This window comes from Pteropus medius, unplaced genomic scaffold, assembly GCF_902729225.1.
Source record: "Pteropus medius unplaced genomic scaffold, Ma_sr-lr_union100, whole genome shotgun sequence".
In the NCBI taxonomy this organism is placed as follows: domain Eukaryota; kingdom Metazoa; phylum Chordata; class Mammalia; order Chiroptera; family Pteropodidae; genus Pteropus; species Pteropus medius.
In genome coordinates, this window is record NW_024346667.1 from 17,816,435 (window position 1) to 17,960,613 (window position 144,179).

A 144,179-nucleotide genomic window follows, 5' to 3' on the forward strand; every position below is an offset into this window, starting at 1 on the left:
TTGCACTACTCTGTAGGAGATATCGTAAAGACTATTCTGCTATTTTATTATGTCTGAAGATAAAAAAAAATACCAAGGAGCAGATCTGAAAATTCTACTCAACCTTCCTTATGAATGGTCTAATTAATAATGTGTCATAACACTCTTTATTTTCATCAATAATATATTATTTAGAGACCTGACACAACATTTAAATCTAATAAACATATCCATGTCCCAAATAAAATAATGTATAAATGCATTTCACAAACCATGATGTTGTAGAGGTGAAGGAGGAACTACATTTTTTTACTGTTTGTCTAGCGACTTTGCAATTAATCTGTACCTTTATATTCTTTATTTAATTTGAAGTTATCAGCAAGTCTGTACCAGGCGAGGTAGGTGTTCTTATTTCTAAATTACATATAAAAATGATGGCTCAATATTTATACGAGGCCATTGGCTTAATAATTGGCAGCCCAGAATAATAGTGTCTGACTTTGAACCCAGTGCTTTCCCAGTATATCTTATCTCTCAATTCTCTTCTCTTTAATTCTGTTGCTACTCTCATTTTTCAAAAGAAGAAAAAAAATCAATGCTAATTTCATATTTGTTTATGTCATAAAATGGTTTAAAAAATTGCGATGCACATAATGAAATCTAGAGGGGATTTTTAAATCTAGATGGTGATTTTTAAATCTAGATGGTGATTTTTAAAAAGTTAAATGAGAAGCATATTCAATATGGGATCTAAGTGATTGTGCGTACTCAAGGAATACATGCAGTCCTAAATTTTGCACTTCAGATAGAGATTATGCTGACATTTAATGTGTGAAGAATTGTATGTTGTGGATTAGAACAATTTTTACAAAGTGATGTTGCAGCTCTTAGACAGTGATTCTAAAATCTCAGCAACTTTCCTCAAACATGATATTTTTAGAGAGGTTAGTAACCAGCACTCTCAAAGCACAGTAGTATGTATCACAAATAGAAATAGCCTCCTGATGATTAAAAATTCTTTAGCTTTTAATAACAAAAATCAATGATCATGTTATCTACTGAACTGTATGTTTCTGAGGTTAATAAGAAAAAGAATGGTCTCCTTTGGCTACCATTATAATTCCTTTTAGGTACTAAAATTATTATGATGGAAAATATTACACACTCCATTCCCAACAGATTTTATCTTTATAATAACGCTTGGTTCTAGCTGGTTTTACATTTTTGCTCTCTGAGTTAATATTATTAACTAAAGCAAGAGAATATTATTTTTTTAAAAAGGCAGTTTGCAGCTCAGTAAAATCTTGGCTGGGTAATCCATAAATAAATTACTTAGCTATACAATAGAGATTTTTTTGTTTCTATATTAAAAGAAATTTAACCCAAACAAAAGTTTCAGAATTTTGGAATTAATCTTGAAAGACATATGACTAACATATATTACAGAGTTAAAGTAAGGAGTTGGTACTACAAAATGAAAAAATCAGTAAGCAAAGCCCTTTTAATGGCGTCTTTTTATCTGCTTTCTGCACTCCACCCAATTCCAGAAATACATGACTCATTGAAATGAGTCTTATTGCTCAAACATAATTTGTTAAGACTTTAATCTTGTGATTCAAGAAAAAAATATGTAGTTTTTAAAAGATGTGATTTGTGATAATCTGATGACTTTCTTCCTCTACTGTTTGTTAAATGGGTTGATTAATTAGAAAAAAAAAGAAAATTAAAATATAATAACCCATACTTTTTCTGTTACTTGGGTTTTACAACTCCCAATGTTATTTAAATTTGAAGAGGTTTCTGGACTTAACCTAATGTTTATTTAAATGAATATCACGTATTAATGTTAATAGAAGTATAATATCAAAATAACTTTTCATATAATTTTATAATCATCTGAAAACATCTATTTAAGAGAAACCAACATATCTAGAGGGGTATGTCAGAGAGATGTCTTATCATCCACAGGCCCTATGATCTGTATACTATAAGCACTTTCAAAAAGAGAAATGATTCTACAGATTTAAGCTTTATTTAAGCTTAAAATTATTTAAGATTTGCTATTATGATAAGTACTCTAAGATCTTGTAAACAAGGACCAAAAGTTTTCTCACATTCTCCTCTTCAGTGTTTTTACCCTTTAGTCCATGACTCTGTCTTATTCCAGGATAATGATGGTCCTGTACATCAATGGAATGCATGTTTCAAGAGTGCAGAGCTTTTGACAGTCATATTCACTGTTGCCTCCCTGGTACATAGATGTGAGAGCAAAGGTGGAAGCAAAGAGACCAAGTAGGAGACTGTTGAATAAAGTTGGCAAATAATGATGATGGAGCTTGGACTAGGGCAGTCATAGTGGAAGTGTTGAGACATGGTTAGATAATGAGTGTATCATGAATGTAGAGCCAAAAGTTTTTTATTAATGATTTGTAAGGTATGAGAGAAAGAGAGGAACCAGGGACAAATCCAGTTTTTTTTTACTTTTTTTTTTGTGCCTGAGCTAGTAAAGATGGAGTTTTTACTCAGTGAGTAGACACCTGGTTATATGAATCTGGGGTTCAGGTGCACATGCTGGGTTAAAATATAAATTCAAAGAAGACTCTGAATATATTGTAATTAAAGCCATTACATTGTCTGCAATGACCACAGGAGTGACTATAAATAGGAAAGAGAAAAGTGTCAAGAATTTGGCCCTGGGGCATTCTTGGCAAAGGAGACTGTCATATCTAGTAAGATGACAAGTAAGAATTTGGCACGAGATTCAGGCACATGGAGGTCGCTGCTTACCTTCATAAAATAGAGTGGGTTTGTGTGAAAACTCAGAGTAGATTCAGAGACAATTGGAGGAGAGGAATTAGGTATAATTAGTACAATACACTTTTGAGGATTTTTTGCCATGAAAAAGAGAATTTGGCAGTAACTGGTGAGAGAAGTAGCATTCTGAATTTTTTTAGCATGGTAGAAGCTATTTACAAATAAAGATTATGCTGAGTTTAAGAGAATATATTTATATTTCCACTTGTGAAACTTTTGATGTTTCTTAAGTTTATTCATAAATTTTATGAATATGCACATATATGTATATATTCATATGTATATACATATATGTATAAACAAATTTGGCCTTAGTAGTAGATACAAACAACCTCATCTGTACAAGCAGTTCCAGGGCTTTTGAGTGAGAGTTGGGTTCAAGCTCTGGCACTACTACTTAAAACTCTTTATATTAGCTCATCGTTTTGTGGTGCTATTTATGCTCCAGGTTTTCTTAGTGCTTTACCTGTCACTTAATCCTCAAGAGACTCTTATAATATAGGTGCTATTATCACACCCATGTTACAGGTAGGAAAACTGAGGTACAAAAAGATTAAGTAAATATCCTCAGTTATATGAGTCCTATGGGGTAAAGCTAGCTCTGACTGTATGTGTAACTACTATTCTACTGTCCTGTTTGCCCAGCATTTACATTCAAAGCAATCTAGCCTTCTTTTCGGCCGAAACTGCCATCTTCCAGGAATTCGCCAAAATGACCAACACAAAGGGAAAGAGGAGAGGCACCCGCTATAGTTTCTCCAGGCCTTTTCAAAAACATGGAGTTGTTCCTTTGGCCACATATATGCAAATCTGCAAGAAAGGTGATATTGTAGACATCAAGGGGATGGGCACTGTTCAAAAAAGAACACGCCACAAATGCTACCACAGCAAACCTGGAAGAGTTTACAGTGTTCCCCAGCATGCGGTTGGCATCGTTGTAAACAAACAAGTTAAGGGTGAGATTCTAGCCAAGAGAATTAATGTGCGTATTGAGCATATTGAGTACTCTAAGAGCCAAGACAGCTTCCTGAAACGTGTGAAGGAAATGATCAAAAAGAAAAGGAAGCCAAAGAGAAAGGTACCTGGGTTCAAATGAAGCGCCAGCCTGCCCTACCCAGAGAAGCTCACTTTGTGAGAACGAATGGAAGGGAACCGGAACTGCTGGAGGACATTCCCTATGAATTCATGGCATGATAGGTTTAAAAAAAAAATAAAATAAAGACCTCTAAAAAAAAATAATAAAATAAAAGCAATTCTTAGGTGGTAAAGGGAGTTTTAAAATATCTAACAACATGCTCGTATATAACTTCAAGGAAGAAGTTACTACATTTAATTTTTCCATTTTAATACATGTTAGCTCAAAAGAGGCTTCAGTAAAATTTGAAGCTATAACCAGCATGATTCATAACTTTTGTTCAACCAAAGTGTATAAAGTTCAGACAATGAAGTCTTGTGATAGTAAAAAGCAATCTAAAGTATGAGTAACCTTTTATTAATATTTGTTCAGTAAGTCATAGTGCAGATAAACAATCAAAGTCAGATTTCTCACATGGAAGTTTTTCTCCCAGGAATACTTCCAATCTGGAAAGCCTGCTTTAAAAAATAATCTTGCCTAATCAACAGCCTCTGTTCTCATGGAAGGTCTTCGCAGCCTGCAGTCACTCCTGGATAGAATGCCCTGAATTTGTTTCTGATTTTCTGAGTGCTCTTTCTTCATTTGATGTAATTCACCGCTTAATATCAAAGCATTTATTACAAATTAAAAGGCAGAATGTCTTGTTGCCCACACTAACCATCACCTGAGTTGCTGTTGTCTGACTTTGGTACCCCTGACCCATTCTATAAGTAAATTTATGAGTAAGAGCATCTTTGTTAGATATTGCTGCTAATTTTATATCTGTTGATTTGGTTCACAAAGAAAATGTATTCTTTGCTTCATAACATGAAGTCAGGAATTATGTAGAATAATCATACTTTGGTACAAGTGCCAAAGTATGATTATTGGTGCAAGTGCCAAAGTATGATTATTCTACATAATTCCTGACTTCATGTTATGAAGCAAAGAATACATTTTCTTTGTGAACCAAAGCAAAGAATACATTTTCTTTTTTTTCTGGTGGTAGAATTGGTTTTGGAATTAGGCAGGATCCTATATCACTTCTGGAAAATGTATTTAACTTAGAGAAATTAAGTCTCAGTATATTCACATGGAAAACGGAGATCATATTTCTTTCCATGAAGATTGCAAAGACTAAAAATCATATATTTAAAATCACCGAGCTTTATATCTGGTGTCTTCAAGAAGAATTTCAAAACCCTTGCATGCCAGGTGGTATTCTTATGAAAAGGTTTGCTTTGATGATTAAATTAGACAAGGTATGCAAAGCTCCTGATGTAGAAACTCAGGATATTTTAATAATAGCTGTTTCTCTACTTTAAGTATAATATATATTGTTAATTTAGGTATACATTTTCCTGTCAGTCAATAAATACGGTAGAAATAGGAAAGTTGTCAAAACGATAGGAGAAGGAGTAGGATTAAAGTTTACTTAGAGGGAAGGAGAAAGGGAGTAATCAAATAAATGCATCAATAGTAAATACAATGCTACTATACAAGTAAAGAAGGGATCTGTTGATGACAAACAGGACAAAAATAGCCAACGATTTCACTAGAAGAATCAGGCAATATATTCGAAAGAGGCAGTATATTTCAGTGGATAAGAGCTTGAGCTTTAATGCCTGAGATTCGATTTTGGCTTGGGCAAGTTTGTTTATTTTCTTGTTTGTTCATTTGTTTGTTAACACTCTGTAGTGCAATTCCCTCCATTGTAAGAGAGATAATAACATCTTCCTGAAAGGTGATTTATATCTGCATAATTAATAAAACAATTCCAGGCTTTCCATAATCATTTAATGAAATCCAGCTTTCAATAGATGGTCTTACAGTCAAGCACATAAATAAAAAACATTTACGGATCAAAGGTAAATTTACCTTAATGTAATTAAACCACTTAAACTACCTTAATCATTGAAGGACATCTAACTCCATAATTCTAGAAAGTAATTTTAAAGCATTGCATATGTTTATTTCTTACAGAAATGTAAGAAATGATTCTTGCATCTTGCTTGACTTATATTTTAATTTTCTATGTTTTGTAACTGACACTTAATGAATTACTTTGGTGGCTCTCAAAAGTGGTCACGCATTTGTATCATATGTGGAAGTTCAGATGTCATCCAAACTGAATCAGAACTACTTAGTAGAGGGCCTAGGACTGTATTTTAACAAGCAACCCAGTCAGTAATTTCCAAATAATTATCCACATAAGAAAGCTTGTGCTTTCCTTGCCTTTGGAGAGCTTGTCTTTTGCATAAAGACATCAGACTCAAAATAGAGTTTAAACAAATGAACTTGACCTCAAATATCAGTTTCCTTAATACTAAATTCTAACCATTTGGGCCATATAGCTGAAGAAAATAAGTAATTGCTTTAAAATATGATGATATTTATTATGTAAAATTATTTTATCATCAAAACTTGCTAAGATAATACATAAAACTTAACATTTATCTCTGATTTAGCTGATTAAAAACACTTAAAATGAATTTTTAGGTATGTTCAAATCCAGCTCTTTAATCTCTGATAATCTTTATCTGTTCCAGAAGCATAGCAAATTGCTTCAAAATCTTATCCTAACTTTTAATAATCTCTGAAATACAATTTGAATATTCTCCACATGTTCCTTTTGATAAATTAGCATATAAATGTTAACATAAGATTATACACATCATGCAGAATATAATATTATTTCTGAATAATTGTACTTGAATAAATAGGAGAAAACTATAGCTTTTTAAAAATTAAATAATTTATAATACTGGCCTAAATTACCTAATGATTTTATTTCTCTGTAGTGAAATGTAACTACCTCACAATTAATAAAACAGTAATGATAAGTTTTACCTGAAAATAGGGTCATGAATTCTCAAGGTGAAATTAAGACTGTTAAGCCAACGATGATGGAAAGTAGCCACATTTTTGGCCCTCATTCGATATTTAATTTAAAAAGTAAAATAAGTAAACAAAATTTTATAGGCATTAATACTTTATAAATAAGTAAATAATATTATTTTGGTCCTAAAATTTGCCCAAATAATTATGTTATAATTTTTGCATAAAAGTAAAAACCTTCTTAAAAATATTTTTTATAATTTAAATTTCTTTAAAAATTATTATCAACACACAACATACATATATAATTTGTAAGACCATGTAAATGGGATATATTTTCAAATAATGTGTATTTCTTGAACTCAGAGTTTATGTTGGCTCTTCAAAATTTAGAGCTGTTAGGTCAAAGTGATTCAGACAAGGAAAAAAAATTAAATGACTGAACCGAGTTATACACTGCTTAAATTCAACAGATAATTATTAAAAAATAAACTTTTCTGAAGAGATCAGAGATTAAAATATTAACAATCAAATTTTAATTTCTTATAGAAAGAAATAAATATGAGACAAAAAATCTTGTAACATAAAATTACTTATAAAAGTAAAAGTAACTTATAACTACTTATAAATTGTGTCAAATTACTTATAAAAGTACAGATAACTAAATTACCTCTATGGAATAACACATTATTTCAAAATTAGCATGGACTTGAAGTTTAATAATATAAATTTTACTTAATAGTTACATTGAACACCTAATTAAAAAACTTAACAAGAAAATTAAAACACCAGTATTTCCTGTTTAAAATGTCAACTACTACAAATGAAATTTTATGGATAAGGTTCAAATCTCAAAAGACTGGAAAGTTTTACAGAAATAGCTAGTATACTTACATAGTCTCCACAAAACATTTCAATGATGGTGGTTAACTTCAGAGTAGATCAAAAAATTTTTAGTAAGTGATTAATTGTACAGACTTGTTTCACTATGTAGCTTGAAAGAAGTGAAATTCACTGGTCAATCAAGTTTAAATCTGTCTACCCTTTACCTCAGTTTCTCAGGCAAGAAAATGTAGGACCAATTCTGGATACAGCCTGTCTAAAGATACAGAATCTATACTGAGCTATCAGTCATAAGTGAGTAGGCAGAATTATTGCACAAAATAAATAGAACCAATAGCCTAACCCCTGGTCCTGTGTTGATTTAAGAAACATAAATTAGCCAATCAATGAAAGAAATGTAATCTTTTGAAAAAAGCTGATGACTTATGGGAGAGTCAGTTCATTTAACCACCCAGTTAATGATTTATTTTCTGCTTTATCGTTTTTAATATCCAGACTCTTTCTGGTATCCAAGCCTCAAGCTTCATTTTTCAAATTGTTAGGTTCTGCGTGTATTCATACCATTCTTTCACTATTGTATATCTGGTATTATGTTAAAAAATAATTTATTTAGAACTGAATTAATCGGCCAAAACATTTCGATGATGGTGGTTAACTTCAGAGCAATAAAAGTCCTTGGAGAAATTATATATTCATCACAATTTTCATACTTTCTATACATCTTATTTTAATATTTAACTTTATTATCTTTTAAGGAAACAAATTTCTAAAATACCTTCAAAGTCCAGTATATTCTTAGGAAATATCTATTCCTATAAGTTTTATACATTATTCCAAAAATCACAATAAATGTGTATTATATCATTTTTCTGCTACTTACCATTTAGTAAACAATACAATGTTCATTTATTTAGTCTACAAAAATTTTAACTATTTTTAAGACAAATTAAGGGTAAATAATTCTTGGTTGAAAAAACAGAAAGTACTATAGTAAATATTTACTGATCAGCATTCATAACTCTAGGACTTCTTTCCCCCAAATAAATCTGATGTTAAAATATGAATAAAAATTATTAAGCAGGATGTCTTCATATATGTACTATGAGCAGAAAAATATCTGATTTCTGCTGCATTTAGTTCATAATAGAATCTAATTAACTTAATAATATACTTGGTACTATAAAAGATATAAAGAAATATGATGTATACTTTTAAAGAAGTTCTAATCTAGTAAGTCAACTATGTATGTATGCACGTGTATGTGTGTTTCTGTAAGTGTCTGAATTTGAGCCTTGTGTTTTCTGTGTGTATTTAAACAGCATATAGTAATTACTAAATAATAGTTACACTTATATGTATAGAGTTCAGAATTAAAAACAAAGGAAAATGAGGTTTTCAACTAAAATTATTTTCTTTTTTATAATTTTTTCAAAGATTGTGTGATTTATGGTTTTAATTATAGACTAAATGTGTCAATGTGAAATGAAAATTGTCAAAATATTTGAGGCAAACCTATTTTCCTTAATATTATCAGATAATTGAGAGAAAAGAGATTTGATAATATTCTTAATTTCCTTCCACATAGTGATTATTTAGTATTTATTTTTATTCATCATTATTTTATTGTTCAGATTAAAAAATATGTACTGAATTGAAACTATAATGTCTGGGATTTGCTTTGTAATAAATAGTTCGTTCAAAAAAAGTTGTGGGAGATATTAATTCAGTATGACAGATTCTTGAACTGTTGGGAAGATGACAGCTCCTTAGTTCATTTCTATTTTTGTATGTATTTGAAAATAGTCATACTAATTTTTTAAGTTTAAGTTTAACTTATTTACTCACATTTAAATATGGTTAGAGTATACAATATGGGAAGTCATAAATACTAATAATAATTGAGCATTTACTCTATTTTAGGCACTCTTTCAATTGAATTTGCCTGTATAAGTGAATTTAATTCTTACAAAAACTCTATGGGCTAAGTACTACTGTTATCCATATTTTATTGAGGTGAATTCTGGGGTGTTGTGTACTCAGAAAAGTTGCCTAAGATCACATCCTAAGAAGTAGCAGAGTAAAAATGTGAACTTAAGCCACCCAGTGTCAGAACCTATAACCTCAATCTCTGTGCTCTATAGGCACTCTGTTAAGAGATAAAACAAGACAACTGTTAAAGAGAAAATTTCTTGATTCCAATGGATTTATACTTTGGTAGGTAGATATAATTAATAGAAGATGAGAAATGGTAAGTGTCATAAGCAATTTACATAAGTCATTATGAACAATTCCATACAGGGCAAGTTACTCTAGGCCGCAGGTAAGTCAGAAAGCCTTCACAGATGAATTAATGTTTGAAATGTGGCTTAGAAGTTGAAGGAAAGAGCCTTCCAGGTAGAGAAACCAAGAACCTAGCACTCTTAGAGATAAGAGTGTGGAGGTTGGAGGTCATGAAGTGTGTACTATGATGATACTAATTCTAAGTTTGACTTTGATTAGTTATGTATGACCTGTAACAAAATGTATGTTGTTTCTTCTTCATTTATTTGAGTTAAAATTCAACCTGATAGGTACAAAGGAGAAATGTTAGCTTATTCATTGTCTTGGAATTAATATTGTACCCTGGTTATGTATCAGCACATACTGAATCAGAGAGGAGATATGCCAAATTAGTCTAAAAAGAGAGAGACTGACTTCTAGACAAGTAAGACATGATTATAAACTATAAAGTTACTAATTTGTTTAAAAAAATAATGTGAATAAATCCAAAGGCAGGTGAATCAGTTAGTAAAGCATAGAAAAATGGAGCAGGTATTACTAGTACCCAGCTAATAATAGCACAAGTTCGATGGTATGTTGGCCTGAATACCAGGTATGTTGGGTCTTTTACTAAGTATATGCTCGTAATAGATTATATTATTTTTCACAATTATTCGTTCTCTTCATTTCTGTTATATGGTATTTATTTTTATGCACCTTTCATTTTAGGTAGGTCATGTGACTTGCTTCAACCAAAGGAATGTGAGCAGGTAGTGGTATGGAACATCTAACAAAAACTTTTAGACAGATTGTAATTTTCTGCCACTCTTTTCTGATGCTTCTGCTCTTTGGCAAAAATAACACCCCAACCACCTTACTTCAAGCTGAGACAACAGCACATTCTTCCTCAGAGAGCTTTTTTGACAACTTTCTCTATTATATAGGCTCCATTCTCCACACAGAAACCAGAGTTGATCAGATATGTCACTCATTTCTTTAAATTCCTTTAGTGACTTCTGAGAACAATTCAAATAGAACCCGAGCTTCTTCTCAAGTCATAAAGGGCTTTACACGATCTGGTCCTGACTATCTTTCTGCTGTCTTCTCCAGCCTCTCTTCCCATTGCTCATTCTACTCCAGACTAAATGTCATCTGCTGGTTGTCTTACAGACACTAAGCTTGCTTCTTGACATTTAAACTTGCTCTTTATTAATGTATGCCCCTGTCTCCATGTTTTAGCCAAGGGTGGTTCTTTCTTCTTATCTATATCTCTGCTTAAATAATGATTCTTTAACATGACCACTCTGCAAACAGACCTTTCTACTTGCATCATTGTCTCTACCCGTATTCTGTTTTCTTTTATTCATCACTTCAGTAATGAAAATTATATTTTTCCTTAAATTTTTTAAGTCTGTTTCTACCACTAGGATAAGCTTTATGAAGGTAGAAACTTTCTTGGTCTTACCATAATCACAGTATATAAAATAGTGTCAAAAATTTAAAAGCATCCAACAAATATTTTTTCAATGAACGAATTTGATTTTCTAGGAATTTGGAGCTGAGGCAAGACAATAATGTTGGTGGGACCATGAGACTTTCCTTGGTGACCATCCTCTGTGGCAATTCTCTTAACCTCTAATATATGTACAGATTATATATTAGCTTAAGGGCCAGCGTTTTATGTCACTCAGGTCCATGTACTTTTGCTTTGCCCAGAACTTAAAAATTTTTTTATTATTAATCATCCTAGCTAACAATCTCTGAACCTCTCTCAGTATACTTCAAGATTTTTCTAAAACAAAACAGCAAAAATGTTCTTTCCTGAGTTATATGGCTTATCACTTATAACAACAGATTTTTATTGCACATACTACAATTATTCTACTCAAAATGCTACTTTTAATTTTATAGACTGACAAAGAGAATCGATATTAAAATTTAAGGCAATTTTTCAAGTAAATTCACATATAATACACAATAGATATCCATGTCATGGATAAATAAACAAAATATGATTTTTAAAATTATCTTTTTCTCTGCACTGTGGACACATTTTGATATTCTTAAGTCCATCTAAGGTTTACTTTAATTGGTAATTTGTACTGAGCCTTTCCATTTTATAGAAATAGAATTCATGAATAAAAATAACCAATTTAATTATTTTTCAAATCAGATCTCTAAATCTTTGTAGAAGAAATTTAATTAAAAGTCAAAGAAAAATGTAACATACTATGAAATTTTCATCACTTTGAAAATTACATTCTAGCACATTAGTAATGTATATTAATGTGCTAGTAAATATTTTTCATGTATTTCTGGTAAATATTTTTCATGTATTTCACAGAGATTAGAAATCAGTGAATCATTTTCATTAAAGAAGAAATATTTGTGCTACCAAATTGGTCTCATCTGAATTTAATATTAAAAGCAAAGTATATTAAAGAGCAGTATCAAATGTTTCAAAATCATTTTGTTTATACATACTGTTGTTTCATTTTGAAATAAACTGCATGTCATGCATCTTATTCACCTTTGATATGTTTAACTTGGTAGTAGGAAGGAACATGTTTTCTTATAGAACAAATGGGGCCAAAGAGAGCCTTAAAATGATTAAATTTTTCTTGAAATCAGTAAATAAAGCTTATTTCATAATATAAAAAATATTCCGTTTCCTACACATATATATGCTAATCTTATCTATTGAAATAAGAAATATGGTTTTGGTAAAATAAGATATTTTGTTATGTGAGACTATGAAATAATTTTTAAAAATATTAGACTTGATATATTCAAGTATGTCTGTTCTTGTATTTTGGAAATCAGACATTTACAGTGGTAACGATTCCATTGTTCCAGTGTTAAAAGAGAATTTTTTAACTCTTAATTTTTAAGAGTTTAGAACAAAGCTGGCACAGCTTTAATTATTTAATTATTCCTCAAAACAATCTTATGAAATAGGCAATGTTATTATTCCATAATATAGATTAGGATTGAATAGATTAAAAATTAGATTTAGATCACTGAAAAGGCTCACACAACTCCACAGAGTATCTTTGTATAAGTTTCATTATTCCTCAAAACAATCTTATGAAATAGGCAATGTTATTATTCCATAATATAGATTAGGATTGAATAGATTAAAAATTAGATTCAGATCACTGAAAAGGCTCACACGACTCCACAGAGTATCTTTGTATAAGTTTCAATAAAGGTAAAGACACAGTATGGCAGAAGAAAGAGTTCAGGCAAAAAATATGGGCCTGCTTATCTACATCCTTCTCGCTTGGCAGGATGTAATTCATCTCTAGATTGAACTGTCATTTGTGCAATGTATCTTGTTTTGGAAGAGCTTGCTAAAAGTTTCTGGTGGGATCTTTTATGTTCCTCTGGTTATGTGGCCAAACCAGGCTGATTAACCAGTAATTGCAGTTATCAGGGTTATTTTGGGAGTTATTTGGGGGTTGTTTGGGAAATGCTGCCTTTTGATACCCACATTTGAGTTCATAACAGATTTTATTCTACAGCACCCCACGTGGGGATTCTATTCTCTTCCAGTTATTTCAGGCCCATTTTCTGGACCCTATTACAACTCCATTGCCTCCTACTCAGGAATTTGCAAAAGTCATTTTTGCTATTAGCTAGTTCCTCTGATGCCTCAAGGAACACCACTCAATTCTGCTCATTGAGAAGATTTATTTTTTGCTTCTCTAGTCTATTTAACATCAATACTTAAACAATGCAATTGCTTGATAGATTGAACATGGTTTGGGCTGGTCTCCCTACTTCGAGGATCATCTACAAATCATGCTGCTTGTTTGATACCCTTTGATGACATGTCATAGGGAGGGGACCATCCCATTACATTCTTATATATAACTGTGCAGGAAGGGGGTTATAGAGCCCAAAAGAATGGCAACCTTTGTTTATATATATGATGAGTACTCCTAGTGGTCTCCCCTGTTGTATCTTCTTGAATATAGGAGGAAATCCTCTCCATTTCCCTCAATGAAGGATGATGATATGACATAACCCAAGAGGATGGGTATCTCAAGTCTCAAAATAAATTTATGTCCTTCTGTAATAGAAACAATTTCAATGAAAGCCTCCAATAACAATAACAAGTCAAGAATTGTTTTCAAATGATGTACCTTGCAGTTAGGTCAGGTTAGTTTCTAGTCCGAAATGCCAGCAGTTATAGCTGGGTGGCAGTAATGGGCTTTTGCCAAATGCTCTGGTCAGTTTTTGAGGGACCCTTCACAAGTTATTTGCATAGGGGGGTCTTAGAAACTTGGTTTAGCAGGGTCTGAAAGGGTTGGATAGAGCAATAGTTGTTTGAAAGTCTAAAAAAACCTGCTTTTGCCCAAAGCCCTACTCAAATTTAAGTTTGTTTGTTTGTTTGTTTGTTTGTTTGTTTTGCTTTTTGGTAAATTTAAAAGTGGAGGCTAACAAATTTTTCAGAGGTGTGTATGTGATTTCTATGGAAACAAACAGCCTAATCAATTTTATACTGCTTTTATTTTGGAGTTGGCAGGAACAATAACTAATTTTTCACTGTCTGAGAGACACACTAGTGAACCCCGTCCAGGAAATGTCACATCATTTTACTGTCCTTGCTGAGCCCTCTACTGTAGTTGAGTTAATCACCCATCCTCTAGGATCATATGACTAATGGGTACTTATAATTAAGTTTTAGCTTAGCGTTTAAATTGAGATATAAACATTATATCATTAATATAATAGATAACTGTACTTTTTAATTAATTGTCTTGTTTACCTCTAATATTCGAAATGTATAAAGAATTCATACAACTCAATAGCAGAAAAACAATCTTATTAGAAATTGGCAGAGGAACTGAATAGATATTTTTACAAAGAAGGCTTATTATAAAAATGGCAGATAGGTACATAAGATGATGCTCAACATCACTAATCATCAGGAAATGCAGATCGAAACTGCAATGAGATGTCACCTCACATCTGTTAGAAAGGCCATATGAAAAAGACAAGGCATAGCAAGTAATGGAGTGGCTATGGAGAAAAGGAAATTCTTTTTCACTGTTGGTGGGATTATAAATTGGTGCAGCTATTATGGAAAATGGTATGGGGGTTCCTCAAAAAATTAAAAAAAAACTACCATATGATCTGGCAATTACATTTCTGGGTATATATCCAAAGAAAATTAAAGCAGTATATCAAAGAGATATCTACACTTCCATACTTATTGCAGCATTATTCACAATATCCAAGATATGGAAACAATCTAAGTGTCCTTGAATGGATGAATGAATAAAGAAAAAGTGGAATTTATATACAGTGGGATATTATTCAGCCATGGGAGGGAAGGAAATTCTCTCATTTGTGACATGGATGGACCTTGAGGACATTATGCTAAGTTGAATTAGTCAGAGAAAAACAAATTATGATATCACTTATATGTGGAATCTAAAAAACCCAAACTCACAGAAACAGAGAGTAGAATGGTGGTTACCAAGGACAGAGGGTGGGAGAAATGAGGAGACAGATATTATTCAAAGGATACAAACTTACAGTTATAACATGAATAAGTTCTGGAGGTCTAATGTACAGGGGAAAATATCTGTTTATCTCATTAGGTATGGTCATAGCAGGAGGATTTAAATATCTTTGTGAAAACACAGTAAAAGCATATTTTTCCGTACATCTCAAATGAACACAAATTCACTTTGAATTTCTTTGTGAGTAGAAATGGAAAGCATTAGCCAAATTGGTCACACAATTATAGTCTCCCTTAGCTTGTTACACAGTTTGAATAGTTAATATCATATTGTGCACTAGTTGTGGCATGGGTTTATTATTTTTTAAGATTTCTGTAACCTACAGTGAATCTCCAGATTTCATCAGCTTTTTACACAGGCCATTAAGCAAGGAATTTGAAGGTATTGATATACCAGCATCTAAAAGATCTTTAATTAAAATCAAAATTTCTTTGTGCACCTCAGGTATCCAACCCTAGTAAATCCTAATTGTTTTAAATTAGCCACTTGAGTGGGCTTAGATAATTTTAAAAGTTTCCATTTACTATGCTCCATAAAAGTAATAGATTTGTAGGACCTTTTCCCCAACAAATTGGGTAAGAGTCTTTCATTGGAACATTACATCTATTCCAATAATACATTCTGACAGGTTGAGACAATCATACAAAAGCTTTGTTAATAAGTTCTTACTTTTTAAGCCATACTTTTACCTGCATCCTCTAGAGTTGCTCATTATAACTCTTCAATTTAAGTATATTGCATGTTAACTTTTCATTATGAGGCTTTAGGATGGCATTCTGTTGGGTACCAGTGTCCAGCAATCTAAAGTTTCTTCACCACCCTTGAGCCATTTTACCCATATCCATGTAAACAAGCCTTGATTGTTGGGGTTTGAGTCAAGTGACCTTGGCCCACCTGCCATCCAGAGTCATAATCTTCTCCTCTGTTCCATATAATTTTAATTGGCATTAACTCAGGGGACTATAAATTCCTTTTTGTACGATAGTCAGATTTTTAAAAATTCATTAAGGCTAGGGAAAATTGAGTGAATCTGTCACACAGTTTGAAGAATTGGTGTGCAGTAGACCACTTAATCTTTACATAGTGATTCATTAAAATTTTAGTAGTCATATCAACTATCATTTCATTTTTAATATTTTAATCAACCTTCTGAATACTTAACATTCAGTCAAATTTTTCTGTTTCTTTTTATTTATTTTATTTTATTTACTTATTTTATTTTATTTTATTATTTTATTTTACCCCCTTTATTCTTATCTGCTTTCTTTTGAAGAATTCTTATCCTTTTCCCATCACTAATCCTATTTGCATTAACTGGTAAGGAGTCCCCGCATATTTTCCCTTACCCCATCTTGTCCCTATATCAATAGAATCATAGAAAGAGTCCAAGCAGCTGGAGCCTCTTAACTCATATTAACAACCATACCTTAACAGAAAGTACAGAATTGGGATACATGTTAGAGTTATTGCAACTAATTAAAGTTACTTTTTTCTCAACATTTCAGGGGTTTCCAAAGTGTCCCATTTAATATCTAAGGGTGGATTTGGGCTGATCTCCTTTTCAGGGCTTGTATTATTTATCTTTCCCTTTGTAGAGTTTACCAGATAAGGAGTTTGTCTCTCTAGTTGTATTTTGCAAAGGCTGCAGTAAGTGAGAGTCCTGCATAAGTACTAACATGCTTGCCTATTTGACAGTATCTGATGCAAGGGAAATAGATCTTTGATTTCCTATAAATAATAATTGATTTCACTAAAGATTTCGAAGTGAGTTCGTGATAATCTACAAAGTGGTTTAAATATGTAACTGAGTATTCCCACAAAGTAGTCCTTGGACCAGAATGGAAATTCCCATATGGGAAGTTGTTAGAAATGCAAAATTTCCAGTCCTTCCCCAGACCTACTGATTCACAAGTTCTGGGGAAGGAACCTCAGTGATTTTTGTTTTAACTAGCTCTCCAAATCATTCTGATGCAAAGTAAAGGTTGAGAACCACAACTGTAAAGGATTATTGGGCTTCCCACAAATAATTGTCCAGAACTTGTGATCTGTAATTCAAGAGAGTCTGCTCTTTGTTTCCAATTTCTACTAATCTTCAAATGTTAAATCTCTTTTCATAGTCTTCTCATTTTGAACTTGGTCATAGCAAGGTGATAAACAAAAATAACAAAAGGAAAACTTATTTTATTTTTTTTCCATGCATTTGATTGACCAATGTATGGAACATGTATCTGTTTTTCAATGAAAACATAAGATTTTCAAAGTGATTATCTTTGCTCTACTCTTAGAAGCTAATTTAAGGTTACTTCTGGTTTATAAAATAATATTTTATAAATTTAATATTTATATCAATGAAAGAGAATTGCTAGGGAATCTATGTGCTGATTGATTTATCATCTAACAATAAGGTTTTAGAAGCTAGGATTTCCACCCCATTTCTTTATGTGTTTCAGTTCTGGAATTTTTGTGTATGGCTACCAGTAAGTTTATACAAAAGATAGTTTCTGATATACAGTAGTCCTTTTTCTGCTGAATGCATCTTATCTCCATTTCTCTTTGTAAATTCCAACCTTTGCCCCAAGTTCTTATATTCACAGAACACATTCTGACCAATTTAAGACTAATTTGTTTCAGACGGTCAATATCTGAATCACATTTATGGAAATAGTTACTTCTGGGGATGCTCAGTGACCAAACGCATTTGGAGAGAATGTAAAGTTTTCTCCAAGTTCACAATATTTTCGTAATCTCTCTCTGGTGATACCATTTCTCTTGGGAAAATACTTCTTTTAATGACTCTTGGTAAATGTGTGGCTTTTCTAACTTACAGCCTTTTCTTACTGTTAAAATCAGAAGCCATCCCTCTCAGTCTCATAGTTTTTACACTTCGATTGTCCTTTTGGAAAAACATGTTTCTTAGAAGTTATATCTTTGGCTTTTAGTACAGTCTCCAAATCTAAAAAAGAAAATCATAGAGAAATTTAAGTTGAGAGTGACAAATGTTAGTAAAGTGCACACATTACTGAAAGTGGCCTCTGTGGAATTAGGGTTTTTGAGAATGTTTTCTATGAAAGGGCCACAGATACCAAAATTTTATACATTTAATAAAAAGTTTTAGGAAGATTGCAATTGTTGACAGAAACAATTGTCAGGAATGCAAATTGAGAGAGGACTGAACAAATAATTTGAGATCTAAATATAAGAAGAAAAAGAGATGTGTTTGTTTCTCCTCCTGAGCTCAGAGCAAAGTATGAGATGAACATACAGTTAAAGGAGGGAAAAGGGCATCCAAGAGGCTCCTACTGGATGTTCTTGACTTTTTTGTCAGGAAAAAAGAGGATATTTTACAAAGTTTTCTGATTGACATTTCTTGGTGTCAGACTCCCAGCTTCTGACGTAATGGCCAGAGCTGTTCCTCACGAGGACTCACGTCTACTTGGTGCTCACCTGGACAGGTGCCGTTAAGAATCCTTCTTTCTTCTGTTATCACTTTATCTTCTTGCTCAGACGGGGATATCAAACTACATTTATCAACTTGATTCTCTAGACATGGAAAAAAGACGCATGACGTAGGCCAACTCTTCAGAGGCCTGAGTTTGAAGCAGGGGAATAATGATGCCTAAATTCTAATAAATGCAGTAACTCTCTTTCACAAAGTAAAAAAGAAACCTGCAAGTATCCTCAGTCACGAACCAGGGTGATTGGGATAACTGGTCTTGGGAGATCATGCCATAGTTGAAATAGACTTAAAAAGCCCAAAGCTTTTATCCATGGAGGCTATAAAATTGAGGGAAGGAACAAATCTTTATTTCATAGGGAAAATGCTAGAGAGCTCCGTGGAGGCAGTGACCACGTCTGCCTCTTTCACCACTGTATTCTCAACCTCTGGCACAGACCTAGGAACAAAGAGATGCATGAGAAAGACTCGTGAGAGTTGACTTCAGCCATTGTGGTGGGGTAGGGAACACCAGAGTTGATTCCATCACAAGAACAGGAAATAAGCTAGCAACTGGGAGCTGTCTGGTCCTGGTTTTTTACTTTTTTGGTAAGTTTTTGATGATTGTTTCAGTTTACATACTGTTAATCTGTTTGTTTACATTTTGCAGATCTTCCTGATTCAGTCTTGGAAGCTTGTATCTTTCTAAGTACTGGTCCATTTCTTCTAAGTTATTCAATTTAGTGTTATATACTTTTTCTTAGCATTCTTGTCTGATCCATTGTATTCCTGTGGTGTCTGTCATAAATTTCCCTTCTTTCATCCCTGATTTTGTTTATTTGTGTCCTTTCTCTTTTTTCTTTAGTGAGTCTAGCCAGGGGTTTGTCAGTTTTATTAAACTTCTCAAAGAACCAGCTCTTTGTTGTTTTTGTTTTTTTTTCGATCTCATTTAATTCTGCTCTAACTTTGATTATTTCTTTCTTTCTGCTGATTTAGGCTTCGTTTGCTCTTTTCTAGTTTTTAAAGATGAAGTGTTAGGTTGTTTGTTTAGGCTCACTGTTGTTTTTTGAGATAGGCCTGTAATGATATGAACTTTCCTCTTATTACCACTCTTTCTGTGTCCCAAAAGTTTTGATATGTTGTACTATCATTATCATTCGTTTCTATGTATCTCTTGATCTCTCTTTTTGTTTCTTCTCCGACCCAGTCATTCTTTAGTAGCATGTTGTTTTATCTCCAAGTATTTGTGGTTCTTCTCACTTTCTTTTTACAGTTGATCTCCAGCTTCAAAGCATTATGATCAGAGAATATGGTTGGTTTGATTTCAACCCTCTTATAATTGTTGAAGCTATCTCTGTGTCCCAGTATGAGGACAATCCTTGAGAATGTTCCACGTGCACTAGAGAAGAATGTATAAGCAGCTGCTTGGGGTGAAATGCTCTGTAAATGTCAATTATGCCCAGTTGGTCTAATGTGTCATTTAAGGATGTTATTTCCTTATTGATTTTCTGTTTGGATGATCCGTCCATATCTGACGGTAGGGTATTTAGGTCTCCTACTACGATAGTGTTTTGGTCTGTTTCTTCCTTAAGGTCTCTTAGTAATTGCTTTACATATTTCAAGGCTCCCTGATTGGGAACATAGATATTAACAAGTGTTATGTCTTCTTGGTGTATGATTTCCTTATCATTATGAAATGTCCCTCAGTATCTTTCTTTACCTTTTTAATTTTAAACTCTATTTCATCTGATATTACTACTGCTCCTCCTGCTTTTCTCTGAATGCCATTTGCTCAAAATATTACTTTCCACCCTTTTGCTTTGAGTCTATATGTTTGTCTTTGGAGCTGAGATGTGTCTTCTGGAGGCAGCATATGGTTGGGTTTTGTTTTTTGATCCATTCTGCAGCTCTGTGCCTTTTTATTGATGAGTTCAGTTCATTTACATTTAGGGTGATTATTGAAATATGAGGTTTTCTTATAGCCATTTTATCTTTTGCTTTAAGGTAGCTCTGTGTTTTCATTGCTTTTTTTGTCCTTGTGTTTCTGTTTTTTATTTTATTTTATTTTGGTTGCGTTTTGTGGATTTTCTCTTTGGTCCTTTTATATTATATACTTCAGTTCTGAATCATTGGCATGTGGTTACCATTGAGAATATGTAAAGGATAGTTGTATATATACAGTCGTCCTTTTTCATCTGTGCATGCCTTTTCTCCATTACCTTTTGCGAATTTGGATCTTTGAATCCTCCCTTTTTCTTTTATTGTTGTCTCAATTTATCTCTATGTATGCAAATGTTCATTACTATCTTGCAGTAGCAAATCTCTTCTTATTGTTTAAGCTTATAATGCCCTGTTCTTAATAAGAGTTGCACTCCTCTGCTTCTATCTGCCTGATAGTCACCTTACTCATAGTTATGTATTTTTTTGTAATTTTGTTTTAGGTGAGCTGACCCTTTCAGTACTTCCTGTAATGCAGGACTCATAGTGGAGAATTCCCTCAGTTTTTGTATTTCTGGAAAGGTCTTTATTTCTCCTTCGTATCTAAAGGAGAGCTTTGCTAGATACATTATTCTTGGCTGATAGTTCCTTTCAATTAATAATTTGAATTCTTTTTTTCACTCCTTTCTGGCTCATAAGGTTTGTGCTGAGAAATTTAACAATAATCCAATGGGTTTTCCTTTATAAGTTACCATCTTCTTTTCCCTGGCTGCCCTGAAATTTCTTTCTTTGTGATTTGATAATTTTAATATAATATATAATATCTCAGAGGCGGCCTTTTTGGGTTGAGATGATTGGGTGTTCTGTTGACTTCTTGAATTCCAAGCTCCAGTTCATTCCTTTGATTTGAGAAATTCTTGTTGACTATTTGTGTGAAAATGCTTTCTAATCCCTGCTCCTTTTCCTCCCCTTTCAAGAATGCCCATTATCCTTATGTTTCCTTTCCTGATGGTATCAACTAGTTGTTGTATTTCTCTTTCATTATTTTTCATTCCTTGGTTTCTGTCTTTTTCCCTCTGATTTATTTCTAAATTTCTGTCTTCGAAATCACTGATCCTTTTCTCTATTTGGTCAACTCTATTTCTCAAGCTTGCTATTTCATTCTTCATCTCTTTTAGTGTGTTCTTCATCTCCAAAAGTTCTATTTTGTTCCCCTTTAAGGTTTTCAATCTTCTTGCTAAAAAGCTCATTCTGCTGATCTAGTTTTTTAAAAAAAATTCCTAAAATTGTTGATATGAATTATTTTGGAACTCACTGAGTTTTTTCAGAAGTATTCCTGAATTCTCTGTCATTAAGTTGCATATTTCTATGTCTTTAAGCTTATTTTCTGGAGATTTCTCTCTTTTTTTCATGAGCCTCCTTGTCACTTTAGTTGTTCATGGTGTTTAATGGACTATTTCTCCATTAATGGAAGTGTATTCTGCCCTTTTTCTTTTCCCCCAGAAAGATTTATTATATAAAGTTCTCTCATGTTTCTAAGAACGTGTTTTTCTTTTGGTTTCCAGTAGGTGGCATCTAAGCCTCTTGGATCCCTGCTTTATATAAAATCTTAGCAACGTCACACACACACACACACACACACACACACACACACACACACACACACACACACACACACACACATTAGTATTTGCTCAAATTCCCCTTGGGCACAGTGGTTTCAGTCTTGTAGGATATTAAGGGAGAGGACCTCTGGGTTGGGGGATCATGGTTGTGGCTCAAACTCGTGTGTTGCAACCGTAGCTGGTAATAATGGTTGTGGCTCAGCCTCGTGTGTTGCAACCGTAGCTGGTAATAATCAGCTGTTGCTTCTCTGAGTCCCTACTTTGTTTTGCTTTCTGCCCTGCCACTGTGTGGAGCTCCCAGCTCTGTCAGACAAGGCTGTTCAGGGAACTCACTGTACCTTCTTCCCTCTCCCTGCTCCTACAAGGAGTGCCGGCTGTGAAAGGCAGTTTCTTTGTTTCACCCAGTCTATAGCCCAACTCCCATGGTTCTGACCTGTGGCAGCTCTTATTCACAGATGCCTCACTCAGACATGCTTTCGTGCAGATTGGGTGTTTTGTTGAGTTTTTAGATGTTCAGCTCATTGTTGTTGCAATGGGAAAGATCTGGAGACATCTCTCACTCCACCATGCTTGTGACGTCGCATCATTTGTTCTTAAAGAGTCAATCTGTACTATATTTAACTATTAATTATCATAAGTAAAGACACTTATTTTCTCCTTTTTCCCCTTTTTTTCAGTACCTGAGAAACAGCATTCTTTCTATGTCTAGTAATTTGACCAGGTATTTCCCATAAGTAGAATATCAGCATTTGTCTTGTTTGTGACTGGTTAATTTCACCTAGCAAAGTATCTTCGGGATATTCATATTGTAGCAAATGACTAGATTAGTGTCTTATTTTGCACACTGAATCGTATCTCATTGTATGTATTTACCCTGTTTCGTTTGTTCAGTCATCTCTCTGTGGGCATTTGGGTTGTTTCTACCTCTGGGCTGCTGTGAATACAGGGATGTAAACATTTGTTCAAAATCCTATTTTCCATTTTCTTGTAAATGTTCCCACAAGTGGAATAGATATATGTCCGTTTGTTCTCACTCCTTCAACAGAGAACCCAGTGGGTGGCCTATTACCAATAGGAAAGTATTTCTTCCAGTTTTGGGGGCTAGAAATCTGAGGTCAGGCCCAGCATGGTCAGGTTGGGAAGAGGACCCCCTTCCCTGTTGCAGGTGGCCGACTTCTTGTCCCCTCACAGGGCAGAAAGAGGGCTGGTCTCCAGTCTCTCAGGAGGGCACTGATACACCCCAGGAAGAGTCTGCCCTCCTGACCCAGTGACCTTCCACGGGCTCACTGTTGTCATTTGGAGGATGTCAGCATCAGAAGTTTAAGGGAAACCCACAGTCTATAGCAGATGGTCATTCTATGTTTAATGTTCAAAGAACTGCCCTACTGGGTTCCATGGCAGCTACAGCATTTTACCTTCCCAACAGTGGTGCAGATTCCCATTTTTTTCAAAACCTTCAACACTTGTTATTTTCTGTTTAGTTTTGTTTTTGTTTGTTTGTTTGTTTTGACAGTAGCCATTGTAATGGGTATGATGTGCTGTCTTGAAGTTGAGATGTGCGTTTCCTAATGATGAGTGATACTGATCATCTCTTCATGTATTTGTACATCATCTCTAGAGAAATGTCTGCTCACATCCTTCACCTGCCATTTAATCAGTATATGTGGGGTTGTTGTTCGTTGGAGTGTCGAAGTTTATGATACTGTGATTTATAACAAGAAATATATATGCGATCTTCAGCCCCAGTTCTGACACTGGCTCCAAAGTCTTTGCATTCTCTGACAATGAGGAATCTCTTGTTGTGACACATGGTCTCTTGTCCTCAGTTGCTGCAGTCTCTTCAGGGCCTTAAAGGTGAAATGGAGATCTTATTCATAACCAGCCCGTTTTAGTCCCAGTTGTGTGTATGTGAGTGAGGTGACATTTGGTCATCCTCAGTGATGGGAATGCTAGCTGTCAGGGGAACCAACTATCGAATTAGAGGGTCGGAAGTTACAGTCTTACCCCCTGACCTCTTAGGAAAGGCTAACGATTCATCACCAATGGTCAATGATATAATCAGTCACTCCTATGTAATGAAACTTCCCTGAAAACCCAAAAGGAGAGTGTTTCAAGACCTCCCAATTAGTGAACCTGTGGTGACTGGGGAGAATGGTGTGCTAGGTGGTACGTGAAAGCTTCTGCCCTTCCCCCATAGGTCGCCCAATACATTTCTTCATCTGTCTGTTCTTGCCTTTATCCTATCTCAATAAATCCGTGTTGTAGTCGTAAAATGTTATCTGCTATATATGATTTTCAAATATTTTCTTCTGTTCCATGAATCCAATCGGCTTTTCACTCGATTGTTTCCTTTAACTCACAGTCGTCCATAATTTAGATGTAGTTTAATTTATCTGTGTTCATTTTCCTTTCCTGTGCTTCTGGTGTCATACCTGATAAATTATTGTTGAATTCAATCTAAGTTCTCCTATATTTTCTTTTAGGAGTTTTATAGCTTTTGGTGTTATGTTTTGGTGTTTGTTTTATTTTTCATTAATTTTTGCATGTGGTATAAATAAACAATTTTTCCAAATTTATTCTTTTTTTTCTTTACATTTTTTCAACAGCTTTGGTTGAAAGTTTGCCTTTCCTTCACTGAGTGGTCTTGATAACTCTGTGGAATAATATTTTACCATATATACCTCTGCTTATTTCTGACACCTCCGTTTTGCTGGTCTCTCTGTCTTTATTCTAGTACCAATTTGTTTTGATGACTTTAGCTTTGTAATAGATTTTGAAATAACAAAGTATGAGTCTTTGACCTTTATTTTTTTAAGTTCGTTTATTTAAACAGACACTTCAGATTCTGTATGAACCTTAAGATGGATTTCTGTATTTCTTCAAAAACGCTGTTATAAACTTCCTAATTATTACACTGAATTTGTTGATTGCTTTGGCTAGTATTGACACCTTGATAATATTGTCTTCCAATCCATAAACTTGGAATATCATTGTATTTATTTGTTTCTTTTCTAAATTTTTCCAGTATTGTTTTTTTGTTGACAGTCCACAAAACTTTCCCTCCTTGCCTAAGGTTACACCTAAGTATTTTATTTTATTTCATAATTTTATTTTATGGCATGGCAAAACGTTCAGAGGATTGTTCTTTGCTAATGTATAAAACAAATTGATTTTTGCAACTTGATTTCATATTTTTCAACTTTTATTTATTTATTTTTGCCTCTCTGTTCTGGTTAGGACCTCCAGTATTTTTTTTTAATGGAAATATTGGGGTTAGTCTTCATTATCTTGTTCCTGATGTTAGAGTAAAGCCTTTTAATCTTTCACTAGTGCGATGTTAGCTGTGAGCTTGTCATCTTTTATGGTCCTCTTTTATGTTGAGGGACTTGATTTTTCTTTCTAGTTCATTGGGTTTATTTTTTATCATAAGAGGTTAAATTTTCTCAAATGTTTTTGCTGCATTAGTTGAGGTGATCATGTGTTTTGTGTTGTTGTTGTTGTTGTTGTTTTTCATTCTTTTACTGTGTAGTATTAGATTGAATGATTTTTCTATGTTGAAACATTCTCGTATTCCAAGGATGTATCCCCCTTAGTCATAGTGGATAATCATTGCGCTGTATTGTTTAACTTTGTTTATGGTTTCATTGATAATTTGTTCATCGGTGTTCATGAGAGATATCGGTCTGTGGTATTCCTGTATTGTCTTTGTCTCACTTTGCTATTAGGGTAATTCTGGCCTCCTAGGAGGAGTTTGGAAGGGTTCCCTCTTCTTCAGGAAGAAGTGTTTTTTTTAGGAAGTGTTTGATGAAGATTGTTCTTACCTCTTTTTAAACATTTGGTAGAATTTTGCAGTAAAATTTTTTTGCTATTTCTTTGTTGAATGGTTTTTGATTAATTATTTAATCTCCTTAGAAGGTATAGGTGTGTTCAGATTTTTTATTTCTTCATGAGTCATCCTTAGTAGGTGATTACTCAGAAGCCATTTCCAGGACCGATGGCCGTACAACACTATTGTAATGCCACAGCTTCGCTGTCATATGTCCCTGGAAGTATTTCTTTCTAAGCTCCTGGTATTTGTTGTAAGCCTCTCTGATCCATGCTGGTTAGGCAGGCAGTCATGCTTGAGAACATGTTGTCTGAGTCTGTAGGTCCAGGTTCCAATCCTGTTTGTCACTTTCTATGTAAATGAGGGTTACATACATAAACCCTGTGATTCTACTGCCTTATTTGAAAGTATATTGGTAATTTCCCACAAGGCTTTGTAAAACACAATGCTGTTAGATGGCTTGGAAATTGCATGTTTTCTACTGAAGACTCAAATATTACTTTTGTTTAACAAGATATATCAACTTTGTATCATCTTTATTATGAGATATTCTTTTGCCTGCATTGTATTCTATGTTTTCATTTTGTAATGTCTTCCCTCCCCTTAATCAGTTTTCAAAGCACAGACTCTTTATTATGTATATTGTGGGCTGATGTACTGGGTGAGTAAACAACCCTGCATACATAGGGAATCACTCTATGGATCGGCTGTTATATAGCAGTCATAGAATTTTAACGGTGAGTTTTGTCTTTTTTCTAATATTTTTTGTTATAATTTATGTATTTTCCTAACCTGATATTTGGAAGTCAGTGAACCTTCCATAGTTTTCAGTTTTCATATTGTATACTCTTTCTAAAACAGAAGTTCTTTCTTCATTCTTAAGGTAGACTTGTTAGTGCTCAAGAGAGTTAACTTTCTGGCTTTTTCATGGGTTCCTGGAATACTTTTTTAATGGACTTTTATTTTGACATACAGACAATGGTCTTTTAGCATGTATTATGCAACACAACAATATAACAATAGCCATATGCTTACTGCCAAGTGCTATGTGTTTTGGAGTCATGGTTGAAAAATACCCTTTCCTTGAAAGCTAACATATTTGCATGACATGAACGTTTTTATCATAGGGTGTTTGAAACTGGGCTATCCTAAAGTTAATTTGAATTGCATGTAACCACTATATTGTTGGTAAGAATTCTGTTTATTATTTTAGAAATTTGAGAGTCATGTTTTGCAGTTTCCATAACTATGTTTAGTGTAACTTTACTTTTGTAGTAACATTAGATTTCAATATGAAACATTTGTTTAGAAACTAATAGGATAACTATGTTTTTTTTTAAAGTTTTTGTAAATATCTTCTCTTCATATGTGATCAAGAAATTAAAACCAAATAAACCTAGTCATACAGGAGGAGTATTCCAAACAATGATGTTTGGGAGATGTGAAAACCATGTAATCAAAGATTTTTTCTTCAGGGAAATCCAGGAACACATGCATGACTTTGCATGTCAGTGCAGAGATGATGAAAGAAATCAAAAAGGAATGCCTATAACTTATAAAATGCATCTCACTGATAGAAGAGGTTAATGTGGTAGAGGGCATGCAGGAAATAACCCTGATGAAAACAGGCTTCGACCAAGGTTTCAGTCACATCAGACTGATATGGAGGGAAAATTGATTAATCTAGCCAAGAAGTCTGTCAATAATATTTCTTCCCTTTCTTTACTTCAAAGAGGTTTTCCTAGTGTACAAGCCAACATTTGTACTATATAGGGATGATTCTAGGTATCCTTCAATACTGACAAATGACCTGAAAACATGCAGGAAAACTTACAAATGCACTGAAGGTGGCTAAGAGTTTAGTGTGCATTCAGGCCTAACTAGATATCAGGTAATTCATAGTAGAGAGAACCCTTATAAATGTAATAAGTGTGGCGAGGTTTTCCATTACAAATCACAGCTTGCAAGTCATCAGAGAGTTCATACTGGAGAGAAACCTTACAAATGTAGTGAGTGTGGCAAGTTCTTTAGTGTGTGATTTCCCCCAACTAGCCATCAGTTATTCATACTAGGGAGAAACCTTACATATATAATGAGTATGGAAAGTAAATAACAAATTATACCATGCAAGACATCAAAGGCTCCATACTGGAGAAAAACCTTACAAGTGTAATGAGTGTGGCAAAGCTTTTATTGTGCATTCACGCCTAACTAAACATCAGGTCATTCATAGCAGAGAGAACCCTTACAAATGTAATAAGTGTGGCAAGGTTTTCAGTAGCAAATCAAACCATACATGTCATCGAAGCATTCATACTAGCGAAAGACCTGACAAATGTAATGAGTGTGGCAAGGTCTTTAGCGGGCATCCACACATGACTAGACATCAGATTATCCATAGTGGAGTAAAACCTTACCAATGTGATGACCGTGGCAGGGTTTTCCGTAATAAATCACACCCTGTAATTCATCAGAGAATCCATACAAGAGAAAAACTGCACAAATGTAGAGTGCGGAAAAGCCTTTAGTTGGCAGTTAGGGCTATTTAAGCATCAGGTGATCCATACATGAGAGAAACCTTAAAATGTAATGAGTGTAGCATAGCCTTTAGTGTTCACACCTGACTACACATCAGGTAATTCGTACTGGAAAGAAACCATACAAATGTAGTGAGAGTGGCAAGGCCTTTAGTCACACTTTACACCATTCAAGACATCTGAAAATATACTGGAGAAGAAACCTTAAAAATATATTGAATATGGCAATGCCTTTAGTATGAGTTCAAGTCTGACTTCTCATTATATACTCCATACTGGTGAGAGGCCTTAGAAATGTACTGGATGTGGAAGAGATTTTAGATATTGTCTTAAACTTGGGATTCACAAAAGAGTTCATGCTTGTAAATACCATAAATATGGCAAAATTTGCAATTAGAGCTCATTCTTTATTAGTTATAAGAATATACATCCTAGAGAGAAACCACAGGAATTAATATGTAGCAAGGTGTTTACTCAACACTTGTGAAACATTGGAGTGATTCATTATAACTGCAATGAGTGTGGCCAAGCCATTAGAATTCAAGTATTATAGAAGAACTGAGACTTTCCAGTTAAGAGAATTTATATAAATGTATGTGATGGAACCTTTATCCAGGCATCACCATTGACTAGACATTAGAATGGATGTCTTTGAGAAAACACACAAAAGTAATGTGCATGTTGATGCTGTTACTCAAAGATCAAAACTGGGACATCAGAAGATTTATTTTGGAGAGTAACTTACAAATGTGAATATCATAAAGCTTTTTATCAAAAGTCTATCCCTTCAGAGAAATGATGGAATTAATAGAGGACAGAAACTATACTAATATACTGAACATGGAAATACTTCTAAGCAACAGTGTGTCCTCAGGATTCACCCAAGAATTTACACAAATGTAATGAATGTAGAAAAATTTTAACCAATTCTCATAACCAACCACACAGTCAAGAATCCATACTGAGAATAAGTATATCTCCAGTTCTTTGAGATTAACCTAAGACATTACATACTGCAGAAACATTACAAATCAAACTGTGTTAAAGCTCAGGTCATGTTATATATCACAGGAACAAGGATATGTAGAAACAGTCCATTATCTTTAGTGTTTATAATATTTAGTTGCATTTTCTTGAAAAGACTACATGACTTTGAGTTTTAACCTGAAGTCCAAAGCCTGTTGAACTTATGCCTTCCTTAACAGGCCTTTCATGCTGGTCTCTGGGTAGCAGTCAGTACAAAGAAAGGGCCTACTTCATTGGGCATGGATCATTCTTATCCATGTGCTTTGGCAAAACAAGGAAACTGAATATCAAATTCATTGTTTGAACTATCATCAGAGAAGGCTGCGAATAATGTAAAACTGTTCTAAGTCTTCATATTTACTAGGCAATGTCTGGGCAGGCCATGGTCGGTCATAGGGAATAATGCTCTACCAGCTAACCATGAAACACAGCAAGTCCAGACATGAAGGGCCCGGTCTTTTCATGGGATGTGTGATAGATGACTAGGGGGCGATTCCTCGGTAGAAGTGGTGCAGAAGAAGTGATAATTTTGTTCTTTGAATAGTGATAACTGTTGCATATCAAAGATTAATGGAAAGTTAGTCTTATTCTTGGAAATTGTAGAGAGAGCAGTTACCTGAGAGGCAAGTTTAATCAAAAGAACCAGAATAGTGTGTGCCTCTGTATGGTTCACACTGAAGTGTTGCCATTACCTTTTGCCAGTTAAATTGGGAATATATCTTGGGCCGATGTTTAAATGAATAAAACTGAAATGAAAAAAGTCAGGAACACTTTTCAGATTTTACTCTAAATCAGAATACTTGTAGAGAATAAGAAAAAGTTAAAAAACTTAGGAAATGTTCTTGTTAATAAGCTTTAAAGTATCAAGGGGATGGATGTTTGGACAGATATATCTTAATATATTGATGGTACTTGAGGTTTATTGAAAAGGAAATATGTGATTCCACTCTCAAATCACCTGATGTTATGTTTTTACTCATAGCATGTGTGTGAACCATGGAGTTGGTTGATTCCTCAGGACATGAGAGCTCTTGTATGTTAGGTGGGCTTCACGTCAACCTACTTTTCCCTTGAAGATTGAGGGCAGCTTTGTGGTAAAACTTTTTCTCAATGATACTGAATGAAAACTTACATACTGTGCTCACAGAGTGGCCAGGGATGTGTCCACGGGCACTTTCTGCTTCTTGAGCATCTTGCAAGCCATCACGATCAGCCCATGAATTCTGGGTGGGCAGAGCTAGTGAGAGCTCCTGAGTGCATTGGGTTCTCTATTTTCCTATGCCGAATCCTACACATGCTGATAAATATTATTTTTATGATATATGTGACTGGTAATCGAAGTAACAAAAATGTTACTAAGAAAAAGGATTTGGTTTTAAGATGCCCTCGCCCCACCACAGACCTACTCACTGAAAATCATTCAGGTTAGGATCTAAGAATCTGCATTTTGGAAAAGCATCCCCGGTGATTCTGATGACCCATCAGGTTTATGAAACGGCTTTGGGATTTCCAGTGAATAGCTGGCTTGCAGGCATGACTACACTAATGGGTCCTTTCCTATCTGGGAATAGGCTTACAGAGTTTGTGAGATGCAAGACATGGCTGGCCCCTAAGTGCTGCTTGGGCTCGGCCTAATTTGTATTCACACACTCTTCTGTACTCCAGTGTGGGGCCAGGAACGCATTGCCTGTGTTTCTGCCTTTAGACAGATGCTGACCTAATGTATAGGTCCCGTCAATTTAGTCTGGACCTTGCTCTATTTCTCATGGCTTATTTTAAAGGCACAAAAAAAGAAGAGATTAATCTAGTAAATTTGCCATTTTATTTTTCCAAAAAAATCTGCTCCATAAAGAAGGAGTAGTTTCCAAACCTGGCAAGCCTCTAACAATTGGCGTGTATGTTTTTGGTGCTGAACTACCTCTCCTGACTGCTTTGGCTCACCTCATCGCATGCTGCTAAAGATTTTAAAGCTACAAGATATTTGTTGTATGACTTTCAGGGAATTGGCATACTTATACACATTGGAATCTCACTATTTAAAAAACATTTTGCCCCTCAAGCTCTATATAGTAAGTCTCAATCTTCCGTTCATGGTTTCTTTTAAAAACTTAAACATCTTTATTTATTTTTCTGTTTTTTATACTTCCCTGTTCTTTTTAAAATTTTATTGTTATTAAGAACACTTTTCTGTTACTGAAGAATTAATTATTACATTAATATAGGACTCGAAAGTAGTATTTCCATAGTACCTTCTGACTTAGGTTTATTTAGTATTCTTAATTTGGGACCTTGCTATACATTTAGTGTGCACATATATTTAAATATTTAAATATATAAACACAGAGCCTCATAATTTGAAAATATAAAAATAAAAGCTAGCCTGGTAAAAATCAGGCTTGGTGTGTGTATCATAAGTGAATTCTGAGATGACATTCACATACTGATTTATATGAGTTAATAAGCAAAAAGGTTAGCTTACCCACAGCATCACAGGATCATATATTTGGAGTTTGTTATAAAAAATTAAGACTATGTAAAGTTACAACGAAATTTCAGGGGTTCTCATAGAATTCTATACCTGGCAATTAGATTATGAAGGTGGAGCCTTCATTAGCAGAATTATTGCCTTTCTAAAAGAGGCCCTACATATAGTTATTATAATATTATCGACTTTATTCCCTATGCTTTATATCCCCATGGCTATTTTGTAACTACCAATTTGTATTTCTTAATCCTTCCTTCCTTTCCACCCAGCCCCTCACCTCCCTTCCCATCTGGTATTAGGTGGGAACTAGACTTATCGGGGGCACCACTTGTAAATTACATAATTTCTAGCTACTGTGCTATATGCCTGAAACTAATATAAAATAATATGGAATATCAACTGTAATCATAAAATAAAAATTAATTAAAAATAAAAGGTCCCGAAGAGCTTGCTTAGTCATTCCACCATGTAAGGATATAACAGAAGGCTGCAGCCTGAGATGGGGCCCTCGCTCAACCGTGCTAGTGCCCTGATCTTAGACTTCCAGGCTCCAGAACTGTGAGAAATAAATTTCTGTTGTTTATCATCTACCCAGTAGGTGGTATTTTGTTATAGCTGTCCAAATGGAGTGAGACATTTGTTATAGGACTCAATATCTGTTTAATTTATTATATCATGCCCTTGTGCCACTAGCAGTCTTAAGTACCTATTACTCATGGATTAAAATTAAAATTATTTAGTTTGGTATTCTCAATAACTTTTACAGTCTGGCTGCAATCACTCTTTCAAGCCTCATTTTCTCCCAATATACTCTAAGAATCCTCTGCTTCACATAGTTTCCTCATTCCCAAGGAAAATACCTTTGCCCAGGATTTTCCAAGGGCAATCAAACATTATATCTACATCTATCCATATCTATCTGTATGTCTATATAGATATACATATTTGAGTCCTATTTATTTTTATTTTTTAAGCATTTTATTTCTTAATTTTTTAAAATTTTATTTTATTATTAGTTTCAAGTATACAGTACATTGACTAGACATTTATATAGTTTATGAAACTCTCCCCTGATCACTCTATCATCCCTCTGGCTATTCCCACAGCCATCACATTACTGCTGTTTGCATTCTTTACACTGTGCTCTCCATCCCTGTGACCATCTCTCAACTACCAATTTGTACTTCTTTAACCCTTCGCCTCTTTACCCCAACTCCCGACTCCCCTCCCCTCTGGCGATCACCAGAATGTCTTCTATATTTGTGAGTCTGTTCTTTTTGTTCCTTAGATCCTGCATATAAGTGAAATCATATGGTATTTACATTTTTCTGTCTGACTTATTTTTCTCAGCATAATAACCTCTAGGTCCCTCCATGTCATTGCAAATGGAAGGATTTCATTTTTTATGGCTGAGTAATATTACATTGTGTATATGAACCATAACTTCTTTATTCAATCATCTTTTGATGAGCATTTAGGTTGCTTCCACATCTTGGCTATTATGCATTAGCGCTGCCGTGAACATAAAGGCGCTGTGAATATAGATCTTTATGAATTGGTGTTTTGGGTTTCTTTGGATAAATACCAAGAAGTGCAATGCTAGGTCAAAAGGTAGATCCATTTTTAATTTTTTGAGGAATTCCTCCAGACTGTTTTCTGTAGCAGCTATACCAGTTTGCAATCCCAACATTGTACAAGGGTTCCCTTTTCTCTGCATCCTTACCGACACTTGTTCTTTGATTTATTGATCATAGCCATTCTGACCGGTATGAGGTGATATTTCATTGTGGTTTTAATTTTAATTTTTTTGATGATTCGTGACCTTGATCATCTTTTCATATGTCTATTGGCCATCTGTATGTCCTCTTTGGAGAAATATCTATTCAGGTCTTCTGCCCATTTTTTAATTGGATTGTTTGAGGGGTTTTTTTGGTTGTTGTTGAGTTATATGAGTTCTTTATATATTTTGGATATTAACCCCTTATCAGATGTATCATAGGTGGATATCTTCTACCTTGAGTACTATTTATAATCCAACATTCAATTTACATTAGACCTGAACCAAAAAGCCTTTTTTAACCTCCAAGACCACAATGTTCTTTCCCAGAATTTCTGTAACATTGAAGGTCCATTTCATTCTTTTGGTTCTTAACATGCACTTGTCTGCCTTGTCAGACACCTTTATTTTTATGCTTATATTTTGTTATCTCAACTATGTTGAAAGTCCCTACATGTACAATTTTAGGAGTTTGCCTTTTTGTATTTTTCATAGTACATAACCAGTGCCTCTCACACCATACTCGAGTATTTGTTTAATCATTAATATGCTGAACAAAGTAGATATAGTACTTACAATTGGATTTATGACTGCTTATTGATAAAAGCACTTTTTAATATGTGAAGAAAAACATGTTAGTATTTCTTCTAGTCAGTTATTTTTCATTTTTATACTATCTCTGGATAATTTCAGTTAATTTTAATAATCTCTAATTTTCACAGTTCAAACACAATGTTTAAAAGTGTTAAATGGGAATTCTAGCTAGAAATAGCTCTCGTTGAATGGTCCTATTTTTGGACTGAACTTTGGAAGGAAGAAAGTCAAGTTTGTCCTAGAGCTTCAAGTTTCTGGAATTGTGAAAAAGTTATAGTACAATTAAGTTTGCCCAGGAGCCAAAACTTCAAGGGAACATATGTTTGGCAAGTTAGTGAGGTGTCAGATGATGGGTTTAAGTAATCACAGGATAAATCTGTTTTTAAGGTTTTCAGGATTTGGAAGTTTCCAGATGAATATGCGTGGGATCGGAATGAGCAGAGACAGTAATTGTGACCATTTATTCTGCATTTCTTTACACTTACCATGATTGCAGGCTCTTTTCCCATAGCAAATAGACGCTTGCTCTATAATATTCCATACCCAATTGAAAGTGAAAAGCTATACATTTCCAGGATTATTCAGTAACTTTCTGTTTAATAGCCAAACACCCTAGCACGTTCTGCCTTTAGAGTCAATTGCAATCATGAAGCCAAAGAACTCTCACTAATCCCCTGACAATTACTGAGGTGATATTTTCTGACTGTTTATAACACACCTAAACATCTTGAGAGAACCAGACAGAAGTATGGAGATGTGGCTTTTTCATTCAGAATCTTCAGAAATAATTTCACATTTATTTAATCTGCTTCACTCAAAATCCCCCCTCCCCCCAAAAAAAACAAGAGAGAGAGACAGAGAAAAACCCACCTGGTTTTAATTAAAAACAGAATACAAAATACAATTTGGAAACAAAAATTGATAATTTGGAAACAAAAAAAGTAAGGGAAAAGAAAGAAGAAGGAAAGAAAACGTTTTCATATTCCCATCTCTGTAATGAACCTCTATTAAAAATGTTGTTGTATTTCTAGTTATTTCTTAGAATATATATTTTTTACAAAATTTGAACCACACAATACTATTTATAATTTTCTTTTTAATTTAATATTGCAACATAAATATTATATCATTTTATATATTACATGTCTTCTATAATGCTGTTTAAATATTTTTTATAATACTCCATTATCTTGCTATTTTTAGCTTTTAACTAATCTTTTAATAATGAATGTTTATGCCTTCATTCATAAATATTATAAATACTTCTGAATAACTGTGACTATTTTTTGCTACATTCATGTTAATTTTGTATTGTATTCATATTGCATCTGACAGATAATTCCTTTGTTCCCCTTTATTTTTTTTTCTGTGCATAGTTATTTTTTTTTAATTTAGGAGAATTTTTCAAGCTTGTTTTCTAATTCCCTTTAGTATCCAATCTAATGTATCCTGCCTCTTGTACACTTTATTGAAGAATATATTTTCAATATCTAGAATTTTTCTTATTTGAGCTTCTTTCCCTCCCTCTCAGAAAGGCCTGGCCTAATTTCAGGATGTAAATATTTGTTATTGTCTGTGTTTGCATGTGAAATATATGTACTTTCACACATAGGAGGGGGTAGGAGGAAGAAAAGGAAAGAGAGAAATGAGGAGAGGTTGGTAAAAGAAGGTCTAATAAAATTGATGAGACATATTTTTATACTGAAATCGTCAGGAATGGTAGCATCTGAAATAAAGTGCATGAAGAGAGCATGAAATGACTTGGCTAGCACTTGTAAAAAACAATGGAGCAATTATAACTATTGGGGGAGGGCAGATGTGATGCCGAGAAGGCACTGGATGGCTAGTAATAGTTTATGCCCTTCCAACCAAAAAGTTTATTTTCTACTTATATTAAACCCATTTGAGAAAAACTTATGTTTGCTCTCTCACTGTGATATAAAAAACATGTATTTTGATATTTGTCCTGGCTCCTGGCCAGAGTTCCTAAAACTCTTGTAATATCTTAAGTGATATGAGCAAAATAAGCTTTTTTAAAATTATAACCTTTGGTTATAATATTTGAGTTTTCCTTTGGTCCTCAATTCCTGAAATAGTTTTGGGGCTATAAAGGTGGAAAGAGCATCTTTTCTTATTCATAGCAAGCCTCTTTTAAACCACACCTGAGTTTATGTTAATAAAGTGACTTTTCAGAAAGCCCCTCAGGATGGGGCGGGGGTGGGGGGGGTGGGCGTGGGGGGCTGGTTGCCAGGAAAATCAACCCTGTGATTGGACGTCAGAACTTTTGGTCCTAGTCACTGCCTCTGGGCTAGAGGTTGAATTAATCACTAATAGACAGAAAAATGGGCAAAGGACATGAATAGGTAGTCAAGAGAAGATATAGAAATGGCCAGTGGGTGCCTGAAAAGTGCTTAATGTTACTAATCATTAGGGAAATGCAATTCAAAACCACATTGAGATATATCACATCTTAGAATGGATATCATCAAAAAAGAAAAGAAATAAGTGTTGGTGAAGGTGTGGAGAAGAGAGAGCACTATATACTGTTTTTGGGAATGTAAATTGGTGTGGCCACTGTGGAAGATAGAATAGAGGTTCCTCAAAAAATAGTAGAACTACCATATGATCCAGCAATCTCATTTCTGGGTATATACTCAAAGAAACTGAAATCATTTCCTTGATGAGGTATCTGTACCCCTGTGTTCATTGCAGATGTGGATATAATCTAAGTGACTGTCGACAGATGAATGAACAAAAGAAAATGTAATATATGTATATATGTATTTCCATTATATATATATATATATATATATACATATTATTCCACTATATGTAATAGAATATTATTCAGCCTTAAAAAAGAAGGAAATCTTGTCCATTGAAACAACATGGGCGAACCAGGAGGGCACTATGCTAGGTGAAATAAGCCTGAAATAGGAAAGACAAATTCCACACGATATCACTTACATGTAGACTCCAAACAAACAAACAAAAACCCACCTCAAACTTAGAAATAGAGAGTAGAAAAGTAGTCACCAAGGACTAGGGGTTGGGGAAAATAGCGATAGGTTAGTAAAGGGTACAGATTTACAGTTATAAGATAATACTGTATTGTATAATTGAAATTTGCTAAGACAGTAGAACTTAAATGTTCTAGTTCCCACCCCCCCACAAATGGTAAATATGTGAGATAATGGATATGATAATGAACTTATGAGGGGAATCTTTTTACAATGTATACATATATCAAATCATCACATTACACACTTTAAATATTTTACAGCCTTCTCAATTATACCTCAAAGCAGCTGGGGGAAAAATGCCACTAATAGCCAACTATTTAATAGATCATGCTCATGTAAGGAAGCCTTCATAAAAACCCTAACTGAAGGGGTTCTGGAAGCTCCTGGGTTAGTGAACGCATCAAGCTCCTGGGAGGGTGACACACTCAGAGGGGCTATGAAAGCTCCCGGCTCCTTCCCCACACCTTGCTTTATGTGTCTCTTCTATTTGGCTGTTCCTGAGTTGCATCCCTTATAAAAAACTAGCAGCAGTAAGTAAAGCCGTTTCCTGAGTTCTGTGAGCCATCGTAGCAAGTTATTGAATCTGAATAGTGGTTTAAGCAGCTGCAATTTACAGCTGGATGGTCAACTGTGGAACACCTGAACTTGAGGTTGTCATCAGAAATTGGAGCAGTCTTTTGGAACTGGCCTTTAACCTTTAGGGTATGAAGCTAACTTCAGGTGTCAGAATTGAACGGAATTGTAGGACACCCAGTTGGTATCAGAGAATTAGTCAGTATTGGGTGGGTGGGAGGGAACCACACATGTGATGTTAGAGTATATATTTGGTTATGGTAGAAGTTTAATTTTGTTTTTGATCCTGAGCCAGTGACACCTTATAGAGCAATAGCTATAGCACCATAGATCAATAAGATAACTCTATACTTATTTATCTTATTTATCTTTATTAACCAGTAGTTTACTGTTAATTACCCTTTTGCACAGGTTTAGGTATTCTAACCAGAGATCAAATATAAATGATTTTAAATGTCAGTTATGTTGATTATCACTGAACTTTGATGAGAGACAACCATTCACCTTGAGGCTAAGACTCTCAAAGGAATGCTTCTTTTGAAATAAGAATCAGGTTTTAATGACTCAAATGCATTATTCCTTCTTAGGTTCCCAGAAGTTAAGAAGATCAGTCCAATGATTCACATACAGTGTAAATAAACATACATGTACCAGTTATTCACACTGTAATGGGCAGTATGGCGTAACTGAAGCTCTTAAAGAGTGTTCAGTCTAATGTACTACGACTACTATTACTAATACTATGGCTTGTGCCAGGCACGGTTTTAAGAGCTCGACATATATTAAATACTCATTAAATACTCATTAAATTAGTGAGACAGGTACCACTGTTATATCCAGGTGAAAATTCAGGCAAAGAGAAGTTACATAACTAACTAGTATGGAGATGAAATTAGACACATCCTTGGAAAGATCGTTCCTGCTAAAAAAAGAATATGCACTAAATGCCAAATGAGGCAGTAAGTACCAAGTAATTTATTAAAGGAAGAAATCAGTGTGGGTCGTGTATGGTCAGGGAACGTGTCTTGGTAAGTACAGGATCTTGACAAATAAACAATGTCTTTTAAGTATACTGAGAACTTACTAAAGCATAGTTTATTAAGACAATGTCAAGCTCCATTATTTTTACCTAACTACACATTTGCAGTGTGAACTCAAGGATGGGAGCAGGGGTGCATCAAGAGCACTTTGTTCACTGCCTGTACTTCCTACCTAGTCTGCTTTTTAAGAGACAATCCTCTGTTCTTTGGTTTTGATGATTTCAAAGAAAATACAAAAAATTAAACAGATCAAAATGGAATAGATTAGGTTTGAATACAGGAAAATGATTTATAAGAATCAATTGGATTTTTTCTCTTTTTTCTCTGTTAAGCCTTTAAATAAAACTGAAATAGTTTTACCTGTATCTTTTATGGTTACCTGAAGTTTCTCCTCTAAGCAACTAAATCCACTTTAGAATGTACACTATAGATGACAAATAAATATTTATTGTCTAGTGGACCGAACTGTAATATTAGATCTTGATGTTGTAGACAAAAAGCTGTTGATTGGACAGTGTTAGAAAGGGCAATATTTGAACCTTTCCTAAACCTATTCTCTTAACAACTTTCAGATATACAATATTGTATTATTAACTATAGTTACCATGTGGCACATTACATCTCCAGGACTTATTTATTTCATAACCAGAAGTTTATGCCTCTTGATCACCTTCACCATTTCATCCACCTCTATCCCTTGCCTCTGGCAACCACTAATTTGTTTTCTGTACCTATGAGTGTGTGTGTGTGTGTGTGTGTGTGTGTGTGTGTGTGTGTGTGTGTGTGTGTATGTGTGCGTGTGTGTCTGTGTCTGTGTAGATGCACATATAAGTGAGGTTATATGGTATTTGTTTTATTCTGTCTGACTTGTTTTACTTACCATAATGCCAAATGCCATCCATGTTGTCAAAAAAGGCAAGATTTCCTCCTTTTATATGGCTGAATAATATTCCATTGTGTGTATACAAACAAACACACATTTTCTTTCTTTACCCTTCAATGAACACTTAGGTTGATTCCCTGTCTTGGGTATTATAAATAACACTCTAATGAGCATGGGGGTGCAGATATCTTTTCAAGTTAGTGTTTTGTTTCCTTTAGATAAATACTCAGAGTGGAATTGTTGAATTATATAGTAGTTCTATTTTTTTATTTTTTGGTAATAATAGAAAACATAGTGGCTGTACCAATTTACATTCCCACCAACAATGCATGATGATTTCTTTTTCCTCACATCCTCACCAATGCTCATTATTTCTTATCTTTTTGATAATATTCTATCAGATATAAGGTGATATCTCACTGTGGTTTTGATTTATAGTTCCTTGATGTGAGTGATGTTGAGGACTTTTTCATGCACATGTTGGCCATTTATATGTCTTCTTTGGAAAAATGTCTATTTAGAACCTCTGTCCATTTTTAAATCTGATTTTTAATTTATTATTTTTGCTATTGAATTTTATGAGTTTTTTAATATTTTGAATAATAACCCCTTATCAGATATATGATTTGTAAATATTTTCTCCCATTTGGTAGGTTGTCTTTTTATTTTTTTTATTTTTCTTTTTTTTGCTATGCAAAATCTTGTTAGTTTGATGTAGTCCCACTTATTTATTGTTGTTTTGTTGCCTTTGTTTTAAATAAATATTTATTTGAACAAATAGTTAAATTTAGATTATTTAATCAAAATCAAGAAAATCAAATTTATTGAAAATTAAAGATGCTATATTTAAAAAATTATCACCTATTGCAGGACATTTCGGTTGCTTCCATGCCCTGGGCACTGTGAATAATGCAGCTATGAACATCAGTGTGCAAATATCTTTTTGGATATAGGTTTTCAAGTCTTTGGGGTAAGTACTCAGTAGAGGGATTGCTGGATCATATAGCTGGTAGAAGAAGCTGTGGTACATATATACAATGGAATATTACTCAGCCATAAGAAGAGATGAAATATTGCCATTTGTGACAAAATGGATGGACCTTGAGATAATCATGCTAAACGAAATAAGCCAAAGTTGAAAACCACATAATATCACTTATATGTGGGATATAAGCCTAAAAGCAACAAACAAACAGGACAAACAAGCAAAGACTCATGGATATCGACAGTAGACTAGTGGTTACCAGAGGGTAGGAGTATGGAGGGAGGTAGGTGGGGTAAAGGGGGTCAAATATGTGGTGACAGAAGGAAATCTAACTATGGGCAGTGAATATACAATGCAATGTATATATGTATATATATGTATATATACATATATATATGCATTGCATTGTATATATATGTATGTATATATATGTATATATATGTATATATATGTATGTATATATATGTATATACATATACATATATATGTATGTATATATATGTATATACATATACATATATATGTATGTATATATATGTATATGTATATTGTATATATATGTATGTATATATATGTATATACGTATATATATACGTATATATATATATATGTATATACATATATACATAATATATACATATACATATATATTCCTTACTGTTGAATTTTATGCCTGACACTTACTGGATTTCATTAACCAATGTCAATTTAATTTTAATAAAAATTAAAAAAATAAATAAAAATAAATAAATAAAATATAATATAATCCATCTAAATGGAAAAAAATAAAAATAAAAATAAAAATGATCCCCAAGACCAAAGTCAAGGAATTTATTGCCTATGCTTTCTTATAGTTCTATGCTTTCCGGTTTTGCATTCATCTTTAACATTGTTTTTATCTGCTTTGAAATCGATGGCTTACACTTTGGTTTTTAATTTCCAATAGGTGGATTTCTTGGACAAACTTAAAGCACAGGCGTTTGCTTTATTTCAACATTTACCCAAAATTAGTCTCTTCCTATTATAAAACTCTTTAGCAAAACTTAGGAAAGGCATCGCTGGTAAAATAGGAAAATACAAACATTATTCAAGGAGAAGGGAATTTTTCCAAAGGGAAGTAGAGAAGCAAAGAAGTAAGACAATCATTTAAAATATCCTTACCTAGCTATTTTAACTGAGCAGATTTATGAACCAAAATGCTGAGATCAGTGGTTCTCAAGCCTGGATGAGCATTAGAATCATCGAGGGAGCTTTTAACAAACACCAAAGTCTAGGCCTCACCCCCTGAGTATCCAATTTAATTGGCTTTGGGTGACGTGTGGGCATTGGTGTTTTTAATAGCTCTCCAGGTGATTCTAATGTGCATCCAGGGTTGAGAACCACTGATCTAGAAATTGTGTCAACCATCTATATGAAATACATAGATAACATAATCAGAAGTGCATTTTATTGGTATTTCTACTGAAAGTGTGGAACTTAATTAATCTTTAATTTCTTTTGGTTTCTGGAAATGTTGTAATTAGAAGTTAAACACACAGAGGCACAATGAAACACCAGACTGAATCTTTAGAGCAATAGAGAGGTTCAGTCTTTCACATGGTATTTTAATGCTATTGCTCAAAATCTCCAAGTGGCAATAACTTGCAGTAATAATTACTAGTCTTTAATAAAAGTAGAATTGCACAGTTCGTGCTTCTAAGATTTTCGTAGACATTAACCAAAGCTCTTAACTATTGTAATATAGACATGAATTGGCACATTTTAGGAAGGGGCAGATTTTTCTCCCCTCTTGGAGGTGAAAGTGATGACACATGGAGAGCGAAAGCGGGAATATGAGATGGGGTGCAGCCCCATCAAAATTTTCCTCTACACTGAGAAAGCTGCTGTAGTTGAAAGTTATTGGGCTGCGTGTGCTTGAAGACCCCTCGAAAATATGTCTGTGAGTTTTGCACTTAAGAAGCAAATTTGTAAGTAGGGCTAGAGCTGCACGATTCAGCATGATGAGAAAACAGGCAGAGTCTCCCTACTGAAAACACACAAATATTTCTTTTATTAACTCTTTCTTACTTACTTTTATTAGATTATGCTATTAATTTAACATACTTTCAAGGAGTTTTTGGAAGTCAGTACTAAGTAAGAATGAAATAATGACACGGTATCAGAGTCCAGACAAAAATACTGCTTCCATCAATAAATTGGAAATCTTGGTAGAGACCTTCTTCCAATTCTTCCCACATAGTTTTCTCTTCCCCAATGATTGACATGAGTGGACTTCCCAATCTTCTACTCCCTACATTTGTTATTGCTACTTGGGCTTGCAATTCCTCTCTCTTTCTCTCCTTACATACCATCTGAATCCCTCTCAGCCATTGTCAGGGTGCCTATCAAAAATCCCATTAAAATTCTGGCTCATTCGATTAATACTTATGTAATCTTTGTCAACATCACTCTGTAAAACAGGAATGAAATTACTTGTCCTACAGTTTTATTAGAGCAAAAATTAGATTAACTTATAGGAAAGTATATGATACACTTTTGCTATTCAACCTTATCAAAGTTCAATCTAGGAAAATTCAGATTGCTTATTTTCTTTGTTTTTACTGCCAAACATCATTGTGGGAAGTATTGCAAATATCCTAATCCTGTTGAATCTAGTACCTCATTGTTGTCCCATAAGTATTTGATTTAACTTTTGTGGTTTCCCTGTTGCATTGTCTAAAATGGCTGTTTCATCCTCTTTCCACTTTCCTCCTGTGATAGATGGCCTTCCTTCTGTTAATGAGAATGGTTGGGTCCATCCAGTGTGAGTTCCTTTAACTTTTGTACATTTCATCTGTATATTTCTCTGGATTTTTGTTTTCCCTATCTCTCTTTGCTCCTGCCAAAAATCTCTTCTACAAATTGTCTTGACTGAATCCTAAATCCCATCTTATCCTACTCCTCTGAAACCAGCTAAGTCATTATACCCTCTCTTCCCATCCTCTTCCTTCTCATTTATTGACTTGTTGCCTTCAGACATATTCAAGTCTCACCATCCTAATATAAACTCGCCTTCACCCTGTTTCTACCTTATATTACCATGACATCTCACTGCTTGCTGCATCCCAAATCTCTTAAGTGAGCAGTATTTCCTCGTCCCACTTTTAATATTTTACCTCTTATTATTTCTCTTTACCTCCTATTCTCTAACCTCATTTTCTGTGACTTTTCTGTTACATTTCCTATAATTCACCATTTCTTTCTTTGTGTCCCTAGCACCTACGTAGGCCTCTGTCCTAAATCTTGTTTTACATCTCATACTTTTTTATTGACTCTTTTTTCTGTCTTGCCTTCCAAGTACATTTTTACTCTAAATTCATTTCACAGCCATCTTCTCTTTTTATAATTTCTCCCTTAAGATTATCTTTCATTCTCACAAATTCCAATATGAATATAATTCTCAAATTTGTTCAATGCCAGTTTCTTGAGTCTTATTCTTGCATTTTCAAATTGTTTAATCGTAACTCCAACCAAACTCATATTTAAAACTGAATTCATTATGTTTCCCTCAATCACATTTTTCCAATACTTCTTATTTCTATTAATATTATCAGCTATGTAATATTGGCACTTCAATCTCACTCAACAAACTACTCAACCATATTTAGTCTAAATGTAATTAGATTCATATTTAAAAAGCATTTAATCAATCTAGCCAATGCATTAAAAAATCTCAATATGTGTTCTTTATTTGCATTTATTTTTGCAGTGCCATCAAATATTTTATAAATATTTTACAAATGTTAGTATGAAATAGGTTACTAGGAATAATCTGATTTGATAGCATTATATTTATTGGAAGAAAGAAATAGATTTATAGTAATCTGACATGCAACTCATCCAAGAACTAACCAAATCAAATATCTAAATATGGCATGAATCTTTTACAATAACCATTGCATTCTGCCTTTAGTGCATTTTAAAATTTGTCTAATTTTACACCCTAGGTTGTAATGTTAAGTGATAGGAAGAATTGTCTCAGTAATCTCCATTTTATCTATAGTCTCTAGAACATCACACATGTATTATAGGTAATCAATAAACATTTACTAAATTCACAAAGACATTCATTCTTTGAGGTATAATTGAAAAATAAAAAAGAACACTTAAAAATGGAATGGCTGGTGGGACAATTGGTTATAACAGAGTATAGAAATTGCAAAAAGTAATCTTCTTGCTTATACATTTTTACCTAGGCCCAAACATAGCCGTGGCATCTTCAGCAAGAAAAAAGGAAATTAATATAAGAAGTGCATACAGCTCTACCTTATTTACCACCATGTGTTTCTTATATTCTATCTTTTTTCTTTGTGATTGGCAAGCCCTACATATTTAGCTTAACTATTCATTTTGGGAGTTCTTCCAGAAATACATTAGCTAAATTATGAAACTTGAGCAATTTTACTACATGACAGGTAATTGTTATTACGAGTAATAACAACAATTAGTTAATAAACAGAAACATTGATTCAGGACAAACAGAGCTCAATGGAATCATCTTCTGTTTAAAATATAGTTGGAGGTGGTGCTAGAAGAGCCAGAAAGCAGAGTTTGAGCCAAGAATCATGGAAACAGGAAAACCGCTTCCAACTTTATAAATTTTCTCATAAAGATTCAGTTACTTTTTTTTTTAAAGCATATAATTTCAGCACTTTGCATTTTATTTTGAAACTGGATTATCTCAGATGTAAGCCACCATTCTTATCCGAAATTTTTGGTTGGTTTCACACTGCTTTTGATTAATTTGACTGGCAGTGACTCTAGTGCCATGCCTAAAAATGTGGGCATGTCAAGAAAATTGCTTTTTTGTTTTTATTGCCAACATGTTATGCCCTCATTGAATGCTTAGTGGATAAACAGATAGATAGTCTCCATTCATTGTGGCAATAGGAATTATTTTTCAATACAGTCATTTGCTGAAAATAAATGTGCTGATATGAGCTACTGCTTATACCAGCAATGTGTAAAATTAAAAACAACCTAAAAGAAACTTGAGAATATGAAGACAAATTTAAATCTTAAAGAGTTTTTTAAGTGATAGGTCGATATTTGATTTCCTGGACTTACACATGGTTCATGGAATATTTACTAGGGAATAAAAAAGGAAAGAAAAACACTTTTTTTTTTTACTTATATCTTACCCCATTTAAGCACAGGAAAGCACAGAATTTACTATTAAGCCTTTATCCCCCGAGCTTAAGTCAAATTAAATGAAGACATGTTAGTAACAACACTTTGTAAAATTGTATATAGCTATATAAATAAAAGATATTATTATATTGCAATATAGCAAGTTTATTTTTTATCACCTTAATAGTCACAACTGTGTGTTTTTTTTGTTCTGTGGAAACATAAAGAGTTAAATTCAGAAAAGTAAGAGAAAGCAGGAGCCCGGAATTTTCCACTATGGCACACTGGAACTATTCTTACAAAACAGAAATACCTGATGTGTCTTACCTGAGAATATGGCCCTACAAAAAGAATAGGATGTAGTAAACGTCTTGGTTACGCATCTATTATCAACAGATGTTCTACAATGTATTATAAATGGAAATATTCCTGCTGTAAAGTAATTACACCCAAACTCTCTAAACAAAGTTTAACTTCATATGTCTGTTTCTCACGGAAAATTTTAAAGCCAGCTCCTAACACACTTTGGAGATTTAATAAAGGTTCACCAAAAATGTGGACTTGACTTTCTCCCTTTATTAATCCTACTAGACCCTCCAAACCCAGGTCTAGTCTCACCTTTCTTCTGTAGGCATCTACAGTGCAGAAAGGAAAATTAAAGGTCATTTTATCTGGCTGTATTATTTTACAGATGAGAAACTTGAGATGAAGAGATATTAAGTGAATTGCCTACGGTCACACAGTTCATTGCTCTGAGGCCAGAACCCAAATCTTCAAGTCAAAGTCTACTCCACTTTCCTGGCTTTCTCACCATCCCTAGAGAAATTCTAACTTCTCAGGCTTTGAAAATTACCAAATAATGTGATTTAGGAAGACAGTGTTCTAGGAAATGGGTGAAATGTTCCAAGACCAGCTCCCTAGCCTTATCAGGAAGTGAGTCTTCCTGACAAAGGAAGTAGATGTAGGAGGCTTGTTGGAGGCAAGGCCTCAGTCTGTTCTGGCTGGTTAGTTTGAGGGGGTGATGATGACAATTACAGCAGGAATAGAACCACCTCCTTGTCAATATTAATATAGCTTTACCTTTGATATCAGGAATCAGTGTATGTTCTAGAACACTGATTTTGAAACCATATCTATAAATGGACTTCAGAAAGTCTGTATCCCACACATGAAAATCCATGCAGTATTTTGTAGGTGTTTTGTTTTATTTTGTTTCATTCCCCATTTATATCAGGTATAGTCCACAGAGTTCCTCAAATTTTTAAGGGTTTTCTGAGCCAAAGTAGAGTTAAAAATTACTGATCTAGACTTTCAAAGGAAGTGAATCCTGCTATAAAACTATGAAGTTGATCATTTAGCTTTGGTATTTCCAGCCTCTGCTTTCTGTAATATTTTGCCTTTGTTATAATACTGTTCCAGTCAACCCCTTCCATTTCAGGTACTCAGTGTTCTCATGGTCTTTTTCTCTCTCTTCAAAACTTATCTTCAAGGAAAAAAAATAAAACTCTTTACTCTGAATTGAGATGTACATGGCCATAGGGCAATTATCCATCCACTCTCTCCTGTTTACTTGAGCTGGAGGTTTGAACAAGTCCAACCACATCCTGCTTTGGAAATGAGACGATGCCCTCAACATTCCTTGGCTCTTTGCCATTCTCTCTTTTAGTCTAACTTTAATGATTCCAGGTGGAATATAGTTGTCTTCCTGTGTTTATCAGTTTAACCTTCTAGAGAACATGGAGTTTTTTCTGTGAGAGCTAGGTAATATTTGTGTTACCATTCAGTTCTCAAAATTTTCTAATTACCCTTAAGATTTGTGTTTGTTTGATCTTCAGGTATTCATAAGTCTGTTCTTAAATTCCCATTCATAAGAGATTTAATTTTTAAATTTTTTAAATTTATTTCTAAATTAATTTTGCTGTGGTCTTAAAATATAATCTTCACAAAACATTTTTGAAAATTTTAAATTCTTTATTGCCTAATACAAAGTCAATTTTTGTTCATGTTTAATATGTGCTCAAAAAGAATTTGAAACCATTTGTTTTGTATATGAGTGTCCTATATATGTACTTTAGGTATTTTCTCATTTTTTTTTAGTTCAAATAATTTTTATACACAGTAATTTATGTCTGCTATGAATTGCTAAGGTGTGCTAAAATCTTCTGATATGACTGAACTTATCAATTTCTTCTAGTTTTGTCAATTTGGGTTCTTTATATTTTAGAGCTATGTTATTTGGTATATAAAATTAAAAAATTTTATATAACCCAGTAGATTGAAACCTTTATCAATATGTAGAGAATATGTTTATTTCTAGGAACATGTTTTGCCTCAAAGACTATTTTTCTGTTATTCAATCATGTCATCATTTGGTTCTGAGTATGTTTCTGTTATATTTTTTTCATCCTTTTCTACTTTCAATTCTTTTCTTATGTTTTACTAACTTATGTTACAAGTTTGCTTTTTGTAAATATGTATTGGATTTTTAAAATATATTTTTATTATTTTTTACATATCTGCATAATCCCTTGTTTATATTTCTGTGATAAACAATCTATTTGTATATTTTTCTACCTTAAATTTTATGCTGCCTCTTCATTGTTTTTCTTTTGTTTCCTACCTCTCTTGATTTTGCTTTCGATTAGTTAATTTAAGAATTTAATTTAAGAATTTTCTAAATTAAGAATTTTTCTCCACTAATTTGATATGTATTCATTGTAATTATATACTCATAGGAGAATATCCTTAAATTTTAATAAATATATTTATATTAAATTATAAAATTAATATTTTAATTCACCTCCCTAATAATATAAGGATCTTAAAATAGATGAACTACATACATCCCATCCTGGCCTAGATGTTATTATTTTCCAGTTTTTAGCTTTAGATTGTTTTTTAATTTCACAAATGAGATATTATTGTCAAAATTAATGGTCAATGATTATTTATATTTACATATATGTTTGCAATTTTTTAAATTTATAATTTCTTCTTGAATCTAAGACTTTTCATTGGTTATTTTCTTTTTTTCTTAAAATATATTTTTTCAGTTACATGTCTCTTATTTTTTTTGAATATACCTTTATTTTACTTCTTGAAAGATTACATTTCAGTTATACAATTTTAGATTGACAGTTATTTTCTTCTCAGCAATTTGAAGCTATTATTTCACAACTTTTTAGCTTCTCTTATTATACTTTTTAAATTTATTTTGTCTTGCTTTTTAAGTGTATTTATTTTTCATCTGTACCGAGGTATGTTGGCATAGAACATCACATAAGTTTAAGGTGTACAATTCGATGATTTGATACACATACATATTGTGAAATAATTAACACAATGTGTTAGTTAACCCATCCATTACCTCACATAATTACAATTTTTGTCATTTGTGGCAAGAACATTTAAGATCTATACTCACCAATTCTCAAGTATATAATGCTGCATTGTTAACTATAGTCACCATACTGTATATTATATCCCCAAAACTTATTTATCTTATAACTAGAAGTTTGAATCCTTTGACTAACATCTCCCCATTTTCTGCACCCCATCCCCTGGCATCAACCACTCTATTCTCTGTTTCTGTGAATTCTGTTTCTTTTTTTTAGATTCCACATATAGTGAGATCATATGGTATTTGTCTTTCTTGATATGACTAATTTCACTTAGGTTAATGCCTCAAGATCTCTCCATGCTGTCATAAGTGGCAGAATTTCCTTTTTTATAACTGAATAATAATTGCGTGTGTGTGAGTATGATTTGTATCACATTTTCTTGACTCATTCATTCATCAGTAGACATTGTTTCCGTGTCTTGGCTATTTTGAACAATGCTGCAGTGAACACGGGGGTGAAAAATATCTCTTCAAGATAGTAATTGTATCTCCTCATATCACAGAAATGAGATTTACAGATCATATGTTTTTAATTTTTTGAGGAATTGCCACATTGTTATTCATAATGGTCATACAAATTTGCATTTCTACCAATAGTGCACAAGGGTTTTATTTTTTCCACATCCTCAACAACACCAGTTATCTTTTGTTTCTTTATAATAGTCATTCTAATATGTGTTAGATGGTATTTCATTGTGGTTTTGATTTGCATTTTCAAGTAATTAATTACGTAGAATACCTGTTCATGTACTTTTTGGCCATTTGTAGTCTTTGAAAAAATGTTTATTTTGGTCCTCTGTTCATTTTTTAATCAGTTGCCTGTTTTTGCTACTGAGTTGTATGAATTCCCTATATGGTTTTGATATTAAATCCTTATTTTTTATATGGTTTGAAAATATATTTTTTTCTCATGGGTTGTCTCTTTATTTTGTTGGTTGTTTCTTATGCTATGTAGAAGCATTTTAGTTTGATATAGTCCCACTTGGCTATTTTTGCTTGTGTAGCTTGTGCTTTTGGCATCATATTTAAAACTTACTGCCAAGACCAATGTCTAGTAGAATTTTTCCTATTTTTTTCTAGGAATTTTAGGGTTTCAGATCTTACATTTAAGTTTTTACTTAATTTCCATTTAACTTTGAGTGGTGAAAGATAGGATTCCAATTTCATTCTTTTGTATATGAATATTCATTTTTCCTAACACAGTTTATTGAAAAGAGTATCTTTCCCCCATTGTATATTCTTGGCACCCTTGACAAATATTAGTTGTCTGTACATACATGGGTTTATTTCTGAGCTCTCTGTTCCATTCTATGTGTCTGTTTTTATGCCAATACCATACTGTTTGATTACTATAACTTTACAATATAGTTTTAAATCAGAAAGTGTGATGCCTCCCATGTTGTTGTTCTTTCTTAAGATTGCTTTGGTAATTTGGTGTCTTGTGGTTTCATACAAATTTTATGATTTTTTTTCCTAATTTTTTTTTGTGCGTGTGTGTGTGTGAAAAAGGCCATTGGAATTTTGATAAGGATTACATTGAATCTGTATACAGTTTTGGGTAGTATGGACATTTTAACAATATTAATCCTTCCAGTCCATGGATACAAGATGTCTTTCCATTGTTTGTGTATTCTCCAATTCTTTCGATCGATGTCTTATAGTTCTCAGTTTATAAATCTTTCACATCCTTGGTTAATTTTATTTCTTAGTATTTTATTGGTTTTGATGCTATTGTATATAGAATTTTTTTTTAATCTTTCAGATATATCATTGTATGTGTATAGAAATGTAATTAATTTTGTGTGTTGATATTGTATTCTGCAATTTTACTAAATCTATTTATTAGTTCTAACATTGTTTTGGTAGCATCTTGAGGGTTTTCTATATATAAAATCATATCATCTGTGGAGACAATTTTACTTTTTTCTTGCCTATTTGGACTTTTTAAAATTTTTTTATTTTAAAAGAAAAAAAAATTATTTTTTTCTTAACTAATTGCTTTTGTTAAAACTTCCAGTACTGTGTCAATTTAAAAGTAGTGAAAGTAGTGAGAGAATTGTATTATTTTATTCTTTACTCTTAATGTGCAGTATCACATATGTTGAACCATCCATGCATCGTGGGAATGAATGGCACTTGCTGATGTTGTTTTATTATTTTAATATGCTTTTAAAATCAGTTTGATATATTTTGTTGAGAATTTTTAAATCTATATTTATCAGGAATATGGAACTGTAGTTTTCATTTCTTATATCCTTATCTGTCTTTGTTATCAGGGTAATGCTCGTCTTATAAAATGCATTTGGAAGTGTTCTCTCCAATTTTTTGGTAGAGTTTGAGAAAAATTGCCATCAATTTTTTAAATGTTTGGTAGAATTGACTTGTGAGATCATCTTATTTTAGGCTATTCTTTATGGGGAGGTTTTAATTACTGTAGCAATTTCTAGTCATTGTCTTCATGACTCAGTCTTGGCAGGTTGTATGTTTCTAGAAGTGTATCCATTTATTCCATGGTATCCAATTTGCTGGCATATAATTGTTTATAGTAGCCTCTTATGGTCTTTTGTATTTCTGTGGTATCATTTGTAATGTCACCTCTTTTATTTATAATTTTGTTTAATTCTCTTTTTTTCTTTTTTGGTTATTCTGGCTAAAGGTTGCTTAATTTTGTTTATCTTTTCAAAAAAACCAACTCTCAGTTTTATTGATTTTTTAAAAATTATCTTTCTAGTCTCTATTTTATTTATTTCTGCTCTAATTTTTATTGTATTCTTCATTCTGCTAACTTTAGGCTTGTTTTTTGTTTTTTTTTTCTAGTTTCTTGAGGTTTAGAGTTAAGCTGTCTACTTGAGATTTCTTTTTCTTAATGTTGGGTGTTTAACCCTATAAACTTCCCTCTTAGAACTGCATTTGCCGCATCCTACATTTTTGGTATGTTGTGTTTTCATTTTCGTTATCTCAAGGTATTTTTTATTTCTTTGCTTATTACTTCCATTACTCATTGTTTAATGTGTTGTTCAATTTTTACATATTTGTCAATTTTCAAGATTTTCTCCTGTTATTGGTTTCTCATTTCATACCATTGTGGTTGGGAAAATGTTTCATGTGATTTCAGACTTGGTAAGTTTATTTAGTCTTGTTTATGGCCTATTATATGGTCTACCCTGGAGAACATCCTAGGTATAGTTTAGAAACATGTGTATTCTGCTGTTGTTGGGTGGAATGTTCTACATATGTCTGTTGGCTCATTTGGTCTAAAGTGCATTTCAAGTCCAGTGTTTCCTTACTTATTTTTGGTCTGAGTAATTTATTCATTGTTGAAGGTGGTAGGTATTGTAGTTTTCTACTATTATTGTATTGCTGTCCATTTTTCCCTTCAGATCTATTAGTACTTGCTTTATACAAAGGAGCTTTATATGGGTGTGTATATATTTGTAATTGCTATATCCTCCTGATGAATCGACCCCTTTTTCATCATATAATGACCTTCTTTGTCTCTTATTATGCTTTTTGACTTAAAGTCTATCCTCTCTGAAATAAATATGTAAACCTGCTCTCTTTTGGTTTCCATTTGCATAGAATATCATTTTTCATTATTTCTTTTCCACTCTATGTGTGTTCTTAAAGCTGAAGTGAGGTTTTTGGAGACAGTATATAGCTGGGTCTGTTTTTTTCTTTTCACTCAGTCACTCTATCTTTTGATTAGAGAATTTAATCTATTTACATTTAATATAATTATTGATGGAAAAGGTTGTACTAATGCCATTTTGTAAAAAAAAAATTTTTTTTGGCTGTTTAGTTGTTACTTTGTTTTTGTCTTCCTCTCTTGCTGAACTTCTTTGTGAATTGATGATTTTCTACAGGAGTATACTTTGATTCCCTTTTATTTCTCTTTTATGTATCTACTATAGGTTTTTGTTTTGATACAGAAAAAGCTTTTGACAAAATTCAACACTTTCATGATAAAAGCTCTCAACAGTTTAAGTATAGAAGAAACATACCTCAATATAATAAGGTCCATATATGGTAAACCTAACATCATAACCTAACATAAAATGGTGAGATATTTAAAAACATAGGCTTCTATAAGTCATATTATAACAGTCTATTTTAAGCTTATAACAACCCTACTTTTATCACATACAAAACCTTTCACTTTTACTCATACTCATATTTTATTTCTGATCATAAAATCTGAGACTGTCCCAGGCAAGCTTAGTTTTATGGTCACTCTGGATATGGGGTTGAAGAACAAAAAGACCAAGTGGATTCTTAGGTTTTATGAGCTCATGCGAAACTTCAGTCCAGCCTCCAGGGAAAGAGCTTTTTGCATTCACTTACCCTTTGTCTGATATAGAATTACAGGGTATGATAAATTTCCTAAATATGTGCTACTTTCTTCTTTTTCAGACCCATTTCGTAGTAACAGTTTACATGACTGATAAGTGAATTATTAGGATTCTAATCCTTTGGATTCTTACTAAAACTAGTTCATAAAGTATCTAAAAAAGAGTTTCCTAAACCATATTCTGAGAAACACTACCTGAAATAATGTAGTTATTTTTAAACATGTCCTCAAATTTTTTGACATTTCTTCCATGAAATATGAATTCCCCTCCCCATAATGACCTGATTTTAATGAATAGAATGTGGTAAAAATAATGCTGCATGATTTTTGAGGGTAGGTATTAAATATAAATTCTATCTGGGTATCTTTTGGGACACATGATCTTGAAACTCATATGCAATGCTCTGAAGGAATGTCCAGGCCATGTGGTGAGGCCTTATGAGTGTGGTCCAGCTAACGCCTGGGTTGGGTCTCAGGCAATAGCCAGTGCTAAACTTCCAGACATGAGAGAGAATGAGCCTTTAGATATTTTAAGACTCAGCCACTGTCAGGCCGAAATTGCATAAGAGACCCCACGGAAGAACTGGCTAGCCTATTCAAATCACAGAAATATGTGGGGTAACAGTAGTCATATGCGATTGTTTTATAAGTATTAAAGATTATAGGTGGTATGTAGTAATGGATAACTGGAACGGATGATAATCATTCTTCCACCAAAAATAGTTCTATTATCAAATATATCCTGGCAATCTATGCCATCTTGGTATTTCACCAGGCATACTAACGTGTTAAAGTTTCTGGTAAGTCTTACAGTAAAAACCTATCTCTCATAGCTTAACTGGTATATTCGAAAAGTACCTTCACCCCACCTTTTTGGTAGAAACAACTCTTAATACCTAAAAAACTCACAATGTTTCATAGAGAATATTGAAAAACACCTTAGAAAAGCCCTCTACTTCTACTTGGTATTGCAGATTGTTGCTGAAATACCTCATTAGAGGCTAAACTTATGCTTTTATGTGTATTGTTATTTTTCTAATTTTGCCAAAATAGATACCTTGTAACTGAATAAAAGCTTTTGCTCTAAGTCATCAAATGTCCTTTCTGGATTAGAAAAGATCTTCATTTCAGGAGTGGGGTGGACAGAACCTAGGATGACTGCACTGATTATTAGTCTGAAATGCAATAAAACTCAGGTTTCTGGGAAACTTGAGCTCAAATTATCTACTTGATATCTCTTGAATATCTAATTCTGACCTAGGAGACCATGTTTGCTCAAAATGTCATCTGATATTTATTTGAAGCAAACATTAACAGGCTGAAACAAAGCTAGGGCAACAGTAAGAAGAAAAGAACTGTGGTTTATATGCAAATACGGCTTTTGGAGAAGAAAGTGAACAATAGACAATTCACTCTGAGATTGAGCTTTAAGGAGAAGAAATAAAGAGAAGTATAAATTAATCATGACTCAGTTTGTAATCTGGTACAAATTACATCCTCTGTGTGCAAACATGGCAAGTTCCAGTCCTTTTCCCACCCAAAAATAGTGAGAACATATGGTTTTGGAGAAATTTGTTTTGTAAAGACGAGCTTCTGAATTGTATAGTGCTTTTTTTTTTTTTTTTTTTACATTAGTCTTACCTCCAAATACAAGGCCTTCAAAACCTTTATTTGTCACACTGTTGCAGGGGTGCCCCCTTCTCTCAGTCTACATTTAGAAACTTCTTGCTCTGGCCCTGGTCCATTTTTGTCTAAATTAACAACAACAACAACAAAAACACAATTGAAAGACAGAATATAAATTGAGTGCCTTTCCTACTTTGGTATTAATTAATAGGAGGATTTTTTTAAAAGTAACTTGGCCTTACTGACCTCAGCTTTCTTTTAGGAAAATTAATGGATTTGGGTAGAAGGCCCACTAAGCATTCTTCTCACCTAGTTATTCTGTAGCTCAGATCTCTGATACATTCAGCAGTATCTTTGTTGGGGTCAATAATGGTGTAGGCCTCATCTAATTAGCTGAAAGCCTTCATAGAGAAAGGACTAACCTACCCTGAGAAGAAGGGCATTCTTTTAGTATGTTTTAGGCTCTCAGATTTGACCTGAATCATCAACTCTTCAGAGTTTCCAGCCTGCCAGCCCACCAGATTTCAGTCCCACCAGCCTCCACAATTGTGTGAGGTAAATCAGATAATCCTTCAGAGTATGATGACCGAATATAGAACTTAAATAACATGTGGAAAAAAGAAATTTAAGTTGAGAACTAGGGTTTAGACAAGGGCTTGAGTATGACTGAGAAGAGTAGTTTTGAAGCAGTGTATAGTTGTTACCTACTTTAGATCTAGCTACCCTGACATGAACAAGCCAATGTGAAAAATAGCAAACCAACTCAATGTAAATTAAACTTAGTGTCCTCTGTGGGACACTATCACTGCCTAGGGAAGGTCTGGAGCCTGTAAAAATACTTTTATGTTATGAACCAGTTTCCAACCAGTGACAAAACAAATGCTATAACAGACCAATCAGAATCTAGTCCTCACTTTCTGTTTAAGATCCTAAAAAGGCATGATATTCTTCCAATGATGTAAATCTGTAAGCATTGAATGGTTTTGGAGTAGAAGAGTGTATTAAGGAGGAATAAAGTGGGTGTCCTGCTAAAAGTGTGCTCTGTGGGCTCAAGTGTATTACTAAAACCTTTTTTTAAGGTTAAAAATATATATCATAATTCTGGTAATAATAATAATTAAAAAATCTTGCTCCAAAAATTTAATTTACATTAATATGAGAAATATTAACAAATATGTCTTGAGCACTTACTCCGAAACACTCACAGTTCTAGGCGCTGAGGATGACTTATCGAACAATCACTTGCTCTCATGGAACTTTCATTCAAGTGGTGAAAGACAGACTGTAAAAATGAATGAATAAATAAACAAATACATAACATAGAGTGGTTGTATGTGATAGGTGCAATGGAGAAACATAAAACAGAATGGGGATAGGTTGTGCTAGAAAAGAGAAAAATAAAAATTTCCCATCAGGTTATATTTCATTGAAAAGGTGATCTTAGACCAAATATTAGAAATAGTTAACCATTTAAGTAGATATCTGTAGGAAGGGCATTTGAAGAAGAAGGAATAATCAAAGCAGATGCTGAGGCAAGCATATTTCTGCATGTTCAAGGAATATGTAGTAATCCAGTGTGGCTAGATTAGAGTGAACAAGAGGAGAATTTCAGAGAGCACAGAGAGCACAAAGGGTTGATGAGTGAGCACAGAGTATGGAGTGCAGGTTCTATATATCCTTGAAAGTCATTGTAATGGATGGAATTGAGTTTAATTGGGATAGTTAAGATTTTCAGTCAGTCTGAATTTTCACATTTAGGCAGACCATGGGAGTAAACATAAAAAACCTCTCTCTACTTCTGATTATAAATAAGATGAATGACATTTCCCTGTGGGAGTTTAACTATGAAATCAAATGTAATGAATCAAAGCAAATATAAACAGAACACCTCCCAAGGACATGTAACTACCACTAGAGGTGTATATGCTAGAGTGTCTTATTTGCCTCTTATTTATCCCATTGGTGAAGGAGAGACTCCCACCCTAGTGTTAGATGGCTGAACACACAACACCTGTCACTGGACAGATGAGATCGACAACAGTTTATGTCACATATATTTGGAGCCCATAGTTGGAGGTTGTCCATGCTGGGCACTCCATGCCCAAACACACAAGGGTTGCACTTCGGAACAGAGTGAACAACCAGCAGCTGTGGGAGGCAGGCTTAGCAGTACCAAGGGGGTGAGATACCCCTGTTCCCACAGGAGTATGCTAGGCTTGTTTGAATAATTCTGTAGTTTGGCAGGAAACTGAAGTCCACTGCTGAGAGATACTGTGCCTGGTCTCTGTAAGAAGAGAAGTTTGACTAGGGGGCCTCATCCATAGGGGCAGTGTAGGGAGAGAAACTTGTGTTTAGGCCAGTGCAGGCCCTCTCAGTTTTCTACAGATGTAAATATTAGAAGGAATGTGTTCATCCACGTTCAACTTAATTTTACTTCTTACACCAGAAGGGGAGTAGGGGAAGAGTGTCAGTTTGCAGAGCACAGAAAAAGTAGGAATAACAGATATAAAACTGTACAATGTCTATTCTCTTTCTACCTGGAAGAAAGAGTGCTCTCCCAGCCCTTGCATGCTAGTTAAGTACATCAAATTATACAAATGGTGCATCAGTTTGATTGGACCCAATAAATTTCTGCTGATTACCTACTGCTTTTAATTTAGTTGTACGATAAGAGGAAAGGCCACTTCATATGACAAAGAATCAAATGGCATGTAGCATGTCTTAAGCACATAGCTAGTAATTTAGGGCAGAGGGGTTATTGGCTGGTTATAATGCTAACACACAAGCAAGAAAGTAAAATCTTGTGTAAATATAGTACGTGAAAGGTGATAACAAAATCTCTCAGCTTTCTTATGTGAAAATGTATTTACTAAGCTTAGAAGCAAATAGCTTTCTTTCCTTTGTGTCACACTATCTACTTACCACAGGTGGGAACATGATAAGTTAGAACTGGGAAACCTAAGGCTTTAAATTGCTTTTGGTTTTAAAAGACTAAGCTCTTTGTTCTCCTTTTCTTTGAAGACTCAGTTGCTCATGCCTTGTGGTTCAGAGGCTTTGCTTTTTATTTTTTTAAATTTTTTATTATTTTTTAAAATTAATTATTTTAATGGTGACATTGGTTAACAAAATCTGGTAAGTTTCAGCTGTACATTTTAACAGTAAGGCATATATATATTTACACTGTCTGTTCACCTCCCATAGTTAGATTTCTTTCTGTCACCACATATTTAACCCCATTTACCCCTTCTACCTTCCCCCGCCCCCCATTTGCTTGTTTTTTAAGAGTGATCCTCCTTCAATCATTAATTCAGTGTGCAAACATATATTCAGTCACTACTATTTTCTTAACACTCTGTTGGAATCTTGATGATGCAACTGTGATAACTAATAAATATGCTGAAGGTGGGCTCAGATTAGGGTAAGGAAGACCAATCAATAATTTTGGAAGAGATTTAGTTTTTTTGTTAGATATATGTTTATTTTACATAATTCTTAAATGATAAAAATAATGCTAAGCACTACTTTAAATTTCAGAAATACAGAAAGAAGAAGCATAAAAACACATCTTCCCAGCATACACAAAGTCTCTCTAAATTTGAATTTTTTTTCTGTTTTTGCTTTTTCCTCTGAATAGATTTTTGAAGTTTTTATTTAATTTTGATAATTTTGTATATGTTTATTGCTTTATTTTTGCCCTAATATTATGATGCAAATATTTTCCATAATATTAAAAATAATTTTACAGGTAATTTTAAATATTGGCTTAATATTTCATTGAATAGGTATGTAGCAGCTTACATATCCACCTTCTTATTTTCAGATATTTAATTTTAGTTTATCTTTTATAAATAATGTAATTAACATCTTGATGCACAAAATCCATTTTATATTTCAGATAATTTTCTTAGAACAAATATCAGTGGTTGAATTATTTATTTAAAATATAAGCAAATATTTAAAATTTTTAAATTTGACAGTGACCAATCTTCTTTTGGAGGTTACTTTCAAACTCTAAGTTTGCACTTTTGTTTGTTCTGTTACCTTAAGTAGTGGTAGAGATGTGATCAGATAAATTTGCAACATGTATACAGGTGTATAAAGCAGAGAGAAGGAATGTGTTCATCCGTATTCAAATCTGAACATGGTTTCTTAACCTAGCCCCCACCCCAACACATCCCTTAATTAGCATCCTAGAAACACTTACTCTACGCCAACTCTGTATAGTTCATTTCTGAGTAGAGGGAAAGCAGTGCCTCAGTTCTCAGCGACTCTATATCTCTCTTTGAATTGAAAGAGTGTACTTCTCTGTCCATTCCAGAAGCAATTGTAAAGGCATGGCTGTTCAGAAATGTTTTAATTAAATAAAGACATGTATTGAAGATCCTATATTCCATGGTCCCAAGATTTGGAAACATGCTCAGAAAAGATCTATTGTCTTTGATTTTAATACTTCCTTCTAAGAGCTGTGGTAAATATTGATACCTGGTACTATAAAGCAACCGGCACATTCTAAACGCCAACATTGTATCCATCTCCTTTTCCCCTTAAGAAGACCTTGCTTACCGTTTGCCATAGTGGGGCTTAGTATATGGCACCAGAATCATCTTTTCTTCCTTTTTCTTTCTTTTTTTAAAAATTAGTTTCAGTTATACAGCACAATGGGTAGACATTTATGTACCTGATTAAGTGATCCCCTCGATTACTCTACCCACCAGACACTACACATAGCTATCACAGCATTACGGACTGTATTCCCCATGCTGTACTTCACATCCCTGTGACTGATTCCTAACTACTAAGTTGTACTTCTTCATCCCTTTACCTATTTCACACTGCACCCTGACCATCCTCCCTTCTGGCAATCACTAGTTTGTCCTCTGTATCTATGAGTCTGTTTCTGTTTTGTCTATTCTTTTCTTTTGTTCCTTAATTCCGCATATAAGTGAAATCATATGCTATTTGTCTTTATCTGACTTATTTCATTCAGCGTAATACCCTCTCGGTCCATCCATGATGTTGCAAATGTAAAGTTCTTTTGAGGAAAGATACGGTCTTCCATGTATGCAATCTCTCTTCTGCCTTTGGTGACTAGAGGACCTGGGAGTAGAGCTGTTATGGTCCTGGGGCGTGGAACAGAGTGACAATGAGGTCTTCTGGTGCTTTAGTAATAACCCACCTTGGGAAGAGTTCAAGTCATGATCTCTCACTCATATAATTTAATGGTTCTAAATAATTATTTTTGAAGACGTTTGGAATTCCATGAATAAAATAAATACCCAGAGAACACAGCAGGACAATACTATTTATTTAATCAGATCCAACCCAAGAGTCTTAGGAAACTACTGCTGGGTCCTTCTTTCCCATTCTCCCTCTCTCAGGTCTTAGGTCCACGGACCCCTAAGAAGGAGGGGCCATCTACCATAAAGATAAGGCGTTTTCAACTTTTAATACCTCCCCTCTCCATTTATCTGTGTCTGTTTTTTTCAGTAGTTTCTTTTTTGAGGTACGCACGAAGAAGAAAAACAGGAGAGAATATCATACTGTGCTACAGATTCTCAGCCCCAAGAAACTCCTCCCCATCACCAATAAAAAGGCAGTACCAATAAAAATACCAGCTCTTCCCTTAAAGTAACCCTCATTATCTGCCTCCTGCTTGATGCTGTAGGATCCTTTCACTATCAACTTCTCCCCAACCGGCATCTCCGAAGAATTTTCTCTTTCTGACAATTATTTCCCAGTGAACTGTGTTCCCTGAGGGATAGGGTTAGGATCTGGGCAACCCCTGCTGGTGAATGCTACCACAAATAACCTTTATAAGCTACACATTGCTGGAGTCCCTAGTATACCTCCCTTCACCCTCTGGGCTTCAGTTTCCTCACATGTAAGTTGGAGATGTTAAGACCTTCATTAAAAACGTTTTTATAAGAACTAATGACACTAAATAGCATGCATTGCAAATGGTATCAGGCATGTATTAAAAGGAAGGGGCTATCCTAATATTTCAGAAATTACAATATACAGGAGCTATAATTTGGAATATGAGTTCAAAGTGGAACTGCCCTTATCTGCATCCAGATCCTAATAAACACCCACATTTATCAAGACACAGCAAAACCATGATCTCATGGAGGTTTATTGGGCTACAGGGATGTACTGGAAATGTTCTCTTTTGAGAGAACATAGCTGTGATGAAGGCATCTTAGAGCGAGGAGGCAGCCAGGACTTCCGCCCGCTGTGCCACTGTTGCAGGGCCACAGCTTCGAGGTTGTGCAACACCTTCAGTAAACACTTCCTGGAGCAGAGACTGGAATGAACCCCAGAGTTTCATTCTGTCTCACTGGAGCGGAGGAAGCCACAGACCAAGCAGCGCATGTCTGTTTGAGGGAGAAGAGCAGACACTGCGTTCCTGGGATCACCCAGGATGTTGCAAGGGCTTCTTCTGGTGGCCACTTTCTTCCTCTTTCCAGTTCCAGGTAGGTGTTTAACTCCTTTTTAGGTTCTGTTAAATATATCAGTAAACTGCTTGCTTTTCATCTTCTCTCAATATCTTTTTTTTCACTGATTTTACTAACTAGTTCAGCTGGTTTTAATCTGTTGTTTTGGGAGGGATGTAACTGATGTAAAGGAGAGGCAAAGTGACATCCTTAATCTTTATTTACATGTCTGATCTGAGAATATAGAAATCAAGTGGAAGTTTTCATTCAGCATAACTTAAATAATGAATATGATCTTTGAGCTGAAAAGTGAAATTCATCAAAACCCACCTTGTCATTTTTAAGCAGTAAAGATGCAGTGGATTTGTCTGGTTATTGGTGTGCTAAAGGCATCGGAATGTATCTGTTATTATTATTGAGACCAGTTGGCTTGTCCAGTACCTTTTGAGCGGACATTTTTATATTTAGTCCTTTCTTTACTGGAGATAATAAATATGAATAAATAAAAATAAGTAATTGATCGATTTTATTTTATAAATCACTATGATATTACTTGATCAAAACAATGTTACTAAGCTTAAGTTGATCTTTCACTTTTAAACGTTTAAGAATTTAAAAGTAGAGGAATCCTATTTCTTAATACTAAATCATGTCTAGCATGTCTCTCCATTTCTGATAAGTCCTCCAATTAGATTTTGGTTAAAGTAGATTGGGAAACATTTCCTTAGCCAATTTTTATTTCTAGAGCTTATTTAAGTTATCACACTACCTTTAATACCTTGGAATCCATTCCTGGTCAGACTTTTCTTGGGTTTTAGAATGCTTACTGGGACCTAGGAACAGGAACAGGTTATCAACAAGAAGGATGGGTTTAAGGAAGAATATATTCTCTTTCCCCTTGCACTCACTCAGTACTTTGTCACTAAAAATGACTTTCCTTTTCCCCTTGTTTCTGATTTGTTTTTCCGACTTGTGAAAGTTTTACATAATATCTTTAAATATAGAACTGTTAGGCATTTAAGTTATTGACATAAAATTCTTATTCTTTGAGTCACATTTGATAGAAATCTTCTTTTCGTATGTTGTCCAAAAATACTTTCACCAAAAACTCTTTGGGACATTTTGCTTGGTTGGAACATAAGAATTGCTTGGGTACAACCTTAATGTGACAGCATAAAGATCAATCTGAATCCATTAACAGAATTACACAGCTAACACTGGAGCCCACCCACATTATAGCCTTGTCAGTTAAATTGGACATACTGACTGATTCTGTTCTCCCTTGAGTTTGTATTCACAACATGGCACCAGGAGATGCAATTTCCTTAAAAGTCATGCCTAAAATCTCCACGTATTTGGTGGTAGCAACAGAGGTTCTGAAGTAGCTCTTATGAGAACAAGGGAGCAGACAGACAGCTGCCCACCTTATCCTTCATTTCAAACAAAAAGCTGCCCCTCTTTTTACCTTCCATCTTGTATTTTCAAGACTGTCTCCCTGGTCACTGAAATACCCTCATATTGTTTTCTATAGATTTATTTCCCAGCCAGAATATAAGAAGTAAAGTGATTTTCATTTTCCCATCTCTTTTTTTGTGTTTCTGCCCCATCATTCAAAGAACAAATGTGTGCTTCTGGGAGCATGGCTTTTGCCTCATTCTCATGTATATGAAATAAAAGAATGAAGTAAAATCAGGCCAATTGTTTGTAATGAGCTCAACAATCCCCTGAGAAAAATAACTTATGAGATTTCATCATAGGAAAGAAAAAAATGTTTAAAAGGGTGTGACAGGTATTTAGGGAGAGGAATTAAATGCACAGGCAAAGAGAAAAGGTCTAGCAGAATATCCAGGGGGTACAGTAATTTGAAATTATTTTATTTCAAATTAGCAATTCTTGGTTATCTTGATAAGCTGACTAGAGGACCCTAGGGAGTATATATAATTTCATTTTAATAGCCAAAATGATAAACTTAATTAAGATGTGTTTTTTCTTCCATGTGTGTACTCACTTTTCCTACATGAACTTTGAAATCATCAGATGATTTGAGGGGGTACAGAGAACCCCAGAATTTAAGTCAATATCATTGCATCAACCCTGATTCAGGGCTTAATGTCGTGTGTTCGGTTTGTAAAGACATTGCTTTAAACAGTTTTGAACAGATCTGAACAAAAATGTCAATGTCATGTACAAATGTGCTAAACTCCAAAATGGCCCCCAAAACATTAGAAAAATAAAATAGCTTCCAGACCAGTGTCTGTTATATTAATCTTGTCAATATGCTTTATCTTTTTAAAAACTAATAAACATAAAAATAACTATCTAATCTAAACCAAAATAACAGATTTCTTTTTCTTGATCCAGTTTGCTAGTCAAAACTAATCAAGCACATGTAAGTTCTGTGGGAAAGGGAAAGCAAGTATTAAAATGAATTAGTAGAAACATATTATGTTACATCTCAGATTTGTGTAATCCCTGGATGGCAGTTAGTTACGTTTGTTCCACAGGCTTCAAAATAATTAGCCTGTATAATTCAGCTGGGAGGAGGCTGAACCATCTATCAGCCTTAAGGATGAATGAGCTAAACAATATTTAGGTCTGCTGCATCTCTCCAGCTGCTGTGTGATTTGTTATATCTCAAATTGCATTCATTCGGGGGCCATCCTGGTTTTAGAAAAATAAGGGCCATTAAGGGAAATTCAATCCTTTTCTGTAGAAAAAGTACTCTGTCGCAAGAGTTTGGGAAGAGCTGGAAATTGTTCATTTCAAACTAAAGAAAGTGAGAGGTTACTGAAGGTTTTTAAAAAATATTCTGGTTTATTTTATATATTGGAAGCGCTGTACCATCAAACAGAGTTAGAAATAAATTTCTTTGCTAATTTTCATATTTCTACTCCATATTTAAGAGGTTATTGGTAATTTCTGATTTCATAGAATGTTATTTATTATTTTTATTTTTTATTAAACTTATTGGGGTGACATTGGTTAATAAAATTATATAGGTTTCAAGTGCACATTTCAATAATACATCATATGTATATTGCATTGTGTGTTCACCACCCAAAGTTAAATTTCCTTCTATCACCATATAGTTGACCCCCTTTACCCTTGAAATATTAGAATTTAGATACTTCCTAGAAGCATGGAGATCAGTGTCTATATCAAAGAGAACTTGTGCTGGTTGTATTGGCCTATTCCTTTCTCACCCCTTCTGAATGAAGAATGTGCATGTTTTAATCACTTTCTGTTTTTATAAAAAGAATCAGTTAAGTAGTTATAATTTTATGACCTGAGGACAGCTTTGACTAATATTTCTATCAGAATAAGGTGTATTATGGATGAAAACCATTTTTTATGTAGCATTTTTTAAAAAGTTACTCTGTTTCCAACGTTGGTGAATATATGGCTTCCTGAGCTCTGTGATAATGGGACTAATTGCCCTGAATGGACACAATCCACCAGCCAGCATGTGTGCCTTATGGTATGCTTGTCTGATGTCACAGAGTTTACAGGGGGCTGTAGGGAATTGTGTCCCTAATTTCTGGCAGGGATTATTTTCTTACTTCTTGGAATCTTATTATTTGGAAATAATTATAATCATGAAAATTTTTTACTCAATGGAAAGACAATGATCAATTTAATATTTCTTTTGACTTTTGAATTTTGTTATAAAAATTATTTATAACTAATGTTATTATTGCCCTTTACCAAAAATTAACTAAATACAAATAAAAAGATGATTATGTCTATAAGAGTACAAAGTAACAGAGTAACAGAGAAATATGACTATGGAAATATGACTATGTAAGGAGATTTTTTTTATCCCAACTGATTAGAACTTTATCCAAAGGATTGCTGCCTCTTCAAGGAGATTATAGGGGATTCTGTATTTATTTGCTGAAAATCATAGGCTACGTTACTGGACTAAGAGATCATTGTATTTGCCTCCTCTTTTCAAACAATTAAAAAACCCAAATTAAACCCAAAGTTAATGTATACTAGTGTTGATGCCATGACTTTAAGTGTTTTTGAAGTGTTTTGAAGAGTAAATCTCAGGTCACTGAAAGAAAAGCAGTTTTATCACTTTACCACCTCAAATCTGATCCAATGCATTTTTAGCCATTGTAATCACATATTCTGTATTTCACAGTTACATGTAAATGGCTCTTGAATGATGAAATGAGTTAAAGCCATTATAAAATGGTAAAAGAATTTTTTGAAAGTTCCTTCTTTAGTTTCTGAAGAAATTTTTTTAAAAACAAATATTTATTCTTTGGGCTACATTGGGATAAGTGCACAGCCATCCAAGATGACCAACGAAAAATATTCAGTTTTATTTGTTAAAAGATCAACCATAGTAACATAAATTGGTATTACAATAGAATGTAGTTCGAGTACTTTAATGAACTAGGAGTACTGTTAGAGAGGCTTCTAGTCCTTACACAGAGAACTAAAGCCTTCCTAGTCAGTTGTTGGTATGGCTGGGTTAGGGCCTGATTCTTGCTGCATCTACCTTCTGCATGGACCTGCAGCCCCTTCAGCAGCCAGTGACAAGATCTGTTGACATTTCCTCAGGTGCCACACTACACAGAGCAGAGACTGGACCATGTGGGCAGATAAAAAAGAAAATAGAAAGTCCAGTGTTAGCTTTGGAAAACCGAATTTCTCTCAAAAATAACTTCTAGAAACAATATTAAAATGAGAATTCAAAATGCAGATAGAAAATTGAATGAGATAGCTTTCTAATTCTCTTTCAATATAACTGCAGGCACAACTTTTTTTCTTCTAGGCCAGTACTAGTGTTCTAATTGTATGTTTCTCTAATTTTCTTTTCTTTTTTTTTTCATGTTTTGTATACAAAAATGAAGGTGTGTCTGTATTGCAATACGAACTAATTCTATCAACTGGTATTGGAACCTTTTCTTACTCAGTTTCTTTCATGAGGGGAAAACATTGCTATTGGAAAACCCAAGAAAAATATATTAAAATCAAAACTATATTAAAATCCATTAGCTATTTCATTTTTCTAGCAGTGTAGTTTTCAGAGTGCTTCAACTCAATTATTCTGACACTGATTAACTTTCTAAAGAATTCTTTGGGGTTCTGCCTCCCTGTACTGGCTTTTGCCTGTACTGTTTGCTGCATTTCTTTGCAGGGGATCCAAGTTAGTAAAGAGAAGTAGGAAAACTCAAAAGGAATATTTTCACTAAATTGAGAAACACTTATAAACTTTCAGTGAGATAACATTTGAAGATATAAGTTATAATAAAGGTTTGAGAAGAGGAGTGGGTTTCTGATTTTGTTGATCTCTTCCAGTGTCTGCACTTTAATAATGCTCTTTCATAATTCAGAGCTCTGTGTGTAGCATCGTTCCTCAGAAATACAGTAAGGATGCCCATTGCCTATCAGTCTATATCAGTTTTGCTTTGCCAAATTTTCTGTTACTTTTTTTTCTCAGTAAATGCAATAAAAGAACTCTTTGAAATAAAGGAGTATGAAGTGGTTTATCCCAGAAGACTTCATCCACTACACAAAAGAGAGGCCAAGATGCCAGATCAACAGGTATGGCTTTTGATTTAACAAAGACAAGGAATTTTGAATATCTATCTATCTATCTATCTATCTATCTATCTATCTATCTATCTATCATCTACCTACCTACCTATCAATATATTATCTATCTATATAAAATACATGTACATACTATGCATACACACATATGATTTACACATGAATATATAATTATATTTAATATATAAATACACATATATTTATATATATACACACATTTGTATTTGTTTTTTGACCTGTGTTATCTTTTTTAATCTTCACAGTAAACCAACATTCTATTATTAGACTTATTTTACAGATTAAGATTCTGACAGTTGAAGTAAACTTTAACATTTTTATAGTAATTTATCATTTATTCTGTGTACTCCCAAAGAAATTTGATACCATTTATAATCTATCTATCTATCTATCTATCTATCTATCTATCTATCATCTACACATGCACATATACAAACAATACCATGAACATTAAAACTGATGTAGAAAATAAAATATTGTGGATAAATGCATGTATATATGCAATTAAATTAAGATTAATTACTGTAATTAAACAGGAAATTTACCTCTGTCTTTTCTAATAAGGCAGCCATTAAAAATTGTATAATTCTTACTACATAATGAGATGACATATTCGCAGTCAAAAAAGGAAAGCTAAAACGTAATTTATTTGACAATAATTTTCTAATTATCTATACCTGGAAGTATTCTACAGGGATCCTGGAAAATTCAGATAAATTAGACATAAATAATAACTTGCATCTATCGATCGTAAGATACAGCTCACTGAGGAGTTCACGTTCCCCTTACTGGACAAGGTTCCTCACAGATTACTTCTTCTAAAGCAGACATACTTATAACAGCAGGACCTGTAGTAGGCCCTATTCCCCGAAGTTATCTCTCAGCAACATGTTTCTGCTAAATCTCTCAATTTAAAGAGGACTCATGTGCTTTGGCTTCCCTGTAAACACTCAATATAACTTTCTTCAAATGCTTTCTAGCAGTCTCTTAAAAACCAGAAACCTTTTTTCACTAAATATTTTGAGAAAAATTTCAATACAAGTCCAGTGTTTTTCATCACAGTTATAAAGTGAGTTGTTCAAAACTGTAAAAATAAATGTAAGCTTTGAACGATTTATTTTGATGAAAAATCATACAGTAGTTACTGGCATATAATAGATGATCAATTGATGTTTTAAATGATTGAGCGGATGGATGCAATCGATATAATGTACTTCATATTTATTGCAAATACATTATTTATCGAGTCCGCTACTCAGTTAACTGGTCATATAAACCTTATGTTTTTCTTATCCATTGTGAAAGTGAAAGAATCTGAATTCAGAGGGCTTATTTATGTTCATGTCTTAGCTTTGTTAATTTATCCTGTGTAAATTTAGACGCATGAAAACTTCAAAGTCTAAATTTTGCCTAAAATTTGAGATAATAATAAGAATGCTTACATTATATGGCTATTTTGAAATAATGTTGGTGAAAATCAAAGTGGGTTGCAATTTATTAACTTCTTGTTCAAGAGTATCCTATGACTCTGCTCTGTGTAACCCATCAGACTGTACTTCTTCTGACTAACTTTCAAGGCTCTTTGTGCTTAATGCTATGATTTATCAAGCCATTTTTTTTCTTTCTGCTTCTCGACATAATCTTCTTTTCAGTCAGCCTGGGTATTCTCAAGGCCTTTCTTAATAATATGCTTGTTTCCATCTCTATGCCCTTCCTTATGAATTTCTTGCTACTTAAAACATTCTCTTTGTATGGAAAGTCTGGCCCATCTTACATTGTTTGCCAAGGCAACATGAAATATTCATGTATATACTAATAGATCCTTATCTTGAAGTTATGCTTTTACACCATTTGGCTCTTGATTTTTTTTTTTAATTGATTTTATTGTAGTAAGAATGTATGTATGTGTGTGTGTGTATGATTGTGTATGTAATCTTCTGGTTTGAACTGCCAGGGTCAATAAAAAAAGTGTTTTCTATGTCTTTGACATGTCTCTGCCTCTCCATCACCCTCATCTCTCAGCCCCTGTCTTATAGAAAGTATTCCATAAATGCTCATTGATTCAAAGAATTTCTTGCAAGACACAACAATTTTATCTTTCAAAGAAAATAAAAGTATTAAGTCGAATCCTATAGAGAATTGAAGGAAATTTTGCTTAAATAATTTGAAAGCTTTAATGTTTCTTTATATGGTAAATCTTATTTTTATTTTTGTAGTTTTACCTAGTATATTTACAGATTTCTCCTTTCTCCTTTTAGTTGCATGATGAATATTACAGATGAGCACTTAGTGCTTCCAAGCTGACTCATAAATACATGTAGCTCACTCATGTTTACTTTTTAGTATTGAAGTGACATTGGTGTTCTCAGGTGTTGGTGGATGCCTTTGAAGAACCTTACAGCAAGTATGTGGTTGAACCATTCAGTGTAATTCCTGGCTAAAGCAACACAAAAGAATTAATCAGCTTTTCCCAGGTCATGGTTCCCAGGCTTAGGTATCTCACAACTTCACCTCCTCTCCCTGGTCACTGATGTCTAGTTTCCATTATTTCTTACATCTCGGACTCCACCATGTGTCGAATTGCCAGATTTAGCAAATAAATATACAGGATACTCACTTAAATTTTAATGTCTGATAAATAATTAATGCTTTTTTAGTGTAAGTATTCTCAGTATTGTATGAGATGTGCTGATGTTTAAACAAATATCCACAGTTTATCTGAAATTTAATTTAACTAGAGTCTTATATTTTATCTGGTGATCATACCATGTGGCTTTTGGTATGTCCCTGTGAACATCTAGAACTAAAGCTTGGCAGTTACTCTGTGATCTCAGCTGTTGTCCTTTCTATAATTAATAAGGGCCCATGCTGCTGTATGTCTGGTATTTCAATCCTGCTCTGTCATGCAGTAGGCGCATTGTTTCCCTTGACATAGCATCTTCTCCTTTTGCTCAGGTACATCTTATGACTAATAAGAACACTGTCTTATCAATATAAGCCAAGGTCTTGAACGTTATTCTTGTGCTTTCTGTATTGATCCTATTGGTCTTCCTTGTACAAAGAACTGATTAGCAATTACTCGAAACATTCGAAAGTCATAATGCATGTGACCAAGGGATCTCTGTATTCATAGATGCTACATAGGTCTCAGTCTAGATTACTCACTTCTCAAGTTCTCCTGAAGTGGAGGAATTCTGTGATTATTATACAACTGTGCCCTTTACTGGACCAGAGACTGAAGCACCAGTGTTACCTGTCAGCTGTACCAAAAGCATAGCCCCATCTTTCTGACTCCATCATGCCTGGCCGCATCGCTTACAGTTTTGTGGTTTTATCTAGTATATTTACAGATTTCTCCTTACTCTTTTTAGTTGTGTGATGAATATTACAAATGAGCACTTAATGCTTCCAAGCTGACTCATAAATACATGTAGCTCATAATCCTAAAAATAATCCATAGAAATTTTATGGAGACACTAAAGACCAAGATAGAACCTTGAGTATATTCATGATTGTATTCATGATTGTATTTTGTATGCATGGGATAAGAAAAACTGAATAAGTATTTGTCAAATAAATGAGCAAATGAATAAGTAAACAAATGGACAAATGAATGAAGGAGTATAAATGGAGTACATTACACACATAGCTGCATAAATATGTATTCAATGAATACTTAATCAAGGTCCCTGATGTTGCAAACATATGCAAAAGGTAGTTGCTATTCTTCCTAGAATTTGGCCTCCAGATCACATATTTCCTTGGAGGCCAAAACCATCTTGCCTTTGTCTTATGCCCTAAAATAGAGTATGTGGCAGCATAATGCTTCCCCTTTCTGCGAACAATTTCAGGCGTCAGCTCAGTCTACCAGGATTTATAGAAGTCTTGAATTTTTTGTCTTATGTCAAGACTTGGATTAAGACCTTACCTGGGATTTATAGGGTTTCCTTTGCTATTTCTTATGTGCTCATGGGTGTCATCTTGACTTCACAAATCTGCTCCCATTCCAGGACCATCCACCCCCTAAACCTTATGCATTACATCTTTTTCTGGAAGAAATTTTTATTTATATGTCCCTATGACCAGCTCATCTTACTCAATAGACTCAACATCATTTCCTTCTAGTGAATTCTCTCCAAGTCAAGATGCATCTTTACTCTCCTAACCTATAGTTCAGAACCCAAAATAGAACATAAATTGGACACATTTCTTATCAGCAGGCATTACTCTCCACCATGGACTTGTACTTGAGAAGAGCAGTTATAGCCTTACCCAGTGCACCTTCTTTCATAGAGACTATGGCTTTCTTCCTGATGTTTCCTTTCATCCATAATCTGTAAAGAGCCTCCAAATAATGTTTTAGGTTGATGAATATTACAGATGGGCACTTAATACTTCCAAGCTGACTTATAAATACATGTAGCTCATAATCTTAAAAATAATCCTTAGAAATTTTCTGGAGACACTAAAGACCAAGATAGAACCTTGAATATATTCATGATTGTGAGAAATAGATATCTAGAAGGCTATTCTAGTTAGAAGGTCATATCTAGTATTCTAATATGTTCATTCTTAAACCTGAACCACAAGTGGTTACGATTCCACATGACTTATTTTTCACTCTTAGATTTCTTTCTAGCTCCTGTTATTTGTGAAAATGGATTGAATTACAGTAGCCTCTCCTCATCTAGTCCCGTAGTACAGAATATCTATAGTCATGGATTTTTGACCCCAAAGAAGACTTCAGTAATTGATAATTTAAAGAAAGTATGAGTCAAAATATCTGATCTTGGAAATGAAAAAATCTCTGCACGATACCCCTGATCTGATGGGTCTAACTCATTCTTGTCCCTCAATGAGCTCAGATACTATTCTGGCCAGGAGAGGAAGGAGAGAAAATAACTTGGGCCTCGGCACAACACAGCAGAGGGAGCAGCACACTTATGGAATAAGTGATTCTCAATCATATGTGGTCTGCCATATTTAGATCTCTTTAACAATATTGTGCTGACACTTCCCAGTGAATTTTTAGATATTGGGTGTAACTGTGGCTAATAACTCTGTTTTATAGAATAGTCAGAACTCAGTACCCAATATGATTTTTAAAATACTTCTGTATAGTCATCTATAGCTTCTCCTGTGTATATGAATCAAAAGTTAAAACCGTTCTCCTGATTCACATGGTTTACTTAAGGAGATAGTTTCTCTTTCTGAATGCCTTAGGCCATGTTTTCTTCTGGATGACTTCTCCCTGTCTTAAGGTACATGTGCCTTTTATTTTGCCCATATTTTAACATCGACTTAGCCTTGAGAAGGTCTCCAAACCAAAAATCATCAGTGAGAGGCTTGGAGGCCTTCGGGTCTGTGTGCACACAATTCTTTCTCAAATAATACCCTACTCTTTTCCACTGGGTTAATTCTTATCTCAGCTTGCACATTACTTCCTTAAGAAAGCCTTTCCTGCCCTTAAGATGTTAGATAGACATCCTACATTGCTTCCACATGTATTTCGCTTATTATACAATGTAACTCACATTCACTGTCTGTCTTTCCACAAGAGTGTAAGCTTTCTGACAGCAGGTACCAATTTTTCTTGCTTAGATTTAAATTTCCAGAACTGAGAAGTGTCTTGCATATAACCAGCACTCAAATAATATTTGTAGAATACATGGATGGATGGATGGGTAGATGGATGGAAAGTTCTCAGATAATTTGACTACCTAGTTGGCAGAGTTGTTTGATTTGTTAAAAGAGACAGAAGCAGATAATTGGTATTATAAAGAATAGCGTTAAAGAAAAGCAAGCATTGCTTGCTCATGATTAAACAGATGGACCTAGCAAAGTGAATATTTGTGTGTTTTTAATTACCAGTAAATGTTTGTGCATTTTTTCAGGAAAAATTTGAAACCGAATTGAAGTATGAAATGACAGTCAATGGAAAAATCGCAGTGCTTTATTTGAAAAAATCTAAGTAAGTGTCATACTTCTGATATAATCTTCATCAATAGCAAGTTAGCATATGGAAATTATGCTAATTGAGTCTATTACTGCTCATGGCTCTCACAAACTTTGGCTACTCAGCTTTTTCTCTCAATTAGTCTGAGGGGTTCAGCAAATATTTCCTCCCACTGAAGTAGTAGAAACACCTTGGATAAAACAACAGTTTACTAGAGTTTTGATGCTTCTAGTAATAAAATAGTGAATGAGGTGTAGGCAGACATATATTTTATCAAATTCTATGAAATAACAGATAGATTTTTAACTCTTCCCCCATGTTATTGCATTTTATTATTCTAATACTAAAAGATTAGATAATATTCAACAATAAAAAACCAAACAATCCAATTAAAAAATTTTCAGAGGACCTGAATAGACATTTTTCCAAAGAGGACATATAGATGGTCAATAGTTATATGAAAAGATGCTCATCATTAATCATCAGAGAAATGTAAATTAAAATCACAATGAGATATCATCTCACACCTGTTAGAATGGCTATCATCAACAAATCAACAAACAAGTTTTGGTGAGAACGTGGAGAAAAAGAAACCCTCAAGCACTGTTGGTGGGATTGTAAATTGGTGCAGCCACTATGGACAACAGTATGGAGATTCCTCAAAAAAATTAAAAACAGAACTTATGACCCAGAACTTACAGTTCTGGGTATTTTTTCTGCAGAAATCCTAAACACTAATTTGAAAATTCATATGCACTCCCATGTTCATTGCAGCTTTATTTACAATAGCCAAGATATGGAAACAACATAAATGCCTATCAATAAACTAATGGATAAAGAAGAGGTCGTACATATATACAATGGAATATTACTCGCCCATAAAAAAAGAATGAAATCTTACCATTTGTGACAACATGAATAAACCTGGAGAGTATTACACTAAGTAAAATAAGTCAGACAGAGAAAGACAAATATCACGTAATCTCACTTATATGTGGAATCTAAGGAACAAAATAAATGAATAAACAAAGCAGAAACAGACTCATAGAAACAAATACCAAACTGATGGTTGGCAGATGCCAGGAGTGTTGGAGGGCTGGGTGGTGCTAGTTAGGGCACTTTCAGCTTTTTCACTGAGCTTCTTAAAAGTCTTGCAATTAAAGAGTCAATTAAATAGACAAATGATTAAGAAGTACAAATTGATAGTTACAAAATAGTCACAGGGATGTAAATGACAGTGCAGGGAATATAGTCATTAATATTGTAAAACTAAGTATGGTGGGAGGTTGGTACTGGACTTATTGGGGGGAATCATTATATATAAATGTCTAACCACTATGCTGTAAACCTGAAACTAATATAAAATAATATTGAGGATCAACTGTAATTTTTTTAAAAAAAGATTAGATATGAAAACAATTTGTAACCATTTGCATGGTTGCAAAAAACAAACAAACAAACAACAAAAAAAACCAAGACATATGTAAATTAAAGAAACTCTAGAGCCAAAGAACAAGTCAGTGGTAAAACCAGAGCTAGGCTATCCCGAGGCTAACACCATTGCCCTTTCTACCCAGCTATTCACTTACCTGCCAATTTTTCTCATATGTTACATTGTGCTCTTATTCCTTCATACTTTTCACCCAATTCATTAAAATTTAACATTTTTTTTTAATTTCACTGCCTCCACTCTCACTCAGATCTTGATCATCCTATATTTAGAGTACTTTGAAAGCAATTTTTAAAAATCTTCTGTGCTTTCAGGCTCTTTCAGTCCCTAAATTGTTCTATACAGGAAAGCAAGATAGATAAATAGACCTTTTGCAAAAAATCACAACTGGCTAGATTTTGGAAACTGTGATATAATGGAAATAATACAGGCTTTGAATTGAGGTAGACCTGGATATGATCTTATGCCACTTGAGCTATTTAATCTTATCTGGAAAATAAAGAGAGTAGTATTTACCTTATAGGATTGTTGAAAAGATTATATTAAATGACTCATGTAACATGTCTAACCCAGTGGCCAGTAGAAAGATAGCATTTAATACTTAATCATTTCCTTTTCTCCTCAGCCTGATTCTTTAAAAAATATATTTGGGCTCCTATTTCCTGGCAGATAATTGAAAGACTTTTAAGAAACTCAGTGAAAAAGCTGAAAGGGCCCTAACTAGCAGATATAAGTTAGTTTCCACTAAACTCTTTGCCACTACTAGCTGTTAACAGTCACTGTTAGAATGGAAATACACTCATCCTAAACTGGTGTGGAACATTACTCTTTTGCTACATTTTTAAAATGTTGCCCTTCTCAGGTTCCATTTGATCCTCAAATTTCTCTTCAGACAATTCTGCAAAATCTGATGACAAAGCCGACATTGTCCCATATTATTCAGGAACGTCCCTGCCCCTCTCAGTCTTCCCATTTTAGCATCCCTTTCATTCTTGGACTTGTCTTGAACGTTTAGGAGGAGAAGCTTGGGAGTTGAAGCTTTTCTTCACCCCCAGTGAGAGCTCTCCCTTTAATCACTGGACTTTACACTTAGCATGAGTAATTATGACTCTTTTTTTCCCCCCGTCCAGGGATCTCCTTGCACCAGGCTACACGGAAACACATTACAATTCCACTGGGAAGGAAGTCACCACCAGCCCACAAATCATGGTAAAACAGAGTTCTAGATTAATTGTTAATTGAGGTATAACCCACACACCCAAATGCAGTGTCATCGCCTGACAAATAGTGAAAGGGAAACAGCATTTATAGCACTGGTGCTTTATTCAGTATACTAATTTCTTAATAGATCCTCCATCATTTGTACAGTTTGATAAGAACAAAGTTATTCCTTAACAACCATGGTAACTCTTTCCAGCCTTCAACGGTTCCCACTAAGAGAGTGGGCAGAAGGAGCTTCTGATTTTTATTACAGGAGTGAAGAATTAAATACATCTAGTGTTCTTGGTCAATGCCAATCACCTATCTAGAACATTCAGTCCTCAAACTCAAAACTATTTCCTCAATGGTAGAACTGTAGAATTCTATATTCTTTAAATAATTTATACTCTTGACTCTTATTCAGAGAAAATGACAGTGTAAAGTAACACGAGGGGTAGTTTGTCATTGCCATCTTTTCTGAGCTCTGTTTTGTACTGGAAGGCCCTCACACATTTTCTTCTGCAGTGGTCCCCAATCTTTTTGGCACCAGGGACCTGTGCTCTTATGAGAATCTAATGCCCGGTGATCTGAGGTAGAGCTGAGGTGGTGATGCTAGCGCTGGGGAGCGGCTGCAAATACAGATGAAGCTTCGCTCGCTTGCCCGCTGTTCACCACTTGCTGTACAGCCCGGTTCCTAACAGGCCATGGGCCGGTACCAGTCCATGGCCCAGGGATTGGAGACCCCTGTTCTATAACAATGACACAGAGGTTTACATGAGCCACTACCTTTTCTGTCCCAAAGGGGAATGTTATACTTGATTGAAGCACATCCACATGAAAAAGGATTAGGATTGGGCATTTTGCTCCAAATGGAAGCAAGGGATGCTATACTAATCTAGTTAATGTGGTGAAACTCTTTGGATAAATAAAAAAATTAACAACACAATTCGAATGACACATTCATTGAAAAGAGCTAATAGGTATTAGAAAAAAATAATAAGCCATCAAGGAAAAGAGTGAATATCTGATGTTTGGGATTTCAGGTTTTAAACATACATTTGTAAATTTTTCTTCCAGATTGTATTCACCTTATTATCCTTTTTCTGCAATATCGACATTTATACCTACATTTAGTTAACACTAAGCATTTGGGATCACTAGCTAAATATTAAAAGTTTTAAACATATAAAACTTAAATATTTTTTATATCTCTAAGTTGGCTGTTCTTCAGCATAAAATGATTTAAAAATATTGTAGATCCTATCTCAAGATTTCAAATTTAAATTTAGCAATAGGTCTAAAAAACATACACACTTTCCTAAAACCCCTTTTCTCTTTTCTTTAGGATGACTGTTATTACCAAGGACACATCATTAATGAAAAAGTTTCTGAAGCTAGCATCAGCACATGTAGGGGTCTAAGGTAAGACTTCATGAATGCTTTGTATGTGCCTGTGATGATGGTGTGCGTGTGTGTGTTTTAATAAACCTGAAGAATATCACATATAATTACCTATATCATCGTTGAGTATGAATTCTAAGGGCTCAAAAATTTTGAAATTTGAAGGAAACATGGCTTCTGTTGATAGTAGTTTAAAAATTGCACATCTGAATTGCTCGCAGAGTTGCTTTTGTTGTTTGCTTGCTTGTTTTCAAACTATAGGTTTTGAGTCCCAGTTTGAAAGTTAGAATATGTGGGGAATGGTAGCCCCTCTCCACCTTCTCTCTTCACTCTAAAATCTCTAGCTTGTCCATCCACACCTCTGATGTCCATTTTGTGTGTGTGTGTGTGTGTGTGTGTGTGTGTTAAGGACTCCCAAGTATCTGTCCACAGTAAGATATCTTCTTATACCTATCCTTGATTGCCCAATTTCCTCTTACATATCTCCATATCTCTTTAATATCTGGATGTCTTAATGAAATCTGAATCTTAATATACTCCTAATCAAGCCAATAATTCTCTCCAAAATCTGATATTTTTCTAGTGTTTTCTATCTCAGCGAATGGTATAACCAACCAACTACTTGCTCAATCCAGAAACCTAGGTTTCTTGACTTGTTACCTCCCAACTACCCATTTCAATCTATTATCAAGCCTTATTGATTATATGTTTTAAATATTTCCTGAGATTATCCACTACATTCTCTCTCTACTGCCATATCCTAATTCAAACTACCATGATCATCATGCAGACCATTGCAACAAACCACCCAATTTATCTCCTCGAGTCTATTCTTGTATTCTAATTCTATGTATATAATTATATGTCATATAATTATACATATTTGTGGATCTAACGTGATAATTTAATCCACATCTATCTTTCTTATTTGATTGTAAACTCTGTGAGAGGAGAGACCATGTCTCTTTTTTACTATTGGCCTTTAGTCCAATGCCTAATGAATAATGGGTGCTGTCTGAATATTGGTTGAATGAATCTTAGCAAAATGCTTCAGCAGAGAGAAATGAGGTAAAATTGGTATTATTTATTGATCACGTGCTTTACATATTATCTCCTTCAATTTTATAACCATCCTATTATGTTGGTATTATTATTCTCAGTTTATAGTTGCCGAAACTGAGGCTATGTGAGTTTAAGTAATTTCCCATGGAATCACAGCTAATAAATCATCGACTCAGAATTTTAACCCTTTCCTCCAAAATCTCTTTCATTTTCAGTGCACCTTTAGAGCAAACAAGACATAGGGATTGGAAGAACAATGCAAATTCATGAAATTTCATTCTAGTGCCAGCCCTGACCTACAGTAGCTATATAACATTGCAATTGTTGCTTCTCCCCAAGGGGTCTTATTTCCTCATAGAGAAAATAAGTTTAGGTTTTCTCCAAGGAGATCTTCAGCTATAATGTTACACTATATTCTACTGCCATGAGCTTGGAATGTTTTGGTACTGGTAACTTTTTAGAATCTCTGTCTGTAGCACTTGCATGCAGGAATATTTTTTAAGAAGCCTGGATTCTCATGTTTTTCAGGGGCTACTTCAGTCAGGGAGATGAAAAGTACTTCATTAAACCTTTAAGCCCCACATATCAGGATGAACAGGAACATGCACTCTTCAAGCATGATCCTGAAGAAAAGAAGAGTGACAGCACCTGTGGGACAGATGACATATCATGGGCACATGGATCTCGGCAGAATATAGCCCCACCTGCCACCAGTCTGGTTGTATGTTTACCTTTATTTTTTATTTGCAACGTTCCCACGTATTCTGTCCTGGCTGACTTGGGTTCCAGTCTTAGCAGCTGCAACTGAATGAAACTTTACAGTCATTGTTGAAACTAGTAAGCTATAGAGACACTAAAACATTGTCATACATTGATTTATTTAATAAGCACTTATGGATCAGCTATTATTAAAAATAACGTGCAAGGGCTAAAAAAAAGTATAAAGCTTGCCCTCCGGGAGCAGGCAACTTTACCAATACTACAACATTCAAAAAGGTGCACAATATTATTATCACTTTGAGATATAATATCCTGCTGTCTTCGTGAATGAACTCATTCAGCAAATCTTCAAGCACTACTGTAGGTGCTGGGGATGTAGCAGTAAGAGAAATTAATATAGGCTCTGTCCACAGGAACTTCAAATACTCTTTCATATGTGAAATTCAGTTTCCAGTCACAGAAGAATCATCTTTTCTAAATGTCCTCAGAATCTATAAGCACTGGGCAGAATTGGTCTGGATAAAATAAAATCTCTGTTGGGTTCTATTTGCTGTGAGCATAAATTCTACCAGACATATAACATCTAAGAACCCAGAATCACCACTTATAGCTATTTAATTCCATAAATGTCGATTTCCTGTTTTAGCTGGTACAGACCTCTTGTCTCTGTCTAAATTTCTTGCAAACCATGTGCAAATAGCTGTGTTTCCATGACATCCTATTGTTTTGTTTTTCCCCCTACCTCACTAGTGCTACTCCTTCTTAGCACTTCTCACTATTATCCCTCCTCTAATTGGCTACTAAATATTAGAGACCCTCACAAAGCTCCATCCTGGGTCCCATTCTATGCTTTATCTACATATTCTTCCTAGGTAATCTCATCCTATGCTATATGCTCTGTTTAAATAAGAACTCTGCACTAATTACCATCAAATGTATATCTCCAATTTTGAAATCTCCTCTAAAGGCCAGACTGTTATAATTAACTACTTACTTCATGCATCATTTGAATGTCTAATATCACAAACTTAATGTGGTCAAAATAGAACTACCGATTTCTAAGCCCTAAACAAAACGTGCTTCTCCCTCATTCTCCTCTAACTCAATTGATGGTACCACCATTCATTATTTCTCAGGCCCAAATATAGAAATTATCCTTGGTTCCTCTTTTCTTTATTTCTCTTTATCTGGTATTTGTCAGCAAATGCCTCCATGTAGTTCAGATGTTTCATTTTGTTCTCGCTTTCCAACTACCACAATAATCGCAGCAGCAGCCTCTACCTGACTTTCTCACTCTCATTCCTGCCTCAGTAGAATCCACTCTCCACACAATAGCTGAAGTGATTCTTTTATTCTAAGTCACATCATGTCACTTTTCTGTTTAAAACCCTCAAATAGTTTCTCATTACATTTAGTACAAAATCTAAAAGAACAGTCCGTGAGTTGCAAACCCTGTATGATTAGGGCCCCACCTACCTCTCTAATCAGTTCCCATCAATGACCTCCCCATTATGTTCTGACAAATCCGAACTTTTTCTGTGCTTTAAACATGCCAATATCGATTCACCTTAGAGTCCTTTCACTTTTTTTTTTTCTTTTATTTTTTCCTCTGCTGCAATTGTCTTCCAAGTTATCTTCCTTTGCATGGCTTCTCCTTTTCATTAATATGTCAGCTTCAGGGCCAATTCTTTAAAGCTTTTTCTAAGCATCTATTCTAAAATGACTACCTCGTCACTCAATATCACATCACTCCATTTGATACTCTACATAGCACTAATTCCTATCTGATATATCTATGTTCATTTGTCTGCTGTGAGCATTTTAAGCACATGGAACTTTTCACTGCTGTATCCTTAGTGTCCAGAACACAGTTGGTGCATAGTAAGGGCTAATAAGTATGTTGCTCTCACAGAAAGTGGGAGGTAAGTACATACCTCATTAGATAATACTTAAAGTCTACCTTCAGTAATCTGTTCTTGTTAATAGACCCTTATTTACCTGTTAAAAGACAAGGACTTCTAGAAATGCAACCTAATAAACTTTAATGGTTTATTATTTAGTACAAATAATATGTCTGCTATTTTTGGATGGGACAATCCACTATGAAACATGTTCTTTTGTTGTTGTTGTTTTGTTTTGTTTTGTGGAGAGAAAAAAACAGAAAATAGGAAAGCTTGGAATGTGAGAAAGAGATCCAGTTCTGTCTGAGAAGAAAAGAATAGATTAGGTTTCATGATGGCTATGGGCATTGCACCATTGGTAAAGGAGTAGTAGGTATTCACTGAGCTAGGAATAAAAAGCTATATACTAAATAAACAAAACATTAGAAGGATACCGAAGTCAAAGTCGGTCAATTTCATTTCAGAATAGTGGAAAAAGTCCACTGTTCAAAAAATCTGAAGATTTGGGTTTTAATTCCAGCATGCCTTCTAATTAGTTGTGTAATCATTTAAACTCTTTGGTGAAATAAAGGGGTCAGAGTAGAATATCACTGATGTCTCTACTAGCTCTGATATTCTGAACCTTGTCTGACTAATTAGAGTTAAAATGTAGATAATTCTGGCTAATTAGAGTTAAAATGTCTTTCTTTATTCCCAGATATCAATCAATCTCATAAAATAACACATTTCAAATAAAAGAATGACTTTTTGTAGAGAGAGATGTTGTCTTAGTAATTTCTCTTTTAATATTTATTACAGAAATCGAAAGATCGGAAGGTTTGGGAACATAAGAAATATATAGAATATTATTTGGTCCTGGATAATAGTGAGGTAATTATATCAGATAAATATGTCTTTTAAAATCCCCTTCTACCTAAATTTATTATGTGAGATATTAAATATGTGGATTAGTTTAGAAAAATCATGAACATGAGCTATTCTTTTTTACAAATTGTTCTGAATCTAGGAAATTTAACATATAATTAGACTGATATGATTTCTCTTTCTCAGGGATATGCAGCTGATGCGATATGCATTAACTGAATTCTTTGCACTATTATGCGCCTTTCTTGTTGTCTTAAGAGTTCCAACTTAGTTTTTCCATAAATTCCTTTGTCATTTTGTCTTCTGTTAAGTAGTTAAATCATTGGTAAATTAGAATTTATGCTCATCAGAGAGTGGTAAATATAAAAGGCTAATGAATGGAAACTTCTGAAAAAGGCAATTTTTTGCTAATATTCATTGTTTATCTTCTTTTATGAGAATCCATTTTCACCTGTTGAATATTCTAAACATGAGGTCTACATTGTAATTTCTAAAGAAAAAATTCTGTGCTATGATAATATGAGCAAGTGAATTAGTTGAGGCCCTAAAGCATTGGCCTCTCTTATTATATTGTTTATTTGCTGCTTATGTATTTTTAAATAAAAAAGCTATTTCTTGCACCAATTCTACATGGCTTAGGAAATCATGATGTTTTACTGAAAATACATTTGGAATAAATTTTTAGAGCATTACACTGAGTTAGTACTTCAGGAGACAAACATCATTTCTACTTCTAAAGCATTTAAATTCAGCTAGAGAAATAGGAAGCACTTTGTTTCTTACTTCTAAGTGTTAACTTTTATAACTGATAATGAATTATAACCACTGATAGGTAAAATAAACTGAAGTTGCCTTTTGTTTAAATTTTTAAAAAAATTTTTAGGTGAGGCAACGCTTGATTGACCTCACAGATTGCAAGGACCTTGTCAGCTTACGATACCTTATTTTTTATTTTTTATACCTACAGCACCTTCCCAAGTGGTCTCCCATTAAAGTTCTAACCAGGCCAGACCCTGAAGTTGCTTTTTTTGCCTTCCTATTATGTTCACTTTTATCAGTGTTCATATTTTGTCTTGTTTGTTTTTTCAGTTTAAAAAATACAATCAAGATACAGAGGAAATAAGAAAGAGAGTGTTTGAGATGGCCAATTATGTTAACATGGTATGATATATTTTATTAAATGTAGTTTTAACAGTTTGCTAGTTGGTGTCATTGGTGTTTCTATGAATGCTCATGAAGCAGTGAAGGAAAGTCATTAATTACTCTTAAGATTAAAACTGTTGACTGACTCTCAAAGGGTAACCACGACTTTTACTACTTAAATATTAATGATACATAAGAGAGACTTTCTTACCACACTATTCATAGGTCTATGAAAGTATAAAGGGTGGTTTTGTTTGTGTGGTTTTATTTGTGCAGTTTTGGTTTTTCTAAAGCCCAGTAAGAAAATACTGACAAATTTATCTCAATAGAAAGCCAATCTAAGGAGGAAAACATAAAAATAAACAAAATAAACTAAGCTCTGGCACAGTGACATTTTTTATATGTTATTTCATTTAACACTCAAAAAAAAAACCCCTTTAATATATTATTAACCCTAATTTACAGTTAAGAAACTAGATTCTAAGAAGCAAAGTAACTTACCTAAAATCACTAAGTTAGAGAACGCTAGAGATAAGATTTGAACTTAGATTTCAAGCCCATTTTGATTGCATAATTGTTGATTCTGTTTTTTATCATCTAATTTCCAAACTCTCTTAAAATATCATTTCTGTATCTTGTCTATTTAAATCTTAACCATTAGTTTCTTGTTAGTTGAACATATGATTAGCCTGCTTAGTTGAAAGGAGTGTCACTTTGTGGTGTCCTGCAAATCCTCTAAGGATAGAAAGAAAATGAAGGCGAATTCAATGACCAAGGTCATATCTCATCTTCTCCACAAAGATCACTCTGATTCCCCTTAAGGAAACCCAAGAACTGGCCATATTTATTGAGCACCTACTTTGCGCCAGGTACAAATAAAACAATAAAGTAGGGAATTAAACTAACAAATAGTCTTTCCTTCAAGGAGTTTGCATTCTTATTCAAAAAGACAAACATAAATCAAATAAAGAGTACATAGAATGGTGATAAGTGCTATAAAGAAAAACAAAGCAGGGAGAGAGAGAGATTTATTTTGGGTACTATGTTAAACAGAAAAAGCCTCTTTAATAAGGTGATATTTGAGTGGAGGTCTGAAGGGAGAGAAGTGTCTGTCCCTAAAGGAGGGTGTTCAAAGCAGAGTAAAGGACCTGAGGGAAGAATCCAGCATGTCTTGTTTGAGGACCAGCGAGAAGGCCATTGGGTCAGGAATGTAGTAAGCCAGGGCAAGGGTGGGATTAGGTGACATTGGCAGGTAGCAGTGGACAAAACCTGAAGTCTCTGGTGGGACTGTGTAAGAATTTTGTTATTCTTCATGAGTAAGGAGGACACTGGAGAGCAGATGTGTGTTCTTAAAAGATTATCTTGACCATTACATTGAAAATAAACAGGGAGAGCAAGGGCAGAAACAAGATCAGATGAGGAAATTGTGCCACAATTCAGGCAAGAGATGATGACAGTTTGAGAAAAAGTAGTGATAATGAATCTGTTGATAATAGCCGACTTCTGGATAGGTCAATGGGGTTTATGAGATGGATGGGAGATGGAAGTTATAAGAAAAAGGGAGGAGTCAAGTGACATCAAGCATTTTGACCTGAACAGCTTCAGGAATAAGGAAATATGATAGGGGATGGCGATCCAGAGGAAAGATTATGATTTCTGTTTTGGACACATTAACTTTGAGATATTTCTTTTGTGTAAAGATTTCCAGGTGGAAATGCTGAATAACAAGATTGCAGTTCAGTGACAAAGTCTGGGTAAAGATATAAATCTATGTCTTATTACATATAGATGACATAAGACATGAGTCAGCAAACTATAGCTTGTGGGCCAAATCCGGCCTCATGCTTTTTTACAAAATAAAGTTTTATCGGAACACAGCCACCTTCATTTGTTTACACTGTCCGTGGCTACTTTCCTGCTACATTGCCAGAGGTGGTGAGCAGTTGCCATCGAGACCACACGGCCTCAAAGCTTAAAATATTTTCCATGCAGACTTTTACAGAAAAAGTTTGCCAACGCTGGTGTAAAATACCAGGTATGGATAGATAGAAAAGAGACCTGAAGAGAGATCCTTAAAGTACTTCTTTGAGAAGAGATTAGAATGGAGGAAAAACTGACAAAGAGACCAAGAAGGAGTGACAGTGAGGCAGGAGGAAAACCAATAGTGGGGAGTTATTTTTAACTAGGACTAGAGTTCTGTCAGGCAAGTAGAATAAAGCAAGAAATGAGTAAGAAAGTTGAGGGAATAATAAAGGGGAGGATTTTAATCTGGTTAGAGTTTTATGTCTCTTTCGGTGATCATTGCATTCCTCAATGCTTTTATTACTTTCCAAACCACTTTTAAAAAATGTCTTCAGGTTTCTCAGCAGAAAGTTGCCCCATGAGAAAGTCTGTCACTGTGCAGTTTTTTTTCAAGCTGTATTAAGATTTAATTGGTATATAACAAACATTGTACAAATTCAAGGTGTTCAATGTTTTGTTTTGATACACTTATATATTGCAAAATGATTACTACCATCAGCTAGGTAACTCCTCCATCACATCACATTATTACCAGATTTTTTTTTTTTGTGGTGAGAACACGTAAGATCTATTCTTTTAGCAATTTTCCAGTATATTATATAATGCAGTGTTATGAACTATAATCACCATGCTATACATTTGATCACCAGAATTTATTTATCTTATAACTGGAAGTTTGCACCCTTGACCAACACTGTACAATTTTATAAACTATGGTAGCTATTTAAGCTTTTGTCTTTTGAGTAAGCATATTGTCCCATGAGTTGAACTTGCTATTTCTAAAAGTTACCCTATGTGCATTATGGATTGTTTGATTCATTCCAGGTTTAAGAATTAGAAGACCACTTACTCTATTGTCACTTACAGATGCAAGACTTTTTCAGACAGCACATTTCTTTTCTAATATCCAAACTAGCAGTGGGTCAACCTTGCTAATTCTGAAATCTTATGACTCTGAGAACATCACAAAGCTTTTGAGTAAATATACTTAAAATGAAGTAATAGTAAGGAGCTACTAACAGAAAATTATATTTCTTGAGACGCGAGCGGGAAAAATTTGTTTCAATGGGACTTTCGCTCCAAAAAAAAAAAAAAAAAAGAAATCTACAGACCTGAACTACTTAAGGGTGTCTGCTTTGCCTGAGAATGGGGATGCTAGTGTCTGCAAAAAGAGATGGTAACTTAATTTTACAACTATGTTTTAAAAGAAGTTTTTTACAGTGGTGTTATAAATAAGTTTGAAAATCTAAAGTCCATTGAAAATATTAATGATAATGTCATCACTAGGAGTCATTGCTTTACCATTTATTCTCTTCGGACAGCTTTATAAAAAGCTCAATACTCATGTGGCCTTAGTTGGGATGGAAATCTGGAATGACAAAGATAAGATAAAGATAACACCAAATGCAAGCTTTACCTTGGAAAACTTTTCTCAATGGAGGGGGAGTGTCCTCCCAAGGCGAAAGCGTCATGATATCGCTCAGTTAATCACGTATGTATAGATTTCCCCCTTTTTACATTACATGATAGTTAGCATAGAAAATTTTCAAAGCCTGAGAAAAACAAGTGATATCTCTGGGTATAGGGTAAGAAGTGGTTTACCTATAGAAGGTTAAAAGTTTAAAAAGTACTCATTTGGATCTTATGTTGAATATGTTCTTGGTTTTGAGCCAGGTATTTTCTTTTTCTTTTCTTTTCTTTAAAAGAGAAGCTAATAGTTTAACAATGAATCATAGAAGTTTGTCTGTTTTGATTGGGTGTACAGAAAAGAAAGACAGGTTTAGAGAATGACAAGAGAGATTTAGATTTGATGTTTGAAAAGAACAGATTAGTTTTAAGCATGACTCAGGACAAACTTTTAGGATACAAGAAAAATTGAATATTGTATTCTAATTACACACCTCTACCATCCTGCTGAAATGACAAATTAAAAAAAAAGAGAGAAATAAATTTAACAGCTGTAAATTATACGATTCTGCTGAACCTATGCCTCAAAAAAAATCAAGAAAATTCTGTTGAATAGTTTTGTAGCTGGAATCAGTTAGAAGGAAGTAGCAAGAAGTGACTTGAAATTACTTGTTTCACTTCCCAAGAAAACAGTGGGTGTCATGGGAAATAAGGGACTAGGTCCTGTTAGAATTCATTAATATCCTGTGCTGGTTACCTATTACTGCATAACACATCAGCCCACCACTCTCTGTCATAAACTAAGTCTTCCTCATTTATATGGCTGGTGCCTTGCCTGGAGTGGCTAGAGGAGGGGGGCTAGTTGGTCATTTCTCTGTATAGACAGCTTTTCATGAAGCTAACTTGGATTTCCCCCAACATGGCAATCTCAGGGTTTTGGACATTTTACAAGGTGTAGAAGAAGTATTTGCAGCGGAAAGCGTCAAGCCTTGTTATGAGTCAATCTCAGAAATCAGTTTCATTTCTAGTATTTTTTTTCTGTTGGTTCAAAAGTAAGTCATAGACTTATCCAGATTCAGGGAAGGTACTCCACAGTATGTGACTACTGCAAGGCTGCTCATTGAGAGTTATCTATAAAGAATAGCTGCCACAGTTCCTTAATTTGGAAAGATGAATTCCAGACTCAAGAGCCTGCCAAAAGACCAAGCATATTTTTTGGTGACGTTTAGAAAATTTTTTTTTTAAGTTCTCATAGCTAGTAAATAGTATGAGAATCCAACTCTTAGCAGACTGGCTCCAAGACCATGCTCAAATTGTAGCATATTTCTGTACATGAAGTAGTAGGGTAGAGATATAAAAATTATATTCAAGATGACAGATGTATAGATAAAAAATAGCAATCCAATATCAAGAGTAAATGTCCCAAATAGACCAAAATAAACAAGATAAAAGCCTAAAAAGAGATGATAGAAAGAAATAATTGTCCTTTCTCATAAATTGAAAGATTTACCATTTACCTGACGAATTAACACAAGGTATCTATATCTAGGAATAACTGGTAGGAACCTTAGAGTCCAAATATACTCTACCCACTAAACAGAGAAACTAAACTGGATAACTTCATAATGAAGGAAGATTTTATTTTTTATAACTGAGCTAACAGTAAGAATTAAACCCAAATAAATGTAGACTTAAATATAAGTAATTTTACAATATAATTTTAAAAGAAGATATGGATGCATGAATCTTTAAAATATGTCTGATGCAAAATGTAATTTCGAAAGTCAAGAGTGAATGAAAAGTGAGATGAAGTTATCTAATTTCCTCATTTTGCATAGCAAAATCAATATTTACATTCTCGATGTTGATAAGTGGGAAAATAAAGGTTCAACTTTTTATATAAATGCATCTACTAAGGGAATTTTTTAAATGATCTATATTCTGCAAATCTCTAGAAGGAAGCAGCAAGTCAAATCAGAACCAGACAGCAGAATAATAGTAAGATTACAAATTGTGGAAAAAAATGAAATGAAACCAAAGAAAAATTAAAATAGTAAAGGCCAAGCATATCATCGGTGTAAATACGTACAAGTGGTTCAAATTCCTCTTTGGCTAACATTTCTGGTGGTCTAGTGGTTAGGAACTGGTGCTTTCAAATCCCTTTTAAATAAGACAAATATTTCAATAACATAAGTGCTTTATTAACACAAATACTTTCCGAATGGGCCCAAACTCCAAATCCTACTACAGCTAAAACAGTGCAAAAAGAAAACAAAATCAAATAGATATAAAACTATATGAGGAAAATATAAATTAAAACAAAACCTGTGTGACAATACTAATATCAAAATATGTGTATATATATATATACATATATGTAATGTATATGTGTGTGTATGTGTATAAACATATATATTAGCATATATATGTACATATATATATAAATTTATTAGGATAAAAAATCTCCCTTTATTTTCTGACAAGGGATGAATTCCATAATGAAAAATGTAATAACCATAGATTAGAGATATAAACTATTAAAAGTAATTACATTCAGGTGCTTGGATTTAGGTGATATGATAACTATTGTATAAGAAAAAAAGTATCTCATTCAAATTCAAAAACTGATTTAAGAGTGACGATTCGCAATGTGAGTTTGTCTGCTAACCACTGAGAGTTCTGGATGAATTATCTGTAGAATATAGAGCTTAGAATCATAACTTGTCATATCGATTTCTTTTTTACAGGGCAACAGAACTTTCTGGAACAACTGTCGGTCTTGCTTTCATGAATACAATGTGCTCTCCTTATCATTCTGTTGGCATTGTTCAGGTCTGTTAGAAGATAGTTGGTTTTAAGTTCAAGCCTGTCAAATGCTCTGTTTTCTGAATCTATTGAGAAGATAGCATAGTTTTTCTCCTTCAATCTGTTGACATGATTGATTAACATTGATTGAATTTCAAATGTTTAATCATTCTTGCATATCCAGTGTGAACCCAGCATGGTCATAATGTATTATCTTGTTTATAGAGGTCATTTCAAGGGGAAAAAAACCACATTTAAGTTATGAAAATAATTATTTTAGGGAAGATTCCTTAAACTTGAAAGAACCTCAAAAAATTGATAAAGTCTCTATTTAAACACATTTCTATTTTTTCTTAATTTTTTGGTTTGTTTTTGTTCCCATTTGAGGAACTCCATTTTACTAGATAGCAAGGTTTACCAAATTCATCTCAACAGGATGAAACAGTATTGTGAATGGTAGGTATTAAATGCTCGTCTTACACAGGTGTTCCTTGTTTGCCAGTCTTGTACTGTGTCTTATGGATCTCTTTATTTGGTTCTTTGAAATGAAGTAGATGAGAGAATCAGGTTTCTGTGGGTGGGTGTTATCCATAGATTTTAGTCTCCCCACTGGGAAATTACAACCAGCAATGATTCCCTTGTGTTTTATTGCTCCTGGATAACTTGAAGCCCCCAGTCCCACACTTCTAATCAGAAACAATCTGGAATGAAGTTGACCACTGGGGTGAGTCTGGAATTGACCCATGTCTAATCTTGGTAGCAATAGAGTTGAAAAAAATACCAATGGTGCTTAAGTTCTAGGTTTTTAAAAACTTTTAGAGCCCCATTAAATAAACATATCAAAGCGCTCCAATTGAATTAGAGGGTATTAGAAAGTAAGCCAGGAGGAGGGAGGTAGATTATCTAAAAACACTTCTGATTCCTTATCATTGATAAAGAGATTTTACCACTACCTCTCATAACAGGAAACCACAAAAAATTTCCTCATTATAAATGTTCCTCATTCACAAGAACAAAGAGCAGGGTTTATGCCCTGTGACAGGCATTTAGTACAAATGTGTGTGTGTGTGTGTGTGTGTGTGTGTGTGTGTGTGTGTGAGAGAGGTGAGAGAGAGAGAGAGAGAGAGAGAGAGAGAGAGAGAGAGAGAGAGAACATGAGCCAACCAGCCAGACAGCCAGACAGCCAGAGACAGAAAAACAAAGAGACAGAAAAGAGGCAGAGAGAGGCAGAGGGAGAGGAGGGAGAAAGGGAGAAAGTGGAAAGGAGAAGGAAAGACAGATGGTTGGTGAGTGAGGAAAGTAAGCTAAAATCAGTCCCTCTACTCCACTTGACTACAGTAAAAATATTTAATTATACCCTGAGCGATAATCCAGTTTGTAAATCCAGGATCTGTTTTCTTATTCTCACCTTTAGGATCACAGTAGCAATGTGCTTAGAGTTGCAGGAACGTTGGCCCATGAAATGGGCCATAACTTTGGAATGTTCCATGACTCCTATGTTTGCAAGTGCCCTTCTACAATATGTGTGATGGACAAAGCACTAAGGTGAGGCTATCTGGGAAGATGCTCTGTATGCCTGTTTTTAATTCACTCTGAGATCTTCTACACTTTCATTTCATCTTTAGCAACATGGTCAAGCTGTTAAACGATTTAATAGCATAGTCACGAATGTGTAGCTATATCAAATCACCTTATGCCTTATCTATATTTAATATTTTTCGTTAACCAAGACATCATTTAAACATGTTGTCTTTTTGCTTTGGGCATTCCTTGTCATTTTATCCTCTTCTTATCTACATGAGACCTGGTTTCAGAAAATTATTAATTTTTATCAAATTTTCAATAAGTTCAGATTGGGTGGTGGTAGGAAAAAAGTTCTAGTAAGATCTAAAGAAGAAAGTTATCATAGGAGAATAAAGAAAAAGTCTGTGAAAAGAGATTACACATTTCTGTCTTTACTTTGGCGAAATTGCCAGGGGATTTTGTCTTTAAAAAATTCCAGGATCCTTTTATACATTAATTTCCTCTTTTCTATTTTCCTCTCTCAACTCACTCAGTCTAGGGTTAGTTTCCCATGCCCTTCCACAAAATAGCATATGGCTGCATGCCAGTTATATCTCCCAAATATTACTGCATTTTTAAACCTCACCTTTATTTGTAGAATGAAAAAATTCTGTCAGTAGGAATTCCTTTGAAGGAAAGTGAATTCTTAGACATGTAAATAAGTATGATTTTACTACCTTTAGATTTTAGAACTAAAATGACCAAAGGCTAAATAAGATTATCTGGATAAGCCAGGTACTGTTTTGTTTTTATAAACATCATCCTGGAGGCTATTCTTTGAGATATGACCATATTTGCTCACCAAGCTGGAGGCGTTTATGTCTACCCAGGTGGGCTAATTCGGGCGCATAAATGAGCTTATGATTTAGTAATTGATCAGTGGATTTGATGTGATCTTATAAGGCAAGATTTGAGTACATCGGCCCCCAAATCTGATGTTGTTCCCTACATGCTCAACATGACCGCATTATCTTTTCTCTTTCCTTATCTTCACAGCTTTTATATACCTACAGATTTCAGTTCCTGCAGCCGTGTCAGCTATGACAAGTTCTTTGAAGATAAATTATCAAATTGCCTCTTTAATGCTCCATTGCCTACAGATATCATATCCACCCCGGTCTGTGGGAACCAGTTGGTAGAAATGGGAGAAGACTGTGATTGTGGGACTTCCGAGGTATTTCCGAAAGAGTCTAGTTTGATTTCCAAATGCTAAGAAGATAGAGTATAAAACTATATAGTATGATTCATTAGAAATTGCACGTTTCTTTACCAAGATGTTATGTATATTCATTCGTAGATATTTGTCAGGCCACTTTTCTAACAACAAAAATTACATTTGCTCAACAGACCTTCTTGGGGTTTGTCCTCATTTCCTGTTTTTTAAGCACCACTCACCTACTTGGGCTTTGTGTCTTCATCCCTTCCTGTCTGAAGTGCTTCACATTTCTTATGTGCCTATGACTGTTGAGTGGTTACTTTAGGCACAGCACTGCGACAGTACTCAGAGTAGGTAGCTTGCCCAATGTCACCGAGCTGATAAATGGAGAAGCAAGATGTGGATTCTGATCTTTTATTTCAGCAGTCCCAGAACCATCCTGCCCTAGGATTTAGTTCATCTCTTTGCTACTCAACTCGTTATCATTAGAAGTGCCTGGCCTGATCCCACCCTGTGCACAGGGCAGCCAGGATTCTGAATGGTTCATTTCCTCCCATTTTATTAACACTTAATATGAGTGACACATCCAGACCTTAGGGGGTCGGCTTCTCAGTAACTTCAAAACAGGATTATAAATTTATTCATTCTACGTGAAAGAGTAATCTTTCCTAGATGATGTTTATATCTGAAATGAGGCCAGAATTTTAACCCTAAATTTTATAATTCTAAATATATCACTCCTCTAAATATATCACACAGCTGCAATCAGAAAGGTGCCTAATTTCTCAGAAACAAGGCAAAGAAAGAAAAACGAAGTATATTGCTTTAAGCAGAGTTGAATTAAATATCAAAATTGTTTTCTATGACCATGCTACTTTGAACAAGCCTGTTCCTGTCTGATCTCAGAAGCTAAGCAGGGTTGGGCCTGGTTAGTACTTGGATGGGAGACCACCTAGGAAGACCAGGCACTATAGGCGTGAAAAATAAAAAAAATAAATAAACAAATAAGGGATTGCAAGCTGACAGGGTCCTTGCAACCTGTGAGGTCAACCAAGGGTTGCCTCGCCTTAAAAAAAAAAAATCAAAATTGAATAAAGAACTATATTTTTAAATTTTCAGTTACATGCTCTAGAGATTAAATTTACTATTAGATAGGTACAAAACTGATGATTTTAACTGTGTTCTTTATTTAGATGAATTTTGTATTTTGAAAAACTGTCCTTTCTCCTTTTGTTTGCTCTTGTATTTTCCAAAAATATTACTTCTTTAATATTATCCTAGGAGAATGGGGAAACTAGAAAGATATTCAATTTTTAAAAAAATGTAAGTAGAATTCAGATAAATAACAAACCCTCAATTGCCCCCAAATTTCAATTTTTCTGTTAAGCTTTGTTTTATCTTTTATTTTCCTGAAAATTATTTTTAGACTACATTAAAGTAAGGTCTGCGTGATGGATAAACTATATATTATGGATTGTGCTGAAAGTAATTCAGCATTTGCATTTGTTTCTGATATTCATTAGGAATGTACCAACATTTGCTGTGATGCTAAAACATGTAAAATCAAAGCAGGTCTTCAATGTGCTTTAGGAGAATGCTGTGAAAAGTGCCAGGTAAGATTATCTTCTTCTATTTTAATAACTATACTTACCCTTTATTTTTCTATGTTAAAATCTCAGGGATTGCGTTAAATGAAATAGGCAAAACAATGTTTTACTTTTTGTAAAATAATGCTACCTGCCATTTATCAAGTCCTCACTGAGTGCTTGACAAACATGGGCTGTTTGTCCTCCAACACCCCTTTGAGGTGGATATTATTATCTCATTTTGCTTTTAAGAGAACAGAGGCTCAGAACAGAAAATGTACAGACTAGAGTCACTAAATGTCAAACTCCAAATATTACTGGTTCCAAAGTTGTAAATACTGGTCACTTCAACTGCCTGCCTGAGATGCCACATGGCCTTCTTAGACCAAATCTCATAATTGGTTACATAGTCCTTTAATAATGGGTTTGGTGGAAAAGCTTTTATTTTGAATAATGTTGAGGCTTCCCTACCGTCAACCTTCGAAGTCACTTCAGGGTGAAGTTTGTAGAAAAAAGATACAAAGTGAAGAAGCCCTGTCATTTTTCTGTGAGGCTTCTTGACTTGCCCTGCAAGTTAGAGTTTAGCATTTTTCATTCCATTGTTGCATAGAATCCTACATCATGATTGTTTATGTATCTGTCTCCTTTGTTAGATCGACTCCTAAGGGTAAGGGACTGGCATTCTCACTTAGCACAGAATTTCATATATTGGAAATGCTCCATAACTGTGTGTAGAAGGAATGTATAGATGGCATACTGGGTTGTAGGTAGTATTTGGAATAGATTTTTTTTTTTAAATGTCAAAGGGAGAGGAAAGAAATAAAGGATGCCAAAGGGAAGAAAATTTGAGAACTTAAGTAGTATTTAACAAGTGTTTATTAAGTGCTATTTGTTAGAGATTATGGAAGATTTCAAAAGAAAAAGTAGTCTTTGACCTCAAAGAACTTGTTATTTCCTTAGGGCAATGAAATATATACCTGAAACAGATGAAAACATATGAAAATATAAATATAAATGCTCAGATAGAAATTATAATGGTATATGTCCTTTGCATAATACTTTGCATCTAAATATTCATTTAATTTTCATAATGACCTTGTAAGTATGAGATGTGGAAAAGAATTTTCAGAGATTAAATCAATTTTTTTAAGGTTACAAACTTAGCCACTGCCAGAACCAAGGTTCAAACCTGCATCTTCCAAATCCAGGTTCAGGCCACTTTTTCCACCACATGTAAAAAGGAGATATAGCAATGTTCATGGAAGAAGTCAAGAGGCACCGTCTTGGAAACTAGTCTGGAATGTAATGAATAGACTTTAGAGAAGTAGATAGAAAGAGAAAAAAATTTCAAATAAGGAGGCTGAGAGAAAGAGCAAAGAACAGAAAGTATGAGCATGGTTTGTGTGATAGCTGTTAAGAAAGCTACTCCAGCTGGACCAGTGAGGGTTGAATTTGGAGAGTCTCATATGCTCCAATTAAAATTCAAATTTTATTCTGTCACCAGCATAAAGATATTGAAAATTTTTTGATGATATGAGAGCCTGCCCTCTCACTTCAGCTAGAGAAAGGTATGCTTCCAATGCTCCCACAGGCTTCTTCAGATTCGCACAAGTGACAGAAATTGTTTACTAAGGTTTACCTGATGAAATAAGAGCAAGATTTGCAGAAATAGATTATGATGGAATTGATACATCAAATGGATATTTGATTATTTCTTCCTCATGATGAATCATTCCATAGGAAGAAGTGAGTTAAAATATCTCAACATACAATAATAAAAGGAATTAAGAATTAGGAAATGTGATGCCTGGGAAAGTCTCAGAGTATGCTGATCTGGTGCTTGTAAACTTATCTTCCTTAATACAAAAGACCCATTTCCCCAATATATCCCCGAAGTTGCAGATTGAAATCTCCTTGAAATTTTTGACAAAGATGCATTCAGCAAAGGGAGAAACAATTTCCTTCTTTGCATCTAGGATGTTGCTTGTTTTTTTTCCTGCATTTTTCTCATTGATATTTCTATAGTATTTGTGCTCCAAATTCAGAAATACTGATTGCTTAAAGACTGAAGGGCATTGGCCAAAGTTAATAGAAGTGGTGTAACAGGAGATGGCTTTAGTTTATACAATGCAAATGTCAACTGGAATGGAATGATGCCTCTAAATATCTTGCCCCCCAAAAAAGGCCAAAGGGGAAATATTATTTGTGTTAATTTGAGATATTAGAGTAAGTCAGATGGAAAAAAACTTTTCTCCCTTTTTGGTTTCCCTACAGCTTAAAAAGGCTGGTACGGTGTGCAGACCAGCAAAAGATGAGTGTGACCTGTCAGAAATGTGTGATGGTAAATCTGGTGTTTGCCCTGATGATCGATTCCGAATCAATGGCTTCCCATGCCAGAATGGGAAGGGTTACTGCTTGATGGGGATGTGCCCCACACTGCAGGAGCAGTGCATGGAGATGTGGGGACCAGGTAGGAGGACAAACCCCAGCATTGCTGGCATTCCTGCCTCTATAAACATGCAAAAAAAAAAAATCATATTATTCTATGTGGCAGTGTGTGGTCATGGCCAAAAGGAGCATTCTGTCCCAATCTTCTTTCTTAGAAACTGTACTGCTGCTTACAATTCTGGATAAGTATATTTTAGAACTTAAGATCAATTTCAAGTTTGCTAGATTTAGCACATCAAAATAAGGATGACCCAGTGGAATTTTCATTTCGAATTAACAATTTTTTTTAGTATCAGTATATCTCAAGCAATATTTGAGGCAAACTCATACTTAAAAAAATTTTTTTTTTTGTCTATGGCCATGCCACCCTGAATACACTGAACATTGATCTTGTACTGAACATGCTGAAGATGTCTGATCTCAGAAGCTAAGCAGGGTTGGGCCTGGTTAGTACTTGAATGGGAGACCACCTAAGAAGACTAGGTGCTGTAGGCTAAATAAATAAATAAATAAATAAATAAATAAATAAATAGGGCAACTTAGTTGAAAAAAAAAATCTGACATTAAAATTTTTCGTTTGTTTGTTTATCTGAGATTCAGAGATAACTGGGTGTTCAGTACATTATTTGGCATCCCTAACCAGGATCCTGCCCAGATAAGTGTATATGAGTTTGTAGAGGTTATAGGAGGGCTCAGAGAGGGCAGAAAGTAAGGAAAGGGGAAGGAAAAAAAGAAGGACATGGGAATACAGAGGAGCAATGAGGAAAAGTGAAAGCTCTTTAATGTTCATTTCGTCCACAATACTAGAATTTTAGTATTCTCTAATTATACCATAAAAAAATTTAAAAATAAAAACATAACTTGAAAATCAACAGAAACTCTAAATTAAAATTGAAATTTTTCTAGTTAACTTAATTAAAGGCAATTTTAAAAATATTCTTTGGACTTCCTGGATATGATTGATGTATATTGTATATATATTAATTTTCATAGCCTTTTTTTTTGCTACACTTCCAGATTCCTACTAAAATGGCTGAAGAAAATTTTTTCAAATAAGGATAATACATCTTTCTAAAAGTATTTGAAGAGAGTTATCACATGCTAGAAACAATTCATAATTCCTGAAAATAGACAAAAGACAAGATTAAGGAAATCAACAGAAATCATTGATTCACCCAGAATAAAAGAAACCTGGGAAATAAATGGACAAGAACTTTGAAAAATTCCTTGGTAAAATCCTATGTGTCAGGCAAGGGTGGGCTGAGACGTAATTTGAGGAAAAGCTTGATACCATAAGTACATCAGCAAGTACAATATACAGTAAAAAAAAAAAAAAGTGTGAAAATGAGTTAATCTCCCACACTTGTCAAATTGGCAAAGCTCAGTTATAGTTACTGCTTAGTGTTGGTGAGAATGTGACAGAACAGCTAATTCCACACATTCTGGTAAGAATATGACTTAATATAATCTTTCCAGAGAGAATTTAGAAATACAACCTGAAAATCATACTCTTTTCCCTAAATATTGTACCCAAGAATATTTATTTACAAGTATTTTCACCCAGCACTTTAAAAAATAATAATGAGTAATTGAGAAACATCTTAAAGTCCAAGACCAAGTATTAGTCAAATAAATTATCATGTATATATCCAATGATTTCTTGCAGCTATGATATTATAGAATATTTAATGCCTGGGGAAAGGATAAATATACTGTTAATAGGGAAAAAGTAATTTGTGAAGCTGTGTGATAACAGGTATATGAATGATATTTTCTATAATATTAGCCATAGTCACTCTGAAGTTTGGGATTAGGAATATGTGTTTTCCAAATTATTTTTGTCTAATTATTCAGTTTTTTAGTGTAGATATTTTATTATAATGAGGAACTAAATTTTTCTTAAGATGCAAATAATCAAGAAAATATGGGAATAAACTCATTTTATCATCTTGAACATTGAAATACCCAATTCATTTAAAATGGTTTGAGTTTACAAATCATTATAATCATTTTTCTTGAAACCAATGCAATATTTTCATAGATATTTCATCATTTTAACATAGTTTGTTTTTTTTTTGAAAATCTGGATTCAAATTTCTATGTTATTTATTGATATTTATAAGGAGCATCCCACACAGAACAGGAGCACAAGTCTTAGACTCAGATAGAACTGGGCATGAAGTCTAGTTTTTCATCTCTTTCTGTGACTTAATCAATATGATTTTCCATTTCCTTATTGATAAAATGGAATGATAAGAATTGCTAATATTTCTCAGCTACATATTACTATTCTAAGTGACTCACATACGTTAACTCATTTAATCCTCACAAAAACTCTATGAGGTTGGTGCTATTGTATACCCTCATTTTACAGCAGAGCAAACCGAGAGGTTAAGGCCCAAGGTCACACAGCTGTTCAGTCTTAATGCCTGAGCTCCTAACCACCATGTTCTGCTTATCTGATGGAGATCTGAGGAAGATCACAAGAGAAATTAAATATGTAATGCTCGTCCGTGTACTTGGCACAGCTACATAACTAAGCATGGCATGTAGCTGTCACCGTAGCACATAGAGCAGAGTAGTGTTCTAATATCTTCCCATAGGCTGTTGATATAATGACTGTGGCTCTCCTGGCTAAATCTTCATATTTATATAAATTTCTTTTAACCTTCAGCAAATCATCCAGATGTTTCCAAATATGTATCCATTATTCAAAAATAAAATATAATTTTTTTTTTAAAATCCAGCCAGCTCTCTTGATATCCAATATTGCAGCCTATATTTCCTAGAATGATCAATGGAATTACATCATGTGCCACACAATGATGTTTTGGTCAACAATGTACTGCATATATGATGGCAGTTCCATAAGATTATAATGGAGATGAAAAATTCCTATTACTTAGTGCCATTGCGACATCATAACGCAATGCTTTACTCACGTGTTTGTAGTGATGCTGCTGTGAACAAACCTACTGCATTATCAATGGTATAAAAGTATAGCACATAAAATTATGTAAGTACTTAATACTTGATAATAATAATAACTGACTTACTACTTAATGTATTTACTATACTGTACTTTTTATTATTATTTTAGAGTGTACTCTTTCTACTTATAAAAAATGTTTGCTGTAAAACAATATGCCAGGTTATGCCAGCAGCAGCCTCATAAGTCTCATGTTTACCAAATCTCTTTTTTAAAATATATATGTTTTTTATTTTTCAATGATATACAATACTATAATAGTTTCAGGTGTACAACATAGTGATCAGACATCCATATAACCTACAAAGTTATCATCCCAATAAATCTAGGACCCATCTGACACCGTACACAGTCATTACAATATTACTGACTACATTCTTATGCTATATTTTATATCCCTGTGACTATTTTGTAACTACCAAGTTGTACTTCTTAATCCCTTCCCCTTTTTCACACATCCCCCCAAACCTCCTCCCATCTGGCAACCATCTAAATGTTCTCTGTATTTAAGTTTAGTTTTTTTTGTTTGTTTATTCTGTTCTTCAGATTACACATATAAGTGAAATTATTTGGCACTTACCTTTCTCTACCTGACTTACTCCACTCAGCACAATACCATCTAGGTCCATCTGTGTTGTTGCAGATGACAAGATTTCATTCTTTTTTATGGCTGAATGATATTCCATTGTATATATGTACCACCTCTTCTTTATCATTCATCTGTTGATGGACTCTGCATCTCTTGATTGCATCGTTTTCTATTGTCCTTGATTTCATCTCACGTTTTCTTCATCATGGCCTCTAAATGTACAAAATCCACTGCTATCGTTGCCAATAAGAGGCCACGTCAAGTGATTGACCTGGAAACAAATTAAAAATGATTAAGGACTACGAAGGCAGAAAATCAGTGATGGTTATTGCTTGCCAGTCAGGCACAGCCCTTTCCACCATAGCTATAATCTTGAAGAACAAGAGCAAAGTGACAGAAGCTGTAAATGATCTGCTTTACTGCAGGCAACAAAACTAACAAAAATTCGAGAAGGGCCTATATCAATCAGATAGAGAGAAACATCTAATGACCTGGACTGAAGACCAGACACAAAACAGTGTCCCTCACATCACCATGATGATCATGGCCAAGACAAAAAGTTTGTTTACAATTTTGAAAGATAAAGGCTGGACCTAACTACGATCTTGAATTTACTGCTAGCTCTGGGTGATTTAAACAATTCAAGAGTCATGATTCACTGAATAATGTGAGAATGTGAGTGCTGATGTGAAGGTAGCTGAAGAATTTTTGGACACTCTAGATAAACTTACTGTGGAGGAAAATTACTTACCAGAGCAAATAATCAATATGGATGAAATCTCCCTGTTCTGAAAACTAATGTTTGAGAGGATTTCATTCATAAGGAAATCAAATCAATGCCAGGTTTTTAGGCTTTTAAGGACAGGATAACAGTATTGGTTGGGGGCTACAAATTGAAACCCTTTGTGATCTGGCACAGTGAGAACACAAGAGCATTTAGGCATATCAATAAGTACATGCAACCAGTGTACTACAAGGGCAATAAGAAGTCATGGATGACACAGCTCCTCTTCCAAAATGTCCTACTGAATTGCTATACCAGTGAAATGGAGAAGTTCTGTTTGGAGAATAACACACCTTTCAAGATTTTGCTTACTGTTGATAACGCTCCCAGACATCTTCCTTTTATTGGTGAGCTTCATCCCAGCATCAAGGTGATGTTTCTCCTTTCAAACATCACCTCTTTGATCCAACCAATGGGTCAAAGAGTTATAGCGGCTTTTAAGACCTACCATCCGAGGAGGACCATTGCCTAGGCTATTGCTGTACCTGAGGAAGACACTGAGAAGACACTGATGCAATTCTGGAAGGATTACAACATCTGTGACCACATCAAGAACATTGCTTGGGCGGGGGAATAGCGTAGATGATAGAGGCTCCGTTCATCCCTTTGGCAACCAAATCAAAATTATGACAGAAACAAGGAGCAAACAGCAAGGAAAAATTGGTGTCTAAATGATCAAGCTATACAACTAGAAAGAAATATAAGAAATCACCCTGCAATGGCAGAAGGTAGGAAAAAGCAAAGTTGCGGGGCTGCCTGTCCCAAGGAGCCAAGTGGGACGGAGGCTGTGGCAGTGGCAGCAGCAGACGCCTCTAAAACGGGCCATGTCTGCAAGCGGACTTTTGCAGTGACAGACTCACTTGCTCTGTGCACCAGTGCCGGTTTGGCTGTGCAGGGACTGTCAGGGGGACACTGAGTTGTCGGAGTGAGGACCAAGGAGATACTCGCTCTGTACAGAAGTGCTGGCAGTATCCATCATTCCTTGTTGAGTCCTCTCCCCTCCCAGTGTGCAGACTCAGCGCTGCCATAGCCAAAACATCATCAAACTGGATAACAGAAGTCTCTCCACCTAGAGAATTCCTTGAAACCCCGCCTCTCCCAACTCACAGCCCCACCAAAGAGGCTACACCATATCCAGGTGTATCCCCTGTGAGTCAAGCACTCCTTGCTGAGCAGCGCCTAGACTCCCACCGGAGGCAGCTGGCCTCGGTTTCTGGTGTGGTCTTTTGAGGCAACTATTAGCACAGCATCTGTGGATTGCTTGCTGAATCTTAACAGGTGGCCCTGAAGGGGCACAGGCTTGAGCTAAATTTGGCTTGCAGCTGAATGCCTCTCAGGACTGTGCCTCTGGACACCTATTTCACAAATCTACACTAATAAGACTGGGAGACTTAGGAGCTTTGCTTAGTACATGGAAACAGATGCAGCAAGGCAGCCAAAATGGAAAGACAAAGAAGCAGAAACTATATGAGAGAACAGAACAGAGATCCAGAAATAATGGAGTCAAGCAATCTCAAAGATGCAGAGTTTAAAATGCTGATTATAAAGTTGCTCAATGAACTTATGGGAAGTGTAGAAAATTCAGTGAGAATTTCAACAAAGAGATAAAAAACATAAAAATGGAAGTGGAAATTATAAAAGGGAACCAGTCTGAAATGAAGAACACATTATCTGAGATGAGAAGTGTATTAAATGGAAAAAACGAAGTGAATAAAGAAGAGAATCAAATGACCTATATAGAGGATGGGAAAGCCAAGGACACTCAATCAGAATGGCAAGAAAAAAGAAGCCAAGAATATAATAATTTAAGGAGCCCATGGGACACAATTAAAGGTAAAAATATCCATGTCATCGGGGTACCTGAAGGAAAAAAAAGGTGTTGAACAGCTATTTGAAGAAATAATGTTGGAAAACTTCCCTAACCTGGTGAAGGAAATAGACATAAAGCCCCAAAAAGTTCAGAGAGTCCCAAAAACCAGGAAATCAAAGAGGCCCACACCAAGACACATTATAATTAAAATGTCAAAAGTTAAATACAAAGAGAGAATCTTAAAAGCAGCAAGAGAAAAGCAGTTATTTACCTACAAAGGGAGCACCTATAAGACTGGCAGATGATTTCTCAAAAGAAACTAGCAAGACAGAGGGGCTTGGCACAAAATATTGGACATGATGAAAACCCAGGATCTACAACTAAGAATACTTTATCCAGCAAAGCTATCATTTAGAGTCAAAGGGCAGATCAAGAGCTTCTCAGACCAAAAAAAAAAAAAGCTAAAGAAATTTATCACCTCCAAGTCAATATTACAGGAAATGTTGGAGGGACTTCTTTAAGAATAAACATGTATCAAAAACATGGATAAAGAATAGTAACAACTACATTCCTATCAATGAGTACCTCAAATGGAAAAGAACTAGGCGCTCCAACCAAAAGATAGAGTGGCTGAATGGATAAGAAAATAAGATCTTCACATATGATGCCTACAAAAGACTCACTTTAGAATAAAAGACACACACAGAGTAAAAGGAAGGGGATAGAAAAAGATACTGCCTTGATGGACCTAGACGGTATTGCGCTGAATGAAATGGGTCAGATAGAGAAAGACAAACACCACATAATTTCACATACAGGTGGAATCTAAAGAGCAAAATCAACAACAACAAAAGTGGAAATAAATTCATAAATATTTAGAGGGATACTAGATGGGAGGGGTGTTGGGGGACAAAAAAGGGCAAAGGGATTAAGAGGTACAAATGGATAGTTGCAGAATACATATGAAGATGTAGAGTGTAGCATAGAGAAGATGGTTTATAATGTTGGAATAAATACATAATGGGGTAAAGGGGTACTAGATTTAGTGGGGTGATCACTTTGAGAGTTATGTGGGCCTCTAATCAATATGCTATACAATTGAAACTGGTATATTATTGTCAACTATAATTGAAGTAATTATAATTTCAATTATTGGCATAACTATAATTGTGCCAACTATAATTGAAAAAAAAACTCATTGAATTGTACAATGTAAATACAAGCAAATAATTGTCTATTATATTTCAATAAAACAAAAAAATTTTTTTAAGAAAAGAACCTTGCTTAGGCTTAGGGTGACATGACCAAGAAGTGAGTGTATGAATGTCATCTGGATGAAGATACTTAGAGGATTTATTCATGACTTCAAAGGATTTGCCAAGGATGAGGAGGCTATAATAATCAATAAGTCTGTAGTTGAGACAGCAAAAAACTTTAACCTGGGTGTGGATGAGGATGACATTGAGGAGCTCCTAGAGGTGGCTCCTAAGGAACTGACTAATGAAGAGTAGATGGAGCTGGAACTGGAACAGAAGCTGAAGAAGAGGCAAAAGAAAAGGAAACTGTAGGAGAAGAAAAGGAAGAACGCCCCTAAAAATTCATAGTTAAGGGTTTAAAAGAAACTTTTGTAGTGTCACATGGGTGCTGGAGTAATCGGGGTGATCACTTTATAAATTATATAAATGTCTAACCTGAAACTAATATAAAATTTAAAAAGAGAATATTTTGCAGAACTCAACAAGCTCCTTTAAAACTTTGAAAACATGGACCCTAACACTGAAAGGTTTTCATTAGTAGGGAGGAATGCTCATGGTGCATTATCCATTTACAAGCAAATCTATGATGAGAAAAAGAAACTAAGCAAACCACCATGGACATATTTCTGAAAAGGGTGATACCTTCTCAAGAAGAGCCTCAGGCAGGTCCTTCAGGAGGTGTTCCAGAAGAAGGCATTGTTACCCTAGGAGATGACATCTCCATGTGTTTTGTTGCCTCTGAACACCTACCAGTGAGAGGACACATGGAGGTGGAAGACAGTGATATTGACAACCCTGACCCTGTTTATTGTGTGCGTTTGTGTCAGTTTTTTCTGTTGTTGTTTGTGTACAGGTTTTTGAAGTGTAAAAAGCACACATACGCAAAAAAAATTGAAAAAGCTTACAAAATAAAGATATAAAGAAAGAAAATGTTTTTGTACAGCTCTACAATATAGCTTAGGTATGTAGTAAGCTATACCATTTAGATTCGTGTAAGTGCACTCTATAATGTTTTCACAATGACAAAATCACCTAATGACCTGTTACTGAGAAGTGCCATTGTTAAGCAATGCAAGACTGTATGCTAAAATAGTATTTCTCTTGCTGGTTTTATATTTCATTAATAATTTGTAGCATTGAATTTTCTATCTTTTTTCTTTTTAAATATGTCCCTACTGATCATGCCTCATCTCAGGAACCGAGGTTGCAGATAAATCATGTTACAGCAAGAATGAAGGTGGGTCAAAGTACGGGTACTGTCGCAAAGTGAACAACACACACTTGCCTTGTAAAGCAGAGTAAGTGACCTTATTGTTTGAATCTTTCTGTTCCACTCCTAGGGATACTCACTTCGGCCAGAGAAATAGCTAATACAATGTTTGTACAGTTTTATTTAAACTTGCCATAGAATTACATAAAGAAAAAACATGGTAAGAGAAAAAATTGTCAGTTCACCTGAAGAATTTGTTTTAATTTTTGGATTGATATTCTAGAAAATTATAGAATATTACACTCAATGAACTTGAGATTTTTAAGATTTTTTTTGATTTTGCAATTTTAAGCTGATGTTTAAAATTCAAATTATAATAGACTAAATTCCTTGTACCTGCTCGAAATTTTGATACAAATTAATATACAACAAAAGGTTGAATGAGATCAGCATTTCTCAAAGTTTTTCTATTAAACATGAACTTTCCTAGATGATAGATATTACCAAACAAACTATATTTTGGACATAGCCTCATCTTTTGGGGAGTTTGGGCCTAAAGGATGGATAGTCATTTCCTGTGGTCTATCTTTTATAGGATATTAGGGCAGATTCAAAAGGAAAAAAATTATGTAAAAAGAAATAAAGGGAGAATAGGCAATATTTAGTATGAGAGCTAGCATGTAGGAAAAGAGAGTGGGGTTATTTTCCTCTACATCACGTGCACACACCATTGTCCCATATCACCATTTGTATGAGCGCTGGACAATTTCTGCAACTAGAAATACAAGCATTTCATCCTTCCCTCAACCTGGGTTTCTTATCACTTGTTAATAGTAACTGACTGGAGAGTAAGCCTGGAATTCCCCGTGCCCTCGAATCTTCCTTATAAGACTTACACGATTCAAGAAAAACACCCTCTCAAGTTTGGAGAGAATGCATGTCTTTCTCCACTTCTCAATTATATTTTCTAACAACCACCAAAGACATCAGAAGAATCTGATTCTATCTATTCTCAGAATACTTTTTCACAGCCCTCCTCTGAATTCTCTAAAATTGACTGTAATTTTATTGGCATTGACTTTATTCACCTTAGTGGTAGATGAATGGTTTCATTGAGTGCTGAGCAGTTTCATCTGTATTTGCAGGTAGACAGTCCTTTCTGTAACCTCACATGATGCCTTGGAGTATACACCAAGGCTCAGCTTTATATTAACACAACCATAGCTGAGAGAGTTATTCTGCTGTAATTCATGAAAGTAAATAAGAAATGTTAGCTAAAACAGGATAGAAATCAATTTCCTAGGTGTCCTCCATGATGTTAGAAGGCCAACCTCATATCTTCTAACTCTATCGTGGATATGACCACCTTTCTCAACTGTTTCTCTTAGTCTATGTTGGCTTCTCCAGCTCTAGCTATTACTTTCCAATAAGCAAAAAGAAAAAGGAAAAAAAATTAGAGAAGGACATACTTCCTAACACTTAAGACACTTAAACTCTGCTTTCTTTCCATTGGCTAGACCTTAGGCAATTGGCCAAAAGTAGCTGCATGAGAATCTGGGAAATGAGTGTGTATTTTCTTTTTTTAATAGCAACAATGTGCCTGCCAATATTCAATAATTCTTTCACTGAAGAATAAGGGGTAAAATTGATCTGAAGGAGAACTAGGAGTCTGTGCTATAGGGAGAAACACTGTTAGTTAAATATTGATAGTCAAGGAGCTTACTTACATTTGTATAAAACTGCAATTTGGAGCCTAGTATTTCAACTGCAGCAAATTTTGGCTTTTCCTCAGTGATATCACGTGTGGGAAGTTGTTCTGTCAAGGTGGGTCAAACAATTTGCCCTGGAAAGGACGCATAGTAACTTTCCTGACATGTAAAACATTTGATCCTGAAGAAAGCAGTCAAGAAATAGGCATGGTAGCCAACGGAACGAAGTGTGGAAACAAGAAGGTAAGTTGAAATTATGGCTTTGATTCAAAGTGTTTTTTTTAGTTTTTATTCTGTGTTTTATTTTTCAAGGCCTTTTTGTGTTTCAAGGGAGCAGTTTTCAAGCTTATGTCCTTCATTTGGGCCTGTTTGAATTTCTTTCTTCAATATTATTTAATAAGTACCAATTATGTGTTTAGTGGTAGGTTGTTAAACTTACATAAGTTTTATTGCCCCCAAAATGGTAGGTTCTCAAAGAACGACAGTGGCTCTAATAATAATAAAGAGAATAATAACAATGATATTCATTTTTACATAAATAATATTTTTTACTATTGCAGATGATGTGCTATTGACATATTTTCCATAATAGTTTTGTTTGGAATGGGTACCTTGTGTCATGAGCAGTACTCAGCTCAGTACTAAATGTCACTCTTAAGAGTTGGACTGAAGAGGTGGGTTAAGGGAATAACCCCTGAGGAATGGGGTGAAGTGAGGAAACTTTAAAGAGGACTTTCAAATATTTTATGCTAAAAGTTACCTAGATCCCATCTTCCCATTTTCCAAAGAATGCTGATTTCCCTAAGAAAAAAGTGAATTTGATAAAGATGATAGTGGCTAATAATATAAGACTAAATTCCAAAGAGTCAACAATTTGCAGAGCCAAAGCCATTGGACGTTAGTGTCAACTTCACGTGTTTCACATCACTTTCAGGTTTGCATTAATGCAGAATGTGTGGATATCGAGAGAGCCTACAAATCAACCAATTGTTCATCTAAGTGCAAAGGACATGCTGTGAGTTTTGAAAATGTTTCCCCAAGCTTGCTGAAGCTTACATAATTTCGTATGATACCACGTTCCAGCATGAAATGATTAAAATTAAGTTTGTCTAACCCCTCAGTAGTTTGGTTCAAAGTTTTTCTATGAACCTGGTATGTACCGAAATTCCTATTATTGATTTGTACGTTATGTAGATAGCTAAAAGCCACAGAATAGGGCTTATTCCTTTTTCAGAATTACCTGTGGATGATTAGGCCCTTAATTTGGTAGTCAGTCTGGTGAGGAAACTGACAGAATTATTACTCGCCCAGGTGTGTGACCATGAGCTCCAGTGTCAGTGTAAAGAAGGCTGGGCCCCTCCCGACTGCGCTGACTCCTCAGTGGTCTTCCGTAGGTAACATTACACATCTAACCTGAGAAAATGGCTCTTCTTCTCTAAGCTTTTATTTCATATAACATGAAATTGCATGGCCTCTGTTCTCTCTCTTGGAATTTCTGTTTTATAGATATTGAATTTACAATATTCATCATCAAAATCTCATTAACAACTTTTTATTCATATTTTCCACATCCTTCTGTTTTTACTCTACATACAAAAAGATCTCCTCAGATTTTATATTTGTAATTTTATTTCAATTCCACAAATTTTCTTGCTTTATAATTGTTCCATTTTCATAGCAGCCTTGACTTAATGCATAAATATGACATCCTCATAAAACTCTCTAAAAATATGACAGATTATTTTTGTAGGTTTAATTCTGTTCTCTGACTTATCTCTATTTCTTTTGAGTTTGACTGTTCTGTTTTTTCACCCTGTCTCTTGTATTTCATTGTGCTGGTTCTCTTCAGGATTTGTGATCTTTCCTTGAATATGGAATTAGGTTGACTCGAATTAGCTCACGTAGTTTTTCTTTGCATGTTTGTGTGCTTATTGTACCTACCGATGCCTCTCCTGATGGGAGATCTGGCTGTGAGCTCTACCACTAGATAAGCACATCTCTTTACAGGCCTTCAGAGTGGGAAGAAGCCAGAGTGGGGATCCTCACCTTTAGTTGCCATGGTGAAGAGTACTTTGCCTGGAGGAAAGAGGTCTTCATGTCATTTACTTCCTGAAGAGAGTTGCTTTTCCTCTGTACTCATTCACTCCTTGATTTTCCCTTCTCTCTCTGATTTAGTATGGGTATCTGCAATTATCCTCTGTGTTGCTTCTCAGGCTCTTGCATGCCCCATTGCTTCTCAAGAGAAGTTCTCAGGGCTTTGTCCTGAGGCATGAGCAACTCTTGTTCTATATAAACAAGGGATGGGCATGGGCCTGAATGAACCATCTGTCCCAAGTTCAGATTATCTGTTGACTTCCCAAGAAAGAATAGCATCTACTTTTGATAATGGGACTTTTTTTTTTTTAATTAGTTGATTCTTCATTAGATTCCCAAGAAAGAATAACTTTTAATTCTGATGTTTGGAGCCATAATTTACTCTGTTTCTGTCTACCTAAATCCCTTTACTTTCTATATTTCTGCAATTCTCATAATTTTTATGGAGGGCGGAGAGTATTAAATATTTGAACTGCAGTTGTAATCTTACCTAGAATTCTACTTCTGATGTATCTACCTCTGTCTGCATGTATGTGTGTTTGCATTTGTGAACTTTTGTTGCATTTATACAAAAAATAATCTTATTATTGATTTGCTGATCTCTGTAATAATAGAGTGGAGCTCTTTGAATTGTTCTTCAAATTTGTGCCTCCTGGTTCCTGCAGTTTCTGATTATTTTAAGAAAATTGAATGTTTGAACTAGCAAAAGGTTGAAGTTACATTCATTACTTAGGTTAGTAGATAAAAGAAAAAACACTATATAGACCCAGGAAATTCATTCAAACCATTCTCCAATTCACAGGACCACATATTTTTTTTCTGCCCATATTAACTGCAATACAGAGCAATCATCAGAACATTCAGTTATGTCTCTTACTCATGTCTCAGTTCCTTGGAATATGATTTCAAACTTCAGTTTCTTTTTCCTTGTTTTATTTCAAGGCTGAATCTTTAAAATGTTTCACTACTCTTCTGCCATCCGCCTTACTTTATATTCTCTCTAATCTACCAGCCATTCATTTTCAATTATTATAAACATTATTCCTTCTCAGAATTCTCAGTGATATTTGCTTGAGATTTCTATACAGTTCCTCTTTATTTCCTCTATCTAAATAATATTACAATATTCATGAACAAAATGCATTTTTACTGGCTATTAGGGATTTTCTAGGGAATGCATGTTCTCTAGGGAAAGGACAGATGGAATTTGTAACAAATAAAGAAGGACTAGAGTGGTGTATATTTGTGAATTTCTCATATTCTCACTAGGCCTGGGCTCTCTTTGTTGCAGACTTCTCCATTGTGGTTGGGGTGCTGTTCCCTGTGGCAATCATATTTGTGGTGGTTGCTATAGTAATCAAGCACCAAAGCATCAGAGGGAAACAGAAGAAAGTCCAGAGGTAGGTTTTTATTTTGCTTTGGGGGCTTGTTGGCTTTTAATTTACTTTAAATTCAAGCACATGACCCAAATTTTCAAATTTAATTTTGGTTTACATCAAATAGTAATAAGTACAGATACATTTTTCTTGGACCAGAGACTGTATATCCCTTTTACTAGGAAATCCTTCACAGCAAGACATGTCTTTTGCTTCTGTTGATTACTGTATTTATAATTAATAATAAGATTAATAACTCATTATTAAAGATTTTGCATCGATTATGAGAATACAATATCTAACATTTATTGATCACTATCTTTATGGCGAGCACTATGATAAGTCTTTTTATATATATTATCTTATTTAATCTTCATGAGAACTTCATGAGATTATAAGTATTATTTCTATCTCATAGATAAAAAGATGTTATACATCAATTTTATAACAAACACACAAGGTCAGGCACTTCACATTTTACTGATGTGGAAACAAATTCGGACATGTTAATAAACATGTTCAAAGTCATACAGAGTAAGTGGTGGAGCCTTGATTTTCACCTAGATGGGTCAGTCTTTCAAACATGGTCTTGACACAGTATCATTCTTGCATGTTTTAAAGACTGACTTATTCACCCATGATGGGCAATTAATAAATATTAAATGAATAAAATAAATAATTAATCAAATGACCGAATTTAGATAAAAGTTGGATTAGACACCATCATTATTATAGGGCTCTGTAAGAGAATCAAAAAGAAAATCAATGGTGGTGATTATGAATTACAGGATATGGAAACCTGCAGAATGTTCTGTGGAACATATGAAAACCCAATCAATAGCCAAGGACGACACAGTGGGCAAAAGAAATAGGCAAACTTCTCTTGAGTTTCCTGCTCATGGTGGAGGAACTACTAAGTCAATTTGTATGCTACACTTTCACCAACAGGTCACTATCTACCACTGGCATCAGACCTTATCGACAGAAGAAGAAACCACAGACGGTGAAGGCTGTTCAACCCCAAGAGGTGAATCATAGTTTGTGCTGTGCTTGCTATGAACCCCAGTTTGTGATTCTCTCCCTCTCTTCTCCTGACCACCTATCTATCACTTCTACTCAGCAGTGTTTAATAAATTCACCTCACTAGTGAATATGTAGCAAGGATTGTGGGCTCCACAACTACAAATTCAGGAAGAAAGTTCTCCTTTGCCTTTTATTGAATGCAGAAGAGGCTCCCTAAAATGCAGAGGCTGCTTTGCTAGGGTTTACAAATTGCAAAGGGAATAAAGAAAAAAGGCAGATGTCAGATCTCTCTCTCTGGTGAGTCCTTCTTCCTTTTGGAAATGTCCCAGTGAAGATAGCAGTATGTATATATGTATGATAATATATGTAATATGTATAACCCCTCATGCTATGCTTGTGTTTTGCAAGGTTAGAAATTTTAGCAGAAGTTGATTAATGACAATGACATTGGTAAGAATGTGTTTGATGGAAATTTACCATTCTCTAATCTGGCCACAGCAAAAATGCAAGCAGCTAGCCCAAGAGATTTCCCATCTGGTCTATTATTGTCATCTTAGTTCTCATCTCCCCTATCTTGAAGGGTCTACCTGTTTGAAAATTGAACTTAGAAAATGGATAATTTCATTTTAAAATTAGGTTTGCTTTGTTCTTTTTAGATCAGTCAGATGAAGCTTCACGCACCTGATCTGCCAGTAGAGGGCAGTGAGCCTCCAGCTTCTTTTGTAAGTTAGCAACTTCTCTTAAGTATCACTTCTAATCTAACTTCATGGAAATGCTCATAAAAGACAACCCACAGTGCCCAATTATTTCTTCGGAAGAATGTTACAATCTGTGTGAATATTAATAAAAATATAGGTTCTTCTGCAAAACTTTTTAAAAACACAAAATGTGAGAACGTGTGTCTCCCCCTTATACTCCTACAGTTATCCCCTAAACCAGAATTACCAGGTCGATAAAGCTGATACCTCATCACAAGAAAAGTGCCAGTCTGCTTCACAGAGTGCCATCTTCATCATGTGTCTATTGGCACTGGACTTATGTCTGAATTGTCTGTGTATACCTAAATAAAAGTAACTGAACTTATGGGCTTAGACTCTTCTCATGGGTACAGTCCTAAATTCTCTATATCAGAAAATGATTTAAGCCTTTCTGTTAAGCACATGTGTTTTCAAGACCCCATCTTTGAATTATTATTATTATTTTTTTTACCTATTATAGCTAATTACAAAGCCAGATTTTCCACCACCACCAATTCCTACATCTCTATCATCTTCCTCTTTCCTTGTAAGTATCAGATGGTCACTGGTGATTTTTTAAATGTCTCTTATGCCCAAGGCAAATATTGTCTCTAAATCTATGGGTTTGTTATCAAGATTTGTGCTCTCTAGGACAACCTGAGATGTCATAGCACATAGATATATTTGGGAAAGTAAAGCCTACTTAATATCTATAATTTATTATGGGTATTTATTATTATTAAAAGTAGTCCTGTTATATAATTATTAAGAAATGAAATGTAGTTCTACTATAGAGGGCAAACTATCTCCTTCAAAGGATAGTTTCTAGATGGTGACTGGAGGATATAAAATTTTATTATAAGTTATATTTTACTTTCTTATTTGTTGTAGATAGAATAAGGCCTGTATTAGTCACAGTTTTCTATAGAGGGTAGGACATGAAGAATAGACAACATATAGGTAAACCTGAGATAAAAATCAGGTACATATGAAGTAAAAGGTAGAATTCATTCACTCAAGTAGTTACTGAGTATATTTTCTCATACTTGGTACTCTGTTGTGGGTAAATGAAAGAACTAAAATTTAAGGGTTTTTTTTTTTCAAGAATATTTACAATTTTAGTGGGAAAACCAGTCATATACATATGAAGCACTTAATTCCTCATAAATTATTTGTGTGTCAAAGCCGGTAAAACCAATGAGAAGAATATGGTGAAGGGTAATGAATGAATGGGATTGGAGTGGTTAAAGCAGGAGAAAGATCCATTGACTAAGTAGTTGAAATTTAAATTGGACCCTGAAATTTGTGTGTTATTTAAATGAGTGACAAAGAGGTAAAGAATGATTTAAATAAGCAAATCAGTATAGCTAAGATGGGAAATACGTAGCATTTCTAATGACTTACCATTATTTTTGTCCTTAATATAGCATAAAGACTCAAAAGTATTTCTTTCTACTGCTTTTAAGGATAAGCCAATGTCTACACCTAAGGTAAGAGATCCATGAGATGCATAGCCAAACTATTATAATCTTGTAGCATGCCTAATGTCAAGGAGAGAAGTTCTATGTTTTCCTAGGAGATGTTCACTAATAGCACTGGTGCAGTTTTGTAGAATGGATACTAACATGTCTTCCTTCTGAGTTGGCCAATAACCAAAGGGAACAAGATGGAAGGATCTTAGCAAAAAAAGTGATGATAATTGAAACATTCTCAATTTTCTCAGAAATACTCACCAAGGATATGAAATGGAAGAAGATACATACAAAACAATTACTAAGTATCTCATAACTCTTCTCTTGATTCCCCATCCTCTTCATATTATGCTAATTAGCCAGATGGATATTTAGATCACAGTGTAGTGTTTTGCTCACCTTCTTTCCCTGCACATCCATGTTTTCACTCCTTCACTGTGATGTATCAAATAATCTATAAACTAGGAACTGTGACTATAGAGAATTGATTTTAATTTCTCAATATTTCAAAGTTATGAGATACATAAATTTTTAGGAAACGTTGATGATCATTCAAGAGTTTTGTCTTTTTTAGGACTCCAATCCAAATGTCTGAAGCAACAGCTAAGCAAGGATTGGTGGGTAAATGATCAAGTTGGAAGACTGGATGATCTGGATGGAAGAAAAATATACAAACTTTCTCACTGCTATTGGTCTTGATACCCAAAGAGGTCAACATTTCTTGATTCGTGTTACATTTTGAAAGATAAACAAAAATTTTCAAGAGATACGTATTCTTGAGAATCTTTGTCTGAATTTAAATTTCTATTCTCCCTACTCAGGAGAAGGAAGATGACTCTAAAGATACAGCTATGAAGCTGAAATCTCGAATTAAGTGACTTTTTTAGACACTCCTCCCCCCCTTTTTTTTTTACTGTAATGTTGACTAATAGTTGTTCAAATATTTTGAATGCCTTGATTTTCTCATTTGGTAGGAATTAATTTACTCTCTAATCAAAATAAAATAAAACAATAAAACAAAACAAAAACAAGAAATCACAGGAAAGTGGGACAGATGAGAGGAAATTATACATTCATCATTAGAAAACTAACAACAACTTGCTTGTTTTAACTATTAGCCTGTCAAAATAGAGCCCTCAGTAAGAATATTATACAAACATTTTTGACTTATATAATATCTCTTTCCTACACTATCTTCTTTAATCCTTATTAGCTGTGCTATTTGAGGTTTACTACAATGGAATAAAATTTATTATTAATTAAAATTTTTTGTTAGAAATTTGTGAAATTCAGTTACTGACAAGGCTAAAGTGAATTTCATTTTCTAAGTAGAGAATGTTTTAGTTAAATTTTTTAAAAATCAGAGATTGTAAACTGGTGACCTGCAGAACAAGTCTGGACTGCAGGTTTATTTTATTAGACATGAATGATTTTGGCCATAAAGTATTGTAACATGTTTTGAATTTTTTGCCAATATTTTAAAATTGGGACATTTTGCATAAACATCTAGATTTCCAGCTTTTTAAAAGTAATCAAACTGGATTACTGGAATCACATTGCTCATAGCAACCATCAGCTTGGTTGGCTGGTGGTAAAACAAACATCGTTGATCGTCCACCAAATAACCCTCTTCTTCTCTGCTTTCAAACCCTCTATTTGTTCCATTGTCCATACTTCAAAAAGGAGACTCCTAATACCTCCTCAAGGGTAAATTTCCATAACTCTACATCAACATAATAATCTCGTGTCCCTTACCAGTTGTTAATTTGGAGGTGAGTATATGCTCCTCTGCCCTTTTTGTCAATGAGACAAGAAAAGAGATATGCTGGGGGAATTTCTAGGAAAGATATCCTCATCCCTTCTTCTGGATGTTGGCATCTGGATAGTCTATCTCTAATTGTTGCAATTATGAGGTCAAGGCTGATATTCTGAGTAAGGTAGAGCAGAAAAATGAAAAGAAAAAAAAACCTGTTTTTAATGATGTCATTGAACTGGTAGATTAGTAAATGTTAGAGTCACCCCACACTTTGTTGGGACCTCCTGTTATATAATTAATAAAATTTCTAATTGTTTAAGACATTTCAAGTTGTATTTTTCTCTTACTACTTGTAACAGAAGTCATCCCAATTCATAAATAGCTACTTCCATTATTAGAACACATACTTTTCAATTCATCATCACTGCTATATATATATATTTTTTTGTACTTGATTTGTTTTACATTTGCAACAAGGACCTGGCCCTGCAGGCCATTTTTTCAACATGAAGGATTTGCCCACAAGAAGTTCATTGGGGCCTTGCAGTGTGAATTTCTAGATAAGCTCATTTTGGCCTCTAAAGTGAAACTCAATCCCAAGCAAACCCTGTATCCACCCATCAAATCATTCTCACGGTGCTATCTTTTCTTTCCATGTGGGAATTTACTCAAGAATACATTTAAAATATAACGTTATCTTCAGTGTGAGGTTTCAGAAGACCCTGACAGACCTAGCAATAAATCCCTATTTTCAGTAAGGCCATAATCTTACTTGTGATCAAACTATAGATCTTTGCTGTTTTTTTGTTTGTTTGTTTGTTTGTTTGTTTTGTCTTTTTAATATTGATGGAATGGAAATCTTGAACCTGTAAATCTTCGATTAGCCATTTGCATAACTTGAGCTAGAAGTAAAACCTATGCTCTCAAGAAGTGGCATCTGAACATTCCTGTGGATTCTGAAATAATGACAGTAGATTCTTGAGGCGTAGGCACTATAGGTCCCTTATGGAGACAGATGATTGAAGGACAATGACGAGAAAACCATTCTTTTATCCTCACTTTGAACCAAAGCCCTACGTTTCCTATTGGGCTGAACTATAGAACAATTTAGACACTTTAAAGCAAAGACTTTGATTACACAGTCCTGTTTCCAAACTAAATTTGCAGCTAACTTTAAGGGAATTCCACTGATATTAAATTTAACCACCTCAGTTATGCCACCAAGCCTATTTTTATAATTAGTTATTTTTGCCTTCTCTACTATTTTTTTTAATAGATTAAATTGTGGTCTTTTCCATGTACTCTATAGTGAACCATAGGGTTTCTCTAAATATTCCTTAGCACTTCACCCAGTTACTGCTTTTTTATGAGTTTTGGGAATGCTTCTAATTTCCTATGAAATAATGAAGTATACATGAAAAAGAAAGCAAATTTTAGTTGCAATCAAAAGTTATGGAAAGGGTGGAGCTATGTTACTATTTAAGTTGGTAATAATGATACCTGTGTAGCAAAAAATTGAGAGTGGCCTCTGACCAACAGCCAGCAAAGAACCAAGCACTTCGGTCCAACAGCCCTTCAGAACCTAATCTTGCCAATGACCATTGAATGAGCTTGAAAACAGCTCTCGACCCAATGGGATCTTGACTGACACCTTGTGAGAGAAACTGAAGCAGCAGACTCAGCTAAGTTTTGCCTAGATTCTACAAACACAGAAACTGTGAGGTAATAACTTTGTATTCTTTTAAGCTGCTATGGTTTGGGGGAAATTTTTTATGTGACAATAGTAACTCCTATAAGGAGCATAAAGAGCAAATGTTTCAAATATTCCAGACAGGTTTACATAGAATTAACCACTGTATTTAAACAGGACCTCCATTATCTCAATTTTTTCCCCTTTCTTTGTCTCTCTATATTCTCATTCATTCTTCTCTCTTTTATAGTGGCACTGATTAATTGCTTGACATCTCTGATATCCACTCTTCTCAAACATGTTCTCTCCCCTTTCTTTACACATTTTTGAAGAATTTCTTAAACTTATCTTCCCAATTTTTGATTTCGTGTTCAATAGTGTCGATCCTCCTTTTCACTAATTTTAAGGCATTTTATAATTGTTTCTCATATTTGCTTAATATTCTCTTTTTTCCTATGTCACATTAGTTTTATAAAGGCTTGTCAATTAACTGTTTTTGCTTTCTGTTTCCACAATTTTACTTCTAAATTTAAATTAAAAAATATATAAAAAATTTTGTCTAAACTTTATTAATTTGTCTAAAAAAAGTAACTGTTTTTCCAAAGTACATTCTTCCTCAGCCATTCGAGCACTGTGCTTCCAGTCTTTCACAAACACAGTTGTTTCATAGGTATTACATTGCTATTTTCCAGTTGGCTCACTTTTGTGTTTTAAAATTTTATACTGATCTGTAAAATACTCTCTATTTCATATCTTCGATGTTAGAGTCTATCCCTTAATCTAAAGAACTTTAGTAAACTAGCTAGCATTCTGAGTGCAATATGGGTATAGGTGAGGCCATGAGCAAATCTTGCATATTCTTTTCTGCCCAGATTCTTTTTTGTTTTTTTTCTTAGCAAAAGCCATCTACCAGGGCCAGACTGGGAGCAACACAGTCCTATTGGTGATCCTGAGATCTATCTCCTCAAGAAAACTCTTGATTCATTAAGAGGAAAGCCTATACCAACAAAACCTGCAATCACTTGGCACATCTGCTTTTGAATTCCCCTAGTCTCTTCTGCTGCTTCCATAAAAAGACTTTTCCTTGCCAATGACAACTTTAGTCTTTGCTTAGCAACTCACCTGGATGGTTTGCTATACTCAACACTAATATGCTATTACTATGACAAGTCAGTAACATTGTTATGGAAACTAAAGCTCTAAGCAGAAGAAAATTATGTGAAGTCATCTCCATGTTAAAATTTAACTCTTTTCTCTCACCTATTGCCAAAGTCCATATTCTTTTTTAAAAATAATTTTTAAAATTGTGGTATGAACACAGCATGAGATCTATTTTTTAACAGATTTTTAAGTGCACACATGGTATTATTAACTATAGGCACAATATGTGCAGCGGGTCTTAGTTGTCTTACATAACTGAAATTTTATACCTGTTGATTAACAACTCCCCACTTTCCCCTCCCAGTCTGTGGTAACCATACAATTCTATGTTTTGATTCCATGAGTTTGACTATTTTAGATACCTCATATAAATGAAATCATGCAATATTTATCCTTCTGTGATTGACTTATTTCACTTAGCATAATATCCTCCAAGTTCACCCATGTTGTTGCATGTAACAGGACTTCCTTTCTTTGTAAAGACTGAATAATATTCTATTTTATATATAGACCACAATTTTTAAAATCCATTAATCTTTCCATGGACATTTGTATTGTTTCCACATTTGGTGTATTATGAATAATGCTGCAATGAACACAAGGTTGTAGATATTTCCTCAAGATCCTGATTTCAGTTCTTTTGGGTAAATATCCAGAGATAGAATTGTTAGATCATATGGTAGTTCTATTTTTAATTTTTTAAAGAACCTCCATATTGTTTTCCATAATGGCTGCACCAATTTACATTCCTACCAACAATGCACAGGGGTTCTCTATTCTCCCCACCATTGTCAACACTTATTACCTCTGATCTTTTTTATAACAGCCAACCAAAGGGGTGTGAGGTGATATCTCACTGTGATTTTGATTTGCATTTCCCTGATGATTAGCGACCTGGAGCACTTTTTTGTGTACCTGTTAGCATTTGTATGTCTTCTTTGGGAAAATGTCTATTTAGGTACTTTGCCCACTTTAATATGCATAACAAAAATTAACCATTTTAACTAATTTCAAGTTTATAATTCAGTGGCATTAAGTATATTCACCACACTACATAGCCATCACTACTATCCATCATTTTGAATTTGTTCATCACCCAGAAACTCTGTATTCATTAACTTTCCATTCCTCCTTCCCTCAGGCCTAATATCACTTTAATCTATTTCTTTTCTGCTGAAAACATCTGGAGACAATTTCTGGGACTCAACATTCTCATTGCTCATATTAACATTTTTTTATCTTTGCTCTTTTTGTAGTCAAATAATAACATTTTTTATATTTTGTTTTAATTTGTACTTCTTTGATGACAAATATATTTTTAATTGATAATTTTACTGATTTTATTCCTAGTAATTTAAAACCTGGTTTTAAATCAGAGTTAATGCTATACCCTTCTTAGCAAGAACCATATCAATAAGGTAGCTTTCTTGCCGTTTAAAGCACCGCATCAGTTCAGTGTTGAAATCCTTGGTGTGCAACTCTGATGGGAATAACAACAAAAGGAAGTTCAGAAATTTATCTAAGTAAAAACCAAGGTGATGACAATATGACTATAGATAATGGTTTCCTTCTGATGTTTCAACACTTTCTGAGAATGATGGTCTCAACCTCTGAATTGTAAAAATTGTTGCATTTATCATAGGGAATGCTCCTGATTCACAGGCCAAGTGTTATGACTTGGCACATAGTGTTTTTCCTTTGTAAATCAACGTGTGTCACCAATTTGGCTTTCTAAACTCTTTAACTGCTATAAAATAGCTCACTGAGATTTGTGAGTCTTTTGGGACTTATTGTAACTATAATTGCAAGTGGAACAGTCTACAGAGCCCAGTTCCAGGCAGAAACTCTTTTAGTCCTGCTTGTCAATGGCAAGGCTGAGCAGATCCAGCAGAAAGCTAAAGTGTCAGGTAAGGGAACCAAGGAAAGTCAAGAGAAAATTTAATAGAAATGTACAGAAGAGAATAAGAGAGAGTAAAATGAATGAATGAATGAATGAATGAGTGAATAAACATTATATGGAGGAGGAAGACAGCACACAGGAATAAAAGCAGAGACAGTCTCCCTGGCTCCGCCAAGAACTAGCTTTTAGACTTAGTAAATAATTTAAACTATTTAGGCATCTTTAAATTTTCTCATCTAGGAAATGCAATTAGTTCATGACTTGTCAATTTTCAAAGAAAGTTTTCTAAGAAATGTGTGAAGGCGGTATGAAAGTATAAAAAGAAAAAGAGAAAAGGAGAAAGTTGGCCATGGTTTAGAAAGGGAGATAATGAACTCCTGTCAATGATCTAGCCACAGGTTGACTCTGTCCTTAGGTGTATCAGAGGCGAGACCCCTTTCTATACAGGCTATTTCACACTTCCTAGAGCAGAAAGGAGGGCAAAGTTACTTATTATTTGTATGTATTTCATGGTGAGTCTCCATTTTTCTTGCTGTTTTATTCTGCCTCTGAAGTGTTTTAGAATTTATCTTTACATCTCTATTCAGATTCTTCCTTTTATGTTAAGTCTAAGTCTAAATCTCAACCAGAACTTCTGGGTTAAATCAAACACTGTCCTAGATATGAGGCTGCCCTGTGCAGTGACCCTGAATTGATATTTTGGAGAGATCAACAAGCACCGAAGCCACAAAACTTTTAGAAAAAATTAAACTACAACCGATTATAAATTTGATTTATTTTTAAAAATCAGAATCTTATCTCATAATAATACGGTTTATATCTGTAGCATGCACTGATTTATACAAGATTGTGTGCGTGTTTGTGTATAATTTAACTTAATCTTTCTAATAATTCTATGTGAAGAATCATTGTCCTCATTTTACAAATGAGAAAACCGAGATAAAAAAATGAGAATAGGTGATTTTTTCTAGGACACACAGCTAGTAGGTGTTGGAATAGGGACACCAACCCAAGTATTCTAAATCCAAGTTTTTAGTTTCTTGTCCACAACCACACTGACTGCAGCAAAATATTTGACACAGAAAGGCACATTCAATATTACAGTATTCAGTTCCATTTTATCTCCAGCTACAATTTCTTTAATATAATGTTACCAGTGAAAATTTGTCTCATGTTGCAGTCGAATTGTATGCCCTTTGCCTGTTCACTCTTGAAAATCACTTTTGACTTTTTTCCCCACCCTTGTGATTAGTGATTAGTACAGAGCCTGAAAACTGATATTTTCTCAGAAAGTCTTTGTTTAACAAAAGTGTTACATCAAGATTCTGAATTCATGGATTATGCAATTTACACTTATCTGGTTGTTTTTCTTCGGTTCTTTAATTCAAACATTTACGAAATCCCCATTTAGTGTGTTCACTCTGGGGATATAAATACTAACCTCTTCTCCTGCTATCCAGGGACTCACGGGCTCATTCTAAAGACTTACATGAATAAATATAGAAATAAAATAATCACTAGAAGAGAGATAAATCACTAAAATACCAGCAAAGGGAACACAGGGGAAATGTTTATAAGGGGAAGGCATGAGAAGTGTCTCAGGGAGGTATTATTTAAATCCCAAATTATAGGTGGTTTATCAGGCTAGTAAAATAAGAAGAGAAAAAGGGCATTCTGAGGGAGATAATGAGTTTCAACAATAGCCCAGATAAAGTCATAATACATTAGGTTTATTTAGGCTAGACTGAACTAAAACATTGTATTTATTTATTTTTAATGAGTCCCTTTATATATTTATATGTACCACCCTTCATTAAACATGCACACACATATGTGTGCATTGACAAATTGAGGAGGTTTAGAGAAGTCTAAGGAAAGAAAAAGGAACAGTTAAGAGAATTAGAAATTAGGAATGTTGTAGAAATCCTAAAGCCATGGATCGGATGAGACCAGAGAAATATAAAATGTACGGCCTCACGTGTTTGATCAGTATGAGCTCCAAGTGTTACTCTAAACTATGTAAAAAATAAAGTAAACAAGATTGGTAAACAAAATTGACAGATTTAGTGTCCCTAAAGTAAAAAGAACATACTATAAACAAGGTTAATAAAACCACATAAACAGAGCAAGACCAGCCAACCAAATAAATAAAAAAAACAGTGGCTCGGAAGGAACACAGCTCTTCCTGCTTCAGAGACTGAAAGAAGTGTTTATGATGATGTGACTGTTGGATCAAACTTGAGAACTGACACTGCCTTTTTCCCGGCTCTCACACTCTTAGCCCCTAGGTCTTCCTATTTCCAGACTCTTGGCTGCTTGTCCTATCCTGTACTCTGGTCACACCCAGTAAGAAATGAACCCCAGCAAGGAGCAATGCATAGGCTCACATTAGGGCATCCACCGAATCTTTCCCCAGTAACTTTTATGTCTTGTCATGGTAATGGAGTAATTATTTCTAACTGACCAGGGTGCCATGAATTGAGAAAGAAGTAATAGCTCCTTCTCAAGTTAGGATCTCATATCATCACTAAATAAATAAAATAAGTATTTTTAACTGTTTTAAGAGTATTTAAAATTTTTTTTGAAATGTACACCATGACATATTTAAATTTGTCATTAAGGAAATTTAATGTCTGAAAGCACAATGGCTTTATGCTGAGTGATATAGATTGCATTTTGTATCACTGCACAGCTATTAGTAATAAATGTTTCTATCTCAGTTGTTTGCGAGCCTGAATCTACTTTTTTTTTTTCTATAGAATTATTCCTAGGCTCATTGGATTGACCTTTTTTGGTCACTAAAGTATGTGTAGAATATTACAATATTTGCTCTGTTACACTAATTTTATTTATAATCAATTCTGCTTGGAGTAAAATAAATAACAGCAAAGTAATACATAATTTTTTCTTCATTTGTAAAAATCAGTATTGAAATTGTTACTCTTGACCAAAGGCAAGTGTTGAAATAATCTATATTACTTAAAAAAATAGAGGCCCCACTTTATAGCAACAGAACCTGAACACAGGTTAAATGAATCAAGATGTTAGGTTTTTAATAAGTTCTAGAGGTGATCCTAATATGTACTCTTGGTGAAAGAACTAAAGATTTATTGGGAATATCTCAGCCATAATTGGCTTCCCTTCTCCTGTTCCTGTTATTGATCTTGACCATCTCAATTAGCATCAGGAATAGCAAAAGTAATTCGATCACAAAAATATTTTAAAATATATGGTTTTTAGTAATCTCAACTTTTTATTCAAAGCATTGCAATTAAATCTAAATGGAGGACATTTCATTGGTGCTACTGATAAAACTTTGGAGCTTTAACTGGGGTAAACAATAACAACAAAAATTAAGTATTAGAAACAAAGAACAAGCAATATTTTGACTTGAGACTATCATTTTCTCTCTTGATGGTTGCTGAACAAAAAAAAAATTGTATGAAGGTTTCAAGCATAAACAAGAAAATATATGCAACTTCAGCAGAACTCAAATCATTTTGGGATAATCTGATCAGCTGTGAGGTACATCTGTGGTTCATTCACTTCTTTGTGGTTCATTCCTATAATCAAACAGAAAAGACGTAGCCTTTTTTTATAGTCTTTGTTTTCTAAACAGGTTTAGGTTCATAGTTCATGAGTGGATAGTACAGAGATTGTTCATAGGCCCCTGCCCCACCAGATGCACAGCCTCCCCAACTATGAACATCCCTCACCAGAATGGTACATTTGTCATAGCTAATGAACCTACTCTGACGCATCGTTATCACCCAAGTCCATAGCTCATATTAGGGTGAACTTTTAGTATTACAAAGTCTATGAGTTAGACAAATGTATAATGACATGTGTCCACTAATATATATGTATAATTACCTTACAGAGTATTTCGACTGCTCTAAAAATCTTCTTTGCTACATGGATTGATTCCTCCCTCCCCCTAATCCCCGGCAGCCACTGATCCTTTTACTCTCTCCAAAGTTTTCCCTTTTCTAGAAGGTCATATAGTTGGAATCGTACAATATGTAATGTAACCTTTTCAGATTGACTTTTTTCACTTAGAAATATGCATTTGAGGTTCCTCCATGCCTTTTTATGCTTTATAGTTCTTTGTGTGTGTGTGTGCTGAATAAGATTCTATTTTCTAGATATACCACAGTTTATTTATCTATTCACCTACTAAAGGGCATTTTGGTTGTTTCCAAGTTTTGGCAATCATGAAAAAAACTGATATAAACATCCATGTTCAGGTTTTTGTGTGAACATAAATTTTTATTCATTTGGGTAAATACCAAGGAGTGCATTGCTGAATTATAGGGTAAGAGTATGTCATGCCAAACTGCCTTCCAAAGTGACCATACCATTTTGTTTTCCAACCAGCAATGAATGAAAATTCCTTTTGCTCCACATCCTTGCCAGCATTGGGTGTGGTCAGTGTTTTAGATTTTGGTTATTCTAATAAATGTGTAGTAGTATTTTATTTCTGTTTTAATTTGCAGTTCCTACTAAATAATGTTGAGCATTTTTCATATGTTTATTTGCCAGGTATAGCCTTTTGAACTGATCCAGACACCTCTTAATTCGTTGGAACTAGAGATAATGTCACAGTAAGACCTATATTTATCTGAGTTCTCTAATTTCTCTTTGGATTGGGAATCTCCCATACACTGACCTCAAAGAAACCTTTCATAAGCAATTTGTGTGGCTTTGTGCAACAGGGTCTCACAACTAAAGACACATGAGCAGTTTGGTTTAGACTTCTGCTTTCTTCTTAGAACACAAAATAGAGAAACAAAGAGGAAGAAAGAAAGCTAGGCTAAAAACGGTTTTATACTAAAAAGGAGGTGTTGAAAAACCCGCTCAGTTGAATGCTTTAATTAAATTTAATGAGAAAAGAAAATATCTTATTTACATTAAAAAATAAATCCAGTGATTTCAAGCAAATTGCTGATATGGCACAGCTGTCCTGCTCTTGAATCTGTTTGTATACTTCTGTGTGTGGTTGGCTTGGATAGAAGGCAGCTTGGTAAGTCTGTGAGAGGGTAGAAGAGTTGTAAAATGCATTATTGTGTGTACTTCTCCAGCTGCTTGCCCGCTTTGTCTTGAACACACAGTGCTGTCTTGCAGCAACTGGAACCTGCCCTGGCAGACTCAAGAATAAAATCAGGGCAATAGAGAAACCCCATGCAGTGAGAAGCCAGGGGAAATGGGATTAACTAATCCCTCACAGTTGCTTTCTCACTCTACCCGCTTTAAACCTACAAGGGAAGTAACACCTAAGGAGTTTATTTTCCTGATGTTGCTTCTCTTGGGGCAAAAGGTGAAGATCGGACCTGAGAGCTGTCTATAGGGAGTAAATGAGGGTTTTCTGGTATCTGAGGTTTTCTGCTCTGTGGGAGATACATCAACTCTCCTTTCCCTAAACTTTCGAGTTGATGAAAGCTGAGGCTGCCCTTCTACTTATATGTAGCTAATAGAAAGAATAAGCAGTAGTGTCATGTTAAAATGCTCAAAAACAACACATTAGAGAATATAAACATTTCCAAAGAAAAAACAATATATGGGATTGTAGTAAGTATGGAAATCTAAACTTTTCATTCAGCCTTTGTTGGGATAGTAGGAGTGTAGCCATACTTGCTAGGCTGTCTCAAAACCCCCTTACCCCCTTCCTTTCTGGGGAGATCCCAGAGAAGGCTGAGTGGAAGCTTGGGCCTCTAAAATTTAAAAACTCAAAAAAATAAATTTAACAGCAAAATAAAAAAGACAAAGAGTCCATGTTGGAAAATAGAAATATAGAAATTATTCAGTCAAAACCATATAGAGAAAATAGACTGAAATTAATGAACAGATCCTCAGATACCTGTGGGAAATTTAAAAAATAATAATAATATTCATTTCATTACCCAGAAAGTGAGGAGAAAAACAGCAGAGCTTAAAATTTCTTCCAAAAAATGTGGCTGAAAACATCTCGATTTTGGCCAAACCTACAGATTCAAAAAGCTAAGTAAAACTTAACCAGATTCTATCCAAAGATATCCACACCAAGATGTACTGTAGTCAAATTTTGAAAACTAAACACACACACACACACACACACACACACACACACAATTGAAAACAGTGATCATAAGAGAAAAAAACAATTTAAATGATGCAGATTTCTTATCAGGAACAATACTGGGAAAACCTGTCAATCTAGAATCCTGCATCCCATGAAAATGTTGTTAAGTAATGAAGGGGAAATCAAGACATTCACAGGTGAAGGAAAACTACAGGAATTTTTCACCAGCAGACCTGCCATAAAGGAATGATTAAAGAAAATTTTCTAAACAAAACAAAAATAAAGAAGAAATCAGAAAACATCAGGAAGAAAGAAGAAGCAAACAAAACCGTAAGTGTAAAGACTATCCTAATTCTTTTGAGTTTTCTAATTATGTGCATCGGGTAAAGCAAAATTTATAACACCAATGTACATAACCTCTGATGTCACAGAGAAGGAATTTTTTTCAATTTTTTATGAAGCTAGTGCTACCCTGAAATCAAAACTAGTCAAAGACAGTACTGAAAAAGTAAACTACCAATCAACATTCTTCATAAACATAGACACAAAAATCATTAAAATAATAGTAAATAGAACTCAGCAATATATAAAAAGAATTATACACCATGATTAAGTGGAGTTTATTCTAAGAATCCAAGATTGAGCTAATATATGAAAATCTATCAGCCACGACATTAATGGATTAAAGAAAAAAAATCACATGTTCATACCAATCAATGAAGAAAAAAATTTAACAAAATTCAGCAGCAATTCATGATTAAAAAAAGAAACCCTCAGGGAAAAAAGGAATAGAACTTCCTGAACTTGATAAAGAGCTTCTACAAAACAAAATTACATTTAATTATATAGCATTATATTTAATGATGAAAAACTCAACATTTCCTTCTAAAATTGGGAACAAGGCAAGGATATGTTTTTACAACTCTTATTTAACAATGTGCTAGAAGTTCTAACCAGTGCAACAGGCAAGTAAAGGAAAACTTAAAAAACAAAAAAGTTCAAAAAAGATAAAACTAAACTCTATCTTCAGATGACATGATTGTCTATATAGAAAAACTCAAAAAATCTACAGAGCAATCCTAGAACTAATGAGTTAGTTCAATGAGGCAGCAAAATACAAGATAAACCTATGAAAATAAATTGTATTTATGTATCTTACCAATGAAAACAAGGAAACGAATTTAAGATACAATGCCATTTATAGTTTTTTAAAAGTTAAATACTTATGTAAATCTGATCGCTGGTCTTATCATGGTGATCATTTTTTTAGGTATATAAATGTTGAATAAATATGGTGTACACCCAAAACTAATACAATATTGTATGTTAGCTATATTTTAATGAAAATCTTTAAAAAATGTATAGAACTTATATGCTGAAAACTAAAAAAATGCTGATGAAATAAATCAATGATTTAAATAAATGGGGACACCTACAATGTTCATGATTTGGAAAACTTAGTGTTAAGACGTCAATTCTTTTCAAACTGGTATTAAGTTCAACATGATTCCTAACAAAATTTCATCAGGATTTTTCTAAATACAAATGAGATTACTCTAAAATTTATAGGGAAAGGCATAGAAACTAGTAGAGCTAACACAATCTTCAAAAAGAAAAATAAAGTGAGAGGAATCTATTTACCTGATTTCAAGACAGATTACACAGCTATAGTAATCTAGATTGTGAAGTGTTGGTGGATGGATAGACACATTGATAAATAAATCAAATAGACAACTCATAAATACCTTACAAACATGCCCAACTGATTTTGACAAAGGGACAGAAGCATTTCAATAAAGGAATAAATAGTCTTTTCAATTAATGGTGCTAGAACAAGCAAGCATTCATCGGCAAAAAAAAAACCTCCAAACACTTCACCCTAAACTTCACAACTTTCATTAAAATTAATTTAAAATGAAGCTCAGGCTTACACATAAAATGCAAAACTCTAAATGTTGAGAAAATACATAGAATAATATGTTTGGGATCTAAAGCTGGGCAAAGAATTCTCAGATGACACCAGAAACACAAACCATAGAAGGGAAAATTGATAAATTGGACTACATTAAAAGTTTAAAATTTTGCTTTGCAAAAATACTTAAGAGGAAAAAGGACAAACCACAGACCTGGATAAAATATTTGCAAACTACACATCTGACCAAGGACTGATATCTAGAATATATAAAGACTTTGACAATGCAACAATGTAATTATATAAACAATATAATTAGACCATGGAAAAAAGACATGAAGGGGCATTTACTGACAAAGATACATGGATAGCAAATACATGGATAGTAGTTGAAATGTTCAGAGTCATATTAAAATTTAAATCACAATAAAAAAATTGTGATTTAAATTAGTCACACCTATCAGAGTGACTAAAATTAAAAGTAGTGATAGCATCAAAAGCAGGCAAGGATGCAAAGAAACTGGATCACTCATACATTGCTGGTGAGAATAAAATGGGGTTACCAATTTACAGTGGTACAGACACTAGAAAATGTTTCGACAGTTTCTTAAAAAAACTAGAAATGCAACTAACAAATAACCCAGCCATTGCACTCCTGAGCATTTATCCCTGTGAAATGAAAACTTATGTCACACAAAACATTACCTGAATGTTTATATCAGCTTTATTTCTAGTAGCTAAAAATAGGAAAATGTAGATACCTTTCAATGAATGAGTTATTAAATGAATGTATATCCATCCGTGAAATACCCATCAGGAATAAAATAGAATTACCTATTAATCCACACAACATTGTATGAATCTCCAGAAAATTATGCTGAGTGAAAAAAATATTCCAAAAGTCTATATATTCTATAATTGATTTACATAAAATTATTGAAATGATGAATTATAGAAATGAATACAAATTAATGGTTGCCAGAGGTTAGGGAGGGTGAAGCAGTGGATGGGAATTGAATGTGGCTATAAAATGGCACTAGGAGGGATCCTTATGGTGATGGAAACAGTGTGTATCTTGACTCTGTCAACATCAATACCATGGTTGTGATATTGTGCTACAGTTTTGTAAGATTTATCATTGTGGGGCAATGGGATCTCTCTGTATTATTTCTCATAATTTCATGCAAAACTGCTGTTATCTCAAAAAAGATTAATTTAAAAACACATTTACTCAATTGAGTTAACACCAGTTTGATCCACTAGGTCAAGGCAATTCCAATTAAAATCTCACAAATTTTATAGAAATTGACAGATTGACTCCAAAATGATATGAAAATGTAAAGATCCTAGAAGAGCTGAAATGAACTTATAAAAGAAGAAAATTGGAGTACTCACAATACTCGATTTCAAATTTCATTTTGTTTGGTTTTGTTGGTTTTAATTTTTATTCATTTTAGATAAAACTACAGTTATCATGATGGTAGTGAAATATTGGTGAAGAAACAGGCAAATAGAATTACACTTAGAAGGTCAATTGATTGCTAACAAAGTCACCAAGATAAATAAATGTTTAATTATAGTCTTTATAAAAAATGTTGCTGAGACAACTGCATAAATACATGAAAAACAAAGCAAGAAATATCAGGAAAAGTAACTAAGGTAAATAAAATAGGATAGTTTTACAACAGTGCCAAGCAAGTAGGAATAAATCTGAAAGATGTTAAAAATTCTACAAAGAAAATTATAAATTTTGCAGATATAATAAAATAATTAATGAACAAATGGAGAGATATATCATGACCTTACATAGGAAAACTTAATGTTTAAATGTATCGATTATCCAAAACTTGATTTATAGCTTCAACAAAATATTAATAAAATTTCCGAAATTTGGTTTGAATTTCAAAATTGTTCTAAAATGTATATGAAAGGGTGAAGCAGAGTAAGAGTGATACAAAAGTTTTACGTTTTTTCTGATCAAGAGGCGGGCCCGTCCCTTTTTTTTTTTTGGTATTTTGGTGGCCTGACCAATAGAGTATGGCTGAAGTGATTCTAAGCCATTTGTAACCTTTAAGAGAACTCACAATTTTTGCTTTGGTCCCTTGGACTTCTGAGAGAGAGAGAGAGACTGAGATTGAGATTGTTAATTTTTTCTGTTATATAATAACAAAAACTTATTTTTTTCTTAAGCATTTTGATTCTGATTTAAAGAGTCCTAACATACCTTCTATGTCACTTCTAACTTTCACTAACTACTTGGATCTATTATGGTAACTAAGTAAAATAATGTATATGAAAATTCTTATATTTTAAGAGATTATTGTAATTTTGTCCATGTTGCTATTTAATTTTCATTTCTAGTTAAACAATGTTTAAACATCCGCCACAAATCATCAAATGTACTTTAATATGAAACATTCCAGAATGTTAAGTTGTAAGTTTTATGAGAATAAAATTCTTTGTGGTCAGGATGTTGGTCATGGTTTCTTAGTTCATGATCATAAATTAAGTCCTATGTTTAGTCAATCCTTGGCTATTGCATTCATAAGGCTCCATATGGATGTTATCAAGTAAACAATCTCTTCACTGTTATTTCCACAGTTTTAATTTACAGCCTGATATTCAACTATCTAATAAACAACATCAATATCCCAAGAAGATAGTCCAGTTTACCAACATCTTTCATGGTACAAATTTTCAACGAATATTTTTGAACATCTATAATCTTCGAGGTGCTGAGCTCCTGAACTGTACACCAGGAGATGAATGTCCTGCCTTTAAGGGGTATAACTAAAGTGCAACTCCTGTCAAATGACCAAATTGGAAGATGTCATCTATAAGTTGCCGATAGTTGTTCAAGCTGCACCTTAGAAATCATTTCAGATTTCTCTATCTCCCTCAGGTGTCACATCCAATCAAATAACAAGTCAGATAATTTTATGAGCTAAATATTTCTCAGATGTGTACCTTCTTCTTGAGAGACTTTAGCGTTTGTCTCTTCATAATTTGACCCTCGCATATCTCACAAGCTTTATTCAAATACCTGTTACTTATTTTTTTTTTATAACTTTTTTTTCTGGCTTTATTAAAATATAATAGACAGTTGTTTGTATTTACATTGTATAATTCAATGAGTTTTTTTCAATTATAGTTGGCATACAGTAATATATTAGTTTCAGTTGTACAGCATAGTGATTAGAGATTTATATAACTCACAAAGTTATCACCCCTTATGTATTTATTATAACATTATTAACTATTTTCCTTATGCTACAATTTATATCTCCATGTCTGTTTTGTAACTATCCATTTGTACTTCTTAATCTTATGTGTTATATTCAAGTTATGGAAAACACATCGTAGATCTACAAACATATTATGATTTTCTGCATACCTCATGGCTTTACTCATATAGTTTTTTTCTCACCAGAATACCCATTTTCCTATTTCTTTTCCAGCTGACTCTCTCTATTCCCCAGATGATATGTATCTATTACCTGACTCTCTCTACTCCCCAAATGACGTTCATCTAAAATCTACTTGAATACAATGCGTAATCCTTAATCATAATGTTTACTGTTTTCATAAACTGTATGTATAGGTTTATCTCAATTATTAGTCTTATTTTATTAAGAAATACCTTAATAAGAAATATCTTAATAGTAAGGGTAGTATCAGGGTCATCTTGGAATGCCCAGAAGTGATATTAACTTAATATAAACTAATATCAATTTAGTATAAACTCAGATTTAACATGATCTTGATAAATATTTAACTGATCTTACACCAGTTGTATAATTAATAAGTAAAATTAATTTCTAGTTAATAGACTGAAAGCAGAATTTTCAACAGAAACAATAATTGCCAAGAGATAATAAAAGAGCTCCCAAATGCTGAGAGATATTGTCATCCCATAACTGTATTCCCTGTTAATCTACCATTAAAGAATAGGGTGAAATAAATATACTCTCAGAAAATAAAAACACATAGAGGTGCTTACTTCAAGAAAACTTTAATAAAGAATTTTTTAAAGAATATGTTTCACAAAGCGAATTTATTTTTTAAAAAGGACCAATACTTAAAGGACCTGTGAGCAAAGAAGGTGGTATACACGCAAGTAATTCCACATAGATCATCTACATAAAACACAAAACTAATAATAATGACAGACTTTGGGGTCAAAATCATAGAAGAACCAAAATATGTGACAACAACAAAATATGTGGCAAAGGGGAGATGCTGATAAGAGTTAAACTATTTCAGAGTCTTTCATTGTTTGATGGTAGGGATGTTAATTAATTAAGATTATGCTTTGTTAATATTTAATGATAGCCACTATAAATTATGTAGAATGTTGATCTTCTGGACCAGCAAAATAAATATAAAATTATAGAGAAAATGTAACTGACTCAAAATTACATAGAACATCAACAACAACAACAACAACTTAGAAATAGAGAGGTAACCATAAAACTTACAACTAGATGCTAACAAATTCCCAAATATATCAGTAAAAATATGCTCAGTAGTTAAAGAGATGTTTTTAGATTGGGAAAACTCTATAAGTGGAAATGTAATTTGGCACTAATCCTTTACCTTTTTAAACTAAATAATACCATTTCTAGTAACTTATCAAAAAAAAATAAGAAATACAATCAAAGATATATACAGAGTGATACATAACGTATCATACAAAGCAAAATTCCAAAGTTATTAAAATAACATCTTAATATTCAACATGAAAATACTTATGTCATAAAGCCATGGGAAAAAAATAGGTTCCCCAAACCCTTTTTACAATAAGAGCTAAAATTAATAAAATTTAATTTTCTTTTATTTTTCATCTTTTATTAATGCATAGAAATGAGATAAAATAAATTATCAAAATGTTAACAGAAGTCATTTTTTGATGTTGGGGCATTGGGTGATCAAGTTTTGGTATTTATGACCATGAAAATGTGTTATTTTTGTAATTAGAAAAATATAGTTATTTTCCTCCAGTAGAGCTCATAGAAGTACACTTCGAATATATTTTATATGCAATATTGTTTCTTTGAGACTAAGAGAATTTACATTTGTACATTTCTTTATAGTTCCATGTGTGTACATGCATGTGTGTGTGTTATTTTACATGAATTTTATAAAAAGTTTGAGGTAGGTATTGCTATCATCATCCCCTTTTTACAGAAAAAAGAGACTGAGAGTCAGAGAGATTATAATATGCTAGCTTGTAAGACTTTGCATGGTACTTGTTTTATAGATGTTTGTTCTCTGTGCCAATTAATTTCTCAAAATATGTACAGACCACTCATATATTTTCTAACTTTGTAGATCAATTTCTGTAAGGTTACTGACCAGGAATAGTGATGTATGCAAATATATTCATGGTCATCTAAGTCCAGTTGTACTTTCCCTCTGTTGTAGGAACACCAGGCCAAACAGATGTCCAGAAACAATTCCTTAGCAGGCTGTAACCACAGACATAAACACCTCTCATCAATGAGGAAGGAACATTCTTATGATCTTGACACTGCAGTTACTTGGAAATTTCCCAACACCATTAGGAAACATTCCCCAATCTCAAAAATAAGGTTTGAGAATTTTATTTCTCAACTTGTAAAAAGAAGTAGGGGGAAGATAAAACTAGAAGATAAATAGCTGGAGAGACCACCTCTTCATGCTGTGTGGGACTTCTCAGCCAGCTACCTGCAGTCGCCAACATGTCTTTGGTCCTGCTTTCTGTCATCTGGCTCATCGTACAAACTGAAGGTAAGCACTAATGTGTTGACATTTTATATAAAAGTCAAATTATTTAATGCATTTTTTAAAGTAACCTTAAGAAAGTGACATGCTTGCATGACAGTCCAGGCATTGCGATTGGCCTAATAATTTAGTTAAGATGTCTCTGAAATTTTATCCCTCATTCAATAATTCTGTAAGTGCTATGTGCTATAATTTTATTTTCTAAAACACACAGACCCTAATGACACCAGAAAATTACCTTCCAGGCTAAAATTCAAGAATTTTCTAACCATCTCCAATGTTACCTTGAATAGAATTGATACTTTCTACCCCATAAAAAGACAGTCATTTATCTGAGGACACAATTTATCCAAAGGTTGCACTAGGGTGGATGACAAGGATGGCTCTTAAGTAAAATCAGAGTTAAGTTAGACAGCATTGCATTATTATACAAAATTGAAAATTAATTGACAACCAAATAGTACTAGAATTGGGACTAAAAATTATTAAAATTTACTTTAATATCAGTCCCACAATTCTTTCCACTTAACGAGATTCGTATTCTTTTTTGATAAAGAACTTTTAGTAATATATTTATAAATTTCTTTTTTTTTATATGTAATGAATCCTTCTTAGGCCAGCATCACAGCAGAACTTTGGGGGCTGACTAAAAGAGATTTTTTGCTTTAGTATTTCCTTTTAGTTTCTCCACATCAGTCAGGTATAGAATTGCTTGGTGTTCTGAAGGTCACACTGAGTGTCACACTGAGTGGGAAATTGTCTCCAAGCAGAGACACCGATCTATGGAAATGAGAACATTTAAATATGAGACAGACCTTGTATGGATGATTGAACAATTAAAAGAAAAAATGGATAAAGTATATATCCATTTTACATATGCCATCTTCCTAGACTGGTGTTAAATAATTTACATATTTTATACTATTCAATTTTTATACCAACATTTATTTTAGATAAGTGAACTGAAAGAAAGGTAAAATGGCCTTTATAAGGTCATTTAGCTAGGAATTAAGGCCATATATTTTTGCTCCAATGTGAATTATTTTCCTATATGCAAGCAAAATAGAAAAATACCTATGCAATGCAATTTCAAGTGCATCAAGAACATTTAAACTATAGACAATTTTTTTACTTGTTCTCTGATGCTTTAAAATATTCCAACAGAGGATCACAAAAACTTTATTTCCTGTGAATCTAAAGTTTTCGTGGGCAAATTCCAATGAGAGAAAGAATATAATGTTTTATTGTTACACTGAGAAATAAAATAACATAGTAGAATCTTTCCTAAAGTATTGTCTGTACATAAAAATTTTGATTTTTGGAGGGTGAAGTAAGAGATTGCACCACAGAGAGAAAGAGAGAAAGAAAAATCAGAGATCTCTGAGAAAAATGAGAGAAAAATCCACAATTTTGAGGAGGACTATAGAGGAAGAAGAAACTGGATTACTATCGAGTATTTCCTGGCTCCCATAATCTTTATTCTAATCCAAGACATGCCTTTTCTGGGCATGGTGGCCCAGAGTTTACACATATTGGGAGATTATCTGAAGAACTGTGTTCATCATCATGATGTCTTTCCAGAATGGGGTGGGGAGAGAGTGGAGAGCAAAAATAAGTATCTGTTATTAAAATTTAAGTAGAAGGAAGAATTTGTTCTTCTTAATGTTTACCTTCTCCATGGGAATTCAGTCTTTGTGCCATTTCAACAAACCAGCCCAACCAAAACCAAAAACAAAACAAAATCTTTTCAATATTTATATCAATATTATCTCTCTTTCTCTAGCAATAGCCATAAAGCAAACACCTGAATTAAAACTCTATGAAGTAGTTCATCCTAAAAAACTACACATTGTACAAAAAAGAGGGATACAAACCAACCAGACAGAGAAGCTTGCCAAAGAGGTAAGTGATGTGAATGACAGTAGGATTTTACAATTATCTTGAGACAATAAAGAGACTTTTAACTAATAGAAGTGATGTCACAGTCAACATCTTGTAGTTCTTATCGGGGTGATCACTTCTAGATTATATAAATGTCTAATAACTATATTGTATGCCTGAAACTAGTGTAATATTGCATCCCTGTAATTGAAAAAAGTATTATTAAAAAATGTAACAGTTTAGTCCTGAAGCTCATATATACATCTCCCCCTTCGTCCAGGAGAGACCATGGGATTTCTCAGAAAGCTTTTACAATTAAGCAGCAGAAAGAGAGTTAACTGCCCACTTAATCAGAAAGAATATAACGGTTTGAACATTTCTTTAAGGGTTTTCTTTTTTGGAGGGGGAGAGGGAGGAGGAGTACAGGACAGGCAGCCATTTTTGAAGAAGTTCTTTATCAAGTTCACTAAACTCATGTCTTCTCCTTACCCTTACCCCTGTCCCCTCAAAATTTTTTTGAATTTTGAATTTTTTGAATTGTCTTTTCCTTGGCCATTTTTTGTCTATAAAGGAGAATTCAACATTATCACATACAATGTTGCCAATATGTCCCTCATTTTATCATTTTACTTTATTTAATTCTTAGCAGATTTTTAGTTGGTTTTCTTTAATATATTTGGTTTGGTTTTAACAGGATAAAAATATATACCTTATTATTATCCCATTAGTGATTCATTAGGATACACAGGACTGTATACTGTACATTAGGCAAATGATTAGTCCCTAGCTTACATATTAGAGTTAGTTTAATCTTCCAGTATTACTACCATGTTATTGTCCTTTTTGGAAATCCAACTAAATATAAGACTTATGTTTTATTTTACATATATTAAGGGCATAAGAGAGCTGTTTTTATCTTACATATATTCATAATTATTCTATATAGACAACATATATCAGTATATTATAATAATTTTAGAAAGACTCAGAAACATAAAGTGATATTATAATATCATTAAATATTTTTAGGAATACGAACCTGAACTTCGGTATCAGATTATATTAAATGGAGAAGAAGTCATTCTTTGCTTACAAAAAATCAAGTAAGTTGTACTTCCTGAATGTTTAATCACTGGAATGTATTAAAAGAATATGGAAAAATAAGTCTTGAGACTCTGTAAGTGTGATATGAGGTAAAAGACATGAAGTTTAGATTATGCTAATATCTAAGACAGTTGATGCTTTTTTAGGAAAAAATATGCAAAGTGTATATGCATATTTTATATGCAAAGTGTAAAACAAAAAAAGAGCTTTTTTCCTTGATGCTTCTTGGAATTTACTAAAAATAGTTTTTACCCAGATAAGCTCAAACCTTTGATGTGACTTTCTATTACTTATAATAACATCTGTTCAAGGATCATTCAGGGCACACAGTCTTGAAATAGGTCCCAGGGAATGGGGCTCCCTCCAGTTCTGTAACTGTCAGTAAAGTTCTCTCTGGACTCAATGGTCCTTGATGCACCCTTCAGAGACAGTGTGGAGGCTATGTTCTTGGTGTAAAGAATCTCAAAATAACCCATTTGAAGATAGAGAATCTGCAGCTAAATAGTAGCTGAGGGCATTTCTTTCCTCAGATCCAATAGGTATAGCTAATGCTTTGATTTGCATTTTCAGCAGCAGAGTTCCAATGTCAGAAAAGGATCTATGAGTCAGAATGTCAGCTCATTCTCATTATAGATATTATCATTCCTTTAGCTCTGGAGGTCATGTCAAGAACATGCGTCTTTAGTACCACAGCGAGTGTATCATGCAACTTTCTGCCTCCACAGGCATCTCCTGGGGCCAGGCTACACTGAAACACATTACTCACCCAGAGGAGAGAAGATCACCTCAAGCCCTCAGAACGTGGTAGGTGGGATCTTCTTGAGATCCGCCACTGACATGATAAGATTCATAGGTCCAAGAACAACTTTAAAACATTTTTAAGAACTTCAAAACAAGGTGCTCATCTATGACCAATGAGACAACAGATTAAAAAATCAAAGTCAGCTTTTTCAAAAGGTAAGAGGCTTTCAGATATTACATTTTTAGGAGCAACCGAAAGTCCACTTTTCCCTAGGCCATCTTATCAATAGATTAGAAATAGTCTCCCTTATAGGTACTTGAAATATCATGTCACTATTTACTGTTTTCTGATGATACATGCATTTGTCCTGAGGCCAGTAATGAAATATCAATAATTTAATTAATATATCTGGTTAAACTACCACCCTATAGGTAATGCCAAGGCCTAGATATCAGACATAGAGAATCAAGGCCAAAGGAAGAGCAGAAAGAGAATACAAAAAGGCTTAATCATGGAGTGTTACCAAACTAAGTGAGTCTCTCAGAGCCACCCTCTGTGGCATTCTAAAAATGTATATCTGTGTAAAAAACAGTCTTCTGCCACAAAATGGCTCTTTGCTTCCTTCTCACATCAAAACTCTCATCTCATGACTATCTGGAATTTTGCTAACATTGACCTCCAAGGAAAGTATCTGATAAATTAATTCATGCTCAAGTGTGAATGGCTGATGATATTTTACTCTGATACCTTTTCCAACTCTTCTATTAGAGAATGTTTATGATAATATGGTTTCTTCCAAAAGAAAAGGAAAAAAACATGATAGAATTTCAGACTCTGAGACAAATCAGTTTATTTCGAACAAGAGGTTAGTTATTAGCTTTCTTAGATCATTCTAGACGAGTGACCCCCTAGTTTGCTTTTATGGAACACCTAACATGTCTGAATTTCTAGTTGTAGACAACTTCTCTGGGTTTTTGGTAGTTAAAAAAACAATTCAAGTGGTGAATGGGACCAGTTAATACGAGGGGCCCACAAGCAGTAGTGCAGCCTCTTGAGGACTCTAAAATTCAGAAAAGTGTGTACCCCATTTTATGGATATGTGATGGATAGTGTCTTAGGAACTCAGCACAAGAGAGTCAAATCTGAGAGCTCTTCAGAGTACTGGAGATCCCAGGGGAGCTGGCTACTTCTCAGATGCAGTGTCCACTTTCACCATGTGCCCACTTAGACTCAGTGCCCCTGGACTTTAGTGCACATTAGTGCCAGAAAGATAGCTCAGCCATCTAATACGGAGAGTTTCCATGTTCAGTTGGGGAGCAGTTACTAAAACCTTTGAGGTTCTCCTTATTTTCATTTCTGGGAACTGCTCTGGCCACAGCCACTCAAAGAATTTTCATATATATTCAAGATAACAGTGTTTACTGTTACTGTGATACATTTATTCTTGTAATTATTTTTTTTTTCTATTTCCCAACCTTAGGAACAGTGCTACTATAAAGGATATATCCTGAATGAAAAGAATTCTGTCGCCAGCATTAGTACTTGTAATGGGTTGAGGTAAGAACTACTCCTCAAAATATTAAACATTAAGCACCATTTTGTTACACAGAATGAGTCTTCCTGGACATAATGTCTTATTATCTTGGTAAAATTTCCTCCATCTATAAAATGCTGAATATATGTGGTTAACGTGAAGAATAAAATATCACTCTTGCAATCATTTCATAATCTGCTTCTCTAGTAGAATTCAGTCCTAAGAATAAACAAAATGCTATACTCTGGACCTCGATATCTGGATCCATTTCCACATTTATTCACCCCACTCCCAGAAAACATTCTTTTTTATTTTCTTAAGAATTCTACTCTGAAATTGAAATGGTGAAATGTAATTTTTTAAAGTTGTGTGCGTGTGTGCGTGCGTGCGTGTGTGTGGTACAAAGGTAGTTCTTGCCAATAAGGGAAGGTTTGGAAAGTTAAAAAAAAAAAAAGCACAAATAAGAAAATAATCACCATGAAATTTTACCTCTGTGATTTCTTATTAACATTTTATCATGTTCATCGGCTTGTATGCATATAGACAAATATATCTGATACACGGTTGAAATATGAAATAAAATACACATAATTGTTCTTTCAACATGGTTTATGCCATATGACATTATAAGCCTTTCCCATATTATAAAATACCTTCAGAGATGTAATTTTTAATGGTTGTGTTGGCTTCATAATATTCCATTATATGGATTCACTTTATATTTCTGAATTAATTTTCTTACTAAGAAGAGAAATTCTCTAAGCTACTGATTCCATACTGTTCCTTTGGCCAATTTGCTCGTTATTCTTTCTCTCCTCTGGGATTCTTAAAATCTACACACTCTTTTATTTTGTTTTCCATTTTATTCCTTGCCAAGAGATATTTGCTAAATGTATAAATAAACTATGGACAAATATTTATTGAGCTCATGCTGTAAATTTCAAATCCTTTGAGTAGCTTCATCTTAGTAATTCTTCACAATTCTCTGAGAAAATAATGTAAACTCTATTTTAGTATCGATAAATACTGATTGTAACTTATGTTAGCAAAAGTTAGCCAAAAGCCTATGAAGAAAAACTGTATGTATGAGCTTGGGATGGAGGAAGAGGTGTCACTCTATTTTGGTCAGTATATGTGACTCTGTGGCAGAGAATTCTCAAACATGAATCTCTGAATCTCACAGGGGATACTTCACACATCACGATCAAAGGTATATGATAAAGCCTCTGAAAAGCACAGACCAAGAAGAACATGCTGTCCTCGCAGATAACCAGGAGGAGCTAGACTCAGCTAATCACACCTGTGGTGTAAGAAATGTTGGCAAGAAACACGGCCTTATTCGAGCCTCTAGGTCACTCGAAAGCCCAGAGGTAAGTGTAGCATTCCGATGTCATATTTATTCAGCTGTCTCAGCGAAGATATATGACAGACTAGTGTGCTCAGCAATGACTGGTATAGATAAAGGTAAAGCCAGGATATTTACTTATCCTTCAATATAATTTCTCTCTGAAAAAAAAAAAAGAATCTTTTTGTAAGCTTTTTAATCTTTTAGGATGAAGATAATCATTAACAATGTTCTTTTACACTTTGTAAAGCAAGAAGACTTTCTTCAAGCTGAAAAATACATTGATCTCTTTTTGGTGCTGGATAATGCTTTCGTGAGTATGAATGTGTGTGCTTCTTGGCCAGCTAAGGCAGCTTTTAAGTTTTCTTATCAAGCAAACACAAGCTATAAACTATTCTAGCCTGTTCACCTGATTGTTTTCTCTGTTCTACATGCCTTGCCAGCAATAGTTTTCACTCACCCACTGCTTTAGAATCCATCTGCTACCAAAATATTCAGATATTGAAAATATACTTAAAATCAGATAACTACAGGAAGTCAACTACAATATTGAAAAACAAACCAAAAAAAGGAATGGGTTATTAAAATATTTTGTTAAATTTTTGCCGTATTTACTTTACAAATTCTACTTTGTATGTAAATATAAAGTAAATATAAAACTATACATACTTTACAAATTATATTTACATATACAAAAGCTGCTGGAATCTGTGATTCTAACTAGCAATTATCGCTTTGTAATCAAATTTTAATATTATTGAATTTGTTTAAAAACATCGACATTGTTAATTTGATTTATTCAGTGTAAAAATGAATAACACTGAAATTTTATATGAATGCTTAATTTTTCTTTAACCAAAAAATATTTACATCTTAAATAGAAACACAGACTTGAAACACAGAGTAGTATATAAGGTAGACATGGAATGAATAGACACTTGTTTACATTGATATATATAATTTTTCTCAACATGTAGACTTCTATGCCCCATCAGCTTCTCGCTTTAATTTGCTGTTTTAATTATAATTTGCATTTTGTATTTTACAGTATAACATATATAAGGGGAATCTAACTTTGATAAGAAGTTTTGTGTTTGATGTGATGAACCTACTCAATGTGGTAAGACATTTGTCCTGTAAACATGCGTTTCCACATGGGAGCCTGGGGCCTTCCTATGGTTTCACCAAATAAGGAGTTGGGAGGATCACAATGGCTTAACGTCAACGGTTTGGGGAAATTTAGCAGATAAGGATGAACATCAAGGTAAAATCAAAGGCAACTTCTAGGATTTCTGTTTTCAAAATGGGATATATTTATTTATCACTTGTGGTCAGCAAAGGATCAAAAACACTAAAGACATCTCAAAAATTTTTATGAAGAAAAATGCTCTTCCCACAGATTTATAACACCATAGATGTTCAAGTTGCCTTGGTTGGTATGGAAATATGGTCTGATGGTGATAAGATAAAGGTGGTACCCAACACAGGCATCACCTTTAACAACTTTGTGAACTGGCATCGTTCTAACCTGAGGAAAATGAAGGTCCATGACCATACTCAGCTACTCAGGTGAGCACACGCAGGCCAAGGCCAGGCATAGGAAGGCAGAGTGGATAGTTATTGTAAAGGTTTCTTGGTAGCGATTACTGTTCAATTATATCTCCCCCAATGAGTTGTCAGGGAGCCTGAAGTTCTACCACTAACAATTTACCTGTGAGATTATCGGAGACCCGTATCAGATCACTAAAATGGACTCTTGGATGTGGGATGACCATCTGTGGTCATTATAATGCTATAGAACTACAGAAGCTTTTCTGGGGCCTAGTGAATATAAAAAGGGTGGAGCAAACAAGGGAAATTTAAAACATAATTGGCCAAAACTAATGGTTCCTAAGACTCAGATCGTGACAATGTACCTGTAATTTTCACACAGTGGAATTGAATTCAGCAACCGACGTGTAGGAATGGCAGCCTCGAATTCCTTGTGCTCTCCATCTTCGGTTTCTGTTATAGAGGTTTGTAAACTTATAAACTTAAACTTATATCCTCTGCAAAGACCAACATAATGCCTTGTATAGAGTTAGGACAATGAACATTTGCTGAGGCAGTAAATAAAAGTAGAAATGAAACTACTAGTAGCCCATTATACTGAAGGTTCCTTGGATTGTGAAAAAGAATATTTCACTACATTTGTCTTCCTAGAAGGCTACCCACCTCACTTGGTGTTAGGGTGTAAGAACAGGAAGATCGGAAGAGAAAGAGAATACAAGTCCCCTCTGCGGTCTGAGCCAACTTCAAATTAATCATCCCCAGTATCGATGGCCAGAGAGCTCAGACAGGTGCATGTTGGTATGACATGGTCAAGCACTACCAATGTCATAGGCATTATTGCTACAGGTTTTGGTATCTTCGCATCCTACGAAGAATGTATTTACTTTAATTTAACCATGGTTTACAGAGAACTTATGATTAGTTCAGCAAATTTTTGATTGAGCACTGACTTGATGGTTGGATTCATGAGAGTCAATCATTTTAAATGTTTATTCAACATTTTACAATAACTGATGACAGGAAAAGGGACTAAATGACTATTTTTTATCTGTCAAACTACTGAACATTGGCAACAGTTAAGAATTAACTGAATAAAAAAAGAAGTAATAGATGTTTCTATTTTTTTTCAGGCTAAAAAAAAGAAAAATGTGGCTCTTGTAGGAGTGATGTCACATGAGTTGGGTCATGTCCTAGGTATGCCTGATGTTCCGTTTTACACCAAGTGTCCTTCTGGGAGTTGTGTGATGAATCAATATCTGAGGTGAGACCTTGTCATCCAAGAATTCAGATATAGTCTATACAGTTTTTTTTTTTTTACCAAGGGCTGCATATCCCATTAATTCACCCTCCAGCCTCTTGATGCACAAGTTTTACCAGCTATCAGGGCTCATTATTTAAAATGTCCAAAAAATACCAAAATAGAGCTTAAGTATGATGACCATGTTATTTTAACTTAAAATAATTTTAACTTTAAATAATATATTTTCTAAAAATATTTATCTAATTAAGATGATGACAATTATCCCTATTGCCAATCAATCAATCCTTTTGTCATGTTATTACTAATTACCTTCCAATGCTGAACATTTTGTAAGGACTTGGGATTTAAAAAAAGGAATAAAACATACCTTGCTCTTGCAATACTCATGAATAGGAAAAGAAATATGTTCATAGAAACTCTAAGTCTGCAATTATGTCCTTTCACTAGTTTATTGTTATTATCACTTACCTCTCAGTCTCTTAATGATAACAAATGGCGAAGCTCATCAGTGCTGCCAATTAGAGAGTGCTGAATCCATGCAGGAATTTAAATTCTTCCAGCTCTACAACTGAGTGTCTAGGAAAACGGTTTTCCAACCAGCCTGGTAGGCATGCTCTGTCGCCTTCCACAGTGCAGTCCTAAACAGAAACTAAATTTGGAATTTCTACTGAACCAGGTAATAATGTTAGACAAGTTAGATTCCCACAGTCATTTATCATGGTATTTATGATTTTTCTTCTGGACACAGTTCAAAATTCCCAAAAGATTTCAGTACATCCTGCCGCTCAAGTTTTGAAAGATACATTTCATCTCAAAAACCAAAGTGCCTGCTGCAAGCACCAATTCCTGCAAATATAATAACAAAGCCAGTGTGTGGGAACCAACTTCTGGAAGTGGGAGAAGAATGTGACTGTGGCTTTCCTAAGGTTTGAAAATATTCACGGTTTAAAATACTTATTAGAGAGTGATTATGGCATGTTTCCTTTTTCTTTTTTTAAAAAATGTTCTTTTGAAAATTCTGAAGACACAAGTTTGGTATTATAGTAAACGGTAGACTTGCATATGTATTTTTGGCACTGATTTTTGTCGTCTTTTGAAA

The 144,179-nt window shown here is 34.1% G+C and overlaps 3 protein-coding genes and 3 pseudogenes across 4 annotated transcripts in view; 5 read left to right on the plus strand and 1 right to left on the minus strand.

The window, feature by feature from the left end:
• The window catches only part of LOC120613388 (annexin A10), a 60,240-nt gene extending 52,303 nt beyond the window's left edge, over positions 1–7,937 (minus strand). The window contains exon 1 of the mRNA XM_039876134.1: positions 7,640–7,937. Coding sequence (XP_039732068.1) covers positions 7,640–7,657 — 18 coding nt within the window. The 5' untranslated portion in view covers positions 7,658–7,937. The remainder of the gene's footprint in view (positions 1–7,639) is intronic.
• On the plus strand, positions 3,384–4,002 carry LOC120613389 (60S ribosomal protein L21-like; annotated as a pseudogene).
• Positions 7,938–61,929: 53,992 nt separating the features above from the next.
• Positions 61,930–115,501, plus strand: ADAM28 (ADAM metallopeptidase domain 28). The gene is made up of 24 exons (XM_039876135.1): positions 61,930–62,142; positions 67,559–67,662; positions 73,584–73,660; positions 76,226–76,304; positions 77,641–77,717; positions 79,287–79,479; positions 82,178–82,249; positions 83,333–83,404; positions 86,731–86,900; positions 89,563–89,647; positions 91,035–91,165; positions 92,180–92,357; positions 93,863–93,952; positions 96,200–96,395; positions 104,997–105,099; positions 106,804–106,963; positions 107,655–107,735; positions 108,032–108,110; positions 110,106–110,214; positions 111,139–111,217; positions 111,870–111,935; positions 112,432–112,497; positions 113,378–113,440; positions 113,997–115,501. Exons 1-24 carry the CDS (start codon positions 62,091–62,093, stop codon positions 114,015–114,017), a joined length of 2,403 nt encoding a protein of 800 aa, XP_039732069.1. The 5' UTR covers positions 61,930–62,090; the 3' UTR covers positions 114,018–115,501.
• LOC120613626 (uncharacterized) lies at positions 93,198–93,316 on the plus strand (annotated as a pseudogene).
• LOC120613603 (uncharacterized) lies at positions 96,724–96,868 on the plus strand (annotated as a pseudogene).
• Positions 115,502–133,512: 18,011 nt separating the features above from the next.
• ADAMDEC1 (ADAM like decysin 1) overlaps positions 133,513–144,179 on the plus strand; it is a 15,379-nt gene continuing 4,712 nt past the window's right edge. The window contains exons 1-12 of one of the 2 annotated variants that reach the window (XM_039876347.1): positions 133,513–133,668; positions 135,446–135,569; positions 136,575–136,646; positions 137,373–137,451; positions 138,870–138,946; positions 140,107–140,293; positions 140,519–140,581; positions 141,317–141,388; positions 141,668–141,837; positions 142,202–142,283; positions 142,950–143,080; positions 143,829–144,006. In XM_039876347.1, coding sequence (XP_039732281.1) covers positions 133,620–133,668; positions 135,446–135,569; positions 136,575–136,646; positions 137,373–137,451; positions 138,870–138,946; positions 140,107–140,293; positions 140,519–140,581; positions 141,317–141,388; positions 141,668–141,837; positions 142,202–142,283; positions 142,950–143,080; positions 143,829–144,006 — 1,284 coding nt within the window. In that variant the 5' untranslated portion in view covers positions 133,513–133,619. Of the gene's footprint in view, positions 133,669–135,026; positions 135,570–136,574; positions 136,647–137,372; positions 137,452–138,869; positions 138,947–140,106; positions 140,294–140,518; positions 140,582–141,316; positions 141,389–141,667; positions 141,838–142,201; positions 142,284–142,949; positions 143,081–143,828; positions 144,007–144,179 lie in introns of those variants that run through there. The other variant, XM_039876346.1, reaches the window with a different exon arrangement.

Excerpts from the sequence above, each read along its gene's own strand:
- ADAM28 (XM_039876135.1), top strand. The coding sequence starts at position 62,091 with ATGTTGCAAGGGCTTCTTCTGGTGGCCACTTTCTTCCTCTTTCCAGTT. Across the intron at positions 77,718-79,286 it reads AGCACATGTAGGGGTCTAAG|GGGCTACTTCAGTCAGGGAG; the intron begins GTAAGACTTCAT and ends CATGTTTTTCAG. Across the intron at positions 105,100-106,803 it reads CACTTGCCTTGTAAAGCAGA|TGATATCACGTGTGGGAAGT; the intron begins GTAAGTGACCTT and ends GCTTTTCCTCAG.